Source organism: Falco punctatus (assembly GCF_963210335.1).
Source record: "Falco punctatus genome assembly, chromosome: 3".
NCBI lineage: Eukaryota > Metazoa > Chordata > Aves > Falconiformes > Falconidae > Falco > Falco punctatus.
In genome coordinates, this window is record NC_137582.1 from 38,551,998 (window position 1) to 38,687,958 (window position 135,961).

At 36.7% G+C, this 135,961-nt stretch overlaps 1 protein-coding gene and 1 long non-coding RNA gene across 15 annotated transcripts in view; one reads left to right on the forward strand and one right to left on the reverse strand.

Annotated features, from left to right (window-relative positions):
* Nucleotides 1-13,763, reverse strand: part of LOC308061424 — a 58,154-nt gene extending 44,391 nt beyond the window's left edge. For 6 of the 7 annotated variants that reach the window (XR_013927217.1, XR_013927218.1, XR_013927219.1 and 3 more), the window contains exon 1: nucleotides 1-6,318. This exon is cut by the window's left edge. This is a non-coding gene — a long non-coding RNA (uncharacterized lncRNA). Of the gene's footprint in view, nucleotides 6,319-7,736 lie in introns of those variants that run through there. The other variant, XR_013927216.1, reaches the window with a different exon arrangement.
* A 12,609-nt stretch (nucleotides 13,764-26,372) lies between these two features.
* PEX2 (peroxisomal biogenesis factor 2) lies at nucleotides 26,373-119,729 on the forward strand. 8 transcript variants are annotated; one of them, XR_013927209.1, is made up of 4 exons: nucleotides 26,373-72,935; nucleotides 99,010-99,200; nucleotides 101,267-101,359; nucleotides 103,121-119,729. XR_013927209.1 is itself a non-coding variant. In XM_080381349.1 (2 exons), exon 2 carries the CDS (start codon nucleotides 92,300-92,302, stop codon nucleotides 93,212-93,214), a length of 915 nt encoding a protein of 304 aa, XP_080237475.1. In that variant the 5' UTR covers nucleotides 26,373-72,935; nucleotides 92,278-92,299; the 3' UTR covers nucleotides 93,215-97,049. The 8 variants fall into 8 exon arrangements, 2 of the variants coding, with proteins under 2 accessions (XP_080237475.1, XP_080237476.1); XR_013927205.1 differs by having other exon boundaries at nucleotides 99,010-103,874; nucleotides 104,339-119,729; XR_013927206.1 differs by having other exon boundaries at nucleotides 99,010-101,359.
* Nucleotides 119,730-135,961: the final 16,232 nt, after the last annotated feature.

Consider the following 135,961-nt stretch of genomic DNA (forward strand, 5'->3'; position numbering starts at 1 on the left):
ATAGTCCAAATGCACATTCACACTTTAGATAACTCCAATAAAATGCTTTATCAACTACGTAGCAGAGCAGTTTTGGAGCACTTAAAGCAATCAGCAAATGTAGAACCATATTGGCCCTCAGCAACCCAAAATAATATTGCACCTAGTGACAGTACAACAGAGAGCTATGAGAAAGATTTCCCAACAATGCCAGTAATATTGTCTGATGTCTAGTGGAATATGCCCTGATTTTATTAAGGGGATCCATTTCAGCAGTTTCATAGTAAAACTCAATTCAGGCCACTACCCTTCTGGACAGCCATTGAGTAGAAACGGCTAAATTTGGAAAATTAACAGCACAGGAAATTTCCTGATGGCTGTGAATATCAAAATGTCCTTGACTTTGAACATATGAAAGGTAAATGCTTATTTCAGAGGTCTCAAGTTCAAGAAAGAAAACTGGAAGCTTGGTTTAACTGTTACAGACAAAAGGAGAGAAAATTTGGCTACGTTAGAAGAAAGATCATCCCTCTGAAAAACAGATGCAAGAAGAGTCATCCTTCATATAACTGAATTTGTCCTATGGCAAGAAGAAAGCAACTTTCATACCTAGAGGAATTTAATATTTTCAAAGGAGACATAATAATATATCTATCATTCTGATTTTAAGTCCCACCAGATCATAGGGTGTCTAAAAGCAGACAATTTTAAAACACTCCTCAAGAAATATCTGAACTGCAGGATGAGAGGAAAGCAGAAGCCTGATCAACAGAAGAGTGGTAAATTAAAATGGACCTTGTGTGGACCTTAAAAGAGGTGAGCGAGAATGGATTCTTATCAGTTTAGGCAGATAATCCAACATTGTGGGAACCTAAAGAAAAAAAAAGACAGATCTGCAAGGAACTTTTTTCTATTATTGTTAGCATTGAAGACTATGTTCTCATCTATCTTGTACAGGAGATACAGCCTTTAATTGTAGCTGTTGACCAAAAGGTCAGTTGAGCAACTGCATTTGGCTGAATGGAACCTTTCTACAAGCAAAGAGGCTGTAATGACTATTGACTCGCCAGTCACTTCAACAAACTTTATGATCTGTAGACACGTAACTTGACACTGAACATTCAACTTCACACCTAGGTACTTGAAAAGAACTTTACCTTTCTACAGAGGTGTGCATGTATAGAGTGAGTATTACTCTGTTAATCTCTTTATTGACCACTCATTTGGATAGGCATCAAGGGACACCTTTATGTCAGTGTTTGTGGGTAATTATTGTTAATATCTTCCTGAAAACTAAAGGAATAAAAGGAAGACTAAAATAAAAAACTTTGAAATTATAATGATCCCTGCTGAGAACAACTGAATATATGAAAAAGCTGTTTTGGAGACCAAGAGCTATAAAACAGCTATCAATATTTCAAAGGGATGGGTTTTTTTTTCTGTATTCATTATTCTTTCACTTTCCTCTTTACTGTTTCTATATTATTTTTTTTTTATTCTGTATTAGCTTTTAGTCTCAATATATATAAAAAAAATTGGTTAGTTTTAACATCTTGACCATTAACTGGAAGATAAAAACTTTTAGATTTCTTACACCCAAAATGGTTTGCTAACTTCCTTCACTTCTAAGCATGTGGAGGAAAAGAAGGTTATCAGGAGTAGTCAATATGGATTCACCAAGGGGAAATTATGCCTGACCAACCTAAATAGATTTCTATGATGGAATGACTGGCTGGGTAGACAAGGGGAAGGCGGTGGATGTTGTCTACCCTGACTTCAGAAAGGCTTTTGACACTGTCTCCTATAACAACCTCATAGGTAATTAGGTGAGGGGACAGTGAGGTGGATTGACAACTGGCTGAACGGCAGAACTCACAGGGTTGTGATCAGTGGCACTGACTCTAGCTGTAGGCCTGTAGCTAGCCATGCTCCCCAGGGGTCAGCACCAGCTTCAGTCTTCTTCAACTTGTCCATCAATGACCTGGAAGAAGGGACCGAGTGCACCCTCAGCACATTTGCTGATGGTACAGAGCTGGGAGGAGTGGCTGACACACCAGCAGGCTGTGCTGCCATTCAGCGAGACCTGGGCAGGCTGGAGGGCTGGGCAGAGAGGAACCTCATGAAGTTCAACAAAGGCAAGTGTAGGGTCCTCCACCTGAAGAGGAACAGCCCCATGCACCAGCACAGGCTGGGGCTGACCTGCTGGAAGGCAGCTCTGTGGAGAGGGACCTGGGAGTCCTGCTGGGCAGCAAGCTGCCCATGGGCCAGCAGTGTGTCCTGGTGGCCAAGAAGGCCAGTGGGATCCTGGGGTGCGTTAGGAACAATATGGCCTGCAGGTAAAGAGAGGTGATCCTCCCCCTCTGCTCTGCCCTGGTGGGGCTGCATCTGGAGTCCTGTGTCCAGTTCTGGGAATCCCCAGTTTAAGAGAGACAGAGAACTACTGGAGAGGGTCCAGTGCAGGGCTACAAAGATAATTAAGGGACTGGAGCATCTCCCTCATGAGGAAAGGCCGAGAGAGCTGGGCCTGTTTAGCCTGGAGAAGAGAAGGCTGGGAGTGGATCTTATCAATGTCTACAGATATCTTAAGGGTGGGTGCCAAGAGGATGGGGCCAGGCTCTTCAGTGGTGCCCAGTGACAGGACAAGGGGCAACGGGAACAAATTGTAATACAGCAAGTTCCGTCTGAATGTGAGGAAAAACTTCTTTACCTTGAGGGTGATAGAGCACTGGAACAGGCTGCACATAGAGGCTGTGGAGTCTCCTTCTCTGGAGACATTTAAAAGCAACCTAGACGTGACCCTGTGCAACTTGCTCAGGTGAACCTGCTTTAGTAGGGGTTGGACTAGATGGTCTCCAGAGGTCCCTTCTAAACCCAACCATTATTTGGGATTCTGTGATATTAACATATGGTCACTGAAGAAGATTCTTATGAGGTGTATAGATTTAGTATAGGTTTAAATATTCCAAAGGTTTAGCAATATTGGACTCATTGATAACCTCCATCACTAATAGAAGTAAGGTATATAATGCAGTCTCCTTTCTTACAGAAAACAGAAAGATGTCTACAGTGGCATGACATCCTGAACATAATATCAATGTTTAATGCAAAAATTAAAGCAGTTTTCTAATCTTTAGTGATGGGATGAAAATTTAACATCAACAGCTAAAGCTACAACAGAAAAAAACCAACTGCAAATGAAAAAATAATTTTGGCTGCTCCTGAATTTTCTAACCCTAAGAGCAGAGCAGACCCTCTGCCACCCCGCGAATGAAAAGACCATGGTCTTAGTTGAGGATGAAAACATTTTACTGGCTAGGTTTTAAAGTTATTTTCTCATTATACACATTTCTCTAGTCTAAAATGAGTGTAATATGCCTGTATTTCATGCTAGTCTCCGTAATCTGGAAAAACATCAAGGACTGAACTGATATTACATCACATACAATCAACAAGGAAATAGTATAGCCTGGGCTATGCTCACTTACTGAAGGCACATGACCTTCTTGCACATGAGAGTGAATAAAAAAGATGGCAAAAATGAGCCCTAAAGAGAAGTACATAAAATACATTGGCTGTTCATTCATCATTATATTCTGGGATTCCTCTAAAAAAACCCTCAAAATCTGAAATAATTTGGCTTAGCCTTTTTCCCCATCAGAATCTAAAAGTATAATTCACCATGGATGACACTGATTTTTTCTGGTTTTCTAACAGCTCTGAAATATGAAAAACTTAAACACTCTCAGCTATCCATGCAATTCCTGCTGCATGCATGACACAACCAAATTGAAAGACCAACTAAAAAGTCATATTTGTGAAAGTAACCTTTCTCAATACACTTTCATAAGGGAGATACTGTACAAGACCAGACAACAGTAAGTAAAATTACTAATGTCAAGAAATATTGACATTTTTTAAAATCAATGACTCATCAGCTTCCAGTTTTTCAGGGAGGGTGTTTTCTGGATCCAGTGAATGCCTTCCTTTAATCTGTCTTCACCTCTTTACTAGCTATTTTCTACTACCTCAAAAAAAAAAAAAAAAAACAAACCTGAGCATTGTAAACTACTTCAGTTAGCATAATTAAGTTCTTCCTTGAGTCTTCTCAGGAAAGAGATTGAGAACAAAATGAGGAGTTTACAGAAAACAGAACAAAATGAGGAGTTTAAAAAATCATGTAGGTCCACGTCATTTAGAAACCCAGTCAACACTAGGAGGAAACATTGGTCCTTCTTCTCAGAATCTCAGAAGTTTCACTTCTGTCACAGGTCTTGGTTTTCTTGAGCAGGTAATTAATCCTTTTATGCCTTTCTTCCTTATCAATACACTCTTGACAAGATTTCTCTAAATGAGAAGGCTCTTCTGTAACAGTATCCATGAACACTTAGAAAGCACTCAGATGAAATAAGAAATGTATAGTCAGCTTTTTTAAAAATGTAGTGCACAGTATATCACTTCTGAGTCCTCACAGTAAGATTTCTGTAATGGTAGAATTTCACAGAAGTTCACATCAATACGGAATTTTCTATTCCCTTTCTACTATAGTCTACAGAATTTTAAAGATTAACTGTGATTAAGTTTGTTAGAAAACTTCTGGAAGACAAAGAGATGAAGACAGGAATTCTTGCTCCATTTGAAATTACCAAAAGTCTCAGAGAAACCCTGAATTTAGTTTTTTATTCTTATCTCAGAAGTTGACAGAAGACTTCTGAGTTTTTTAAGTTTCTTAGATGCCTTTGCTTAAAACAGAAAAAATTGTTATGCTGTATATTTCACAATATAAGTTAATTGGCTCAGAAAACCTGCATTCTCCAAAACACATTTCCAGTTTAAGTCTGACGCTATAACTGTTAGCGAAGAAATAACTCCAGGTATTGGGAGTTGAATCTTTATATGCTGCTGTTAAATGAAGCAGTTGTGCTTGAGAAGCCTCTGCCTGAATGCAATTCATTTTACAACATCATCTGGGGACAAAGTATAGTTTAAGATGTAAACTGAAATGGCATCTTCTGGTAACGCAGAAATATCCCTCAGCTGACTTGAAGAAAGAAATGAAGCTGAAAACTGGACCAGTATAAAATAATTGATCATTTTGGTTTTGGTAGGAGTAGTCTTACAAATGTTTCTTAGGCTGAAAGTCATCCTGTATACGGAAATGCAGTAAGCATGTCACTGGGGGTAGTTATATCTGAACTGCTTAAGGACACAATGCCAGCAATGTTATTCCAATGAACTTTTTCAAAGAAAGGAACATGGATCTGAAAGATGAGCTGTAAATCCAGGTGTGCCTTCCAAAATCTATACATTCTTGAATGAACAGCTGTGCAGATTGAAACAAATAGCACAGAGAAAGAAAACAGCTCAAGTATGAGAGACATGTATCTTAGTTCAGCCTCTACTGAAATACATTTTTATTTTCTGCATTTTGCTGATAATATAGGAGTGAACCCCAAAATACAGACCAGCTTAACCCGCATGGGATTAAACTGGACTTAGTTTACATGTTGTTTTCAATATTTTTGACTGGATTCGTCCACAAAAAAATGGATCCCGATCCATTGCTGAATGACTCTAAACTTGAAAAAACCCTCTGTTTACAAATCAGGAAAAGATGTGAAATGGATCGATAACAGTACGTTACCAATATTAATACCATAACTCCTAAGAATAAATGAGCAAAAGTCAAAAGACAAAAACATGAGAACTTTTGGACTTTTGTATAAAAGTAAAAATTATATTTTTTGTAGTAGGCAAGGGCAAAGTCCACAAACATGGAAAAAAACACAAAGAAAGCGACTACATAAATAAATATGTCAATAAATAATACCTTTAAAAGTTCAATTCTACTACATCCAGGGATTTTGATCTTTGCTTTGAATGAACTTTTCACTGACTGTTTTTCCTCATTTTTATGAACAAATACAAGGGGAGTTGTGAATATAAAGGTTAGCGCTAAGGGCAACCAAAGCATTTGGTGTAGAAATAATGTGATGAAAAGCAAGGTCACCTGGGGTGGAAAATAAGTACTAATAAAACAATAGATGGAAGACAAAGCTAGAAAAAGGGACTGGCACTCAGAATCCAAGACAGATAGGTAAACACAGAGATTTGGGGGCAATTTAGAATGTAAAAGATACACCTAAGGAAAACTGACATTAAGGTGAGACAGTATGGAAAACCTGGACAAAGAAGGGATACAAAGTAGATAGTGACAGCAGAAAAAGTATTTGAGTGGGGATATAATATATTGCAGCTATTCAAGGGTTATGTAAAGGTCCATTTTCTTTAGGTTACAGTTTGCTTCCTTCCTCCTTCTGTTCTAAACTCATCTCTTCTTTATATCCAAAGTGGAATTTGGTACTTGTACGTAGGTTATTCATCACCTGATTCAGCTCCTGTAGCCAGGAACTGAAGTAGAAGTACCCTTTGCATCATATTACTGTTATTATGTCATATGACAATATTATGCAAACAGAGGAGAATTGAAAGGATACAGGCTCCTTCATCTACCTAGTAAGTCTGTGCCAGCAAAACAATACATTCACACTCGAGTTATCTTTGGAAATGCACAATCTACTTTTAAACAGACCTTGAGTTTGTATTTAGATTTAAGTACTTTTCTAGAGTTTTGTATTCTCAACTTAGGCAACTCTTCTCCCCTAAAGTATACAACTAATTTATGTATTTAAATACTTTATTGCACAAACTATTTCTGTTTTATAGACAATCTTTTTCTATTAAAAATATTTAAGGAACTTAATCCTTTAGACATTTTAAATTGCATTGTTAATACTTCACATATAGGTCATCAGTGTATATGAATACACTATTAATTCATTAACATCTAAAATAAGGTTTTGTTTATACAGTAGAAAAACCCGAATCAGTGCTTCTCAATTATTTTCCTTATAGCCTTAGGAATTACAAAACACGTTATTTATAAACTTACTTTTTTCAGAATTCAACATTCATGTCTGAGTTTTAAATACAATTCTTTTAAAAACTTGGTTAGCTGCAACACTTAAACATGAGTTTGGCAGCAGTGTTGGTGTCACAGAGATTATATGCTTCAAGGAGGTCAATGAGATGACTGCAGAGCTCACTGTAGAATAGCCTTCACTAGCTAATCCATAATGCAGTGCTGTCAAATTATGAACATGTACCTGCAGTTTTCCAAGAAAGAGAATTCAAAGCGAGAAACTTCATCTGGACCATTCTTTTTTTTTTTTTTTTTTTTTTCTTTTTTCAAAGTGTCTTCCTCATAATGAAAATAATAATGACATTCACAATTAAAGACCCTTATGGTAAGTATCAGATGCTATTATAGAATGCAACATCTATCCACTAAATATACTTTATAAGTTACATACAGATTTATCCAAAAATACTTATTCAGAAGTCCTTGCCAAATTTTTGGAAGCTGTATGAAGTATTACTGTTACATGAACTGGCAGTGCCAATTCAGCAGATCTGTAGAAAAAAAACTGCAGTCAGAGAAAAACATATAGATCATGAAAAGACAAAAGGATTATGTAAGAGAAAATGCTTTTAGAAAATTAACACTTCCCAGAAGTTTTACTTAGTAGCTTATGAAAACATTTTGAATAGTTAAGGGTATTACTATATCCAAGTTTCATCTTCCCCTAAATATAGGTGAGGCCATCTTACTTTAAATATACCACTATTAAATGGTGTAACCATCCTCTTCCCATGTTCAGTGCTGCATACATAACTCAAGAGACTCAGATTTGCCATACCTGTAGCACTTGCCATAGGTTGCACGTGACCCTTAGCGTACAAAGATTCTTTTTCTCTTCCTTTTTTCTCTCCACATGGGTATGAATTCTAGTTATATAGCTGTAAGGAGAAGTAGTAAGGATTTATCTTCAGGTTAAAATGCTATTTTTGTTCACTTATGTTTTTACATTTGTTGCTTGCTTTGATTTGTGCTTAATACTCTCTCCTGCCGAACAAAGGTTGCTGCCTGTTGCTGTGTTTTGTTTCTTTTCCATCAGCATATAGAGTTTGTATGCACTTAAGTACAAGCCTTACTGAGAAAAATCCCTCCACATTGAGTTAGTAATTTATATGCTGCATATACCCATGGTACCTAGATGCTATTTACACTTTGAAAGTTGTTGCAGTTTAACCCCAGCTGGCAACTAAGCACCACACAGCCACTTGCTCCTTCCTCCCCAGTGGGATGGGGGAGAGAACTTGTAGGTCATTTCCCACACACCTACTCACTTCTGTCTTCTGTTCTAGTAAGATCAGCAAACTAACGTCTTAAGAAAGTCTAATTATTGAAAAGAGAAAAAAATAAAGAGAAAAAAAGAAAATCCAATAAACCCTAACATTCTGGAATTAAAAGCAGGGAATAATAAGCTTCTGGTTTTATTTTTTTATTATTTTTTTTTAATGGGAAAATAGACACAAGGTCAAGTGATATATTGCATTTTCCTTTAGAGATCACTTATAATCATAGACATGCCAGGGATTTATTAAGACAACAGCTCTAAACTTTCCTCAAGTTGATATATATTTCAAGTATAAATTAAGAAGATCGAAACCATATTGAAATTTTGGTATATTACCACCCAATATGCTTGAATGTGTTGAGAAAAGCCACTCTTCTGCAACACTGTTTTATTAGATAGTTGTATTTATTATGTTAAAAGCTACAGTTAGAAGTATCTCCCTCTTTTATTCTCCATATTTTGAAAGGTACTTTTCCTGCAGATTCAACAATAGCAGCCTGTATCAAATTAATGTTGTTTATATGCTGTATGTGAGAGTTCAAGCACTGCTTTAAATGCATAGAGTTCTCCACAAAAACAAGATTAGCAGTTTCAGCCCTGCAATGTAACAGTATTATGAAATTATTATAGAAATCAATAACACTTTCATTTCCAGAACTAATCTGATGGTAGGATTTTGTTTATAAAGATATTAAACAAATGCATTATTCACATTTTGTAACGATTTGCAAGAAAAAGGACATTTTTTTAATTATCACATGGAAGTGGTGTAATAAATGAGCGTAATTTTTATTAACAGGAGTTAATTTACATAAAACAAATGCTCATTGAATTATTGAGTATGATAATATCTACATGCCTAGTCCTGTTTGTCATATTTTGTGCCTTTTGGCGACATCAGAATTATAACAACCTGATTGATGCACTAAATTTAATGCATAATATGACAACATACCGATAGGTATGGCTTATAATGTATAATTTAAACATGATTGCTATATATTTCACCCATATTTTCTTGGCTTTACAAAGATTTCTAATGCATCTAGAAATCTCGATTGTAATGCAGGTTGCCAGATATGAATGTCTGTTTGAATTAATGAACATTTTTATAAAAATACTCTGACTATGAATGTTTTAAAAACCTTGTCATAACATTCACCAAACTTACACATGACAGCTAGCATGTGTTACTGCATTTTCATCTTAAATATTTGATGACTGCTTCTTTAAATCCAAGATTCATAACCCAAAGGGTTTCATTTTCTTACAGCATATGTAATTCAAGAGACATTTATTAGTATAGCTCTCATTTTATGCATCAACAAAATATTTTTCAGAGAACCATTAGATGAACTCCCTGCTTTTCAGACTTTTTTCTAAACATTTTAATTATAATTGTATGTTTTCTTTGACAATATTTGTACACAGACTATTTGCAGTGCTCCCTGCTTCCCTATCTCCAGCCCCATTGGAACTGAATGAAGAATTCTGCAATATACAATAATGCAGAGTCAGAAAATACGAAAAGCATCAACTAGAATCTCATACACACTAGATTAAATATCTGGAAAACCTTGGTAAGCTTTTTTTAACCTCTGAACATACCTAGAGAAACATTACTGTATACAGTTACAATTCATAAAAATTTGTTAAACATAGATGTTCATCTAATGCTGTTAAACTACTGTTACTGAAGCATAAAATGATTTCTGCATTCATTATTGTCCACATGTAAAAAAATCAGCAATGAAAAAATATCCAATAATAAAATGTTTATAATTATTTAAAAAGCAGATCAACAAACCATTGTTGGTGCAATATATTACTATGTTAGCACTGAAGGTTGTCCACTGACAGGTCACTCTCACTTGACCTTGTATGCACAGAAAGGTAGTTCACCATGGTAACCTTGGTCTTGTGGCTTTCCATACAGTAAATCATTTCAGCCCTCTTCATGTAATTCTTTTATTGGCTGTGCAATTGAAATGTCATGCTTCACGAACAGAGAAGCTAGTAATTTCTTATGGGTGATTAAACTACCTCTGTAATGTACGAGCATGGACAGAACTGTATGCAACAGACTTAAGCATACATTTACTTTTTTAAAATTCTTGATATTTTTCAGGTGCTTACAAGGAAGTTTGTTGTGAGAATAAAAAACAATTCTTTTTCACAACTGTATTCTAAACAAACACCAAACAGCATCCCTTTTAGAATACCTTAAAGTGCAACAGGAAAATAGCAGCCTAAAAAAATAAATATTTATCATTGTTTTTAAAGTTAATACCTAATTTTCAATTGTACTGAAAAATTCCAAGAGTCAAGCTAGTTTATAAAGCCCAAGTCAGACTCAAAGCAGGAGCTGACATTCTTATTTTAATTATATTAATATATATAAAGGTGAGATTTTGTAGAAAATAATCAGAAAAAAAACCTAGGGGTGTGCAGACTCCTTCAGCTATTATTTTCATTATATTGTTTTACATTCATGGTAATCTTGATATAGAATTGAACAAATAAGGCTGATTCTTTTTTTGAAGAATTACTCCTTTGAATTCAAACTATAATCTAACAGCAGAAAATGAATGGGCTTTTTAAATTAGAAAGGTGCACTCAGAAGAACTTCATATCTTCTACGTTTTCTTTTACAAAATGGCACACTTTCCTATATAACTGTAATATAAAACATCTGATGTAACTGTATTTGCATGAAGTTCATACTAGGTTTTCTTTGTCTTTTCTGTTTTTGCATGTGTCAGATTGATATGAGTCTGAAAGACATACATACATGTATGCAGTACACAAACTGATAGATCTTTCAGAAATATAGCAAACACACAGGTACCACCATTTTTACATTCTTTTCTAAAAAAAAAAAAAAAAGCCTTTTTTAAACAGTGAAAATATCTTATTCTTTTCATAACTTTAATTTACAGTAAACTGCGATAATCCTGACTTTTTAGTTTTAGTTTCCCAATTGTACCCATACCTGCACACAATGAAAAAATAACATTGTTCAGTGATTTATTAAAAATTAAGGTAAATAACTGATGCCCAAAAATGCAGTGATGAATCAAGAAACCATTTGACTGCTGAGTTCTGAAATAAATCTAATAATTTAGCCACCTCAACCATTGGATCAAAAAAGAACGTGGAATAAGGTTATCAAGGAGAGGGTGGAAGGCTCTAACAGATGCTAGAAAATTCTTCCTTAGTGTTTTTATAATCACAGAAACCAGTTTCTGTTGAGCTTAAGAACCCAGATCTGCTATCAGGGGATCTATTTGTAAAGGTATAGAAGTGGTAATATAGTAGACTGACACCCCATTCAGCTGGATTAATGACCTCATGATGAGAATGGCAGCTGCTAGTCAGAAACCCGAAAACAGTCCCAGTTCAAACTGTGAATTTTCTTTTCTCTCTTGACTACTTTCTACAGGATATTTAATGCCTTTTTTGTGGCAAAGATACCAAAGCAGAGCTAGTTGTGTGCAGACTTAAGGAAAGGGTTTCACCTAAAGTGGTAGCACTATTAAGCAGTGGGACACCTCAAAAATATAAAAGAGCACATAGAAAACATACAAGATGCTTCTAATCCTTCTTTGCCTTTTAGTTACCAGCAGTACAAAATCAAGGTTGTGATTTCCTTTGCAAAGTGTAGTATTGGAGGAAATCTGATCTCCTGTCTTTTTATATAGGTCTGGTATCTCATACAGTCTAAGCATTGACCCAAGTCCCATTTCATTTTAGAAAAAAATCTCAGATAAAACTTATTTTTGAGGTGGGGAGAGAGCAAACACCTTCTCATATGAACACATGAAAAGTGCTACCTCCTGTTTGACTCAGCCAAAATAAAGAGAATGGATTTCATTTGGAGCCATTTTATCTTATTTCTCTTCTGCTCCATTGTGGAACATTGCTGAAATTCCCTTATGTCCGAGAAAAGTTCTAGCATTAACTACAAATCTTTAGCATGAAATTGCAAGCTTCACCACGATGGGCACAATGAAAAATCACAAAGAGGGAGACTGAAGTCTCATTCTTCTGCTGGACACTTCCTGTATTTTCTTTTGACTATCCTGTAAGTGAGACTGCATTTTTCATAGCTCTTAAACAGAAAAAGGATTTCTATTAGACCTCTTTCTTCTAAGTACCTTTAGAGAAAATCAATGTATTCTCATTGGTCCCACAGATTTCCTCTGAATTTAAAAATAACAGCTAAAACAGTGATAATATAGCAGTAACTCCATAAAATGGCAAACAGGAAAAAAAAAAAAAAAGGCAAAATCTAAAGAAAATACTTGTAGCGTCACAATTTTATATGGTCTTACAAGGGGAAAAAAAAAAAAAAGAGGTGTGTTTACCTTCCTGGTAGGAATTAAACAAATCAAATATTTTAGATATAAACTATAAATTCGGAAGAAAAACAAAAAGAATAAGGATTCTATAATGACTAGAAGTACAGACATCAGGGCTCTAGGTGGTTGCTAGATTAAAGAATTCTTTCATTAAAAAAAAATAAATCTAAACTTTCCACTATGGTTGAAAATCAAGGCTAGATTTGAATTTTTTCCACATTTGTACTCATGTCTCTATACTACATCTAAGCTCTACTGACCCTACAACTTAGGCCCTGCATTCACAAAGAGCTGTGCATGATCTTAACGTTAATTAGGAATATCCTCTCCATTCTACTGGTACATTAATAGAGAATTCTAGTCTGTTGTCTTTTTATTGTCTTATAAGAAACCACTTCACTACCCCATGCTGTGACAGTCTCTCAGGATATCCACATAGCCTGTTATCTAACACTTTGACCTAGAGTCAGATGCAAACTGCATTTTGATTCTTACAAGAATTATTATTTCTTTCACATCATATCAAGGAAACACAAACATCCAGGAAATTTTCAAGATTATACTTTTAGGGCCCACTTCTCTAAGGTTATAGTATCTTGATCTTTAAGAAAATGCCTTGGTTTTTCCCCTGTGAAAATGCTGTCTAATGTCAGGAAGTTTGAACTGACTTTCCAGGGCAGCATGATTTCTGTACGAATGTGAGAAGGTGGACCAATTAACTTGGAAACAGTAGGGATCTAACTACAAGTTGTTAGTTAACCTCAAAGCTCAAAGGACAGCCTGGACAATTGTATCCAACGTTGCTTGTTCACAGCAGAAGCAAGACATACCCAGGAGGACTCACACTTCTTTCCACTCTTTACCTGCCACCATCCCTTAAGTAGTTAGTATTTGTAAAGCAGTTTAAAAACAACTTATTGGTGATATAGTTAGCATAAAAGTAAAAAAACAAACAACAAAAAAAACCCCACACTTTTACATTTGTGCACTATGTTGGTTCAATTGGAGCAAATTTACAATTTTGGCTGGATTTTTCTCCTATAGTAGTGTCATAACATACCAGTTATGATAATAAACTTTAGGTTTCTCTGTAAGAAGAAAAGATTTAGAAATTGTATTTGCCAAGCTAGTGTTTTCCAGGTACCTTACTACCTCTTTACAGTAACCTTAATTTTCTAGCCTTCAAATTTAATTTTTATCATCTAATAACCTATAAATGCTTTAGCAAACTATTCTGCCTCTCTAAATCATTCCTGTTTCCAAATAATATCCCACTACAAGAATTTAAATACCACCACTAGTTTCTGTACTGTATAGCACCTTAATCTTTTCAGCTATATGAAACCTGCCTGCCTACTATTGGAAACTGTCCTTGAATTCACTCAGCATATGAATTCAACTTTATCAAATAGTTTTCCTCCATTTCTTGGTCTATGTATGTTGTTCCTTCCTTCCCAACACAAGATTTTTCGATTCCCTGTAACCCCTCTGTGTATTTGTCTGTTTCCACTTACAGGATTTAAGGGACATCTAAAGGGAATAGCCATGTTTCAGTCAGTGAACTGCACCATTTTTCTTGGACTGCTCTCCTATACTTGATCCTTTACACATTCTTTAATCTCCCTTCAAACAATTATATCAAATCATTTTCTAGTATTTTTCTGGAACTCCCTTCACCAAGTGTTATGAAACAATCTGCTGTTTATTTGTACATGAATATGTTGGCATCTGACAGACAGAATACATAGCATGTAACTGAGAAAACATTTGTGAAAATGCCAAAATGTCATATGCACTAATACTGTGCCATACATGTACAGAAGTCAGTGAACATTATTGAAGGAGGAAACAACATTATTTTACTTAACACTGCAAGACATTTAAAAGCTGTAAGAATACACAGAGAAAGTCTGAGCCTTAAATCACATTTATATAGTTCTGCTATTCCTGAGATTCCTTATCCTCATCTGTTACCTGAATTCAGTTTCTGGCATTTTTCCACTTTAGAATGCTTAACATTAGTTGAGGTATCAGGTTATGTATTTAAAAAACAAGCAAACAAAAAAAAACCAAAAACAAACCACTTCAATTTTCTTTAAAAACGTTTCCAATTCATTTTTATGTTACTCCTCTTTTTCTTCAGTCTCTCCTAGACATACTAATTTGTGAGGCACTTTTTAGATACAGGTTCCATTGTAGGGCTTTGAGTTTCCTGAAAAAGTTTGAGAGACACCTTGACTTTGAATTTTTCCTACATCAGAAAACGTAAGTAGTGTTACAGTCAGCAGAGCCTCATTAGTCCCAGAAATCACAATAGCTGAGGTTTCAGGCAACTCAGAGTCTTCAGTTTGAGAAAGATCTATTATATGCAGTAAGTAACTGCCAAAGATACAGGCTGCTTTCATTGTGAATTGAAGGGTTAAAGAATGCAACATTTGGATTGCAGCCTATTGTATCTTCAAGAGATGTCCTGCGATTACTTGTTTTATAGAACATTTGATAATTGGAGAATTAGTTGGCACTGCAAAGAGTAAAGATCTGAGGGGAAAAAAAAGTTGGCACTGCAAGATTGGATGATATCCAGCTGCACCCTGGAGTTCTCCTTTTAGAGACACTGCTGGGACCTATGGGAACCTTGCTCTGTAAAGGTTTATTGAGAATAGGTGCCCCTTCTTCATTGCCAGAGCTATGAAAGATGATTGCGGAGAACCAATCATGCCTGCGAATCCAGCCATTGTATACACCTGATGCTTCTTGGAAAAGAAGTTGGACAGGTAGCTAGTAATAGACTCAGAACTTACAGGGCCCTTCAGGTATCATATCACATGAAGACCTCCTTCTGTTTGAGACCATAAGTAACACAAAAGTATTTGCCTTCTCAATCCGTTTTCTTTGCTGTAAGAGAGATTCCTGCAGCACTCATAGGGATAGGAGAAATGTAAAGACAGCAAGCTATTCTTCTTTTCCTATCACTATAGCATAGTAAAGAAGAACATGGGTTTCTCCATGTCTTTGCTCTTGAGTGTAAGGCATGCAGCGCCGCAAATGTGGAAAATGCAAATTATTTTAGGACTATTTTGTTTGCTCACAGAACATGCTATCAATTCTAAGTAAAGAAAAGGAGATAGGCATCTTATTAACAACTTTTGGCTTTGGCAGAAGGAGATGATATATCCATACCTGTTTTCTGTGACATATAATAACTTGCCAGTTTTTAAATGTCAGGATCAAAACAAAGAAATTCAACTGCAGGCTATTTGACTTTTATTTTTTCTTCCTTCCCAATACTACTAAAAATAACTAATTCAGTTCTTTCAAAGAACAGTAAAATAACTACAAGAGAAAGCTAACACACAAGATCCCTGGATTTATTTTCTGTCTTTCTTTAATTACCCTTCTATAAACAGCACACTTTAAAGTACAAGGTGAAGTTAGCTATGTCGTATGTACAAATACTGTGAAGCTGCTATTATTAGCAATTCCTAAAATAAAATCTTCCAAAAATGTTTCATCATCATACTCTGATCGCAACACTTAGCCAACTCCAAAGTGTTAAGCACCACTAGCTACTTCTCTCTAATAAGGAAGAACTCTTCTTGATCTACCTAAAATGAAATTAAGTTCTGTCTAGCAAGTGTCATAGGTTCTCAAGTGAAGGAGAACTACTGTATAACCTCATCAAATGATCAATGTTGATTCAGATTCTGCTCCTTTGATCTAAATATGTCTTAAGATTAATTTCAATTGCAAAGGCAAAAGGCTTATCTACAATTTAAGGTTAATTTTATCATTTAATCATTTGCATATGTAATCTTGTTTATTATTAAGTGTGAGCAATATTTGTGCAATGTGCTCCTCTTTCTGCTTGGTTTACTACGGAGAAAACTAACAATGCAAAAAAATGACATAGGGAAAAACAAAACCAGCACAGGATCATAAAATTTTACAAATCACATGCTATCAAATGCCTCTTTTAAAACAACCCTAATACCCTTTAATCTTCATTATCACTATTTTTCTTTACAAGTACAGTAGCAGATGTAAGAAGCACATATGAAGTACTTTGACCACATCTACTGTATGTATCAATGGAGTATTTAAATGTAATGTGTCCCCCTGCATGACAACTTGCTTCTCCTTAGTACCCAGTTACTTTCTCTGAAATTAAACAATTAATAAGACAGAAGCTGTATAAGTAATAAATTATTCACCTAAATGAACATTAATCAATTATAGACACAAGAATAAAAAAACAAAAAGAAGAAAAAAAAATGACACAGCTATATGCTTTTAATATTAAAACTACTCTAGCCAAAATGTCTTTAAACAGATATAACTGCATGATGGCAATGCAAGCAAAGCTACATTATGGCTATTTATGTTAAAATATATATTATTTGTCAAACAAAATAATGAACCCATGACCAGTTACCAGTAATACAGATGGCAAGGAAAATATTACGATTCTGTGCGGTGTGTATGAATAGGAAAGTGTATTACAATTCCCCTAAATTATTAGTTTTACCAATATTTAAGAATCTTATATCTTTTATTCATACAGAAGTTAAAATACAGACTTAAATTTTCCCAAGCTCTCTGGAAAATATTCAGTGTTCACACAAACACGTCAAATAGTTTTCCTCACACTTACTAGAAGAAAGTAAGACAATGGGCACAGTCAAATTTTGGCTTAGTCATGACATGCAAAGAGATATGTGAGAAGCATAGAACGATTCTTGTTTCTTGATTTAAGTTAGATTTATTCCAGATGTGGACATATGTAGCCAGAAGGAGGCCAGAACTCTTATTTTGCAGAAGTTGTTCTTTGTGAATAATGTGTGCAGTTAGTTATAGGAGCTTTGGAAAAGTTGCATATCTAAATTCTTCTGGAATTGAAGTACCAGAATGCCACCACAATATAGCAGATGTAATGATAAGGTCAAATAGGCAGGCAGAGATACCCTCTATCTAGCAGTGCAAGAATACCTACACCCTTATTATGCATCCAGTATCTCACAGATGTGCCATCATTCTTTAATTTTCTATCTCATTCTCCATACTTTATCTGTTATTTATGTAAATTTGTAATTATATTAATGCAGAAATGCTGCAGTAAAGCTACAATCTATAAAAGGTAAGCAAGCCAACTCCTGACAGTTTGCTTCATTAATCATTCATATTCAGGTCTACAATTTCCCATTTTGCCTATGTTGTTTTATGGATTAATCGAACTAATTTTAACTGCTTGAATCTGAGATGGTAACAAAACCCCCAAAACTTCTCAAGTGAAGACTAAACTCCATTCTGGGAGCATTCGGATAAAACCATAAGAGTTCCAGGAACTGTTTAAGCTGATGTAGGGATTCATATACATATGGTAGGAGGGGAATGGCACCTGTCTACAGCGAGCAGGGAAAATGATGCTCCCTAGTACAAGAGAGGCATGGACATACTGGAGTGATACCAACAAAGAGCCACAAAGAGGAATAAGGGACTGAAGCATCTCTCCTACGAGGAGAGGCTGAACGCACCAACTACTCAGAGACCACCCAGTCCCTGACATTGTCAGGGAGAAGGCTCAGGGGGATCCTATCAATACGTATAAATATCTGATGGAGGGGAATAAAGAAAATGAAGAAAATGGAGCCAGCCTTTTTCTCAATCATGTCCATTGACATGGCAGCTCAAATGTATAATTGCATGATATTAAAATTTGAAAAACCCTGCAAGTCAGCAACAGGATTTGAATTCACAGTTTAGTATCATGTTCCTTGCAGTATGAACACTTACTACAAATATTAACAAAAATATATAGTTGGCATCAAGCTAATAATACATATTCTTGCAATTTATAGTAAAATCCACAGTTCTCTAGTATGGGAAATATTAATTTGAAATATACCTTCCAACTATAACATACTAGAATTATTGATATTGAATAACAAAAACCATGTTCAGATCAACTAAATATATGGAATAGAAGTAGCCAAAATCAATATAACTCTGTTTCAGTAAGCTTCAGCCAAACCAAATTTTTACTATTTCTTGAGGCTTGTTTTCACTCTTCCTTGTTTCAAAAAAAAAAAAAAAAAAAAAACCCTGAAACAATTCTAGATGGTAATTAAAGATGAATATGCCAAGCACTCACATCCATCAAAATTGCATCAACCTCACCCACAAAGTCAAGGATTTTTTCCATATTTCAGTATTGTTGATGTGGCAGCATGAAACGATTTAGCTGCTCTTCTGCATGAGGAAAAAATTGAGATAGAAAAATTACCAGTAATGGTATTTCTTGTGTTCCCCCTCCAGCATCACGCACAACAGAATCTCTTAGAGACAGTTTTACTTTTACACCCACCACTAATCAGAACAGCAAAGATTCCTCAAAACCACTGTTGTCAATCAAGACAAGTATAAAGACAATTTGTTCACTTCTTTCATAGTCCAAAAGTCTCCAAAGTCAATTAGTATCTAGAAATAAGCACAGAAATATCTAGAATTCAGCACAGCATGAAATATATATTTTTCAAGGCAGTGTGTAGGAGAAAGGAAAAGAAAAAGGAAAAAGATAGGAAAGATAAGGATAGGTAAATGAACACTATATGTAAACAATGTTTCACTGATTTGTAATTCTTCTGTCTGCTGCTTGCTCACCAGAACTGACATATAAATGGACTGCATAGGAATAGGAATGCATATGAACATACACTGCAAAGTAGGGTGGAAGAAATTTCCAATGGAAGCAGTTTAGAAACCAAGATTCAGCTGGTAATAGCTACTAAGTACTGGTTAACTAGATTTCACAGTCCTCTTGATGTATTCTTCTTTCCACCTTTCAGACAGACTTAGAACACTCTATGTAAACCCACCAAAAAAATAATCATGAGTATAATGCTTCAGATGTTTTCTATAACTGTGAAGTGCTAATAAAAAAAAAAGAAAATATATTTTCTGAAAATGGTTGTATGGTTCCTATAAAAAAAAGTGACATTACTTGCATTCGGACATGGCTCTTCTTCATGACAGGCAATAGCATATGATAGAAGCCTGAATAAATGATAAAAAGATATTAACTTCTATGCTTTGAAAAGCAAAGGAACCGACTGAAAGGAGTAAGGAAAAAAATGCTCCAAGAACCTGTTTAGAAAGGATGGAGCATATGGATTACCTAGTAATTTAACACTGTGGTAAATTATATTAAGAGATACTGAGAAAAAGAAGTAATAGTATTGGCTAGAAATATTTGCTTTGTACAGAAAGTGATGACAAAAAAATCCTATGATTTTGATATTTGGAATTTAGTACAGGAAATGTATAATGGAGAGCTCACCTACCTGCAGGAAGGAATAAGGAGGAGTCAAATACATCCAGACTACAAATCAAGAATAATCACAGTGTAGAAGAATCTTCTCTGATGAGTCCTGAAAGAGCAACATTAACCAACATGGTATTTATTGCATTTTGTTAATTTAACTTTTAAGTCTTGTAAAGTCTTGGCAGATTTTCTACTTTTGTTTTCCACCAGGAGGTCAGGAAGGCACCAGATTAGATATATATTGAGAGTATAGATTGCAAAGAACTGAAGTTCAGCTGTTACAGTTAAAAAAAAAAAAAAAAAAAAAAAAAAGACAAGGAAATGACTGGACAAGACCTCATAATGGCCTTGACTGACATGCCTTTTTGCAACATGGTAAGTGGATTTTTTACTGCTTTTCTTCCATGAGGAATTCTTTGAAGGACAGAGAAGGCAGGAATAGAGGATTTTCACTTGCAACAATAATTAAATTAAACCTAATCAAACCATTTTATTATTTTCTGCTGAAGGCCAATATATTTAGCATCTTCTTCCATGCATACTAAATTACATTAGCTCTAGGCATTTTCAGAATGTTGATTTGTTAAAGATGTTCATATATATTCAGTGACATTCTTTGTAATATCCAGGTAAATATAACCAGCTGAGTCTTTTTTGGTTTTGAAAGGAAATAAAGCATTAAGATAATTTGATTTATTTAAAAGGTAAAAACTATAAATCTATACAGTGAGATGTCTTTTTCACATGAGACTTTGTGTTGAGGTCATTCCTACTGTAGCAGTCACATTGTCCATTGCTGCAATTGTAACACCAGAGGCTCAACATCTGATTTCTTTATAAATCAGAATCTCCTCACAAAAAAAAAAAAAAAGAGAGAAAAAAAAAAAGAAAAATAGAAAGTAGTTTTATTAGTAAGGTTACACATCTAAAGTAAAAAATGAAAAATACTGACCAATAACCACAGTTTTAGAATGTAAACATATTGCATACACTTCAATTACATAGCAATCTAGTGTAAAACTGTATTCAATTGGACAGATTGAAATATTTAAATATCTTGCATAAAACATATCAGTACTAGTAATGAAAAGAAATATTACTGAAATAATTTAATTATATGTTGGAAATATTTTGCATATAAACAAAGTAGATGGAGTACAACTGTTTCTACTGACTACATACAAAACCAAGTATAAACTACCCACAGTACAATGCTCCTCCATGAAGAAAGCATTACATTTGTATAAACATATTTATACATCAGTCAAATCTGTTTTATATATATAAATATATATATATTTACGATATATATACATTTGTGCACATATATATATAAAAATAAATATACAAATAATATAATGAAGTTTTGAATCTCAAGTTTCACCCAGCATACTAAAAATGTAGTTTAATTTTACAACCATAAAGCATACCAACAACTGAAACTCCTGCTCAGTTTCTTTTGATCTGCTCTTCTGTGTCCAGGTTTTGAGAATCTCATCTATTGTTTCTGAGATTAACCAATACACTAATGAACTAAGGCCACTTCCCTCTGAGAAAAGTTTACCATCAGCACACTGTGCAATGTAGGCCTGCTACATGTTCAAGTAATTTAGATCCCAAAATCACTTAGTAGCTATTGAAAAATCTTATTTCTCTCCTTTTTTTGTGTCGTGTGCGGTATCACTATCAAGTTTTCTCAGTATTTTTAGAAACTAAGCTAGTTAATTTCAAATTTTTTCAGAGACAGTTAATATTTTAATGTATGTGATTTACAGCAATGTAGAGTATTAGTCATGCCTATGGAACAGTATGAAATAAGGGAATAAGAAATGAGATTTTATAAATTTGGAAGAGTATACTATCAATAACTTAGAGTGAAACTGAGGCACAATTTTCCTGAAGAGGTAGGTCTATTTTTGTACTGTTGCATAAATACACATGACAAAAACGCATTCTGCTTGATCTTTTGAGATATTTACATCTACGTGCTGGATTGTAACTCAGCCTAAACTGAGTGTATCACTATTTTTGGATCTAGAATCTATAGACCAGGTATGGTGTTTCTTGACAACTTCTTAAACCAACCTGCAACCCCAACACTCTAGAAATAGGGGTCTTGATGGGAATGTAAAAACATTAGCTAAATCAGTATGTAGCAACATGATCATAATAGAGATTTCTCATCAACTTCTCATTTATGTTATATTAACATCTGAAAAAGCTATTTAAACATTAAAATTAATACATCATAAAACAATAGAAATACTTCATACAAAATTTTTATTTGAATCGCAGCTACTCACAATAGCTATGAATATCCCCATTCAAATTGCTTCCATGAATACTGTATAAAATGAGAATAAACTAAAAGTAAAATTAGAATACTCCTTTATAAATTACTATATGTCAAGCTAACAAATGGTAGACTTGTCATATTGAACAACTAAATGTCTAAATGATCATTCAGCACTCATAGTGTAGGGAAAAAACACTAGCTTTGTTGGCTATAAAGCAGTTGCTCGATTTTTCATACTGTCATTCTGCTCTATTAGCAAAGCCTAACACAATTAGGTATGAATATGCAGTAATAACATGCAAATTGTTCCCTCTCAATTGCCCCAAGGCAGCAGTCTCAGCCTTTCAAAGCTTGATTTCTTCTACATCATTACAGGCTTGGCATAATTCATCAGAATAAAAAAATACCTCAGCCTTATTGCATGTGGCCAGCTAGTAAAATCATCAGTAGTTGTTAACCATTCTCCCTCAATAGGTTTGTTAGCAACGCTGTCCCCAGCTCCCTGCCACTCCTGCACTTGTACATGTTTCCCTTGGGTAATGTTAGACACTACATTTGAGCCTGCCAGAACAATTAACCCTACTGTTAATTAGAATGAAATGTCAGGCGCACAGATGGTACAAGCTGGCACCCTGCCATCCCGCCAACTGCTGCTGAAAGCAGCTACCCCACTGCTGACAGCTGTTCAGCTATGTCCCAAACCAGCAGATGTCAAAACTTTCCAGCTGAGGAAAGCTAAAAAAAGCAGTGATGGGGGTTTCTAGTCCCAGCAGTAATGATCACTGTTTTACTGTTATTGTATCTATTACCTGTTGTCATACTGTACCCATCAAGTGCAGTCATCAAGCAGCAAGATGCAAATTAAAAACGATACCAAAAGTGAATAAATGTAAAACTACTTTCCAAGATAATTCTGTACAACTGTAAAAAAAGAAGAAAAACATACCTATAGCATTTCTTTAGAATCCATATTTTATTTTCAATTCAGGGTTTATTTTACATGAAGTTATATGATGATACATTGCATTAGAAAGTGATACTCTGGATATTTGTACACTAGAGTATGAAATCCTTTCTTGAAGAAAACTGTAAAATCTTAGCATGAGTGATTTTCACACTTTATTTTTCCTATGTCAATTTGATTGAATCTTTTCTTACTATTATGAGTTACAAAGCAACAAAGATAAAGCCCCAGAAGTCAGAATGTACCCAAATTTCTGAGTGTCTAGGCACACAGTACTTTGAATTACCAATTTAACCCTAAATACGTCAATGAAAGATCCCAGACTATTTTCTGTTGTGAATCAGGATTCTAATTCCAGTAACTATGGTTTGGTTACTTAAATCTCTCTTTGATTTTAGAGAATACGCTTTGGGGTTTAATTTTTTAAGAACCTGAGAAACATAGTGGGAAGGCAGATACATTTCTGCACTGTGAAAAATTCTCTCATGTTCTTCATAGCTGCATAAAGATGGAATGAGTAGTTTCTTCAGGATTCCTTTAAAAGATTCTATCATGTAACTTTTAGCAATAAAAATACAAATCCAATGCTTTTTAAGAAATTTAAAAAATAGAATGTGTTTTATTCTTACATATTGTCTTATTCGAACTACCTGTTCATCAATATTATATTCTCACATAAAAAGATGACTATGGGGGGGCTGAATACAAAAGAAAGTATCATATGCTATTATAAACACAATTAGAATATATTTAGTTTAAAATTTATTAATAAGATTATACTAATATCTGTAAAAAATTGTCCACAAATTAGAAAGCTTACACAAATAACTTTGCTTTCCCTAGAAATTTTTGGGAAGTAAGTTCTTGCAAAGAAGATATATATGGTTAGAATTAATTAAAAATAGATGCAAAATTTATAAATAACAAAAATCAGTGAAATTGAGTTAGATGTCTCCATTTATGTCATTTTTTCATCTGAAAATACATTTCATATATTCATATATAAATTCATTCTCAAATACATTTTTCTGACACTGTCTTCTCTATCTGCAAGACAGGTATATGGTAACATTTGTGAAATTTATATTTAGCATAGGACTTTAGTGTTAAATTAATATCTTTGATTTAGATTTGTTTGTATTCATACATAGTCTCAGTTTATGTGGCATTCATAAGAAAGTAACTGATTGGATATTTTAATATTAGTTTGGTTCTGGTTTAGGTTAGAGTTTTTTTCCTACAGGTAGGTAGTTAATATACTAATTTTAGGAGGGAGTAATCTTAAGAAACAGATGTTACTAATACATCACCAGACTGCTAATGGTTCATTGCACTTCTGGAGTCAGAAGTTGCATATAAACATCATGTGCATTAAAAAGAAAAAAGATTTTATTAGAAATATTCAGTGGAAAAGCATATGTAGTATTTAGTTGAAAAAAAAACGAATTATCAGGTTTCAATTTGCTACCTGCAGCAAAAGCACAGTTTGATAGAGACTACTTAAGCCATTTTCTTGGCTCATGAAAACCTATATATGCTAAAATTTCAGAGGATCTGAGGCACTGCATGTTGCAGTAGGCAGTCTTTCATATGAATACCTACACCAGCATCTTGCCAAATATGGCAGCTCCAGCTTTATAAACAATAACTGCCAGGGATAAATTACCCCAAAGCCATGCACAAGACACAACAGACACAATTGCCTTCAGTGACCATAGTAACACTTAAATCTGAGGATTGCTATCAGCCCAAATCACTTCAGCCTTGCCAAAGGATGCAACTGGATACAGGACACCTGATTCACTTCTCCTTTTCAGGCCAGGGAGCTTTACTGAGTTACTGCCTGTGCTTAACAAGTGAGATGTTTATTGGTGGCCTCAAGTATTATTTTGAGGGGTATATTGTATCTTTTGAGAATGTAAGAAGAGAGCTTGGGATAGGTATTCTTGCTTCTGCTTTGTCTAGATGTGAGAAGAATTTAATAGGAGACCTTGTTGATACAGTACATGTGGTGCTTGCAGGTAGCTGACACTGGCTACAAAGGCCCATTTGCTACTTGTTGAGCTACAGGTAACCTGGATGTGCAGGTGGCACTGTACAATCATATATAGAGAGAGATATAGATATATCTTCGTGTATTAGTTCTGATGCAGACAACAGGTCTGCTAGACACAAGAGCAGCCAGGCATATTGCAAAAAGTCCAGAATGAAGTTTGGCAGCTTCCCAATATAGATTTTGCTAGTGAAGTAGCGGTGATGCTCACATGACCTCAGTGTTGGCACCCACTCAGTTATGGGGCTGCCTGCAGCCCTGGGTTCTCTGCAGGGCTGCCATCCCACCACCACAGCCCTGCTGGAGTGCAGGACCAAGCTGACAGTCTGAGGTCCTGGGCTGTGCTGTCTGGGCAAGTGGTGCTCTGTGCCAAACATCTTGCACAGCCTGCACCAACAGCCACACCCCCTATTGGCAAATATATAACAGCCATCTGCTACAAATGATGTAATTGTGAAGGCCACGTGACAGGTTTCATAAATAGCTATAATGTCCATGGCCCCCTGTGCATTTAAAGACAACTTTGAGGACATAACCAGTAAAGGGAGGCAGCAGCAGATCTGCAACACAGCATTGCATATCTCTATAACCAGACTTACAGTGGATCTCTCTCAGATTAACAGCTGACTGGGAGTCTGGTATTGTCACACTCCACAGAACAAGCACCTCTATCTTTTGTGAGCTTGTGAGAAAAATGCAACAGATTGCAGCAGAAGACTTTGAAGAGGGTAATGGCTGCCAACTACAACTATTCCGGATATGCAGGGCTTAATAGTCCCCTCACCAGGTAATAGCTTCCTTTACCCTAAATCCCCCCTCTACAAGGACAGCCATCTGATTCATGACTCCAAAACTCAGAGGAACCTGAGGCAAAGGACCATGAACTGAAGGTCTATAGGAGCAGTAGATCCTTAAAGGCACAATTACTCCTTCAAACTGCACTCACCTGGAACCATTCATCTGGATAAGACGTGTCTCTCTGCCACCGTTTGCTAAGGAGAAGCACCAGTATCAGCAGAAAACGCAGAAAGCCTTCACTGATAAAAAAATCTAGACAGTGTCTATAGGTGTGCAAGGTGTATGGCTCCTTTTTAATGGCACACGCAAGAGGGTGGGCACTAGGCATGCCTGCTCTGCTACAGTTTGTTCCTTATGCACTGTGGGTGGCCCATTCTGGAGCGTGCTGGCATCAACACTGTCAGCATAGGGCAACGCACACCAACGAGACCTAAGCTGTTCTCTGCGCAAAGCATGAGTTGGCCGTGGGTGTAAAAAGTGTTCATTTTTGTTCACCTGGGTCTTTATTTCTTCAGCACCAGCAAATAATATTTCATATGCTACAAGGAAGTAGCCTGTTTTTTTCAGAACTGACTGGAAGGACCACTACAGGCACCAGCTAGCTTCTAACTCCAGACTGGATCAGAACTAAAATCTGAGGAATTTCAAAAGGCCTATACAAAGGTGGCATAACAGTAGCCTAGATTAAATTTGCTCTTGTTACAAATTGTGTTATAGAACTGAAGGAATGTTTTCAAGTACATGAAGACATTCTTAGATAATAAATTAATTCTCGAGGAGTGCAATTCAGTCAACGTAACAGATAACCAGTGAAGATGTCTCAGTGCTTCATATACAGAAGAATGACACAGATACATGATGCTAATTAAAACGTCACGCTGCAGCTTTCTTTTTAATAACAATATGTTCCCAAACACAAAACTTTCTAAGACCCATGGCCAGGAAACACTAGAATTCCTTTTCAATTTACGAGGTAAGCTGGGCAAAGACCTAGTCACTGGATCAAAAGGCCCTTCCTAAAATCCAGAGTCTATCAGCATCAGGCCCACAGTCCTGGTTTGTCTGGCACAAGAGCTCTTAGGCCTGGTTGACAGTTATTTGGCAACACAGAAACTCACTTGCTAAGATGCTCCACAATCAACACTCCCTCTGAGTTGAGACAAAGCGTAAGAAACCTTTGTACCTGATAGCTTTGGTTTCCCTAACTCTGTGAGGAAAATCTGACTGGAGACTCTTCCCTCCCGAAAGGAAAAAGTAAACAAATAAAAAACCTTGCTGCCCTTTCTCCAGGCATGTGGCTTTCCTTTGTTCTTATCACTGTCTCCTGGTGTGTCCTAACTGATGGTAGGTAATTCTAGGCTTCAAGAGCCAAGTTAGTTAGTTCCCAGATGAGTCAGGACCAGCAAGCTCTCCTGCTTTTCTCCTTTGATTAATAATTTTCCATCTAGCCCCCCCCAAAATAAGGAGGGTGCAGCACTGACTTATTTTTGATACAGCTCTTACCCCTTTTTCCCATCCTTTTTATCTTTACCATGCAAATCCATCATTTCTCCAATAAGGAAGGTATTGTGCAAGGACAAAATATACCATGCATATAAAATTAAAAAGAAAGCTGAAATTATTATAACTAGATAAACACCCTCACAGAAGGTTCAAGATTTAAGTCAGTGAACTATGGTTATGAGGAGAACTACTACTAAAAGAAAGAAGGAATTAAAGTAACACTGATTTTTTTCAAAAATCCTCAGAAACTTTTCTTCTTTTTATCACAGGGAAAAAAAAAAAGTAATACCAAAGGGGAAAAAAATCAACAATAGTAACCTCTTTTCCACAGAATAACTTCTTCAAGGAAAATTCAAAGTTCAAAATCAGGCATTAAACATCACAATAGCAAGAGTAATGACACATAACACACACACATTCTGGCTAACAGCCAGTCTAGTAAAGCTAAAGTCAAGGGTTAAATTTCTGTTGCCTTCTGTTGGGCCAAGATTCAGCTAAACTGTACATATTTCTTTTTATTCTCTGTTTCTCTCATACAAGAAGAAATACATGGTGGAGCACTTACCATACTAATGGAGAGACACCCCATTTTAAACAAGTTGCTTTCTCAAGTTTAGTAAATGAAGGATGAAAAATTGATTTAAAAACCCTAGCAGAAGTGTCTCCCCCCAACCTTGCTGCTAAGAAAGGTACTTGAACTCATGCCACCTCACAAACAACTGTCAGATGTTTCAAACCCACACAGCTCCTCAGGGCATTCAGTACATTTATACGAATCAAGGACATTGGTTATGTGCTTTGGATCGGAGGGCTGATAATATGCATACTGAATGCATCTCCGACATAAAGGATCTCATTTATGTTCTCAGGGTATACTGCTTCAAGCACAAAATGAAGTATTTTCTCTGGGATTCAAGCTGCATATACTAAGTATAGTCTGTTGTTGCATGTTGCATACAGTTGTTCACTGTATCTGAGAACTATACATAGCTCTTACCATAATGAAGCTTCCGATCAACACACTCTCCCATATTTAGATTACTACACATAATTTTCAAGTTTCTGTTCTGATCTCATCCAAAGACTAAACTTTTTAATATCGTGGGCAATGACAATTGGTTAAGCATTTTCCGTTAATAATTACTGGGTTTACTGAATCTAACAATTAGTGAATTACTGGTGAAAAACACTCAATAAATTATTCCAAAGCCTTAAGTCTCAAATAAACCACTAAAAGCAACCACTAAAAAGGTAAACCATTTTAACAGATTTTATTCTTACTGTACAGTACATGAGTATATATTCTGAACATGAGTTCTTCTCTTCTGTATATAAGCTGAAGAAAAAAAATTAAATTTCAATGGCTACTATCAATTTAAGTCTACATTAATGCTGTAGATTTTCTTCAAGTACTTGTTTAAATTAGAGTTGACACCTATTTCAAATCATGCCTTTCTGAAATTCTTATTAATAAGTCACCACTATTTTAAAATATTCATCATCAAAATTAGGTCAGATGATTAAGGGATTATTCCTACAAAGCCTGAAATTTAGAGTGTCTGAACACCCACATTTTCAGTGACTTAAGTGGAAGAGGTACTTCCTTAAAAGCCACACAATCACATGGATTAAGTTTAGGCCTGGGAGCTGTAAGATTCTGAGCTCTGTTTCCTCATATTTATGTACTTACATTACCAATTTTTTGTACTTAGCATTAGTACTATTTAGTTAGAAATTAGGTGTATATCATTTATTCTGCTTTACTGATTGGGACACTGACAACTTTGTAATGTAAAATTATATCCTCAAGGTGTGAGAAATAACGTACCGGATTCTCCTCTGCCATTCTGTATTGTCTTCAACACCACACCGTACCTGTTAAGTGTATGGTAGGAGAGCTGGAAAAAAAGGATGGAGATCCCACTAATTCTGAACGTCTCTGTTCCAGCAAAATTTAACCAAAACCAAAACAAAAACCCACCACCCAAAAAGACAGCAAGCAGCTTATGTGCTTTCTTAGTGACAAAATAAACATATAATTACTACAAAATAAATAGTGGAAGACTGACAAAATAAAGCTCTGCTCTGTCCACTGCTTATCAATAAATAGACATACTACCATATATTTTGAAAATACCAGGTGCTCCACAAAGAACCTATGAGGTATCTAGGGGGACCTTTTATAAACATGGACATTAATAATATATATTTTGCACTTAAAACTTTGACTTAGAAACATTTTTTATTGAAAATAAGAACGTGGCATATTTCTCCCCATCACCTAATATTTTTTCTAATCTGTTCTTGGAGCCAAAAGGATTTCCACCCATATTTTGCTGCTTATACTAACAAGATAGCAAATTCTGCAATACTATTCCCCTTCATTTCCCAGTAGCCATTTCCTTCTTCTCCAAAAGGTCATTACAGAATTACAGGATGTGTTCCTGTCTCCCTTAGGGTTTATAAACACAATTCCTCATAAACATAAAAGTGAATGGATACCATGGTTGAACAACACATTGCAATAACAGTACATTACTAAATTTGAAAGGGTGACCTATTTGGTATATTCACAGATTACTATAAAATAAAAGTGCTGTAAAAAATTTAAAATTTACAAAATGTTCTAACATACATAAACACATATGCACACAGAGAGCAATCAATTGCATGTACATCCAGACACATACACAGAATATTGTATTTATAGATTAATGCACTTACAATATTTATACTGAATAATTTCTGAAGAATGATTTAATCAACCAGGAAGGTTTAAAGGTGCCACATAACTACACATGTAAGTATGCCCTTACTGCTGACCTTACAATGCACTTAGTATCTTGTACTTCACTAATGCTGTTTCTACCACTACAAGCAATTTATTCTACCTCACGTTCATCAAGTGCTCATAAATCAGCATTAGGCCACTTTTTTACTGAGTTGCTGATTTTTAGCCAGCAGACAGCAGCAGCATTTGGATTCAAAGTCTAATATTGGCACACATATTGATTTTAATTAGTCTAATTAGTTCATTACACTAAAAATCAAACAGACCATTTATTACATTCCCAACTAATGACATATGATCAAGGATTTAATATAATGAGCAAGATCAATTATCACTCATAAAGGTAGTCATTAACAAGTGTAAACACTGCCTAACTGAATACCATTACAAATTATGAAGTCATAGCTAGGTCATTTGCATAAGCATACTAATTTCACTTCATGATATTCCTTCCATTTAATACTCTGAATACCTTTCATAAAGCTCCTTTTTTCATGAGACTTGATTCATAGCCATAAACTGAATTCTTACTGTCAGTAATGCAATTGTTCACTACTTAAACTCTGTGCTGTTAAATCAAGGTTCAAGCAAACCAGACAATATCTGTGGACCCTCTCAGAAAGTATTATGGAATATTACAAGAAGGAAATGAGGTTTCCAGGTGTACCAACATGGATCCAAGAGTATTTCTCTACTGGAGAAAATTCAAGAACTACTTTCATTGTGGTCTGGGATATTTCACATGCAAAATTGAGCTAGTGATAGAAGTCAGCCCTGCCACGGTTGTTTAGCAGTATAAAGAGAAGGAAGCAACATCCACCAGCGTATTTTCACTTTACTGTAGAAACAGCAGATTTTAAAATAAAATTTACAGCTGTAAGTAGTAAAATATTCTACTATCCTTAAAGTCTCAATACTTAATTCTAACCCTAATTCTACCTGAATTTTTCCAAGGTCTCTGTCGCCATCATTATCTATTGTTTATCTTACAATAGCATCCAAGATGTCAATCCAAATCATAGCAATTATAGATTCTATTATAGCACAATCATATCTATGTGGTGCACAACAATCACGAATGTAAAGGATAATCCCTCCATCTGCCAAAATTATTTTCCTCCTATTCTAGCTTATAATGGTTACTTTGGAATACTCTTCATATGCACTTCTCTATACCAGAATACATTAGGGACCTACATATCCTATGTATGTATCACATGTAGCTCAGTATATATGAAATGCATAAGAATTTTTTTCATTTGCTGTATTTTTTATAAGAAACTGGAAGTAGTCTTCATTTTCATGAAGCTCTTTGAAGATTTCTAATGGTAGAAGCTGTAACTAACACATACAGCCCAGTTAGCAGATGTTTAAATTCAATGGATACAGGAAAAATGGAATTTACTATTACTACTCAGATTAGAACTTCACTCAAGAAGCAAAAGCTTTTCAGTATAAAATTACATTTTTATTTCATAAAAATATCTTGCTGATTGTAAAGTCTGCTTGTTCTAGAAGCAGTATATACTGATACATTTAACAGCATCTAATCTGTATCAGTGATAAGTGACTTCTACAGATACTGTGTTCATCAATAACTGAAATCTGTGTCCTCAGATTCTTTGATTAAGTTTGTTAAAAGGCTTCAATCTTCGATGGCATCATCAAAAAGTACTCAACACTTCACAGAAATAAACCCAGTAGCATCAAATTTCATTTTTGCCCTAAAATATACTAATAACGCAAAAAACATAGGTGCAAGCTCCTTCTATTGAATTCCAAAATAAATAAAAACTCAGTAATAATACTTACATTAAGTGCATCCCTGTTCCTAATAATTTAGAAAATGTGTAAAACAAAGTCAACCTAGCTCTATACCTTTCTGGCCGTAAAGATCGGAACAGCTTTTCAAGACACTGGGAGGCCAAAGCTGCACCTCCCACTACCCAGCTCCGTTAAGTCTGAAACTGCGATAGATAACTGATTTACACCTGAATCATTGTTTCATGACTTCAGGCTTTATGTGCTTATATGCATTAGCACTTAAAATTTTGTATACTTCAGTGCTTAGTAATTCACTGGATATATTCTGGATTCTATTATTTAAAGAATTATGTCATTGATATTGTTCAATACATGATTTGTTAATATAATTTTTGTTCCACCATGCAGTACATCCACTGTCTCTTCACTTTCACTTTTTTTCTTTTTTCTCACTTCCACTCATTTGGTCTTCCTTTCCACTTCCTTACTCTGAACTTTGCCATTGTTTCCTCTCCGTTTCTTACATATGTGTGTCCTACCCACCTCAACTCTTCCAAAGTCAGAGTCTGTTCTGGTATCAAATATAAATGGAAGATGACATTGAATTTAAGTATAAGTTCAAATCTGCACTGGAAAACAAAATGGATGTAGCCATAAAAGCTGAACTCATCACTATTATTATTCTATACAGGATTTAAAGGAATTATTTGGAGCCAAGATTATAATCTTTTTTTTAAAAAAAAAAAAATTAGCTATCACCACCCACCACAAGAAGGACAGTTTTTTACCATGGACACTATGATAGGTGTACCGTCTGGTTCTCTCTGATCTAAAGAACAAATATCACTATGGATGTCAGACTGACTACGGAGCAAAGCAAAGGAGGCAATTGAAAAAAAAAAAGAAAAAGCAATTAAAAAAAAAAGCAAAAATAGTACTTAACAAAGAAAACAGAAATAAATTCTAATAGATTAAAAGTAAAAGCACAAAAAAAAAAAAAAAAACCACAAGTGAAGGGGAAGAAAAAACAAAAACCTCAGAGATCTTACCAATCTATCTTAACTAGCTGGAGGAATCAAATCTTCTAATGATAATTTTTTCATTCCAAAACATCAGAGGAAAAAAATCTGGCAGGGAGATTGTAAGACCAGCTGACAACCTTGATACAGCAGAAGCACTCAAAGTCATAACAAATCAGCCAAAGGAGGCCTCTGCACTGGCATTTGTTGTAGAAGAAGCTAAGGAGATGACTGTATCAGAACCATTTGGGGGCAGAAGAGGCTGCAACAGAGGGTCTGTCTCAAATTGAGCTGCAAACGAGGTGACAGTACAAACAGGCAGAATGGACTTTAAACCAGTCACCAGGATCAGCACTGCATTCATCCACATACTCTAGTACAACTCAGGAATGAACAATCTGAATTATTAAAGGTAGTATGTAAAGTTTTATTTTTCTTTGGTATAGGAATACAGGAAAACAAAAACAATGACTATCCTCATAAAAGGTACCAGGGAAATTTCAGCAAACCCAGATCTCTAAGCCAGATGTCATACTAGACACATTAGTAAAGGCTATAATCAAGATCAAAATTGTGGACTTCTGGATACATATTAATTACTTGAGTGTTTTTTTCTCCTTTCCAAGGACCTCTTATGATCCCTTTTGGAGCAGAACGTTGAATTAAACAGACTCCATCCATTGATATGGTAGTTATTTATAGCACTCATTCCTGCACATCCATATATTCTGGTCCTACTGCTTTTCATCATAAAACAATATCTAACCTTACAAAATGCAAATGAAGGGTAAACAAGGTACAAAACAGCTTCCAGACAGCCAGAGAGAAATTCAAAGTCCATCTGGAAAAGAACCAACTCAGAAGAGATGTGGCAAAGACCTATAAAGTCACAAGTAGTTTGAAGAAAGAGCAAGGAATATTTTATATATTCTACTAACAAGAGAAATAAAAATATTCAAAGGAAATCATCAAAATTATTAAAAACAAGAAAATACTATTCTTTTTACCATAATGATTAAAGTGTGGTAGTAATTACCAATGCATACAGGTTTAAAGGTTTAAAAAGTAGCTCAATAAGAAAAATAGAGAATAAAAGTTTAAAGGCTACAAAACACAGTAATATTACTTGTAACTAAGATGAACATTGCTAGGAGCTTGGAGAATATTACCTAAAAAGAAATCATATTATGCTTGCTTTATTATAATATTTCCAGCCCTTCAGAACTGGCCACTCTTTGAGAGTTTGGGTGTGATCCAGTGAAAAATTCAAATAACTACACGCTAACAGCTACAAGGTCTACAGAACGAAGGTATTTGGCCTTTCAACACAGGCCTCAAAGATTTAAAAGTTGTTTTAAATATACAGGCTACCATGCTCTTAAAATATAAGGCTATCAGGATGCTACTCTCATTAAGATTTCATAATTTTTTTCCCAAACCTGTCATCTAACTTGATTCCCAAGTTGAAAATACATGCAATGGTTTTAATTTCCACTTCATATATAAATGTTAGAGATTTTATTTCTAAGAAATCTAATGATACTGGTCTAAGAGACTTAACAGAGCACAGATAAATTGGAAAAAATGTAAGTAGTTTAGATAAGTCCTCTGACCAAAAGCTATTGCCTTTTGGTAAACTGTGCAAAAGCAGGACTCTACATAAAATAGTACAACTAAGACATCACAGTGCACACCTAAATGAGAGAAACATTAAGTTCTGCTAACACAGAACGATGAGGGTACCCGGCAGAATGGGAGTTTGAAATACCCTTTCAGTGTCTTTCGTCTCATAATTTAGGTTGGGAGTGACACTTTCAGGTCATCTAGCTCAGCCCCACACTTAAAACAGGGCTAACTTCAAAGTTAGATGACACTACTGTATTTGTCAGACATTCCACTAGAAAGCAGAAATCTTACTCTCAAACTGTGACATAACAAATCCTAGTATAAACAACAGGAGAAAGAGTTCTGAACAAGTATTTTGTGGTTTGGTGTTTTTGTTGAGGTTTTTTAGAGCCATTGTCACTTGGTCTTATCACTGGACGGAGATGACTGAATTGGAGGAAAGAAAAACACAAAATCTGAACCATAAAAGAATATTGAATAGCACACAAAGCCTTTTAGTGTTTGGCAGAGAAATTGGGGCAGAGAATTGTATGTAGATGTTTTTAAGGTTTACCACTGATCTATAGCATTCCTGCGCTTTTTATTGATGCTGATGACACTCCGCTGCAAAGCTGGCATGTTCCTTGCTTTAACTGTTATATGGTCCCCGGACAGTTAAGACTGTAAACCAGAAGTGCCCCGAAGGTTGGAGTGCAAGGGTCAATGTACTTAAGTTAGTACATTCAACGCTGGTCTTAGGCACTAGGGTAATTGGCATACAAGCCACGTATTCCAAGATAAAAGCATCAAACCTTGCACTTCGGCAGAATGTTCTTTAGAGGACATACTTAGATGCAGCATCCAAATATTACTTCAGATTATATATAGTATGGATATTTACATTGATGTAGTAACTTGATGACCATTGGCAGCAAAGAGTTCTATCAAGTCCTTAATAAAGTCTTAACAAATCCTTCTTGTTGCCTTGTCTTATCATTTTTAATTCAGGAAATATCTCTATAGGAAATAACTTACTAAGAAATTGCATTTCTAATAGGAGATTGAAATTACAAATAGTGTTCAGTGACTGATGCTACAAGGAATTTCTAATACTAACATTCTTTCTTTAAAGCTACAGTTAAAGAAGTACATGATTTTTATGCATATTATCCTGACACTGCCTGTCTTAAAAACAGCTTGTCTTCAAAGAGTTGGCAAAATAGGCAGCTAAGGTCAGTCAGATCACTTGCTGTTTCAGCAAATTGCTTAGAAGCTCCAAATTCTTGGGAGATTTTACTCCACTGATTATGAGGGAAACAAAGTAAGTGTTGCAACTTTAAAAGGAATACCTCTTAGATAGTCTGATAGTTGCTTTCAACAAAGGAGGGTAGGTCTATGACTCATAATGGATGGCCAAAGGCAATGTTTTTTGATTCCACTGACCTTTCAACACTCTAAGGACAGAAAGTATAAATCTAATGATTAAGTCATAGGTTGCTAGACCAGACACTAGAAGACTGCTTTTTATAGGAAATAAAATGAAAGACAGCAAATTAATAATATAATAAGGGAATTCACACAATAGTTATAAATTTAATGAGCCCTTCTGTGAAATTTAAATATTTGTAATAGCAAATGAAGATTGTTTTAAACTCTCTTACAATACAACTTCTCTCACAGGAACTCATATAATGACAGAAATCACACGTTATAGACTAAGTGGTAAAAAAAAATGTTTCTGTTCTAATAATTTGCCACACATTTCTATAAATACATGGTTGATTACATCTATACACTTCATCACACTTACATCCTGCAGGTCAATCAGTAGTACCATGACTCAGTAACGTGTATTTTGTTCAGTGCCTAACTCAAAGCATGTATGAAATAACCCTTCTTGTGTTAACATTTTTAATATAGCACATTTTTAAATGAAACAAAAATGTGAATTAACTGGATTATGGATTTTATTTCCCCAGTCAGTTGTGATACTTCTTGTAGTACTTTACCCAACAGATCTTCAACTCTATTCTGATTTCTGGCAGACCTTCAATCAGAAGAGCAATGCTGACCTGAAAGAGCTTGTCCTACTACACTGGACAACACATAGGTCAGCTAGGGAAAGGACTATAAAGCCTGTTAAAAAGAGCAAGTAATTGAACTTAAACTTCCTTATGTTTTAAGTACCTTAATATACAAAGAATAATCTTTATTTATTTCCTAGTTGTCCTGGTTTCTGTTGGGATAGAGTTAATTTTCTTCTTAGTAGCTAATACAGTGCTGCGGTTTGCATTTATTATGAGAATAGTGTTGATAACAGACTTACGTATTAGTTGTTGCTTAGTGCTTACTACAGATGAAGGACTTTTCAGTTTCCCATGCTCTGCCAGTGAGGAGGTGCACAAGAAGCTGGGAGGGACCAGGGCCAGGACAACTGACCTGAACTAGCCAAAGGGATATTCCATATCATAGAACGTCATGCTCAATGTATAAATGGGGGAGCTGTATGGGAGCTGCCAGTCACTGCTGGGGGACTGGCTGGTCATCGGTCAGCGGGTGGTGAGCAATTGTGTTGTGCATCACTTGTGGGTTTGTTTTCCCTTGGGTCTTATTCCTCTCTCTGTCTCCTCTTCATTACAATTATTAATGGTGGTGGTGGTGGTGGTAGTTTTTTTACTTTATTTTAATTATGAAACTGTTTTTATCTCAGCCCACAGGTTTTATCTTTTCCCAATTCTCCTTCCCATCCTGCTGGGGGTGCGGGGTGGGGAAAGAGGAGTAAGCAAGAGGCTGTGTGGTATTTAGTTGCTGGCTGGGGTTAAACCACGACACTAGTTCATTTCTGTGGTTATGTTCACTGGCATGCTTTGAACAACAAAAACATAACTGGTTTTACAGCAGCAAAGCAGCCCCAAACAACTAGATACTAAACAGCCAGACAATTTAGCCAATAACAACTTTCTGAAGACCCTTTCTAAGCATTTCACTCTTATTTTAACATTTTTCCACATAATTTCAAAAAGAAAAAAAAAAAAAAAAAAAAAAAAAAACTTCTAATGTTAAAGGTCTTCTCCTCTGCCTTTATCAATACTTCCCCACCATCCTGGCTGCCAAGTGTTGTAAGGCAGTAAAAAACAAAGGTGCTAATAAGACTGAGAAAGACCACAGGCAGAAAAGAAACCCAAGAGAAAAGAAAACCATGAACTTGTATGGTTGGATTTAACATCAGAGTTCTTGAAGATTTTTTTGTCAATATATCCAGCCTTGAAAACTGCAGGGACACAGGAGAGGTAATCACCGAAGCCGCTCTCATGGGCTCAAAGCCTGTAGCAAGAATCAGTCATGTTGGAAGGTTTATGGAGACAGTACCAGTTTTTCAGCATGTCAGTGGTTTCAACAATAACAAATCAAACACTGCTGCTCTCTTCTACCATGACAACACTAAGGTGACATTTTGAAAGCCACTAAAAATATAAATTAAAAAAATAAATTTTGGGTTTAATAAATATGAGACAAATATGGATAAGGAATACTTTGAAAAGAAACTGTTCTGAATCATACCAGTGTACCATAGCATGAGCTGCTTTTATGTCAGTCACCTTCTCTGAACAGCTCCACTAGTCAGCTAACAGTTCAGCGAATCCAGGCTGAGCTACAGCTCATAACTCTCATCCAGCTTGCAGTCAAATGATCTAAATAGCTACCTGCTTTGTTTACGCCATCTGGAAAAAAATGACAGTGACAGACTTGAAACTCTAAATCTTTCTAAATACCTTCTCTAGTACTATCAATCCTTCACTGCAATATAGGATTATAATATTATAAATGTATGTTGGAAAAAGCTAATTATGGAACCATAGAAATATAGTGGTTTGGGATATTTTCCACTAGACCAGGTTGCTCAGAGCCCCATCCAGCCTGGCCTTGAACACTTCCAGGGATGGGGCATCCACAGCTTCTCCGGGCAACCTGTTCCTGTGTCTCACCACCCTAGCAGTAAAGAATTTCTTCCTAATATCTACTCTAAATCTACTCTCTTTCAGTTCAAAATCATTACCCCTCATCCTATCACTACACTCCTTGATAAAGAGTCCCTTTCCACCTTTCCTGTAGGCCCCCTTCAAGTACTGGGAGGTCACTATAGGGTGTCTCTGGAGCCTCCTTTTCCCTAGTCTGAATAACTCCAACTCTCTCAGCCTGCCGTCATATGGGAGATGCTCCAGCTCCCTGAACATCTTCATGGCTCTCCCCTGGAACTGCTCGAGCAGGTCTGTGTCTTTCTTATGCTGGGGGCCCCAGAGCTGAACACAGTAGTCCAGGTGGGGTCTCATGACCTAACCTTGGACCTTCAGGATATCTATGTGAGCGTCACAGTAATGGTGCACAAATAATTTCTGAATTTCATTGTCTTACTCAGAAGTTTCTGTAGCATATGTATATACAAGAATAGCAATCTCAACCATCATCTAGTTCCTTCTTCATCTGCAATTCAGATGGTAAAATGCTGAGCTCTGATAAAACGAAGCAGGCTGTTGAAAATACCTGTATAAAACAACTGGGGAAAAAATTAACTTATTGAAAGGTAAGTAACCGTACTGACTTGCTTGTTTGTTTATCTATATGAGACTTGAAAATAGACCTTCTACATAAACACAATATAAAGAGTTCTACAAGGGTGAGTTTTGCTGCTTGGAAAGAAATAAGGCTTTGGTGAAAACACACAGTTGTATACCAATCAGAACGAAAACATATGGCCATTTTGACATAAACAGAGGCTGCAAATTCTTTGTTAGCATATCCAAATAAAATACTGTGAATGTCAAGTCAAAACAATGCATTTATTTTAATGGAGGTTCCGTCATACTGAAAGAAAAAAAAAAAAGTTTATGTTTCAGCAAGCTGGGTTTTTCTAACAAGAAAACAAATATAAGCCAGGCCTTCCTAAAACAGATAAATAATATGCAGCAAATAAAATGCCTTGATTTGGTGAAAAGCAAGTCAAGAGTACTGCTTTTGTTTTAAAAGTAATAATGGAAGAATAAACAACAGCAAGAAGACTGCCCCAGTGCATAGATTTTTCAGGTTCTCAGAAGCAAAACACTTCCTCTCTCCTGCATGTGTTTTCATGTCAGGAAGTTTCCTATTCTGCTATGGGTTGTTCCAAACTCAGTATCTGTGAATATCAGGCAACAGCTTTTAAACAAATTTGGGATGAACTGGAGGCTTTCATACTTAAGTATATCTTAAGTCTACTATCTCTATCAAGAGATAATGCACTAACAAATTGTTCCAAGTGGTGATGCACCAGTCCTAAACAGCTTATCTGCAACTCATAAACAACTGGGCTTCAAACACGTATGTTTGTATATAAACAGTCATTATTTTCCCCATCAGGATAGGGACTATTTTCCAGGCAGAAACAATGGAAAAGTCCTGAATGGCATCAATGTTGTTCTTTGTTCCAGGACATTTAAACTGTGTCTGGGATCCACTATTGACCAGCAAGCTTTAAACACTGTCTCCCACAATATTCTTGTATCCAACACAAGATGTTAGTCTGGATGCACAGACAACTAGACAGTTAAAAAACTGGTGGGATAGTCAGGTTCAAAGGGTAGTGGTTAGTATATCAAACTCTACCTGGAGGCCAGCAACAAGTGGAGTACCACAGCGGCCTGTATTGGGACCTCTCCTTTTTAACAACCCAATCAATGACCCAGAGGAGGCAACAGAGTGTGTTCTCATCAAGTCTGCAAATGACCCCAGACTGGAGGGGGTCTGGTAGACATGCTTGTGGGTGGGGATGCTAGTCAGAGGACAGGCTAGAGGAATGGCCAAACACAAACTGTAATGTATTAAAAAAGGACAAAGGCCAAGCCCTGCAGCTGGGAAAGAAGAACCTCTTGCACAATTACAAGCTGGGGATGGAGTGGCTGGAGAGCAGCTCTGCTGGAAAAGACCTGTCCTGGCAAACACTGAGCTGAAATAAACCAACAAAGTATCCCGGCATCAAAGGCAGCCAGCACCATCCTAGGCCATATGCAGCACAGCCAGTAGGTCAGGGAAGTGATTATTCCCCTTCAGCCCTTTATCCCAAGGCATTGCTACCGGCACCTAGAGTAGCACACCCTATTTTGCCACCTCCTCCACTACAAGAAAGCCATTGATAAAAAGAGCTATGCCCAGTGGAGGGCCACCAAGATGGTCAGAGCACATACCCTATAACACAGTATAAACATTTAAATTGAAAAAAACAAAGTTGTGACTGGAAATAGGAGGACTTTTTTTTTCACCCTAAGGGCCAGTTAGGCCCTGGAACAGGTGGCTCAGGTTATGCAGACTCCATCCTTGGAGTTTTTCAAGCCCAGCCTGGATAAAATCTAACTTACAGCCTACCCTGCTTTGAGCAGGGAGATGGCCACTTGAAGAAACTTCCAACCTGAACCATTACATGATTCTATGATATTCTGCAAGTTTGAAACTGGCCTGCATGATCAATCTCAAGATCTAAAGATTTAAGGCATAAGAAGCATTAGAAGAGCATTTCTATGTAAATATGATTGTGATTCATTCATTCAAGTGGGAAGAAATCTTTTCACTAGAATTTTTATTAAAAAGCACCTTGCACTATGGTTTTGGGTTGTCTACTGACTGGAACAATGCTTGAAATGGCCTAATGTATAATCCATCGAATAACATCACAAACGTGCAAGCCATCCTAGGCCCCGAGAGACTAGTTAGACTTTTGTAAGCATTCAGCTGTGTACCTCAGACATTTTGATTAAGATGCTAAAAGATACAAGAAGAAAAGTGCTCTGAGTCTTTCAATCACAAGGATGTTAAAAAATGTCTGTCAGTGTTGGAGACTTGCCTTTGATGACAATATTTCATCATCATCTTGTGTATTAATACTTCACAGAACAGAAATACTCAGAACAGAAATGCTTATTCACAGCATCTGCCTTTTCGTAAAATACAGACATTTCTTTAAAAGATTGCTTTTTTTCATGTGATTTTTTTAATGGCCGAAAGACAACGAACACTGTGTCTTTGAAAATACCCAGGCAAATGGTCTTAACAGACTCCTTTTGTTCTTCTCTGAGTTTGGGGTTTATTTGTTTTTTATTCCTTCTTCTCCCTGCACCCCCCACCCCCCCCCCAAGACATCTTTTCAATAAACTGTGACTTCATTTTACAGGAGGAAACTAGCTTCTGGAAAAGGAGCAAAAAGTTATTTGTACTTTTCCAGCTATATGCCTGGTTTTCAGTTACATTCAGTCCACTAGTTGAAATCCATGCTAAATGGCATTCTGGGAAATGTAAATCCTGACAGAAACAGAAAGTATATATATAAATAAAATGTCTAAATTATTTTTATTAACCTTAGCCTGTACTTCAGTCTTCTACCTTCATAGCAATTACTTGAATTAATTTACCTTAATAAGTCAAAGTACCATTTAGTGCTTTGACATATTCTTTTGTCTCCAACAAGTTAGAAAGAAAAGTTTGATTAGAACATGTCAAAACATTACTTAATGAAATAGTACAGCAAGGTATGATTTATTGCGCTGGTTTTGGCTAGGGTAGAGTTAATTTTCTTCATAGTTGCTAGTGCATGGCTATGTTTTGGATTCATGCTGGAAACAATGCAGATAATGCCAGGCTGGTTTAGTTACTGCTGATCAGCACTTACACAGAGCCAACGGCTTTTCTGTCTCTCACCCCTCTCTACCAGCAGCAGGCTGGGGGTGCCCCAGAGTTGGGAGGGGACACAGCCCAAACAGCTGTCCCCAACTGACCAAAGGGGTATCCCATACCACGTGATGTCATGCTCAGCACATGAAGCTGGGGGAAGGAGGAAGCGGGAGGGGGGCGTTCAGAGTGACAGCATTTGTCTTCCCAAATAAACATTAGGTGTGATGGAGCCCGGCTTTCCTGGAGGTGGCTGAACACAGGCCTGCCCGTGCAAAGTGGTGAATGAATTCGTTGATCTGCTTTGCTTGTGCATGCAGCTTTTGCTTTACCTGTTAAACTGTCTTTACCTCAATCCACAAATTTTCTCACTTTTACTCTTCTGGTTCCCTCTGCCGTCCCACCGCAGCTGCTGTGTGGTGCTTGGTTGCCAGCTGGGGTGAAACCATGACATTTACAAAATTGCATCTATTATAAATTAGCTCTGCATCTGTACGTAGATGAATTTGTGGACCTAGGGCGACATCAAGGTAAATGAAACTAGACATCTTTATACCAGAGAGATAACTGCACAGAACATAAACTTGTGGCGAAACAAAACAAAACTCTCAAGAACAAAAAGAAGACTGGAGAAAAAAAAAAAAAAAAAGATTCTACTTATTCTTTTGCTAAACAGAAGTCCAAACACGAAAGGAATTTATCAGAAGAAAAAGTCAGGCTGTTGAAGCAGTGGAACAGAGGCCTCAAAACATATTTAATCTAACCTGATAACATCACTTAAATCCAACCTTTTGTCCTCATTAACCTACTCATGCAGTTCTCCATGGAAAAAGTAGTCAACCACTCTCAGCAGCAACCCAACAGCACTACCACATGCATGTACGTATGCACTTACACAAGGTTTCTTTATCTTTAATCGTTCTTTGTCTTTCAGATGTGAAATAAGAACATTTTCCTGAATTCTGGCTTTCTTAACCAGTTATGCTAGTTTTCCTGGGTTCTCAGAACAACTTGAACTGAAAAACAGTTAGAAATGCATTATTCATGTTTTACTATGGTAGATGGCTACTCTTAGAATGATCAGTTTTATTTTTAATGAATTCCTGGGGGGTGTTGGTTTTGGGTTTTTTTGTTTGTTTTGTGGGTTTTTTTTAAGATCTTAATGAATGTTCAGGTGCCTATTCAGTTTTAGATTTTTACACCATAGCTCCAATCAATTTAGTGAAAAACTGCTGTCTAAAATTGATTACAATATTACAGAGAAGCTACATTTAAATATATATATTTAGGGAAAAAAACAAAACACCAAGAAAACCCTGACAATTACTGTTTAGTCTTGAACTGCACTGACACCCAAAAAGCCTAACATACATTCCTCCATCTTAAATAAGCAACATACTTCTTTGTTTTGGATTCTTTTTCAGACATTTGTCCATTCATATTTTTTTTCTCTCTTGCCCAAAATGTGTGCTAGAAGAATTTTTGCAAGTGCCTGAAATACCATTCCCATTCTTCCTTTCTCTCTCTCTCAAGCACACAGCCTGCCATTACAGTGAAAACCTACTTGCTTTATCATGTGCTGTGTAATAATTTAAAGTGTTTTTGATCCCTCTCTAAATTATTTTATAGAGACTTAAGAATTAGACATTCATATTGGCACTACATAGAAAAAAAGCCCTGAACAATTATTCTGCTTCTGTCAGTGATCAGTATAACATATGTCAGTGCAAAATAGAAAAGAACATGAAGTAAATATTTGGGGAAAAACATGCCTGTAGAAAAACTTTCTGTAACCAAAGAAACTGCCACATGACACCTGGAACACACCACAAATGAATACAGGAACTTCAAAGGATAGATGAACCATCACAACATAAAATTATTATTTTCCTCTAATTCATGTTCTTTTCCTCTTGAAAATAAATACGTTAATAAAACACATTTTTAAGACATATATTTTTATATAAAATCATTCTTCAATAATAGATATATTCAAATTGGAGCTTTAGAACAGCTGTATTTGAAGGAAAACATTAAATTATGAAACTTCTGCACATGTTAATGATATATGCTATCCAAGGAACTCAAAGTACTTTAAAATATTGCTTTGAAGTTGCAATCCGAATGTAAAGTTTAAAAGTCAGAATTTACTTCTGAAATATTTACACTGATATTTTCAGTGAAATTATTTAAATAATTCCTCAATATGTGCTTATTTTAAATTCATTTATTTTTCTTAAAATCATTACAAGTAAGCACACATTAACACTTAGAGGAAAATATTACAGACAACAGTACTGTAAAGTTCATTAGTTTAAAAAACATCTACTAGATCAATCTAGATTTTGCTTACTCTTTAAACATGTATTAGTTTTATGTGCAGGTCAAATATTTCGAAACTACGCAACATATATTTTATAGAAAAATTCAAGCTATTGATAAAAACAAGTGAAATTAATGTTATACTTGGAAATGAATCTTCCCCCACCCCGAAACAGAGTTGATTCTATTAAAAGTGATAAATGAAATGGAAATTAAAATTTTAATGAGGTGCTTGTTAATCCATTTGTTCACATCTAATTTGAACTTGGTTAAATTGCTAGTTATTATGAATACTATAGATATGATTCCTTCTAAATCTCAAGGGCAAACAAAATGTTAGAGGACTGCTTGTCCCAAGATAGGTCCACAGTGTATTATCCAAGCTTCTGAAATTAAGCACTGGAGCTATTTCCTGTGATACATTTCATTTAAGAAAATTAATGACATTTTAAAGCAGTTGGTTAAGTCCTTTGACATGGTAATTGTCCATACCAGAACAATAGAAGAAATACAACCGAAAGGAGACTGCCTACCTGTCACTGATCATTTCCAAGACTGGAGGGTTTATTTGTACCTATTGCAATTCCCAAGGCCTTTATCAAGCACTATCATTTCTCTTAGTAGGATTTGGGGCTATTTTATCTAATTTATTTCTACTTGATGTGTGTACAAGAATTTGGTACAGACAAATATCAATGATTTTTTTCTTCTTGGCTTTAACAAGCAGTAAAAAGACATAACCTTCTGCAGAAGACAGCACTGGAACTACAATATAAATAATACAGCTCTGGATGTAATTTTTACACAAAAAACAAAATGCAGAGTAATTGCAGTAATGAATAACACACAATTTTATAATAATTCAATAAAAATATGTATATTAAAAGGAAAATATGTAGGACATGAACAAACAAATGCCACAATCAAGGTTGCATGGACAAGTCCCAAAATAGGTCCCTTGGACTTATGTATTAAATACCTCCTCCATTTAAATGGTCACATCTGATATTTCAAATAGTTTAATATGTTATTTTTAACCCACAACCTTAAACTCATTTAAAACAAGTAGCACTTTGTAATATTTCATTCAACATCGCAACTTTGCATTTTTGTTATTGTCAGGACGTTAACAATAACTGAACTTTTAGAACATTTCATAACTTTAGTGAAAGTCAGCTGAGTTCAAGTCACAGAGTTTGGGAGTTTTGCTTTATATATCATAAACTATCTTTTTTCATTGGACTGTATTTTAATTTTACTAAAATTATGTGCTACACTTCTGAGAATGTCATCATATAATATACTATATCCATAATATGGTTCAATAAATTGCTATCTTAAAAACTGCTATGTCTTCTTGACATTAGAGTCCATTTTTAAGCCTTTTCCAACATTTCTTTTTTTCTGAAGAGTTTATATCCAGCTAAGTTCATGGACAGTCTATGTAGTTTGTTCTGGTGACCAAATAATATTTAACCTAAAAAGGCTTTTTCCTTTCTTGGCACTTTCACCAGTATATGTTATCAGAAAATAAAATTTTAGGAACCACCTACTTCTTTATACAAAAATAATTCACCAAATTATTAAAAGCAAAATTCACCAAAGAACAACCCTTAGTGAATTCTACTGATGTACTGACAGTCTGATAATTGATCTTTCAGCATAACTTGTTGTCTTCCTTTACTAAATCTTTAGCCACCTTATATTCCTTTCTGTTCACTTCATATTTTCCCATCTGTATCCTCTAAAGCTTATCCAGAATTATCTTGCATGTATCTGTTGTATCACAATCTAGGAAAAGACATAGAGGAAGGATCCTTCCAGGTGAAATCTAGAAGCAAGGTTTGGCACATATTGCCCTCATTTTACTACCTCTTCTGAGCAAGAGGATTTGATTTTTCCTCTTTCTGGTATGGTTTGTATCTAATGCCCAATCTAAAATAATCTAAATAAAATACATTAAGAATAGGTTTTGAAATGGCAAGAAAAGATACAGGTTTGATAGTCAGCAAAACTCAGTTAAATAAATGCAGTTTAATTTGGGGGTATTCAGGTAAGAAAGCAAAACACATGGAAAACCCAGTAGCTATTGAATATTACTGATAATACTTTATGTGAACCTGTTTCACTCTGTACTGAAACAAACTTGGAGCACTTACAAATTCATTTATCCTATCTCAGTGGAGGAGGGTATAATGAACAGCTGCAGGGTAATGAATCTCTAAAAGCACAACACACATTTTGTAAGTAAGCCTCTGTTTACACATTTAGTTACATTACTTTGTCCATTCCTCAGGTACTCTCTTCTCTTATAAAAGTTGTTTCTTGTGGCATCCAAAAAATGTGAATCTGTATCTACTCTTACAGTAAATCTGGATACTTCTCATAAGGAGACTTCCCTCAACCTGACTTAGGATCATATTATTTTTTTCTGTGTTCCAGTTTTCTTGTAACCAAATACTAATTTAGAGATTGAAAGAAGAAGAAGGGATACAAAAGCAAGGAAGAACAGAGCACTGGAGTGCACTGTCCTGTTCCACAATCCCCTGCCTCTGTCATATGAAAAAACGTTTCTGGAAATATTTATATGTTGAATACGTGACTTAGTCTAACTTTTTTACCTGTTTTGTACAATTCAATTTCCTGTATTAGAGAAAAAATATTAAAAAGATTAACAGATTTCTCATGGAACCTATTGACACAAAGCCACTTCTCTATCATACTGCCCTGAATACAAGAGAATGTATTATTTTCTTTTCCAGAAAACATTTTTAAAAATCCAACTGAAATCCAACACACAGCAAGGTCAAACATGGTCAGGGAGAGTCAAGGGTTAAGCAGGCAGCTGCAGAGTCCCATACTCAGGGGACTCCCACCTAGCAGCTGCACACCTGCACATGCAAAATGGCCCGTCTGAAAAGAAGATCATCACCTGAGAAAAAAAGGCAGACGGAACAAGGGGCATGCATGTGTTGGAAGTTTTACCTATGAAGAGTAATTTTTAATAATTGCTGAGGTTTTTGTTTGTGGTGTTTTCTTCAACTCTTCTTTGAGAACTCCACTATACTGGAGGCAGCTCCAGTCAATAAAATATGTATGTTCTAACATTGTGCTAACAACCACAGCACACCAAGTGTAAGTAAAAGTTTCAAAGCCAAGCTGTGCTGTTAAGTACTGGGGCTGGGAAGCTGGATGTTCTTTGCAAATTTTAGACCCAAAGAGGACAAGTTCAGGATTCCCATTAAATTACAGACTGATTGCTAGAGACAGCCAAACACCTGCAGTGGAGCAAATCAGTGGGATTAAGGAGAAGAAGCATCTAAGAGCAGTCAGTCATGGGCAGAAAAAAATTCTATCTAATGTTGTAGTTCAGTATATTGAAGAGTAATTTTCTCCTAGAACAAGATTTAAGTGGCAAGTTTGAATTCAGTTGATATCCTACCTTCCCCCAGGTTTGAGTCCCGCTGCCTGCATTTCTACACAAATATGCACACAGCAGTCAATCTGCAAATGCACAATAAATCCACTAAGTCTGGACAACATTTGATTTACAAACTTCAACTGTACTCTGTGTGCACAGTAAATATCCAATCCCTTCCCATAACTGAGGGGTAAGCAACAAAGAAATAGGTAAGCGCAGACTGCCTTCCTTAAAGTAACTCATTCATCCCACAGCTAGCTTTTGGCTGACATCTTTCTTGACAACATATCAAACTTCAGCAACTGATGGAAGGTAGATGAATAACAGTGGTGGCAGCAGCTAACCCTTTCCATCACTCTTGCAAGTAGCCATTCCCATTCTGCTTCACAGCAGATAATAACCAAAGCAAATTACAGAGCAATCCAACTGCATGGGCAGGCTAGATGCAAATGAATTCTGAAGGTAAAGCACCATGATACGGGTGGAGCAGCTGCCTTTCTTTGCTCTTGACATTTTTGAGCACTTCTAACCAAGGACCGTCTTTTGGGTTGGTATCATACATTAGCTTTAGAGCAGAAACCTGATCCATGACCACAAATTATTTGATAATAACTCACACCAATAATTTACTGTTTGTTATTGCTAAGAAGAGATCTCCCTTGCTGCTGATCTGGGGGGAGGGATGGGGAAAGAACTTCAGTACTACTGGAGAGATAAGCTCATTAGCACTATCATTTCTCAGTCCTACGCTATGTAATGCTTCCTATCGCTCAAATCAAGCTCTCTTGAAAGGATACCGTCTTTCCTCTATGGCAGGGAAGTGCCGGTGCACTTTAATCTGGCTGCATTTATATTGGAAATCCCTAGAATGTGGAAGTGTTTTAATTAAGAACAATTATAGTTCACCATAGGTCAAAAGGCCACATACTATAGGTGTTCAGTATTAATATTCATATTAATCCTTTTCAAATCCAGTAAACACCATCCAAGAAAATTATAAATATTTATGCCTTCAACAGTGAAAGGTCGAATTATTTTTTATGCTTTTCATCTCTCAATATTAATGCATACTCACAAGGAATATATTTTATTAAAAAAAAAAAAAACACAAAACTCAGCAGAAATTTAAACTCACAACTCACAGAGAAATTACTCCACAGATTCCTTCACTAAACCATATTAAAATATCTATTTTAACCTTTACAGCAACCACCAGCCATCAACAACTTCAGTAACAGTAAGCAAAATCTGTCAAAACATTGTATATTAATCACTTTCTAAGCCACACATGCTTATGTATCCTAAGTCATCATTACCAAAAACCCTAGCAGTCTCTGTAAACATAAGAAATTCTAGTTTCATTTTCATGTACATCCACTGAAATTTAGACCTTTCAAATTCCATCCTCAGAAGAAGATACCAAGATTCACAAAAATCAACCATGAATGATGTGCACAGCATAGCTATGAAAAAGATGTGTTGGGAAAATTCTCTCAGGTCAAAAAAGAATTCAACTGTTAAATGCAAAAGATGATCATTGAATGGGAATATAAAAAAACTAATCTCTTTTCAGCCCATTTTCTGTTCTCAATAGAAATATTTAACAGCAGATCAAACCTAAATTATGTAAATGATACCACCACATACCTGAGAATTTTGCCAGATACAGGTTATGAGGATGGAGCAGAGGGTCCAGGCTCAAGTACATGCCACCCTCCAGGGTGGGGACTGCAAGGTACAACTAAACGAATCATGGATGCCAAGCTATTTCACATACATTCATGAGGAACTTTAACACTTTCCCACTAAGCTGAAAAGGTATAAAAAGAAAAAAAAAAGTGAGGATGAGTATAGGCATACTTCCATGATTTTCTCTCTCTTTGGCCCTCAATACAGAAAAGGTACAAAGATAAACAATATCAAAAGGGCTCTGGTTTTATTAGTCAAAGGTGGGGAAGCAACTTTTTGCTATGTGTAACAATGAGTAAGTCTTCTACCTACTGATGTTAAGCACCAGATATCAATAATTGGGACTATTTTTCATAGAAAAGGGTTATTTGATTTAGTCAAGTACAGGAATCTTTCTAAGACCCCCAACAACCACAGCACCTAAAACCATAGTATTTGCCGATATGCACAGTTAGGGACATTAACTCCACTGCTCCAAGATTTCAGATTATATTACAGAAAGTAAATGCATGAAAGTTCCTCAAATCTCAATATATTTGAGAGGCAACAGAAATACACATAATGGTCCATTTTATTTGCTATGCAACTACACATAAGTTATAATCACTGCTTTTGTCCCATTTCTAAACAGAGCATAGAGGATTTGCAAGGACATGGTTGAATGTAACCCACAACAAAATATTTAGCGAAGTGAATAATAACATGAATTCAGCAGCATCTACTGCAAGTAGTAACTAGTTGTGTATTTTTCTCAAAATCAAAAAGGATAAACTCTGTAGGAAGGGACACACAGAGAATATACACATGGTAGATTAAACTGATCAAAGATGTGCTGCCTTGGACAAAAAACACAATCCCAATGTTCTAGAAGGTGTTCCAGAAACTCCTTGTGCTGCGGCAGCCATCACATGCCCACATGAATTATTTTCATTTTCCTGGACTTTCAGCCAGATAAGCAAGCTTCTCTGTGTTACTGTGTAGAAGGGAAAGACAGACAGCAAGCAATGCTTTAAGCTAACTATGACATTACACCCTTAAATTGTTTTCCTTACTGTTACAGAAAATGGTTCCGCTGTTTACAGCAGGCCTGTGTCCTGCAGATGAAGAAAAAGAGACCACACATGTGACGCAAATATTTTGCACTGGACATCAGTATTCTATAATTACATGACTGTGTTGAACTGCAAAGAGATGGAACTAGCCCAGTCCTTAAACAAAGCACAAGGCAACCATCATGAAGAAATGTAGTTAATGCAGGACACAAATCAGGTCCACTGTGACACGGAACTTCAAGACAGAATTGCACCTGAGTGTAATTAAGGACTGTAAGTATAATTAAAGTTAATAATTGTGCCCCCATTAAACAAGAACTGACAGACAGACAGGCTTTTGCAGCAAGAAAATTGCTTCATACTCAAAGCAGGCAGCTTGCAGCTCACTTAGAAGCAACACAGTGGATGCAAGAAGTCAGTGAGTCAGAACAGGAAAAGGTAAAATTGCAAAGAAAAAAATGCAACACTTCAAAGCTCGATTAACAGCCATGACTGTTGCATCTTAGAAGTCTTTTTCAAAGCTTGTGATGTAATAAAGTAATGCATCATACTTGCTCACAGAAACTGTTGGTGGCAAGTGCTTTACTTGCTATGCCTCTGCAATTTCTACTTCCTAATTTTAAGGGTGGCTGTTGGGGGGGTTTTCATCTTTCAAAGACAACTCGCATGACACGGACACTTCATTTATTTCTCCATATTCAGATGTATATTGCTGGCATACATGATGGATCAGGAAGCGGATCTGCTTCAGATAAGACATTACTCTATGACTTCCAGCTTGTGGGTGCCTTTGTGACCAGACAGCTAGGTAAAATCAAGTCAGTTGTGGCTGTACAAAAAATCTAAAGGAACAACATGAAGGTCTAGTCCAGAACTGTTTATATATTCAGGAATAACTGGATATATGTGTTCAACAAGACAAATCAGCATCACCATTTTTGGTAGACAGATAAGAAAGAACCACTGAAGCAGCTGTAGTTTGTAATCAAACGTGCGTGCACGGTGCATGTACACATTTGGAATAGAATGGTAATGGCCAATTACTACTAACTGCCATTTAATCAAAAATTATAGAGTAATGGGAGGAGGGCACGGGCATACAAAATTCTTTCCTGGGTCACTGCACCATTTTTGGTGTCAGGATGCAAGAGGAATTCCAATTACAGTCAAATATACCCAAAGTACTGAACTTCAGTGTGTACTGGGAAGAGAAATTACATACTTAATATTGACCAAATCACTGAAAATTAGGATCAGTATTCAGTTTAATAATAATCTCCCTCTCCAGTGGCACATAACTGAAGTACTGTGCTTCTCAATATCAAACCAAGTCCTTTAAACTTAGTGAAGACCTTCAAACTTCTTTTTTGTGCTATAACATCCCTTTTCCAAGTAACATAGGTGTTATAATGGAATTATGGCCTGGAAGATGCAAGGTAACATTCAAGAAAATTTCTACTTGGCTTAGGGAAGGGGTAGAAAAAGACCCTTTGTCCAGGAAGTTGCAGTGAATGCGCTCGCATTTCTGCAGCTTCAGGGGATAGAAAGAAACAGCATACACGGATAGACAGGTGGCTGCAAAGATGACATACTGGTCCTGAAAAGGTTACAGAAGTATGATAACAGCTACTGTTTTCAAGGATGTGCAGTAGGAACATGCCAGGATACTCACAGTTCAAGAGAAATCCTACTTGTTTCTACATCATTTTGTTATGGGCTTTTTCATACAGGTTGTGTGAGGTGGTGGCCTTATCTTCATCAGAGATGTGGCACAGAGCCACTGTGATTAGCAAATGCATGAGCTATCCTGGAAAGCAGTCCACAATAGCAAATAAAATGTTTTCTCAACTGGTTGATGGAGCAGACAGAAAGTGCTGCCTACTGTCAGGAATTTGGAGCTCTGCTAGGCATCTCCTCTTTGCATGTATGAGCAAAACTCATTACAGCCTCCAGCAGCAAAAAAAACTACTCATGTTGTGCTGATCAACATCCCAGTGATTTTAGTCTTAGTTTGGATGGGACAGGGTGCTTCAAGGGCATGAATGGAGCAAAGTCTGACCCAAGTAACTGTGATATGGAGGCCTAACTGCTATTACAATTAATATTTGCCTCATAATTATTAAGTCCTCCTCCTTTTCTACATAAACATAGCTGAATTTATTTTCTGGTTTGCAGGAAGGCGACAGCAGTAAATAATGTGTTCCCAAATGAGTGGCTATAAAGAGAGTTGAGCAGGCTAAGCAGACTGCATGTGAGATATATACTCTCTGCAGTATCAGAAGCAGGGTGATTGTTAGCACATGTCATACTTACATCTCCATTCAGGTAGCCACAGCTATCAAATGACCCATGCCACCACTTAGACTTACGGACTCCAGAACATGGAGTTCAAGGAACACTGATGAATTCTTGGTTAACTCCTACCTTTGTGTTCAATAAAAGCACCATCCTGCCTCTCCAGTGATGAGCTGGGCTGGCTGTGGAAGTATGCGACCTAACATGAAGGCTGAATTAATTTCTTGCCCCTTTTTTTTTTTTTTTTTTTTTTTTTTTTTTATAAGGAACATTGCACAAAAGAAAGCTGATGTAGAACCATGGTTATTTCTCAGAGGTTAATACAATGTACACTGGTAGGGCAGCTTGCAAATTATGGTATTCCTTTATTGGATTTGGGGTATCATCTTTGACTGAGACACCTTATGTATCTCATGCCATGTGAGCCCTGAATAACATATATTGGAAAGTGCAGCCATGCTTCATGCTACATCCTCAGGCATGGTCAGATGCATCCAGTTCTGAGTTTCGAGAAAAGCTTGTTCCTTTTCAGCTGCACTGAAAAGTCTTCCTCTTGGTTGAAAATTAGACTAAAGGCTCTAGTGTTCCAAATTAAGGTAGATTAAGCTCCGTACATATGAATTGGAGATAAAGTTAATGTCTGCCATTCAAATCATGTATTTCCCTATCTGTGTCATCATTTGTGCCTGAGTCAGAGACAGAATTTCAGATAGCTCACTCACTAACACAGAATTCACAAAGATCAATGACAACACATCAGTGACATCATATGCTTAATTTAGACCCTCTCTTGGGATATGGGTTTGGTTGTTGGAATCCTTGCATATCAAGCTGTTGATTTCTGCATAACATGTCCATTCTGTACACAAAGAATATGAAAACAAGTTTGGTATTAGAATCATTAATCACATGAAACTTAAACCTGACCAAGGCAAAATGCAAACATCATCTCTGGAAACAGAAAAAAACATGAGAAACTTATGCCAAGCTGCATCAAAAAACTCATTAAGTGGCTTCCATGGGGACATTTTCCTTTCAGAACAGACTAATGCACAGCTCTGGAAAACAGTTTTGCAACAAACAGTCCAAAACCTGGTGAAGGTGAAAGACCCTCATTCCTCCTGCCTTTTTTGATTTTTGTAAGTTAAATGTCAGGATTTTCTAATTTTAACACATAAACAGAATGTCAATGATAGAAAACACATTCTTTATTTGACTTCCAAGAAAAGGTTTAGTAAATTTCAGATTGGCCTGACCACTGCTCCCTAATGATAACTCACACCAAACCATCTATACAGTTCTTAATGTCACATAACAGTCAACAGTATTTCAAAAGCCACATGGCAACTGGTCAAACTGCTGATTGAGCCTAATGAATTAATCACCTGTCAAAATAATAAATGCATGTGTGAACTGCTGTCTGTACTGTTTAAAGACAAAACACAGCTACTCTCTGAGTTACTATGCCCGACACCAGCATCACACAAAAACTTCCAGGAAAAAGGCCAATTATCAGGAAACACTCTGGCTCCCAAATTAATGCCACATCAGTTTATAAGTGTCTGTAACAGACACTTATATCTATACATAACTGCAACCTATATCTGTATGTTGTAACTATAAAGTTTATACCTGGAGTGGTTCAGCAAAATGTCATTTATGCATTTAAGAGTTACTTCCACGTAGCTTACATACTGGTACATGCATGAACACTCAGAATAATTAAACTATGAATACTCTTTCTTCCTTTTGTTGCACTGTCACTATGTATCTTTGAAGTAACATGGAAAACCGATTCACAGGTCCATACCAAGACACCCAAAGTATTTTCTAACACTTCATCTGTCCACCACCTGGAAATGGTAAAAGTTCACTATGATAAGGTGTTCACATGCACTGATAAACTAAGTGTAAATAAGTAAGTGTACTAAGAGAAGTTGTTCAGTGAAAGTGATCAGAAGCCAGTAATGTTGACATGTAAAGAAAAAACATTTGAAAACTAAAAATACACAGTTTCACTACAGAGGATTAAGAGGCATCACAGACAGCCCCTGTGATACTAAGAATTACATATAATATTTATATGACCAATTTTTAAAATTAGATTAAATAATTACTTTGAAAAGAAAAATAAGTTACAAGAAGTAATAATAATAAAAAAAAAAAACAAGTAAAGAAAAAACCTGCAGCTTAGTATAATGAAAAACTCTTTGGCAATGAGATCTGCAACGCAGTACAAAAGTATCCCAAGGGAAGTAGTGGAATCTCCATCATTTGGGATATTTAAAACCAAACTGGACAAAATGTGGAAAATGTTCTGTAGGGAGTAGTCCTGAATTTGTAAGGAGACAGACTGGATGATCTAACAGGCCTTTTCCATCTGTAACGTCTGTTACTCTGTAATTGTCTCTTGTCCTCAATCCACACATTAAGCAATCCTCACATAGCTACAGTGCCAAATGGTTTGGTTCCAAAGCTCCCACTCTTTCTTTACTCATCATTTGAGACTAGCAGAGCAAATCCTACTTAGGAATGAAAACATTCATAGCAAGATCAACAACAAGGAAAAGAAATAATTCTGAGGCCCAACCATGTAATTTCTCTCACATCAGTGACTCTTAAACTGTGCTAGTGTATACCATTCATAAAAGGTATTCTACCATTAGTAGAATACAAACAGCTTCAAAATGCAACTCACCTCAGTGATTCTGCTTTTTAGTATGACTTGTATTTGTGAAATCAGCATTTGTTAAATCCCATTGCAAACTACAGAATTTTTTCATCAGTTTCTAAAATATGCAAAATCTGAACCCAGTTTTCTCAAGCTGTACGCTGATGACAGTTTCCTTCAGCTACAATAATAATCTAAGCAGTATCTACCTCTGTTTTATCCTCATCAATCAATCTGATTCTAGGCTGTTTACAAATCGTATTTACATATTGTAGGAAGCAGCAGAGAAGAGGGAGTGCATTCATTATTCCAGACATTTCCCCTTAAATTCTCTTCTATAGTTCCATAATCCACAGTATTACTTAAATTTGGAAAAAAAAAAAAAACAACAGAAAAAGCATTCTTTGATCAGGGACAGCTGCTGTGTATTCATAATGGAGAAAGAGCATCAGGTTTTACATTTACAAAATAATGTGTTTTGAGTATGAGTTTGATAAAGTTGGAGACAGACCTTCAGACATTTCTGTCCCACACATGAAGCTCTACAGCTTTGAGAAAATGAGCAGAGTTGTCAGATCACAGTCAGATCCTGCTGAACACCTGCGAGATTCTTGGGTCTACCTTTTTTAACTGGAGGTAGTACTTCAAATGTTTCTTTTTAAGGACCCTGTTATTCCCACAATTGCTCTATTTTGTTGTTAAAAAGGAACATGCCATATTAAGAACATTTAAAAGTAATAAATTTACTTGTTTTGAACTACATTTTATTTAATAGCAGTTCAAATCTATAGATTTTAATTGATTGCTTTCAATTTCCCAAATATAAAGGCTTTACTTTGAAAAGTTTGTAAAATACTGAATTAAGTACTATAAAATCAAGTAATGATTTTATTGTTTTTTTGTAGAGCAGGCAAAATTAAAATAAAATAATTGATGCTTTTTACTTTTTATAGCAGTGTTAACATGCTTTTTTACATTGTTTACCATTTTGCCTTCTTTTATATTCACAGAGGGAGAATTAACCTGTTAGCATAAGCCAACTTAGATCTTTTCCTGGCATAGTGCACAGAAATTTGCACATGGCACACATACTACCAAGTTGTTTGCATAACGTAATTTACCAATGGATTTGTATTACTAGAAGTTTGTCCGTGGCCGTGCTTGTTTCAGAATAAAATATCGATACATAGACTTATAAAGATATACAATAGTTATAAATTTAGGATATAATATTTCCCTGTATAGCCACAGTCCTTATTGTATCTGGTCTAAATTCCACATTTTTATAACAGGGATATTTTCATACATCTCAAGACACTTTGTTTTCACTGTAAGTATAAAGTAATGTTACGTCCTCCTCTCATACAGTGCAAAGCACCAAAAAACCCCCACATTTATAAACACCATTGCACATTTAACTAAATACCTAAAATATTCACCTTAGTTACATACATATATAATTTATATCCAAGAGTACTAGATAAAAAAAATATTTCCTGCTTCCATTTGAAAGCTTAAAAAAAAACCCCTACTTTAAAAAAATGTATCAAAATTATATGAGATGTGTGGTAAGTGAAAAAATCCAGAACAAAATCTCTAGTTAATATTAAAAAATTGATGGAAGAGGTATATAACGAGGTTATCTCTACTGTCATGTTTGAAATAAAGAGAAACACTAGAAGTCCTAAAATAAACCTTGTGATTTTCCTAAACAAAAAGCAATACAGGTAGAAAAGTTTTTACCAGCTGCACAAAACCAAGAAATTTACTAAACCAAGCCACTATAGAAATACCAAATAAATTGAAATTGAAAAGAAAATTAAAATCCAAAATGACTGACTTAATTTATCTTTTCTATATTACCACCTGCAAAGGGTAAAAGAAAGCCAAGTAACTGGGATGTTATAGTGCTTTTTAACAGTACTTATTCCTGATTACTGCATACTGCTAATTCAATGCTCCACGAATAATTCTGAGAGAAGCACCATATAATATAGCAATCTTACAAATATAGCAAGGCTTACAAAAGATGAGTAAAACAAACAAAAAAAACCCAAACAAATATTTAATTACTTACAATATATGGCAACATGCAACTGAAAGTCTGTGGCTTTGCATGCATAGGATGAAGTACTCATTGAAAATTATTTATCCTATTTTTAGCATATTAGGAAGAACAACAAATTTCATCATTTTAAACACAGAAATTACAATAAATACATTAGCCATGTCTGGTTTTGCCACTAAAGAATAAAACTATCATGCTGTATAGCAACTTATTTTGCACTCTTGATTTTGCTTCATAGAAAGAAACACAGTTTCTGAAGGTATCACATTGATATTCTATTGAATTCTAAGTATAAATCACAGAAATAATTTATCCATATAAGAAGATGAATACATCTATGTTACTCATGTAACATTTGTAAGTTAACTGGCCAATTCAACATATATTTAAAGTTTAAATTAAAATTTTAACCTCGAGTATTCAAGCTATTTGTCCTTTAAAAGGAGGGACCTACAATAAATTATTTTTTTAATTCTTTTTGACATTTTTTACATTTTAAATTTTTCCAGAATTGAGGGTTACAATGGCCCAAATGTTTATGTGGTGCATTATCTTCCTAAATCCATCACCAATACTCACCCCCAACATTACAATACACTAGTGGCAAAAAGCATAAACAGCTAATAGTAGAAATACATCTTGTCACTGTGTGGAGAAGCATTCAGCAGCACCAAAGGCGAGCACTGGATATCACTAAGTAAACAGTATATTAAGAACAAGCAAAAAAGAAATACTTTTTGAGATCAAAATATGAGTCATCTCGCAGGTCTAACTTTAAACTTATCCAGATCAATGCATGTGTGCAAGGGCATTAGCTTTAGAGAAATTTCAGCTGGCCCATCAGCTGGCAAAGCTATCTACTACAGGTCTAAAAAATGGTCCCGGCACAGAAACATCACACATGTCCAAGAGTGATACACTACTTGTCAGCTCAGCTAGCATTTACACAACACAGCTAGAGGTAAAGAAAACTCTAACGAAAGATACAGCACTTTGATAGCACACTATCTAGTAATTCATAAGCACAATAAAGTTTGTTTCAGATGAAGAACAGTTTGCCCATTCAGGGTATTTCAATTACTTTTTAGATTCCCGGGGTTTTAGCTCTTCATTTTGAAAGTATCATTTGAGGAAATCACATTACAATTAAATGTAGGGGTATGCATTACTACCTTTATGCAAATGCAAGTCAAGACTTTTTTTTTTTTTTTTTTTTTTTTTTTTTTTTTTAAGACTGTTTTAAAAACACCCATTATCCCGTACTCACATTTTGGTTTATGCATACACATACATGGTTGAGAAGCTGCAAGACCTGACTGACTATCAACTCTTGCTGCTTCCAAGAGGAAGTAGTTGTTTGAAAAGATGTTGCTTCTTGCAGCCGACAGCTGCTTCCTCTTCAAGGGCTTAGATGGGTGCCTCTAATCTCTACTTGCCACTGACTTCCACCTCAGGGGAATTAAGCCCCTCCCAAGGAGGAGAGCAGTTCTCTCCCACCATAGAAGAATGACATAGGATGAAGCACTGTTCAATGATGCCAGTACTTAGCACCAACCTCTTTTCCCTCACTTCATGCTCCTGTCCTTCATACCTGTTGTTGCATTGTGAATTGACAGACAAGGTTTCTCATCTTTCAGTAAAGTGGTGATTTTTGTATACCTATCCACAGGAAACAAGGCAAACATTTCACTACACCCTGCGAATGCCCTAATAAAAGCAGATGTGCTCAGGGCTGTAAATGAAGGATAAAACAAGTGCCTTCTTTCCATCTGAAGCCCATGTACTTTGCTTTCTTGTTAAGAGACAGACATACTGCAGAGGCTGAAGAGATGCAGGAGTGGTCACCTTACACTGATGAACAAACCTTTTCCCTTTAAAAAGATAAAACATGTATGGTTAACTATACTGGTAGTCTATATACTTATTGACTGCATACAAGTCAAAATATGATAGGCTGAGTCATATGAACTAATGTTAGCATAATTTTTAGACGGTTACTCTTTTTTGTTGACTTGACCAGCAGTAATTAAAGTGAATTTGCCTGTCAGAGCCAACATAGGCACAAAGGCTACTATATGAGGTAGATGAACAAAATCCATTAAGAAACTAAACTAATCAGCTCAAGTTAAAGCAAAATTTCTCTAACAAAATTTTAATGCAGTTGCTCCAAAAGAAATCAAAATGCATTATACATTCAATTGTCACTTCTTCCTTGCACAGATTTTCCTCAAAAATACAACCCCTCCACGAAAGCCAGCTGCAACTCCAAGGGCAGACAGGCCATGTAATGCAGTGTTAAAGTTAGAGACGACTGAAACACCACTAAATCAGCTAGTGTATTTGCATAGCATATTAAAATACCATACAGAAACACTAGCTTCAGTCCCAAGTTAGTAGTACACTGCACATAGGCTATTTACTTTTGCATTGCAAGGTGTAGATATGCTTTTAAGATCCCCTCTCACCTCCTGTTTTCAATGTGAACATCTTCCTCCCATTAGCTAACTGCATGACACACCTACGGCACTCATTTTGAGTAGATATCTAGTAAGTGAATGACAGGTCTTCTGTCACAGTTCACGTTCAGGTCTACTGTGTTCTTCTTCTACCTTCCTTGCTAACCCAGTATTTTGCTCTTTCTCACACGTGTAAAAGCTCAAGTTGTAGATTTATAGAACCTAAGGCTATAAAAAACATTATGATCATCTGTGCTGACCTCCTGAATAATACAGACAACAGAATTATATGATTCCAAATTAAATCCATAAGTTCCTGCTAAAGTAACAGTTTATTGTATTAAATGACCTCCAATTCCAATTTAAAAGACTTCAGGCTCTGAAGAGCCCACCATATTCCTATACCATTTGTTCCACTGGTTAAGTACCCTGACTATAAAATTAAGTCTTATCTAAATCTGCCTAACTTCACCTACCATACATCAATCTGCTTAGCCTTCTACCAGATACAAAAGCCTTCCATCAGAAATCTCCTCAAGGTTTCTGTAAGTTTTGATTAATACTTTTCTTGAACTTTAGTCAGTTTTCTAGTTTCTCTCAGTCATGGTGGGCTGAGGAAAATAATATTAAACCAGTTTAGCAAAAATTTTGGAGAATCAGTAAACACAAAGCTTTTGCAGAAACATGGGCAAAAAATAAACATTTGAAACAAAACTCTATTTTGATCACTCAGATCATTTTATACTGAACTGAAATAGTTTTATTTGCACATGAATTTAAAATAAAAGAAAAATTAAGCTCATAACATTAAAAAGGGATAACCTCATTCAAAATTTTGGCATTTACCATGAGTTAAAATTCATTTGTTCCTCATCATTCAACATTATTTCATCACTTTTTTCTTCCTAATGGTCATAATAAGCATGCCCATGTAAGTTAATTATGTATTGAAATAAAAACAATTAAACAGAATCAAAATGTTTAAAATGTAGCCCCAAGGAACTGCTAAGGAAAAGGGCAAGCTTTCTTACTTTTATTAGAAGTTTAGATTGAACTACAGGTTAAAGGTACTGTAACATACTAACATGGTTTCCTTTAGGGTGTAGCTTTTGGAAGCTTACCAAAACAAATTTTAACTCCTTGTACAATTCTAATCCTGTTTGCTATTCAAACTTCTTTGCCTCATTCAACTCCTTCCATAAACTGCCACAAAGACTGGAATAAGTGAAATTCTTTTTCTAACTCACAGTGAAAGTATTTATAATTTTCTACATATCCATCCTTTTCCCCACGTGAACAGGATTTTGTCTCCTTTGCAAAACACAAACATAGTTTAAAGTAAATAATGAATAATTATTACCTGAATGTTTTAAAAATTTAGGTTCTATACAACATTGGATTATATTAATTTTCTACAAGTGAGCTAAAACAGAATCATGTTTGACCAAACCAGATTTCACATGAATCTGATAATTATACAGAGTTAGACTTGAAGATTAAGTCACTGAAAAAATGCTGAAACCTTATGATGATCAACAAAAAGAAATACTTTCAACCAAGTATGGAACCAGGACATTGCTTTCCAGAACAAGAAGAAAAATGCTATTAGGATAAAAATATAATAGCAAAGTGACCTAAGCAATCTAAAAATGAGACACTCTTCCGAGAAAGCGAGGACATTTTCTGAAGTGTTACATTAGTCAGAATAAAGTAGGCCATTTGAGAGAAGTCTGAATGAACAGAAAGCTGGAATTTTAACAAGAAAATTCACAAGTTGACAAGACCTTCATATTCCTAGGGACTATGAACCAAATGTAAGTCTCTAAATTATTTTTTTTACCCAATGAGTATAGTTAATTGCTTAATTAGGAATTATAACAGTAATACAGTAAGAGCGAAGAATCACTAATTAAAAATATAAGAGACAGGTCCTCAAATGCAATTCCTCTGCTGATCTTTCCTATCTAATACTACTCTAAAAGGAACACTTCTATTCAATGCCTATGTAAGACTAAAATTCACTGAAAAAATTCTTCCTTCATAGTAAGAATCTCATTCATCCCATGAATGATAATGCAAACACCTTGCCTTCTAAAAAAAAACCCTAGCAAAGTTAGTGTCCTCCTTTTTTCTCCATAGCTTTGTATGGAAACAAGAGGTATGCATTATGTTATCTGTCTATTCATTCATCTTCTTCTCTTTGCCTGTAAATGTGCATATTTTGTAGGCTTTAAGTAGCAGGAGCTGTAGCGGTAACCCGTATGGGCGGAGGTGATGAACTGCCACATGTGAGTCAAAACGAGCTCTAGCCTGTCCCAAATGAGATAAAAATGGTGGAAAAAACCTTTGGTTTACCAGAGGTGCACACAGCATCCCTGCTCAGACATAGTTAACACCCACTAAGGCACATGTGAAGGGCTGGAAACACTCTTGGTGGGGATGGGGCACTCCATGCCAAAACGCAGTAGGGACACACCCAAGGGACTGTGACTGTACACAAACCACAGCAGGGCAGGGACACCCCTAAGAGACTGTGCCTTACAGGTGATCCACACAGGAATCACTGACATGGATTTGCTGACAGAAACCATCACACAGACCACCTCAGTTCCTGGCTGCCAATCACCATACCAGAGGTGTTTCAATGGACTGAACACAACTCAGGGCAAAGTAAGTGCAGTTGGACCAGAGCAGCAGGGGAACCAAATGTTTATGTATGTGTGGGTATAACTGCTTGTCATTTTCTACTTCTCAACACTCAAAACAGTGATCACAGAATCATGTTAGTTCACAGTAAATTATCTCAAGTAAAATTCCCCAACTCCAAATTATCTCGTTGGCTGCATTATCTTAAATTTTAATCCAGTGACCTACCAAATTTGAGCATGACTTAGTTCCCAAAAATATAACACCTGTTGTAGTACTCCATAAATGGGGAAGGCCTAGGGACAGAAAGGTATGGGAATAACGTCTATTAGTTCACAGACTGATAGTAGAACAGGGAGATTTTAGATGTTACTCACTTTAACAAAAGCCAGCAGGCCATTCACACATGCATTCTTTGGATAAGCACAAGTTTGTTTGGAATAAGCCAGAGCACATGATGCCTTTTGCCCAACCAAAACGAAGCTAAAGGTACTACATGTTTATGTTTTCAAAAGGACATGAGAAAGAAATGTGAAAAATTGCACTGGGATTCAAAGGATATCAGAGGACTTAATGTATAAGGATGTAAGGGACAGTGCTTTAGAAATTCCTAGTGAAATCTAAGGGTACTACTAAAAGATGCCAAATAAAGAGGGAGATAGCAAAAAGCTAGATTTTACAATGGCAGGATGTAGGGGAAACACAATATTAAAAAAAAAAAAATCAAAGAAAACATACTTCATTACTTCCCACTGCATAAAGCACTGCACTACTTTAAGAATACAGCATTAACATGCCAAATGAGAGATACGTGTTATCTTATCAACATGAAGATGTACACTTCAATTCCATGGCACTCTAGCCACCAAGGATGGGGTGGGAATGGGGTACCACTCACCCTCCCTGCAGCTGCCACTGTAGGTAGTCAGGAATGCAAGACACCTGGGACCAAGTATATCACCATGAAAAGTTTGCTCCCAGGAATGCTTACTTCCTCCACAAGATCCACTCCTACACTCTGATTTCGCTGTAAAATGACAGAAAGTTATCTTTGATGCCAATTATAGCAGCTTCCTTCATCACGCACTTTTTTTTTAATTGTATTTTATTCTTCTTTTTTTCTGTTTTATTATTTTATTCTAACAATTTTGATATTACTTCTCATGCTGCCCTTACTGTTGGCAAGATGGTCCCTGTAAGACTGTGCCACACTTTTAACTTTTATTGGGGGGAAGAAAAAAAGTAGTATTTTACCAATAGAATATTTTAACAAACTAATTAGTATGAACTTGAAAGCTATTAACTTATTGAAAAAGCTATTAACATATTTTCATTACGCTATCTTGCAAATTAAATATCTATGAGACTCTAGAATCAGGTCTTTATTCTGAGAGAAAACATCTCTGCTAAGAAGATTAGTTGTGGTTTGTTTTTTTAATTTGAAAAATAAGATAACGTGTATACGTTTCCCTCACACATATTTATAAGTGTTGTTCATTCTACAGCGGATGTTTAAAGACATCAGACTTTGCCCAGGTTCTAAAACTAAAGCTGAGTATTTCAGCTCCCCAAGTAACAAATCCTTACTTTTTGGCTGGCATGGTTTTATGATTGTCCCAGACTGCACTCTTCATTTTTGTTTAACCAGGAGAAAAATTATGTATATGAATTTCAAGAAAAATACTGCATCCACTTCAAAAATGAGGTACACAGGAAATGCTTTGTCCTTATTAAAAGTGAAGGAAACGTTTTGCTTTAAAGAGTAAACCTCATAATAATTTAACACAAAGGTTTGAAATAAAAGCTATCTCAACACTGTGCTTTGCTTTCATGAACCCTGCAGAAATCCTCCCACCTCTGGCCAAGTTGTGAATCTCTGCAAATTATATTTTGCATATGCTCAGCAGAAAGTTCATTCCAAAATCAAAAAATCAAAAGTCTCTTATAAAAAAAAAAAAAAAATCCCTACAGAGTATTCTCCAAACTGGAGATGAAGGAACTAATCCAGCCCTTTGTAGTTGCCTCTGTTCCAGGCTGTTACAATGCCAAAGACAAGAATAGACAGCAAGGGAACATTTCCTTCTTTGTCTTTTGTTCCTTCACTAATTGAGCACTGAGAGTTCACAGATAAGAGAAGCATAAAAAAGGGAAGAAAGACCAAAGACAATTAGGTAGATTAGACAGACAACTGCTACTGGAACAATGATACAAAAGGTCAGAGGGGGAAAAAAAAAAACCAAAAACCACCAACAACAAAAACCAACACAGCAGAAAGGGGAGAAACTGAGATGAGACAGTTTTACAAGGACAATGAGCAAAGTCAGGACAGAAAGTAAGGTGAGGACATGCATTAGCAAGATCAGGAAAGATGCCAGGGAAAGAAAAGCTGTGTTAAACAAGAGGGACACGGACAGATGTGGCCAGGGGAGAGGAGGTACAGTACAATTCGGTGCCATCTTGTTTAGAAACTAAAACTCAGCCTGAGTTTACAATCTCAACAGTCTTCAGTGGTCAGCAAAGCATGTGCTTTAACCACCTCTAGAAAAGTTGGCCCCTATACAGATGATCATGGTTAGTACTCTCTCAAATTAAGTAGCAGATGTTTGCATTATCACAATGAAATATGTGAAGATCAATGTAATACCACATCATGGAATATTTTTTTTTTAGTTGGCTTCACTTAAAAACTTAGCAGTTTATATTGACAAAACTACAATTTCTCTGAGTAATCGTTTTCTAACCGGATAATATTATTTCCCAAATTACTTTTACCCCTTCCTTCATGTCATAAATCACTGCTGGAGAAGCGCTGGTATTATATCTAAAACTGACAGAGTTGAGTTGGCTCCACCAGTAACGGGGTAAATATTTTTTTAAAGATTTTTTTAGTGCTTTGCAGGAAATATCACTATCACTGCCCCAAGTCAATAAATAATCCTGTTGTTGGATAAAACACATAATGAATTTGTCCTTCCACAGAAAAATAAAACCTTACAGAATCAACCAGAGATAGCAAGATCCCTTTGATAGTACATAATGAGGTGAAAAAAATTAATCTATTTAATTCCCTCACCAAATACAGTCATTTAAGAAAAATATCCTTCACAGTAAGCCAATTAAAAAAAAATGTAAAAGCAATCTTTGTATTTATCATGTTTTCTCAGTCTAGATAATCAGAAAGATGACCTGTTTTGATGAACATGGTCCCATTTTCTCAAACTTTTATATTATTTTTCATTACAGGGTCATAAAAGAGCATGCCTTCTTCCTTAGTTGCATGCAACAATAAACTGAAGTTTACAGAGCAGTTTAGATTTTAATGTTCATCTTTGTGATATCATCAAATACGATGTACACACACTATAGTGTCTCTGCTTGTGAAAACCTGCAAAAAGTAGGAGACACCTGTGCTTTGAGAATCAAGTTAGTGTACATAGTGCTGCAGATCTAAAGGGACAAAGGATGCCAAGAATTTAAAGTGGAAACCTTAAAATTATAAGGATACTTACTAAAATATGGTCTCCCCAAAAGAAAATGAGAGCCCCGAATAAGTAAAAAAAACACCTGTGTACCTTCCTTATGTCTAGCTTCTGTTATGAAGAAGAATCATAGGTCTTGTATCAGAGAAATGTTGACTGCAAAGCACGGAAAGCAAATTTGTTGCATTAAAAGTTACCATTTTAAACAGTTATTTTTCAGATTAAAACTGTATCTTGCAGTGATGCAAAGAACTGCAAAGCTGAAAAGAGGGATTATAAAACAGAAAGGGCGCTCTTCAGTTTAAGAAATATTTCTATTGCTCTCCAAGGAGATTTATTTCATCTACCATATAGCATGTGTCAAGTTATACTGATCCTTCACTGGGAGCTAAGTACCCCAACAGTTTTTACATTACCATGTACCACAATAGCAATCCTTGACATTGGTTTTAAGTGTCAGACAGAGCCTTCATTAATTGTCATCATCTTTAAGACATAAAAGAAACCCTCGTTTCTTGAATGTTATTACACAAAAAGTGTACGTTATCTATATACAGCAAGTGCAAAAATGTTTTGTACTGTAATAATAATAATTTAGAATATACGGGATAGAAAGTGTACTATTGTTAAAACCGTCAGTCAAACCCCTTGTTATACAAGGATAGAACATCACATCCATCTATAACAGCTTTCCTGTCAGTCAAATGTGTTGTTCTATACAAACCTAGCTCCAATTTGATTTTTAAATTGGCAGAGGCTGTAAAACATTATTCTGATGTGATACCAATGAGATCTAAGTTGCTGTTGATATCAGAACACAGGCTTCCTCTCAAATCCAGTTCTCCTGCTTTCAGGTATCTGCATAACATAGATCATTTTGCATACATAAGTACACGAACAGTCAAATGAAATTTTTCTTTCATTACAGGCCAAAAAAATGTATGGTAATAATGCCCTTTGATTTGAAATAAACCATAATTTGAAAAGTCTGTATCATGGTAATGAAATCATTATTAATATGTACCCTACAAAACTCAACAAATACTCCTGTTTATCCATCACATACTTTCATTCAGAATCAGATTAGTCCCTTTATCCCAGCTATGAGTAACTGTGGCTTATGAAAATTGAGTTGAAGAGCACTGAATTTCTACTGCATTTTTCTGTGACATTAGCTGCAGAATGAACTGAATGGGGCAAACTATTCACTCATAAAAGAATGCAGACTTGGACTCTGTTTCTTGTCCCACTTCAAAACCAAACACAAATAAAAAGGACAGATTAAGTTTGATTACTAAAAAAATAGAAAAGAAGTCAAGACAAGCTCTGGCCCTTTTTAGCCTATTCCCATGCACACCTTGACGTCAGCAATTTTTGTACTAACGTACTCATTTTTCTAGCTGGGTTCAATGCAAGCTAGAGAAAGCATATCAAATCAATCCCTCCATAGACCACTAAAACATTTAACCATCCACTTTCTTCCATCCTTGAAATGTGCAAGTAAAGGTAATAAGAAGTACAGGTTACTAAAAGCAACATTAGGTTTTCATGTCATATTTTTATTTTTTCTTCATTAATTTCATATAGGAATCATTGATCTAGAGTGATTTACCAGCATCCTTACAATTATTTGGGTGTATGCACTGTAGCAGACCTTTTTCACAGTAATAATCAGTGGCCTTTAAGATACTCTGCATACTCAAAATCTTTACGGAATACTACCTAATGATTTATAAGATTCTAAAATCCTCAAGAACTCTGCGGGTAAGTTCAAACAAATTGCTATTGAGATGGTATCACCAATCTCTTTTCCACCTGGGGCAAGTTCAAACAAATTGCTACTAAGATGGTATCACCAATATGTTTTCTACTTGCACTGTTTCAGTTAACACCTACAGTCAAAAATCAAGAGTGCCAATGCCTAAATCATCCCAGTTTCCAGAACACTAAAGCTTACAATTGTTATTGAAGGCAGAGGGCTATGAAACAGAGAGGCTAAAATGCAAGCTCATGCTTTAGTTTACCAACCCAGTTCCCTTTTACAGAGCTGAGGTAAAGAGCTGGCTCCATTAAACCTCAGCATATCAGAGTCACAACTAAAGTATGTATAGACCTACTCAACTGAATCACAAAATTGAGTTTATATAATAACTTAGTCTGACAAAATAATAATAAAAAAGACCAATCAACTTTAAATGTGGAAGTTACCATGTAAACCCTTCTTTTCCCCAGAATGTAAAAATGAATAATCTTTCTTTCCCCAAATTCTTATCCTCAAAGACTACCTCATGGTCGATTTTCAAACTTAAAGAAATAGTCATGGAATACAGCACACAAATTTTCAGAGTGACACTCAAATTCTAATAATTATTTTGACTGACAAAACCCACCTGACATCTATACAATGTAAATTTTACCCTACTGTACAATCTCTTCCAATAAACCATACTAAAGATTTTGCAGCAGTGCACTGTCTTATGCATCATAAACTATGGAACAACATCAGTTCTTTCAACAGATCTACATCTCCACCAGGGCTTCTGCTGGCTGTATCAGGTAGGTACTATGATTTTTTTCCTCCTCCTGTGCTGTCATGATTATGCTAGCAGAATACAGCTGGATGTACCCATCTTAACATTTCAAAGCATAGAACAGATATTAATTTATGTCTACAACACTAAGAAGCAAGCAGATATTTTACATACCAGAAAATCAAAGAAAGGTGAAGTGCTTTGTCTAAAGGCACTTGGAAGAAATGAGTAACAAAGCCATAATTAAAATTCAACATCAAGCCTCATGTTAATCCTCTAGACCTAACTGCCTTTTTCAAAGTGTATGATTTGGAACATCAAAAATAAGAATCATTTCAGTCCCCTTTCTCAATAAAAGCTTTAATGATAAAACACCACATTCAGCTTCTTCCTCTGCATTGGCACAAACAATAATCTTTCTTAGGAATCCAATTCATTAAGTTATGTTGGATTTAAAAAATATTCAAAAGGAAGCCAAGTCACAGTTAAAATTTAAATTCCACGTTTGATTTGGCCTCTACCTCTGTGTACTGAGGGACTCACAGGAAAACACACATACGTGTCAGGTATGCTAGTATACCAACTTAATGCTAGACTGATTTAATTAGTCTGCTTTCAATGCAAAGGTGCTGCACCTCAGCAATTATTAGATCGTTAATACAACAGAGCATAACAGCACCTTTAGAGATCTTGTCTAACCTCTAGGCACACTGTTACTCCCATTAAGGCTAATGGGAGTCACATGTGTGCATCCAAGGGAGAAGAGACCCATTAAAACTGATACAACATATCCATTAATCTTCAGGTCACTCTTAAGGTCAAACATTATAAAAATGTTTATGAACAGTACTAACTGGGTATGCTCAGCAGCTACTTTGGTTTTAGGACAGACCTGTGAGCAGTTAAGGCCACGCAAAATGTCTGTTTTAAAAGCATCACCACGTTTCAAGTAGTGGCACAGAAATTTGAGAGTGCTTTTCTGTAGTCTGAGAGGATATTTTTCTATCATCTCCTGAAAGAATTGGAAGGATAGAAATGACAGGGAAGGTTAGACACAAATGAAAACCTTGGACAAAGGTATGCTCTAGCTTTTCATTTTTCTTCCACCCCTCACTCTTTCTTTATATTTCAGTCTCTTAGTTGCAGTTTTCCGCTTCAGGAAGAACATTAACTGCAGAGACTAAATTCCTCATCTGTGCAGTCTGCTACAAAGACACTACAAATAAGATTTTGATTACTGAATTGCCAGTAAACCACAATTCAAGCACTGCTTGCAGGAGAGGGTGTCTGAAGCTTTTCAAAGAGAAAGGTAACGTTCATTTGCTAACCATTTCATTCTGAACACCTGAAAACTGCCTTTTTCACTACTGTAGTATAGTTTAAGCAAGTATGCTCTTTTTCCAGCTTAGAAAATACTAAGGCTATCCAGTCTGTAAAACCTATCTGATCAGCCATGAATTTGCTGTCTTCATCCACATTGATTCCTGGAGGAGAAAGAGATTTCTCAGCAGCATGGGGGCCATATAATCTTCATATGAGAAGAGCAAAAGAAACAGCAGGAGGAAATGCGAGTGTCAGAAATGAGGACAAACTTCAGATATGAACTACACCTAATGGTTTACTGTTTCTTTCAGTAATTGGAGTGAATAAGGAAAGGTGGCTTCAGCAAGAATTACTTGTGAAGTGCTCTGAAACTCATCTTCCAGAACTCATGCCAAAACTTTGCTCTGCATATGGGATTTGTTCAGCACTCCTCAATTATACTTCCTGTTATAGGGTCTGTATGTATTCCAAGCACTGACAACTAGGCATTGCAAGCTTTTGTTGAGAGACCTCATGTAACTAACAGACATACACAGTCAACTGCACCTGGAGTATCAGTACAAAACTCCGGCAAGAGGCTGGACAACACCTCACACCTATGAAGTATGGCTCCCAGAGGCAGTCACAACATCAGTCCCGCACATTGCTTCAGTTTTCACTTGCAGGTGCTCTGTTGCCTTTCTCTGGTATGCCCATGTCACACAGGGTCTCCCTTCACAAGATTTTTAAATGCTGATATATCTCTCTACAGTACCCTGCACTAGGAATTCTTTTTGTTTCTAATTCAAATATGCAATAATAAATAGATTAATTTCATAATTCAATTAAATGAATTATTCCTCAGCAGAAATAAATGATTGCTTGGTTTTGTTTCAAAAACAAAGGAAAAATTGCCCCAAATACCTTGGTGTATGTATTAGACTATCTAAACATTTCAGTGTGATTGTTTTTCCTTTCTTAGTGGTCATAAGCTTTCCACTACCATGCCCTTCTCTGAAACAAAAAACTGTCCTGGCTCAACAGAGAGTTACCTCATTTTGCTTAAAATGCAGTTTTCATATAAAAAGATCTAACCCCCATTTTGCAAAATCACCCATGTGAATTGGCTTTATTCACTTCAAACAGTTCTTTTAAAGGAGGAATTACTCACTGTTAACAGTCAGGCATCCGTTTTAAAGATGCTTTACCACTGTGAAAAACGACAAGTAAATATTCAATGAAACTATTATTTCAAGATCATAATATTCATAAAGGGCCGCATCCTGTTTTCTGACACAAGTAGTCCAGAGCGCTGCCTCATTTCTTGCCTGCAAGCTAGGAAACAAGGGTATAGGATACATCAATATGTGTCCATGGAATCCCCCCACAGACTCCTTAGCACAGACAACCTCAGCAAGGTATCTGAAGAACTGAGACCCTTAATATTATCTGTGAATCTGTATTCACAAATGTGCCAAAACTAAATAATTACTGTCTGGAAATAAATAAATAAATCATTATTTGAGTGTCTTTTATGTTTAATAACTGTAAATTCCTCTCAACCAGTTCATATAGTCCTATTTTAAAAGAGTTTTCTTTCATTTGCTTTCTAGAACCGTAACAACCAACTTCCCAATGCAGATTTCCTCAAGTGTGTAATACATTCAAGCAATACCTTCCGAGTAATCCAGAATACTTTTGGACCCATGAGGGAGACCTTGGCTGTCACTAACGCCAGTGACCAACCCATCAACCCCGCAGCAAACAGCGCTGGAGCAAAGCTGCTGGAGAAACACCTGCCTGCAGTATTTATAGGCTGTTGTCACAGTCCCTCCCTAGTCAGTTCAGTTTCTCCTCTCACAGCCCTGTGAATCCTGTCAGTGAACGCTACAACAGCCTCTCGGCCCCCAGGGGCCGCGGCTGCACTCCAAGTTGCCCGTGAATCCAAGTCACCCAGCCTCGCCCCACCCCCCCACCCCGAGCAAGGAGCTCGTCCACCGCCACATGGGCGGCCAGGGCAAGCAGAGGCGGCTGCTGCTGGCTCTTGCTAAGCTGAAGGTGGCGAAACCGCCGCTCAGCTCCGCTTCGCACTAAAATGCCGGACCGCTCCCAGGGCCTGGGAAGCACCACCGCCAACGACCCGCACCCCGCCTCAGGCCACTCTCCCCTACCCGGCCCAACAGCTGCCCCGCCTCCTGCCTTTCCTATTGGCTCCTCGTCCGCAAACTGAGACACTGATTTGCTCTGCGGTCTGTCAGTCAAGTAGCCCCACAGTTCTCCCCGGCAGAGACGCCGTCCCAGGAGCTCTTCTACGCGTCATCTCGATCTCCCAGAGTGCTTCCTGCAAAGCCACTCTAGGCGCTTACCTGCGGTAACGCGTCTGTGCCACAGCCGCTCTAGGAAGCAGGAGCTGGCTCTATGACCCGGTGGGGCCTGCTGGTGGGACGGTGCCCGAGGGCCAGGGGCGGTAGCCGGGTGAGAGTTCCCAGGGCAGCCCGAGGAGGCTCGGTCTGTGCAGGCCTCCACCGGGAGCCTGGAGGCAGAGTCCGTCGCGCCCGTGCCCCTGCAGAGTCCCGGCGGCCTGGGCCCACCGGCGGCGCAGGTCAGTCGGGGCGCGGGGCGGGTTGAGGCGGGGATGCTGCAGGCCTTCTCGGCCAGCGGAGCAGCGGCGGGCGGCGCTGCCGCCGTGCGGGGGCTGCTGCCGGGGCCGCGGCCCTCCATGGAGCCCGGCCAGGCGGCGGCGGCGGGCCGGCGGGGCAGCCTCCCTGCCTTAGCCCCGGCCGCGTCTCCGGGCCGCGTCTGTAGACTCTTGTGCTTCGCCTCACGCTCGCTGCGGGCGCCTCCGCCTCCCGAGCGCCGCGCCCGGCCTGTCGCCTGTTGCGTTCCTCGGTGCGCAGAGAGACGGCGAGGCTTCCAGTTAGGCCCAGAGTGTACGGGAGGAAAGGACGGAGCCTGGTAACATGCTCTGTAGAGAGGAAAGGGCATAATATTCTGGCAGAGGGGTATTTTAATCTGGATTGTTACTCTCGTATCAGATGAGAGAGCCAGCCATTTATAGACCTCCAAGGGTCTTTCCTATGACTGCCTGCTATAGGTGACAGCTTTCCTGTAGGTGCTGCCTGCTAAGGTGGCAGTGGCACCTTTTTGCTTTCTGAAAGTCCAGTTTTGTGCAGCCTGTAAGTGTAAGTAACAAATTGTTAAATTTGCCACAAAATTAATGTAGATACAGCCTGAATGGCCAGCATGTTCTTGGCAGAGGAGAGGCCCACCTGTGATATAGTCCATACCGAAAACCACAGCACTATATATTACTTTCAATGCCAAGGTATATTTTTTTGTATTGTCCTCCACCCGTCAGTAGGAGGGAGGTGTTCACCATGGTCAAAGATGGGTATGGCCAGTTTGTAGTAAAATCTGATTCCAGAATATTTATCCATTTGCCTGATGTTACTGGAAGCTGGTGAATTCTTGTCTAACTTTCTTGGAGCTGTTATTAATACGCCTCTCTGCAACAGCTGCTGATGAAGTTTTCACTTGAAGACTAGTAATATTCTTTATGGAGATCTTTTATCAGTGCTTTCTTCTACAAACATTTTTTCTTTATACTTCATTTTCTACTCATCAGCAGTTTTTCACTTCGTGGATGTCTGTCATCACTGGTTTATTTAATGAAGTAAATAGTAGGAGGACAGGTGAAAGTGGTGTTGCTGGGACATGAGTTAGAGCAGGAAATAAACTATCAAGGGGCATAACAGTTGTCTCCTTTGGTATGTTTTGTTGTTGGTTTTTTGTTTGTTCATACTGCAGGTAGCTGTCAATTTCAGTTACTTGCTGTGCAGTTAGAGGGATAACTTCCCACCTGTAAGATGTACAAATGAACTTGTTGAAAAGGTGATTATTTTTTTTTAAATGGAATAGACCAGTAGGGTACATAATCAAGAGTATTAGAGGAATTTGACACTTTAATTTTTCTGATCTTTACTAAGGAAGCAGATGGTCATGTCAGTATTGGAGTAATTATTGTGGTCACTAGTGTTCTAGCACTAGTTGCTAGTAAGAATAATTTAATGAAGTTAAAAAGTTGTATTCTCCACGAACCCTTTCTTTGGAGAGAGTAGCTCACCACTTGTATCTGTAGTGATGAATGTGGAGAAAAAACAGTTCTGTGCATGAGGTACTACCCCATGAGTAGTCCAGTCCAAACTAATTTCAGTTTTCTGTAAAAAAATTTTTTAAAAAATACTCCCAATATTCTGCTATCCTATACACTGCAGCAATGTTTTGAAAATTATTTGTCATCTTCTGGGTAAATCGGATATTATTTTATTGCTAGAACTTGTTGGAAGTTTGTGTCTGTCTGTGCAAACATACTCTTCAGAAAGTAGCATTATTATTATTTTTATTTTCAAAAATCTTAGTATTTTAATAGCTTATGCATTTACGCTTTACTTACCATGATGCCTAGTATTCTCCATATTGTTACCGATAGTCGGTGAATTCAAGTGGAATACTTTAAAGCTATTGTCCATGAATATTTTGCAAGGATCTTCTGAATGGAAAGGCTGAAAGAGACAGGGTATTCAAGTATTTTTGTAAGTGACTATACGTGTGTGTTTATATATATATATATATAAAATTTATATTTTTTTAAACACCAGTGTTATGGTTGGTTATGAATTGAGTACATTTACTGAGTACAGAGCATAATAAAATTGCATTAATCTGGGACTGAAGCAGCTGAAATAACTCTTTACTTAGAGTTTTGCCTTTACTGTAAGGCCTTTAACTTTTAGGCCTGCTTTGGTTCAAACTTGTCGATTTTTTTATTTGTTGAGATTATCCTTTTCACCAAATGAAGAAAATCAGTTTCCATTAAAGCTTTAGTGAAACTTCCAGTGTTGATATAATAGAGTACATAATTAAAACTACACATCTCTGCATGAGTGGTGGAGTATCTTTTTACTTATATTAGAAATGTTGAAAACTGTAAAGTAATGGTGGTGAACTTACATGTGTATCTCTATGCTAAAGTCTTTCATAGCTACCCTTAGAACTTAGTACAGCAGTTGTTCAAGCATATGAAATATTATCCTCTGTATTTATTTTTTAAAATTTTAATTTCTCAGGTAATGGGCCTTCAGATGCATTATGAATCCACCCACTGATTAAAAAGCTGTTGGGTAGTTGGAATGGTATGCCTCAGTTCATGTTGGTGGATTATTAGGGATTAAGCTAGATATATGGAATGTCTGTATTGTGCAAGGAGAGTGTTTAGATTTGGGAGGGAGTTTTTTTCTTTGTTTGAGAGCTCTGTGTATTTGTCCTCTATTAGATTCTTTTATTAATCCCCCACCCCATGACTCTAGGCATAATGTTTTTTTTATTAGAAAAGGTAGTGACTCACAGAAAGGTTTTGATACTTAACTTTGATTCAGGACATGTAGGAAGCAAATGTTATTGTAGTGGACTAAATAAAATTCAATTAAAACTTGCAGACAGGTATTGATAGTACATAAAGACTTTGTTAGACCCTTCATAGAATAGAACGGGAAAGGTAATTTCTATACTTTAATAGTTTTTGACACTGTTACTAATCTGAGGACCTCCATTTGTTCTTGTAACATCAAATGCTGTGGTACAAGTCAAGAAAGACATTTGATCTTCTCTTGTGTTTAATCTTTTACAGTCTTCTAAAGCAATAATTCTGAAAGTTGCTGAAGGCTGCTACCCAGAGAATCTTTGGGAAGGAAGGAGGGTAACAAGTTTACAGTTATATATTAGCAGTATCAAAAAATATATTTTAAAATAAATTACTCATCAAGATGTACATAATCAAGGGCTAGAGAGTGATGTCTGAATTCAGTATTGATGTGTATCCACATATAGTAATGAAGCACATGTTTTTTCACAAGAAAACCCATAATTTAATTACATATTCAAAATGGGAGAGAGTGGGAATGTCATTCCTTTTCCTATTTTTTTTTTTTTTAATATGTGAAAGTGATTTCAAAGCCATGAGGTTCAGAGAGAGCAGGAGGAGAGAAAGGAGGGAGGAGGTGAGCAGATGTCTGAAAGAAAAGCAGTAGTAAATTAAACTCTAAACAAATCAGTTGACAGTTTGAGGTTATAATGTAAGAACCTGTTTACCCATGAACAAGCTTTTGAATTGAAAGATAGTGCTGGATCTAATAAGAAATGTTCTTCATATATGATCAATAAGCTCATTCTGGGTTAATGTCAGTCTAAGGAAGAATAAGATATATTGCATTATTTTTAATATCTGGCTTCTAAAACTTTTTAGATATTTAATGATTTTTGTGCAGAGAGGTGTTTTGGGTTTTTTTTAAGACTCTCCAGATAATATTTTTTAATAAAGACATTCAGCATGTTTGTTTGTTCAAATTTAGCTCAGGTCTCTTTTAAGCAGTATGGTCCCTGGCAGAAACTAATGTAATCTATTTCTTATTCAGTTGGTTAGTTATATTAGTGCCTGCTTTCTTTGAGGGCCTGGCCTAAGTATTAGAAAGCACAATCATTGCCCTGGACTTCAGGAGAGCAGACACTGGCCTCCTCAGGGATCTGCATGGGAAAGTCTCATGGGATAAAGCTCTGGAGGGTTGCGGGAAAGCTGGTTAGTATTCAGAGATCATGTCCTCAGAGCTCAGAAGCAATCCATCCCAGCAAGGAGGAAGTCAGGCAAAAATGCCAGTGGTCCTGCATGGATGAACAAGGAGCTCGTCACAAAACTCAGACATAAAAAGGAAGTCCGCAGAAGCAGATAACCTTGGAAGAACATAGAGGCAGTGTGAGCATGCAGACAAGTGATTAGAAAGTCATTTCCAGGCAGGCTTTGAAAAGTCTGGCAAGGGATGTCAAAGGCAACAAGGAGTGTTTCTGGAAATACATCGGTAGTGGAAGAATGACTAGGGAAAATCACTGCTGATTGGGACAGGGGTTCTGGTGAGACAGGATGTGGAAAAGGCTGAGGTACTGACGACCTTTGTCTCCATCTCTGTTAGTAAAGACCTTCAGGAACTGTGGAACCCAAGGGGAAGTCTGGAGCAGAGCAGGTGTATGCTTTGTAGAAGTTTAAGTCATGAGAATACTTAAGTAAATTGGATGTATATAAGACTCTGGGCACTGATGGAATGCACATATGAGTGCTGAGGGAGCTGGCTTATATCACTGTCAGGATGCTCTTGGTAATATCTGATTGATAATGGAAACTGGGAGAAGGGCCTGAAGACTGGAGGAAAGCCAATCTCACTCCTATTTTCAAAAGGGCAAGAAGGAGTATCCAGGGAACTATAGGCTGATCAACCTCACCATCGCCCTTGAGAGTGATGGAAGGTGATGGAGCAGTTAATCCTGAAAACCATTTCCAGGCACATTAAAGACAAAGTGACCAGGAGTAGTCAGCATGGATTAGCCAAGGGGAAGTCATTCGTGACCAGCCTGGTAACTCTGTGATGAAATTGGTAGATGAGGGGAGGGCAGTACATACTGTTTCAGTCAGGCTTTCAACACTGTCTGCAATGACTGGGTGAGCAGGCAGCGAGATCAACATAGGACTTGCTGAACGGTTGGGCCCAGGGTGTGGTGATCAGTGGGAAGTCTAGTTGGAGGCTAGTAACCAGTGGAGTACTCTGGGGTCAGTGCCAAGTCCAATACCATTTAACATCATCATTAATGACCTTTATGATGAGGCAGAGTGCAACTTCAGAAAGTTTGCTGATGACACAAAACTGTGAAGAATGGCTGATACGTCAGAGGGTGGCGCTACCATCCAGAGCGACCTCCACAGGCTGTAGAAATGGACTGACAGGAACCTTATGAAGTTCAAGAAGGGAAAGTGCAAAGTCCTGCACCTAGGGAGGATCAGCACCATTCCCTGGTATCAGCTGGGGTACAACCATCTGGAAAGCAACTTTGGAGAAAACACCCTAGGGGTCTGGGGGACACCAAAATGAGCCAGCAATGTGCTCTTGTGGCAAAGGTGGCTAACAGTATCCTTATCCTGGGCTGCATTAGGAGTGTTGCCAACAGATCAAGGGAGGTGGTTCTCACTACTCAGCTGTGGTGAGGCTACATCTGGAGTACTATGTCCGTTTTGGGATCCCTACTATAGGTGAAGACTGGACATATTGGAGAGCCCAACAAAGAGCTACAAAGGTGATTAAGAAGCTGGAGCATGATTCCTGTGAGGAAAGACTGACAGAGCTTTGACTGTTCAGCCTGGAAAAGAGAAGGCTCAAGGAGGATCTTAATGTATATGAATACCTCAGAGGGAGGGTGCAGAGGGAATGGAGCCAGGCTCTTTTCGGTGGTGCACAGTGACAGGAACACAGGTGATGGGCACCTGCTGAAACACAGAAAGCTCTGCCTGAACATCAGAAAACAGTTTTTCACTGTGAGGGTGACCGAACACTGGCACAGGTTGCCCAGGGAGGTTGTGGAGTCTCCGTTCTTGGAGATACTCAAAAGCTATCGGGACATGGTCCTGGGCAACTGGCTCCAGATGGCCCTGCTTGAATGGTCAGGGATTGGACTTCATAAGCTTACAATAAACACACTTGTCCCTTTCTACTTGCACCTGTTAGCACATGTATAAAAAATTAAAAGTGGGGGGTACTAGTCAACTCTGATGTTTTCTCTTTTTTTTTTTTTCTTTTTCTTAGCTTGTGATAGATACACAAGCAGTATTTGGCAACCCACCAGTAGGCTTTCACACACATACTTCAGGAAATTCAGGAAGGGAAACTGCTCTGTACTACTTTAGAATGATGACAAAAACAGACCCCTTTGCCAGTCAGTTTCAAAAGAGGCATATTTTTCTTTAAATCACAAGCAACTCCATTCTATAAATATTATAAAGTGTCTGTTGGTCCTTTGCATCATAAGTATGCTTAACTCTTTATAAATAGATTAGTCTTATACGTATGTTTCGTGAATACTGAGCTGAACAACTCATAATATCAAATGTGAAAAGGATGTATTTGTACTTGTATGTAATGTGTGCAGTTAGAAGATAATTCCATTAATGAAAATCAGTCTTTCACTAGAATACCCTAATGTAAATTTCTCCCTAGTAAAGTCTGGTTTGCAAATGTTAGCTTTCCAGGAACAACATCTGAATTCACACAATTTTTTTAGAGCATGCAGAGACCTAACTTGAATTTCCAACCTAAATGATGCTGTTGCATATGACTGAACATGGGAATAGACTCAATCTCTACTGTACAGCTGCTGCAGTTAATGATGACAACCCCTACAACTTGTTAAGTCTTCTGGACTGTAGCAGGAGGTTCCTTCAGTATGGTGTTTTCAGGCAGCTGCTTCTGCTGTTTTGAGGGGGTTTTTTTGGCTTGTGTTTTTGTGATGGTGGTTGTGGTTTTTTTCGTGGGGGGTAGGAGTGGGTGGATATGGTTGTTTTTTCCTTTTGAGACCCAATACAATATATACTTTTCCCACATAGACCAGTGAAGGGGGAAGGAGAAAGGGTGTAATGCTGCAACTCTCATTTTAACTAGTATGCTCTCAACACCAGCTATTCAAGTAGTAAAGTTAAAAGCAGCAAATAATAATAATAATAAAAACCCCTGCGTGCCTCTAAAAAGCTGCAGGCTCATGAGTCAGATTGTGTTGTACATGGACAGAGAAAGTAGCAGGTGCTTTGTCCTGCAGCTTCTCAGTTGAGCTAAGTGGTTCCTGCAGCCATGCATATGACCTATATCTACAAGCATTGTCAGTTCATATCTAAGCTTTGTAAAAATTTTCATGAGGAGGAGAACAGAAGGGATGCTATTTGTAATGTGCCTCTCTGAGATGGTGGTAGATTGATGGGGTTTGTGTGGGGTTTTTTGTTTTGTTCTGTTTTGTTTGGAGGTAGAATGCAATAAATTTGGAAGTTTCAGATTATTTTCAAAGGGAAACTAAATGTAGATTTTTTCAGAGGAAGAAGGGGCACAAATTAAGAGACATAAAAAAAAACCTTTGAGATGGAGGAAAGAAAGGACAAATACATGATATGGGAAGAGAGAGGAATTATGGCAGTGAGGCAACTCTGGATCCAAGGTTGGCTTTGACTGGACCTGGGCACTTCCTCCTTTCCCTGCAAGAGAGGACCTGTGGAGTTTGTTTGGCCTTTAGAAGTAAGTTGAATCACTCCTAATATTCATTGTGCTTGTATCAGTAGCTGTCCGGGAACAACCTCTCTAAAAATCCTGTCTCTACCACTGCTTATCTCCACCATCTCTATTTTTGCTAATATTGGCAATGGGGTTAGAAAAGAAAGGAAATTATCCAAATTTTAATGCTAAGGAAACTTTAAAAATAAATTACAAAATAATAAGTAGAGGAGCTGACAGAAGACACCACAGGAGGGGCCTGGCAAGGAGAAAGAAACTTCTCCTGGGAAGGGAATTAATATAGGGCCATGACACTGTGGGGCACAACTAAATCATGAAGGGGAATTCAACTTGGAATTGAAGGGGGATTGTAGAAGCTGTCACAGTGTACAGCTCAGGCTGCCTAGTAAGGAAATTATTATCCCTCTTCTAAACTGTTACTTGTAATATGTATGTGCAACCGTGCCAGTGGATTCTAAAATGCTAATGAAGTTCTAGGATTGAAGAAAATGTGGTGAAAGCATATCAGTCTTCCCTCATGTGCTTAAAGTTACCATAATTACCAAGTAATAAAACTGTCAAGATTTGGGGACACTGAGCATATCTAATTTTCCCAGCATCCTTATTAGTCACTGTGTATGCCAAACATTTTAAAGTACAATCACAGCAAAGGTAAGACTGGGGAGAGATCACATAGTGTTACTGAGACAGAGTAGCCTCTCATCTGCAAATCTGCATAAGTCCTACAGCAGACTTGTACAAATAATTCTTTTTTTTCTTTTCATTTTTGAAAGACAGAAAAATTGCATTATTTTATTTATGGTGTTGTGGTGTTATCCTTGCACATTCATCATGTTGGGTTTGAAGACCATGAAAGCAGTTCTAGTTACATGAAAGGCTTGGGTTTCTGTCTTGCTATGGACCGGTGATGGGTATAAGAGTATGATATTGAGATTCAAAGGCAGCCACTTTCATTACTACCTGTTTTTCCTGGCCCTGATGCTCTTCATACTGGTACTGCACGTGCCTTACCTGGTGCTGTGCTGACCTGTTTTGAACCTAAGCTGCAGAAAAATAAATTTAAACAGGTTTATTTTCTTCCAGTTTAACATGCAAGAGCAGTTCAGTAGAGGATCAATTGAGTGTTGGTGCTAGTCTGTAAGAAAATGTGGCAACACAGGTCAAGGAAGACAGGAGTGACTGTAGCTGTCAGAAATTACATCAGCTTATGTTTCTATAGAACACAAGCATAAAGAATGAGACATGCGTCAGGTACTCTTCTTTATCCTTCCACCAGTTAAGGGTTGTTGATTATAATTAGATCCCATTATTTGTGAGTTATGCCATGTGATACAAAGCCAAAACTTAAAACCGACAGTGAACTGGCTTGTCTTTTTATTGATGCAGGGCCTTCTTGGCTTTAACATATCGCAAATATATCTAGTTTGTAACAGCATTGTTTTTACATACCGTTCTCCTTTCCACAGTAGAGATGTGGACAGAGGTTAATTATGAGTTAGCTGTGCATTTAGGACAGATTTTACCTTTCTCATCTAGTAAGTACTTCTAATAAAAGGTTAAAGGACATTATGTTCCTGCAGTGTAGTACATGGATCAGCATTGTTATACTTGCATATTGCTGCATATTCATGACTGTGCAGTTGGTGTGCATATGTATGTAAAAATGAAGGAAGCTGGAATAAAATCTGGGCACTGACTGTTTCACAACTGATGAGCTTAGGGTGTATCATGTAAAATTTCAGGGTTCTGTCATCTGTGGTAAATTGTGTCAGAGTATACAGAACAGGCATTGCTTCTGAATCCCTTCTGCATATCTTCTCAATCTTCATCTTGGCATCTCCATACCTATCTGGCGATCCATTCATATGGATCAGACAGGTAGGAGCAGAACAGAAACACAGAGCTGTGAAATGGGAATTTGTTAGATACCTTTCTTCCATTTGAAACTGCCTTAAAGAAAAAGTAAAGGCGGGCATGAAAAGGATGCATGAAATTGGCATTGATGCTGTGCTTGACAAATAAGGCTGTGTGACCCTATGGCACCCTTACAACAGTGAAAAAACACATAGCATGTCTGTCATGAGGCATAAAGCCAACTTTTCAGGTAAGTAAAAGTAACCAGCAAAATTAAGAGTTAAAGCTATAACTGCCCACGGTGTGCTCACAACCATGCATTAGTGTTCTGTCTTTGAACCATTCTGAAACGGAGCTGTATACTTCCACCACCATGTGATGTTTCATGTGCATACACAAGGAATGGAACACCTACTAAGCTTTACATCCTTTCCACTTTTACACATGCAATGCAATAGAACTTTCAGTTATCGATCCTTAGACCAGAACCTTATATCCTCATCATTACCAAAATCTCTTCAAATGCAAAGGTTTCCCTGTCATCTGCTGATATGGTCATCAGCAGCTGAGATCTTCATTTTTAACACAAGGGATCCTTATCTTTCCCATGTTCTTATACCTCCTGATACTGGTTTAATCAGAGGTGTTGCCCCTTCGTTGAAAGGGGCAATTCCTTCCTAGTTAACCATCACAGCTGCAACTCTGTTAAGCTTCTCCAACCAAGTGCTCCACCATGTTAATTCAGCAACAGTAAATGTAAGATAATTCCCATTACCTGGTTCCTAAGAAAGAGTCGATACTCTGTATTTAGCATATATTTGGGCTCTTCATCTTAGTGTTCAATGGGGGTTTTAAACCATGTTTTTTGGAAAGCCTCAAGTTACAGTGAAGCTTGATTTTTGTTAAGCTTTTGGGTTCTCCTGTCAGTGATTTAATTAAAAGGAACTACAGTGAGATTTCATGTAGTACAGCAGACTGGGAATTTACAAGCAGAATTGACACATCCCTTTAGAGGTGAATTTGCAATTTGATGTACTAAGGAGAGGGATGACCCCAAAAAAAAAAAAAAAAAAGAGGAAATAAGTATGGGGGAAGAATAGGATGGGATAAAGAATAATGGTGATAGAACATACTACTTGTTACATGCTTATCTTTCTATTTAGTCCAATAAATGAAAATTAGGACCATATCCAAAAGGTTGGTAGGGTGATGCTATCTATGGCTTTTATGTTACAGGGAATACAAATGTGCTTTGAGCTTTTGTAGCCTTAAAATTAACATAAGAGATTTTAGACTAATTACTATGTAACTAATATTTAAAATATTACCTATACTATCAGATCTACTTGTTTGCATCTAATAATCTGTCTTCTGAGAGTGCTTACTGATTACAATTTTATTTTTTTTGAAGTCAGTGGAAGCTCTTAGCATTCAGAGTATCCTTAATGGTAGCCAATCATGTCTTGGTTGCTAGCATGTATCAAGGCAATGCATTACACTGATGCGGGGTTTTCAGTTTCCATCAAATACTAACAGAAATGACTGATGTACAGTGCAGCACTTTCCAACTGCTCTTCATTACTGTTTTATCAATTCTGTCTCTTCAGAGCTGGTTTTGGTTCTATAACTTGAAGTCCTAATATTTTGACTCTGGCAGGTAGTTCATGGAAGAAAAGTCAATGAGCTATTGGTATCCCATTTTATGATATCCAAGTTTACTGACTTAAAGTTGGAAAAGCAACATGTGATTTGGATGTGTCTTGGACTTGGTCTTTGGACATTAAATGTAACTAGCATTTAAAATTCTGAATTTGTCACTAGTTGCTCACGCAGCCTCCTTAGAGAAAAATCCTAATTTCATCTATAGGATTGATTTGTTTTTCCTTTATTTTGTCTATTTTGAGAAGTAGTCCTGCCTTCCAGAATTAAAAGAAATAAATAATGTTTTCTGTGATTGCAGTGTATTACTGGTTTTTCAATTCATGTTAGTAGTTAGTCCAAATGATTAAAGAATCAGTTTATATTCTTTACAGAATGGTAGGTATTTAGCTGAAGTATACAGAAATCCAGACAGTAATACAAAATCAATCCTTTGTAAGGTTATTTGGGGTAATGATATAGTAGTGATAAGTTAATTTTACAGTGATTAAGAGACAGCACAGTTGGGGCTCCCAATTAGACTTTGATCTGAGGATATTTCTCTTTACACTTGATGAGCAAGAAAGATGAGAATTAATGGTAAGACATGAGGCTTTGAGCAGAAGGGGTCCAGATTCTGTGTTTTATTAGGAGAGTTGGTGTATCCAGTTAATTTTAAAAATTTTCCTTTACATACAATTTGATTTCTTATCACTTAAAGTTTATTGATTGCAAATTGGCATCTAAAATGTACTCTGCTATTGAGAGTAACTGAAAAGAACAGTTAAATGAAATACTTTTTCACAAAAGAACCCCCACAACAACAGGAAAAAAAAGACAAAACAAAAACTACGAAAAAACCTACCTGATTTTAAACAAACAAAAAAAAATCTCAACAGTCTTGTGGTTGGCAGAAAAATTGTTTTCATTGCTATCTGTTGATACCCTAACTTTGTGAACATAAAAGGAGGGATAGCAGAGCCACGGGTATGGCTTGCACATGCTATTGCTCCACATCCGGTACGGCAACACTGTATGCGCAATACCAAATGTACTGTAGGCGCCTGAAGAAACAAGAAACTGTGCGTTAGTGACATTTTCTACAGAGAGGGTACAATTCTTAGCATGCCCACCACATACTACTTTCCCCTGCCAGTGTTATAGATCTGCATGCTGCGACTTGGCAGAATCTAGTCTGAAAAGGCTAAAAAATGGTTATGTTTCATGTATGTCCTGTTGTTTCTTTATGTTGAGATAGTTTATAATAATTATAATGAATGTTAAAGAGACTTGATATGTCAGGAATTCTTCAGTGGCCTGGAAATCAAAAGAATTGTCCAGGCAAAAATAATGCAGCGTGATTAGCGATGAATGTAAAGGAATAGTATAGGAATGTTAGAATAACATCGGTGAATCTAAAGAGTAAAACAAGTTTCAATTTACAAAGCACAAGAAAAGATCCAAAAATCTAAGAGGAGGCACAGAGGGATAGGTCCATTACCTAGATCTGTTATTAAATAAGAAAGGAGAACAAGTAACAGATTTTCAGAGACTGGTTCTTTTATAAAGAGATATATTGTGACCAGCTACTTTCATAAAATTAATCTTAGGAAATAAGAGTGGAACCAATTCACAGAAATAATAGCCTAAGGAATCTTAATATAGATGTGCTCAAGTGGCAAATCCTAATAAAATTCATCCTAGAATGATTGAGGAATTAAGTACTACTGATTTTTTAATTTATTTATTTATTTAATGTCCTAGAGGATGAAAATGGCCAGCAAAATGGGTTTGTGTGTGTGTTTTGTGTCTCTGTACTCTCCTGTTAAGAGAATTAATGAAGCTGTCGGTTTCAATTCCGAATAAAGATTTGGGAGTAAATATTTTAGCAATTAACTTGTATCTAAAAATGTGTAGAAGAGAGATTGTAGAACAGCCAGTATGGTTTGACATGACGTGTTCATATGAAACCTCAGTCTGTTTCTCCTCAGAAAGGATGACAAGCTTAGTAAGTAAGAAGAAAACTTCAAGCCCAATACAGCTTAATTTTAATAAAGTCTTTTTCCCTACATAAGCAAGCTAGAGAAACATGGTATCAATACTATCTCCATTAGACGCTAATATTATCAGCATCAAGTTGAAAAATTGCCTTTACAGAATAATTATCTATAGTACCCTGTCAAGATGAAAAGGCATTAATGAATTGGATGATCGAAGAGAACACACACTTACTGGAGAGGGGTTGAAAGTTTTGGGGTTTTTATAATTTGTTTTGAACATAAGATCTGAATCCAGAGTAACTCCTGATGAATTTGAAGAGAATCTCTGAAATCAACAAGATTAAAAGCAATATAGGCTAGCATAAAGCACTGCATTTAAGAGGAAGAGATCAAATGCCTTAGTACAAACCAGGAAATAATAATTCAGACAGAAAAATGGCAGAAAAAGATTTGAAGATGTAGTGGACCTTGAGGTAAATACTTATGCTGCTGAAAAAAGTAAAGGTGTATGTTTCTGGAGGATCATACCAGGTATGTTGTAGGAAAGAGGATGTTATCTAATTCGGCAAATCATGTAGTTGGTCCCCTCACATGCCTGACTGCTTTTTCCTCTCAAGAAGATGCAGACAAACTGAAAATTCTTCTCCATTGAAGTTACTGTATTCTGTGGAAGGAAAACCATCTTACTTTGTAGTAGGGTTGCTTTAGACTGAATATGAGAAAAAGGTCCTTTATAATTATTAGGGTGATAAAACACTGGAGCAGACTACCTAGACAAAGTGTGGAATCAGCTTTCTTGGTAGTTAAACATCTGCCAACGTATTCTTGAGTCTGAATTCATACTGAGTTAGGATTGCATAGTCTCCTGTCCATTCCATCTCTGCGTAAGTACAGTCTCAGACTACGTGTTTTGACAGCACAGAAGAGATTATCTAAAAGAGTTAAATCATGAACTTCATGAAGTGCATGGGTGTGCTAATTCCTGCATCCTAAATACAATTTTAACTTAGAGCAGTAAGGAGCCAAGTTCATTTTCTACTTAAAATATATTTTTATTTGGCTTCCCAAAAGTGTTTTGACTTATCATACTTCAAAATATTTTCAAGCTTCCGCATATGATATATGTCTGTCTTCTAATGATTAGGCTAGAAAAGCAGGAAATGCAATTGCAGTAGCACAGAGACAGTAGAAACCCCTTGATTACTCATCCACAGTGGAATTGCCCTGTGGAAAAAATGGTACCCTAGAGGTTATTTGGATTTATGTATTTCTTCAGGCAAAGTTTACAGACCTGTAAATTTAAATGTAGAATTTTTGTGGGTAGAATGCATTGACAAATATGCCTGATGGTAATACATCTCATACTGATAGTCCCAGTACAGGTCAATAATAATGCTTATATTGATAGCAGCTCTGCAGGAGATGTTACTTGGTATTATAGCTAAAATCCATGTTATCCCCTTAATCATAATTACATTAATATTGACAGTCTGTTGACAATACTCATATTACTATTGATATATTTCTGTCAATAACATGTTTCCAAATAAAATATATTCATTCATAATTTGTATGATGCTCAATAACAGCACTAACATGTACCAGAAGAAATTCCTCTTTCCCTGGTGATATACAATAATTATTTTATTGTTGGTTTTGTTGCACAGTGTACTATACAAGTGGGGTTGTTCAATTGTTTAAGAAAAAAAAAAAACAAAACCAAAAAAAACCCAAAACTATAGGTTATTTTAAAAAGAAGCTATGTGAGGGTTTTTTTCTGGGAGACAAATTTTTATTTTTTTTCTATGTGATATCTGTGATGGTGTAAAATCAAGGTAGAACCTTTCAAGTGGTAGTCTCTGGTGTTTTGTTTTAAAGTGTATTTATGTAACAAGTTAATCACACATAGACCTTATTATGTATCTTCACCTGATTTTTGACTGTTCTGTTCTGATCATATAAGCTAAGCCTGATGGCATCCTAAACTGAGCATTGATATTTGTCTCTTTCATTACTGAGTGTACATTTCCTTTAACTTTTTTTTTAAAAATAGAGTAGACAACATAAGGAAGTAAAACATTAAGGACATGACAAACAGATTTTAATACAGAAATATGATGGAAAACCAGCATTCTCTTTATAGTCTGTATAGCTCAGCAGAATATGGAGTACAAAAATAACACTAAAAAGTACAAGTTAAATGTCTGACACTTAGAGGCATTATCTGGTTTTAAACCAGGATAGTTTTCATTTATTACTGCTCTAGGACCGCTATTTTTGAAAACAGTATGAACTGAAAAATCTAACAGATTTCTGAAAGGATTCTGTATAGAGGAAGTATTTTTTAAAGGTAAAAATTTATTATCATTTGTTTATTATCACTTGAAAAAATGAACAGCATAGATAAAGAATATAATGAAAAATTCCTACTATAGCGAAGTAGAGAGAGACTAGAATTTAGGCATCTTCACTCAGTTTGTTACCCACATCATTAGGACGTTTGCAGACATCCTTCATACGAAAATACAGATCTCTGCTTTCCCTTTTAATGTGGGAAGTATCTACCCTGTATGTGCAGTAAAACCTTAAACCAGTTTGGAAGTAAGCAGAGTGTGTGGCAGAATGCTTCGGCCTGTATGTAGCAGTAAGCACACTGAAATGTGCTTACACATTGAAGTCAAAGTTATATGGATATAAGCTTTTAAGTAAATAACTTGTAGGGACCCGTTAACAGCCATAGCCTATGGCAAACTTTCAGTGGTTTTGGCAACAAAGAACTTCAGAACAATGCCCAGTTTTATTGCTTAAATTGAGAATGCTTACCTAATTGTTCTTCAAAAAGGAAGCTTTCCTTACATAGGAATGTTATAAGCATAACATCTTTGTTAGTTTTTGCCTGATACTCTTCCATATAGTTTGTATAAAAGTGACTTCAAAGTAGAATCAATCTGCTAGTTGATAATTCAGAAAGAGACATTAAATGTCACAGTTAAAGAGTATATATGGTGTTGATTCTAATTCTTTTAAAAAGGGGACTTGTTTGATTTTACAGAATTTCAGTAGTTTAACAAACAGTGCTTGGACTTGGTTCAAAAGCAGTTCCCATTTTCTGTATACAAAGTTCTAACACATTCTCACAGGTTCACGGAAGTTATTTCCTTTAAATAAAATTCTATAAAGGATCATGGACACGAAAAAAAAATAATGTATTGTCACAAATCAATTAGTTTCTACAAGAGATGCACCAATTCTTGAGAAGATCAAGCTCCAAATTTCAGGGAAGAGCTTTATGACATCTAGGCCATCCTGCTGTGAAAACTGAGGGTAAATTCAATGTTAGAACAGGTAACTTAGGACATTGGTCAAGTTTTAAGAATTTCCAGAGCTGGAGATTTTGCAGTCCCGGTAGACAAACTGTTCCAGTCTCCTTATCTCCAATTAGAATTTCTCATGTAGCAACTTAAAACCAGTTGTCCCTCTTTCTTTCACTGCATTTCACAAAAATGTTTGACTTAATCTTCTCTGCAACCTTTAGGTAGTAGAAGATTACTATTAGATCACTGCTTTGCTGCCATATCTTTGAGTTGAACAATATGAGTTCCTTCAAGCTCTCCTTATATATCAGGTGTTGGGGCTCCCCGATGATGTTAGTGGATGGACTCTTTTTCAGTTTGTAGACCTTTTTTGTAATATTGATAAAGAAGCAAAACTGGACTTAGTATCACAGGTATAGACTTACCAATGCCAAATAGAGGGGAATAAGCACATCCTTCTAGTCTGCTAGCTATACACATGCTAATGCACTCCAGTATTATTGATACAAGGATGCACTTGTGACTTGTGTTCGGCTTGCTGATTACCAGAATTCCCAAGTCCTTTTTTGCAAAGCAGCTATGCAGTCAGCTCCCAGCCTACAGTGATCCATGGGTTTTCTTGCGTATTTCATGATCCATCATAATCCTGTGTGTTTTACCTTTTCCTTGAACTTAAGAAGGTTCCTGATGACCTATTTGTGACTTGCTGAGGTTTTTTTTAGATTGTTTGGCTGTACTGGGGGGTGGAAATCTGCACAGATTTAGCATACCTTATTTATGAGACATCTACAACAGCAGTTTCTCATAGCTCCTGGGACAGTGGAAGACAGCTGGAAAAGATGGTTGAACAGATGTTGGAAAATAGTCTTGGTAGATGGATCAAGAAAGCTGTTTGATGTCTCTTTCAAACAAGTTTAACATTTTAAAAGGGAGTTTTGTGTCTTGGGAGTTGTATAGAACACTAGCAGGAGGCTAACTGAAATGAGTAGAACAGAGTGAAATGAGTAGAAGGGACTGAGGTGTTACCAGAAGTGAAGGCCCTAGACTTTTAGGGGTTACGAGTGAGTAGCACTAAACCAGAGTGGCAGGTTCCAGAGCAGACACTTATCAGAGGCTGTGGTTCCTAAAATGGGAGTGGGATGAGAAGATGAGGGTTAGGAGGGCAGATATTCATTGGAGCCGGAGTTTTTGAAGTCAAGATCCAGTATGGCTTGAACTAACCCTTTGATCACAAAGTGGAGGAGGTAGGTTATTGGGAAGATACTGGATAACCTCACTTCCTCTGCTTTGGTACATGCTACAAAAAAGGCAGAAGTGTGAGAGGGACAGACCTGGATATACTGGCTTGTATACCCTTGTATACTGGTTTGTCAGGCCAGTGCAGGTTAATGAAATGAACTCCATAGCTGTTTGCCCACAGGAGATGGCCATATACTACCTTCATCGATGTTTTGCTTGCTAACAAGAAGTTTAAAGAAACTGAGTGGAGCTACTGTATGACTTCCCCATGTAGCCAGTCTTAGTTAATTGGAAACTACTATTGTACAGGTTACATTAAGGACAAAATTCTATTTCCTGTTGGCTTTGCATGATTATTTTCCTTACAGACGTGACCAATTATAGGTGTAGAAAGCAATAGGAATGATGCAAATAATGTTTTATACTGGGTTTTAAAACTTGTGGTGCACTCTGTGTCAGCAAACAGTTACTGGTTTGAAGGATTTCTCTTTTTTCTTTTTTTTTTTTTTTTTTCCTTTGGTATTCTTAGCATCGTTAGCAACCATTCCTATACAGGATCCTGTACAGCATCTTTTATTCAAAGCAGTCTTGTGTTATAGCAGGTCTTCCTTAAGGATTTGAAGCACTTTCTTCTGTACTTTCTCTAGAAGGCTGTTGACCCTTGCTTGTCAGTTATGCAAAGAATCTGGTTTAGAAAGTTAAATATGTTGCATATTACCTGAAATATACCACTTCTCCTATATCACTTTGGGGTTTTTTTATGTGAATGAAAGGAACCAAAAATCAGTTACCCCACAATTTTGCATTACTGAGGCATCATCTGTATTTTGCTCTTGTGATTTATTGCATATTTTTTTTAGTCACAGAATTCCATATACAATAACATTTAAACTAAGCAATTTAAACAAAAAAATATCTTTCTCTGTAATGCTTGAACAACAAGAGTATACATTTGTTGAAGTGGCTAGAATACATTAATCATCTTGCCAGGAAATTTGTTACACGACAAGTAACACAATCCCACACCTGTCAAAAAACTCTAGAAATATGTGCAGGCTTCAGTGATGTACTGTATGATAATTTATGTCTGAATACTGAATATTTCTTGAATCTCATGTAGTGATTCTTCTCTAAACAAATCACTGCCTTTATTTAGCAAGTTTATCATTCCCACCTTAATTTTCATCCATATATTTTTGTGCGTAATCTTAACTTTGTTAGTATTTCAGAGATTTTACTTTCAGCTGCAGCTACTGAGGTATTCATATGGCAATATTTTCTATCCACCCCACTGTTCTCTCCTAGATCTTAGTCAGTATGTTAATTTTCCCTGTTTCTCCATAAAACACTATATAGTTTTACAAGATAGTTTGATCTTCTATGTTAAGGTGCAATTGAACATTACAGTTATACCCAGCATGCATTTATTTATTTATTTATTCAGCAAAATATTAAATCTGTTGAGTTTTCTAAATATCTGGAAGGTGTCAAACATTTCTCTAGAATAAAATACAAATATTACCATTTGTGAGAAATAGTCCAATATAACTTCTTTTGAGATGCAATTTTACACTGTTAATGTAAAGCTTCCTGAAAGGACTTGAGCATATTAATACAGCATTCTGAAGAAGCTTTTTTGTTATTTCTTGTTTACTACTGGTATATTAGAACTTTGTTATCTTTAGTAAGAATAAAAATAGGAAATGTTTCATTATGCTAAAATCTGTTTGTGTTTATTTGTTTATTCCTAGAAAGTGGGGGTTTTGTGAAGAAATGGCCTCCAGCACCGGAAGTGAAAAGAGTGTGAATCCTGTGCTAAGAATAAGTCAACTTGATGCTCTTGAACTAAACAAAGCTCTGGAACAACTAGTGTGGTCCCAGTTTAGCAGCTGTTTTCATGGATTTAAACCAGGAGTGTTGGCTCATTTTGAACCAGAACTTAAAGCATTTTTATGGCTTATATTATGGAGATTCACTATCTACTCTAAGAATGCCACTGTGGGACAGGCTATTCTGAATATTCAGTACAAGAATAACTTATCTCAGACAGAGAAATACCAGCCTCTGAGCAAACACCAGAAGTTATGGTATCTTATTTTCACTGTTGGCGGAAGATGGTTGGAAGAAAGATGTTATGATTTATTTAGCAATCGACAACTGCAATCATTCTGCAAAATAAAGAGTTACATTAACTTTGGAGCTGGACTTCTTAAACTTTGTGGACTTCTAAATTTTCTGATTTTTCTTCAGAAAGGAACATTTGCAACGCTTACAGAACGCATTCTAGGAATTAGGTCAGTTTTTTGCAAGCCACAAAGTATTCGTCAGGTAGGATTTGAATACATGAACAGGGAACTTTTATGGCATGGCTTTGCTGAATTTTTGATCTATGTGCTACCACTTATTAACGTACAGAAACTAAAACTTAAAATTTCTTCATGCTGTTTGCCTATTGCAGGTGTTTCCAATAGTGAAAACACATTAGCAGCTCACTGCAAGGAATGTTCACTATGTGGGGAATGGCCTACTATGCCTCATACCATAGGCTGTTCACATGTTTTTTGTTACTACTGTATTAAAAGTAACTATTTATTTGATATGTATTTTACATGTCCTAAATGTGGCTCAGAGGTACACAGTCTTCAGCCACTGAAATATAAAATTGAAATGACAGAATTGCATGCCTGATACAAGGTTGATTTGGCTTTATACTGTACGTGAAATATTATGTTGAAAAGATTGATGGAGAAATTCAGAAATTATTGTAAAACAGACAGCTTAAAGATAGTTTTGGAGACTCTGTAATTTGTTGTAACATATGTCTTTACTAGTCTTATTTTTTTACTGAGTAACTGTGCCGACTTGCGCCTCTGAAGAAAAGAAAGGAGTTCACCAGCTCTTTTACTCTGTCAGACTACTTGATCGCAGTTTGCTACCCCTGTGTTGTGAAGTCATTCCTCCTTAGATCTAGAGTCTGTCAGCCTGCCACTTCTTAACTGCATGTTATATACTCCCTCAAAGATAGAGAAGATGCCCAGTAAGCTTTTACTCATTTTGTGGATTTTCTCAAGCTTGTAAAAGCTTCTGCCATTACCAACTTAGCTAGTAGATAGGTTTAGTGGAAGGGGCATCCTTGTCAAGCCTAAGGAATAATTTTAAGTTTAAATACTTTAAATTTGAATCCCAGTGTGGCGTTCTACTGTGAAAAGGAAAGGTATAAGATTAATTATCTCAGCAGATTAATAATAGTTTTCATCATATTCAGCTATCATAACAGACCATACTCTTTCTCTTAAGTCAGAATTGCTTTCTTATCAATAGACCATAAGCTTTAAGTGATCCATTTGGTAGGCAGGTAGGTACTCCACTTCCTGTGCAAATACAGAGCACCTTCTAGAACTTCATGAGATGACTGAACTCATTTTCTCAGTTAGCTATGTTTGTGATCTTCAGTGGTGTATATATGACCACCTCCCACTTCTTACCTATAAAGCTGAGGGATGCAATCCATCATCCATTGGAATGTGGCAGCTGCCCAAGGTAACCCACGTTATTCTGAGTCAGAGACACTGGAGAAAATTGTTTACTCACAAGATGCTTACTTTGGGACTTGCCACTCTTCTATTTTTGGTGTGGTCAAGGTGGCTACCAAACCTTTCTAAGAAGTCACTACCACACAGAAAAAAGATCACACACAGTTATGGGCATGTAAACTTACTAAAATAGGTAACTCTTCCTGTTCTTGACTATTACTATTTGGTTTCTCTGTTGGCTTTGTAATGTTTTTATTATTCCCTGGTTTAACACTTCATCCATTTATTCTCTGACCTGATTTTATAAGATTTATATAAGATATATATAAAAGATATAAATTTATAAGTTTTAAAAAATTACAGTCCTTTTTTTAACAGGAAGTCTTACCCAGAAAGGTCTCATTAACACAAAAAACATTGCGTCCTTTTTTGGCTCTTGAATTCTCAAAAATGTGTACAGTTAAATTGAGTAAATCACTTTATGGTGGCTGTGTTCTTGATTGGCTGTCATCAGTAGTCAGTCCCAAAAATAGTATGTAACAACTGACCCAATATCTTTGATCTACTTTTATGAAATGGTTTATTACATTCTTGAGTATCTGATTAAAACAACCCACGAGCCTATTTGTTTGAAGATCTTAAATTCTAGGGTTTGATCTTTAGAGTGACACACAGCACTTTCATCTGATGCAATTAAATATAGTTAGTGGGTTTGTAAGTATCTTTGGGCAGCCCAGAACTTCATTAATTCTGCTACTGTTCTGTGAGTCAACAGAGACTTCAGAGCAACTGCTTCCAGATACCGTGCCACAATATATCATTTGCCATCAAGTGTGTGTATCAGCAGCCTGCCAAATTTCTGTAACCATTGCAATTTGAACCAGCAGGTACAAATCTGTCTTCATTAGAAGCATCAATACTGGCGAGTTTGTTGGAGATGATCCTGGAGTTACTTGCTGGTCCTGAAGTGATTCTGTATGAATTGTCCCTCCACATCACTTAAAAGCTCTTCCCAAAGAAATGTATTGGCAACCCTGACTTTGGGGTGGGCTAATGTCCCAGAAAGGATCATCAGCATTTCTGTTACCTGTCCCTTTAACTATCTTTATTAAGATTTGTACACACTCGGAATCCATTGTTCATAGTTTATAATCATAGCAGATTTCCTGTGGTGTCTTCATTCCTTCTGAAGTCACAGTGCAGTATTGTGTCACAGGAGCATGGATTTTCTATATTGGACTCTGTTAGCTGTGATGGTTTTCTTATGTGGGAGTTATTTCCTATTTATAAATGTTTTTTTCCTGAATATTTAAAGAATGTTACCACCTTCTTGTTCATTCCACTCTCTGTCCTGCTGTATGCATTTCCCAAAGTTGGTTTGTCTCTTCCAGCTTCATGCAGCTGAAATCCTAGTAAAATGTATACTCTGGTTTTCATCCCTGTTACAGTATCAGTACAAAACCTGTTTCTAGAAGTTTTGTACCTCTATTGTATAGCTGTCTTCTGCTGGCAGTGCTATATTGCATTTGGCTTCCCTGGTTTTCTTCTGGAACTTAACTTCTGATACTTATGATGGCTTATTATACCAAAGCATTGGCCTACTATTGTAGTACCTCTTCGTCAGTGTGTTAGGTTTGTAGCTCATATCACTGACCAAGTTTGTAAAGTCTACGTCTTATGATGTGTATAAACAGTTTGCATTACCCTAAGATCCTAGATCCTAATGTGTGGGTTTGCTTCTTTTATTTTTCCATGCGAGTTAGCAGGTACCATGCCTTTCACAGAAATAGAAGGTTTGGGAAGAAAGTGGTTCCTTCTGTCAGGTATAGATTGGGGTTTTTTGTTTGTTTCTTTGTTTTAATCTACCATATGGTGAAACCTTCACTCTGTTGTAGTCACAACTCAGATTGATGAGACCAAGGTTTCAACTTGCGTATTGAAAAGCTCCTTGCTATGAGGTTAGCTTTTTAAGACTTCAAAATCAGTACTCAGCAGCTTCCTTACAGCAATGTAAAATCAAAAATGCACTTCTTTTTTGTATTGTAATTCTGTTTTGTGATGTCTTGTGCTATATAAACTGCAGAAAAGTCTTTTTTGAAGATATTAAAGAAAAAACATATTTTGCAGACTAATCAAAGGATAATTAATTTTACATACTAATTGCGTTAATAATTTGCCCTCATAAGCATTATATCTTCAGGTTAAAACTGCTGTAACAAAGGACATCTAGTTATGCTTCCTGCAGTAATTTTGGAATGTTAATCTCTTCAGTCATTTTTTCTAAACAAAAGGGTTTTAGTGTTCAGCTACCATGAGAATGTACTTCTGAGCAGTCATATATGCATCAGTGAAAATGGTAAATGCCTAGAATTTAAGAAAGCTAAAGGACCAGAACTTCCAGTCTTGGAGTTACAGCCCTGTATTAACAGTTTTATTTGTGCTCTGTTTTGTCTTTGTGTGCTATGTGAATGTTTTCATTGTATCAGAAATGTAAAAAATGAAGCCATAACTGGAACAGGCTATATTAATAAATATACTAGAAAACTTTTCATATCTTTGTTTGAATGAGAATTACCAGTTTTAACAAGGTGTGATTTTGGAAGCATTTAGATGAAAACAGTAAGCAAATGCTGACTTCTTGCTTCCACAAACCACCACCACTCCATCTATTCTATATACTTTGAGAGGTCTTAATGTTATGGAAGACTGAAAATCAGGAGTTTGAGCATCCTGTAAAAGAAATTACAGGGGTGTTACCTGATTTCTGCATTACCTGGGAATATTTCTTTATTTTTGCATAAGCCTGGAATGTGATAGGCAAGGATCATCTGGACAAAGTAATGAAGAGAAGATGTTAAAGGTGAAAGAAGTGTATTTCCTAAATACAATCCAATGAATGTCCTTATTTGAGAATATTATTACAATTGTTATCTGGGATGTATCATTCTTATGAAAATCAAGTTTACAAATAAAAGATGCTTCTTAAGGAGGTTATGAAGTTTCTCTTTTTCCTAAGAGACTTTTTGGAAGGGTAGTTATTGCTTATTCAATGGTTTGTTTGTCAAGTGATTTCATGCTTTAGCATTTGTGAGACTAAAATGCAAAAATGCAGCTAGTTTATAGTTGCAGTTCACTTTAAAATTTTCAATTTTAGGTTCCAAGGCAAATTATCTTTTTAATAATTCTAGTTTTGGGCAGACTAGTCATAGCAATGATTTGTTACACTTTGCTGACTGGTTGCTAGGAAGCTGTCTTAGCCTGTAAGTAAAAGAGAGTATTGTGGCATGACTGGACACACAGAATAGGGTCATGTGGTTATTGCTATGATAGATATTAAAGCAGATGGTCATTTACTTCTAATAACAAAAATATGATAGCCTGGGCTATTGCAAGTCACAGTGCATACACCCAAAACACTAGGGAGCAGTTTCAAAACGATGCTTCATTCCTTTTGAATTTCAATGCCGTGTGCATTCCCAAGAAAAATTTAGTAGAATTGGTCAAATAGATTACAACGCCCTGTCTTTATCTTCCCAAAAGTGTTTTCCTTGTCGTCACCATCAAAACATCCACTTTAATTGTTACTGCAGTCCTGATAGTTTCTGCTATTCCGGGGGGGGGGCACCTCCAAGGTGGGATCTGATGCAAGCCTGGCAAGGTGACCCAAAGCATAAGAGGTTTGTTGAAGGGATTTCTCTCAGGCTGGGACACTGGGACCAGATGGCTACACAAACATACTGAGATACTTGCAGGGCATCTACTAAGGCCAAGCAGTGAGCTTTTCCATTGCTGGAGCACACCTGGGGTTTTGCACCTCTGCTCATAACTGCCTGTTCACTGCACGCAGAATGCAGGCCCATTCAGACAGGAGATGTGGGCAAGCTTGTGCAACAGCAAGAACAGGTAGTTCTAGTTCTTGCAGGCAGTTTTTCATAAGTACAAAATCCATAGCAGTATACCTCTCTGATCCTGAGTCTGCTTGGAGAACAGACTGGTGCAAAGAATAGTAAAGTTGGCCAGTGTGCTACCATTCATCTCAAAGGAATATCTACTTTGAGGGAGATATTGAAGGGTATTTCAGGAAAGAAAAAGTTGTCAGCAGCCAGGTAACCGCTTTGCATTATGGTGTATTGGAAGAGCTGCAACAGAGAACTAACTAATCATAGCAAGTGGGAATAGTCCAGGAGAGGGGGAGAGACCATTGTCCTCTCTTCTGTCATTTTCCTTACAACCTTCTGTCTAACTTCAGACTGAAGAACTGCCAAGTTTAATCAAACTGACCAAAGTGGTCCTGTCGTGTCCCCTAGCTTCTAAAAGCATCTAAATGCTTTGCCAATAGCTGGTGTGACATCTTGTTTTGGGTTCTTAACTAACTAGTCTTTCAGGACTCAGTTTACCGAGAAAGTAGCATGACCTAGTCTTTCCAAATTGTTTATACATTTGGGAAGGGTACCTCTGGTATATAATTGTGCCAAGGATCTTACTCATGTATTGTCTTAATGGAAAAGTCAGTCTTACAGGTTCAATAGAAGTCTTCAGGTAAATATACCCGATTCCCTAGCAAGATTGCTAGCCTGCCCTGTGTAGTTAGTTGTCACATTTTTGGGGGCTTAAAAAAAAAAGGGGGGGGTGCATAAAGGATCAGGTTTCTCTGCCAAAAGGCAGGGCAGTCCTTGGGACTAGGCAACTAGGAGAGTGCCTATTGCAACAGTCAAAGACAGTAAGTAGTGTTCGTGGCAGTATTGACTCTTACATTGGAATCTGTATTAGCACTAAAGACTTGCAAAGAGTTTTGAAACTTGCTCTGCTTTAAATCAGGTCTGCTGCCTGTTACATGATTACTCTGAAGGAATCGTCATATTACACACAGTCTTGATGTAAGGTCTTTAGTCATGGTTATGCACGGTGTTGCAGTAAGGTTGTCACTGGTGATCTCTATCTTACTTTCAGATGCATTAAACCACAACAGGAACTGAACATCTGACTGAACCTACTATGTGAGACCCAATTATCTGGGTAGAGATGCATGGCCGATGACAAGGAATAAGAAGCAGTGTTTATGATGCAGACCCAAAGGCTGATTAAGCTCTTCTGAATATGCTTTTGAATGGATGAAAAGGTTTCAGTCTGTCTGTGCTTAAGTAGGTTTCTCAAGTGAGTGACTACCATAGAGTTATAATATCCACAAAACAGTCTCTGTAATTAGCAAAAGCATGTGTGATGTGAGCATGGTATTTATTGATAACTCCTAACTCCAGCTTCCTTTGATGTAGGCTCCTACCAAAGGTAAATCCCGTTGATTGTCCCATGTGTAATAGTCACATGGTTCAAAGATTCAGAGAGCAAATAATTGCCATTGCTTCAGGATAGTTTTCAGAATAGGGTCTAACATCTATGACTGTTGCACAATTGGTAATAACAACCCATCCCTGATTTGTTCCATGTTAACCCAAAGGATCAGAATAGGGCCAAACTAGATGCAGTGAGTGGTGTTGGATACAGGGATCAGAGCTCTAGAGGACTCTGGCTTCAGGGTAAGCAACATGAGGATTTTGAAGAAGGCATTTTCCATGCAAAAGCTTTGCACTGACTGCTGTTCATTCCATATACAGAGGATAAAATGGTCCCACGTGGTGAGTAGTATTTCTTCTCCAAAAGCAATGCTTGAATGGCCAGAGCATGCTGCAAATGCAAGCATGAGATGAGCAACTAGCCACGCAGCACAGCTTCTATTACATGCGTTGTGGAAAACAGTAAGTTAAGTCATACTTGGCCCCCTGTTTCCAGGTTTAAGCAAACCTGGCCATTGCAGAAGGTATAGATGGATCTGCAGCATGCCTTCTCAGTTACATCCTTTTCATAATCCCTGTGACTGATAGCAGCAACAGCCTACACCATAAAATAATTTCAAAGGTGGTAGATGCAACCATGCAAGGCACAAAGGAATGCAGTTTGCTCTCTGTGCCGTTGCTTAGTGCCACAAAAACTCATCTTCATAAAAATAAACTTATAAGTTGATTCAAGAAAGACTGGTACATTAGCAGTACTTGCAGAACTGATACAGATGTCAGGACAAGGAGATAAGTATGAAGAAAATAACACTTGAAGTTTTTCACATACACAGCAAAACAGCTTTTGCTAAAGAATTGCAGAATGTATTAGTCATTAAAAATACATACCTGCACATTTCCAATCACCTACAGCTATTCCTGGAAATATTTGCCAGGGTGACATCTTTTACTTAAATATCTGAAAATACTGAGAGAAACTAAAAGATTGTAGCAATCAAAGTCAACTCTTGTACCCATCTCCCAATTTAAGACTAGAACAATTATTTTAATTAAATTCTCAAAGCTCCACTAATTAATTTGCAGCCATAGAACTGTCTTAAGGCAGATTTGATTGTGAAAAGTTATTTTTCACATTCAAATGGTCAGTTCTTACCCCTGAGCTGTCAGTTTAACTCTTGCTTAAAAGAGGTTATTAGTGAAGGGGTATGCAAGGAAGAGCAGGTACTTAGTTGTCCTTGATTACAGAGAGACATGACTTGCTTTTTGAGGAGTTGAACATGATTTTCTTCTATAGTATTTTTCAGACCTACTTTTTGAAGCAGAATGCATGTTTTTTATAGATATTTTTTTTTTTTTACTTTAAGATATGTTAACAAAGGTAACAGTGATGTCCCTGTTATTTTTTTCTCTTGTAAGACCTTAGCGAATGGATGGAAATTTTAATTCCATTATAGAAGTAAAAGCCCTTTTTTGGCATTTGGTAAACAGATGATATTCTACTAGTGACTGTCTTTTCAGTAATGCATTGGGTCTAAATTCTGAATTCTATTATTGTACATCTACAGCAACTGAAAGTATATTTTTTATAAACAGCAAACTTCACCTCATAAAAATTCATTACATAAGGGCATAAACAAGTACTTTTCCTTCCAGTCATTGGCAGTAAGTGATTCATCAGTTTTCCACAGAAAACCAATTTTGTTGCAGATGTTCTGCAGACTCCCTGAATTGTAGAATCATATCATCCAATCCCAGCACAAGGAATGTAGAATATTTTTTTTAAAAGGGGGGTGGGGGGGTGGGGGGAAAGGCTGTGCTTAGTCTTTTTAATAGGATTGAATATCATTTGCTGTCTCATCAGTTTTGTGAAATAACCATAAAGTAATCAGCTTGCCATTCTTTCCTTTCCTGTACAGGCTATCAACTTCCTCACAATGCTGATTCTATAGCAAGTGCATAAGTGAATAACTTGCAGGAGAGAAAAATCTTCCTTTGAGGTTAAACAAAGCGTAACTGCTTTACATAGTTGTCTCCTTTCCTTCATTCTTTCTTTTCTCCTTCCTTTCCTCTCTTCTTTCCTCCCTCCCTTCTTCATTCTCTCCTTCCCCTCATCCCTTCTTTCTTAATACTTCAAAATATAGACATTTCCCCTAGTTATCAGCCACTAATTTTCATTGTCTAACAGGCTTGCCTTTTTTTCCCCTCTTTCTTTTTAATTTTTAAATTAGGGTTTACTTTTATAAGAACCAGTAATTAACTATTTATTCAATTCTGTTTTATCCCAATAGCCAGAAATAAAGGATGGGCCTCAAAGCTACTTTTTGCACGTGTATGCAGTTTTTTTAATCCTGTTCTGTATAGCATATACAATCCACCCTACTATATTTCCATTGCATTAAGTTATGTAGATACCAAAGTCAATTCTGATAACTGAAGGAGGGAAAGGAGACAAAGGAAGGAATACATCCAGGAGAAAATGAAAAGGGGTGGAAAAAGTTTGAAGCTGAGAAACCAGAACACTAGCTGGCAAGCAGCAGGAACCAGAAAGGAGAATTATTTTCGAAGGAGAATTAATTTCATCAGTACCTCCAAGACAGGGTTGAATTTAACTCTTAGAGAAGAAGCTGATAGTAGCAAAATGCACAGATTAAGTCAGCAAGTAAATTTTGGCTTATACTGCTTTAAGTCTTGCTGTAAGTCATAGCATGATGAGAGAACATGTCTCCAAAAATGTGTGAATAACTGAATTAAAAAAGAGCAAGATAACAATCTTGTATCTGTATCCACAAGCATAGTATATAATTTGATGCAGAAAAAAATGGTGAAAGTCCTAAAAGAAGAAACCTTTGTTCAAAGACTGAGAAAACAGTAGAATCTGGATCCAACTGAGTTTTGTTGACATGATAAGATTCAGGGTTTCACCAGATTTAACAGCTACACTATGTCTATACTAGAAAACCAGTCCTGTCAGGACCTGGGGTTTTTTGTTACTGAGGCCAGTCTACATGGCACAGTCCCCGTCTGTGTTAGTAAACTCACTATCCATTAGAACAAGATGATTTCAAATGCTTGGGGTCAGCTGAGTATATTTATATTTATATGCATATGTGGAAACAACCACAGAGACTTTATTTCTAAGTAATTTTGAATATATCTCACATGGTAGAGCACTTCCCACATACTGCAACTAAGTTCACAGATTGTGCGGTGTAACTGATCTCAGTAATAGATAAAAACAGACAGAGGATGCATGCTGCCTTCTTATACTAACTTCCACAGAGAATGGACATCAGTAGAAGTTAGGGAGCCATAAAAGGAACATCAGCTCCAACGCTGGCATCAACAGTTCTGCAGAAGGATTTGTGAATGCCCGCAGGCTGCTTTCTGCTTCTTTCTTGCTCCTCCAGTTCACTTTTTTCCAGGGCAGAATTCCTGCATGGTCTTCCTCCTGTGACTGCTAGCATAAGGAAAAGGGCTCAGACTGCTAGTGTCCATGTTTCCAAGATAAAATCCATACGATTTGCTAAGAACAGTGTTACAGAAATCATGTCCCCAAGCCCATTGAAGTGCTTGCTGTGCAATGACAACTGGGGCAAAGCCTAGTGTAGGTTTAAGCACAGCCATCTCCAAAGCTCACTCTTTCCAGCTTTATTTCTGGCTCCAAACCATACAAGACCAGGACATCAACTGTGTGTCAACAAAGAATAGTTGAATTTGGCATATCTTCTAGAGGACGGTGCACTCAAACTACCTGTATTTGTCCTTTGCAGGTTATAAAACCAGAAACTTGAGCCCATAATAAAGCCCTGAGCACATCCAGTCTCTTACCCCTTCAGAGAACTACGGAATTTATCCTGTAAGCCTGTATGCAACTGTGTTGTAAACAATATAGATGACTAACAAATGCAAGAGCAGGCTCAGATACTTAAACTGATAGCTTCAGTAGACACAGAAGGGATGAACACTGATGTTGTCAGTAGTCCTGCTGTCCGTGTGCATCCATGAAGATGGAGCTGTGAAGTAAGTGCCAACCAATGCAAAGAGATCTGATCTGTTCAGTGGTGAAGAATGAGAAATTGCACCCTGACAGCAAGGAAGAATGGATTTCTTCATGTACGAGTATATACATGCATATATATATATATATATATATATATGGTGGTTTATTAACTATTATTTTGGAGATCTACTGTTGTAGCATTATAAACTTTTCTGTTCTTCTGAAAGCAGTGCAGCTGTCCCCTAGGGTGCCAGAGATTGTAACATCAGACACCTAAAGAGAGGAATTTACACGGTTTTGTAAGAATGAGCTGTGACAAGACAAAAATACGGTCTGGGAGAAAAAAGGTACAGATATATGGACAGACATAAAAAGAAGAGGAAGTAATTTCAGAGAAAAGCTTAAGGAGGACTTGAAAAAGGAGAAGGCACTTGGCAACTTGGGACAAGAAAATTTACCTCATGCAGCCTTGTGGAGTTGAGTAGAGCAGCACATAAAATGAAGAAAAGTTGATTCTTACTGAGGTATTGAAAAATCCTATTGAATTAAGTTTTTCTTTTAAGATGCCTTGCTGGACCTTTCTGTCTGAAAAACAATCAGCCTGCTAACTGCAGGCTCCAAGTGAATATGTGGGAAAAGACTTTTCTTTCTGTGATATAGGTTACCCTGACATGTAGAATGTAAGTTTAATACTGTACTTTATCATTAGTCCAATGAAATTACAGGTATCAACTCCTTTAATAAATTAAACTTATACAACATGGAGAAAAGGATTAAGCCACATGCAGAATTAAGGCTATCTTCATTCTTTTCTGGTCTTAGACCTATTGAAGTGAAAAGGGCCAGTCTGAGAAAGTTGCTAGGAGACCATAATCACAACTGTCAGAATAATACATTTTTATTTAAAATAGGAAATGTTGATTAATGAACATACTTAGCAGATAATGAGTAAAGGTATTGAAAGCATCTATGTTCTATCAAATTTCAGGTGAAACATTTAATTTATAGGTTGAAAAGCCAATGAGAATTGAAAGTCTTCAAGGTAAAGGCAACCAACACACGCAGTCAAAACTGAAGGACACAACGGTTTCATAACTACTTGATTAGAAGCAAGAGAAAATGTTTCCAGTGTGCAAGTCCAATAAGATTGAAAACAAAGAAATAAAAGGAAATCATTTACCTATTAGAGTCTCATGTAGGCATGTTGTTGAAACTAAGGTAAAATGAGCCAATTGCTTTGGAAACAATGAACTGATTTAAAGGTGAGATACTGGAGAAGATGCTATGTATATAACACATTAAAATTAGAAAAAACAAGCAGTAAATTAAAATTATGATAAAGAAACCAGCCTAAATGAAAAGTTAACTTATTAAACCCTGAACCAAATGGTACTAAGATTTATCAAACCAAATCCTCCAACAGAGTCTACTGTGATAGCCACATTGATTTAATTTGTGTCATGACAATTTAAACAGGTATTGTGCCCTGAAACCACTAGCATGATATTTTGCATCCAAGATTTATGAACCTTATGTTCTGGGAACCAAGAATCCAATCATGTTACATAGCTCGGAACCTGAAACCACAAGACACTGACTCTCGCATTTGGATGTAAGTGGTGATGTGTGATGACCACCCTGGCTTCACGTGCATAGCATGGATTGTGTTCTTATTGATTCATATCCGTCTCTTAACAAGGCAGCAAGTCAACAAGACTGTTCATCCAAGCCTGGTAAAATAATTCTAATACTCTGAGCAAATTGTTTCCTGTATGCAAATAGGCACTTGCAGAAGACAGGAAATGAGATGCTGGTCCAGTGCTGGCTGCTGAGCACTCCTCCTACTAGTGATGATAAAAGCTTATCATAGATAGAAATCTTGCTAAGTCTTCTAGGGGGAAAACATCTGTACTAACAGAACAGGAATCATAAAATGCTCTTGAAATACTGGTAGTCAGAAATAAACTGATAATTCCATATTTAGCATGGAATCATCATAAAAGCATATTTCTATAGCAGTTTTACTTGATAAATAAAACATCCAGACATTTCTTTTTACCAAGCTGTCACTTAGCTAATTCTAACTTAAATATTTCTAATCAAGTGTTATATGCATAGGTTTATTTATACATACAGCACGTATTATTTGTAATAAGAAAGTGTCGTTGCATGCAATGAGAAGACAGTCATGCCTAAAGCAATTACAATGCAAGAAAAATACATTGTTGGTGATGTTAGCTGAGATGACAGCTACTTACACAAAGAAAGCCTATCCTGAAGTAGAGCTTCATCTAAAAGCAAAATAGAGTAATGTTACTTTAATAGGTGGCTCAAATTTGAAAAACCTTATGAGAAGCACAGTGTAAAACACCATTCAGTAAAGCAATGAAATTAGGGAAGAAATGTTTTGGTAACTTGTAATTAAAAATAGCAAGTGTGCCTTGTGTGTAAGAAAAAAAATGAGATAGCACTAATTTGGAAATGGTTGGTACTTCCAAAGTTTATATTTGCTTCCTTTAACAGTGCCAACAATCTTCTTACTTTTGATCTGAAGAAAGCTTTCTTCACAAATTTGAAATTACTGGCACTACAGATTTCTCTCTTGAATGGTGCTTTTATCGCCTACCAAAAAGAAAAGTGCATTAAAGAAAAAAATGCTTTTTTTATATCTTGATACAAATTACAAACTCTGATGAAATATATTGGTTTGAACTTTGATAGCATCATTTTTTAGTCATCTTTATATGGTATGATATTATTCTGGGGTTGCTTATTTCATTTATATTCTAATTTAATTTAACACCAGGTCTTGAATCCTTGTATTAGTTAATGATTCCAGACTTACCAGAAATACAACATGAGTAATCAGCCAATAACTAGAAAAATTAATTCTTTTTTAATGTGTAATGGAAAAAAACAGATAATGCTCTCTATAAATTAGTGCAGTCTTCTTCTTCCTGCACCTCAGGTGAGTTATTTGCTGAAATATATAGCAGAGTTGTCTTTTCTTAGGAATCTTGGGAACTCAGTAACCAGCTGAATTTTGTAGCTATTTTATGGTGAAAAAAAAGCAGACGTGGAAACTAGTAGTTTCCTAGGAACATATAAGGGAGAACTTTTTCAAACTTCTTACACAAAAGACTAAATAGTAAATAAGATAAATGTAATTAGTCGTTAAACAGAAGCAATCAGGCTCTAAGAACATATTGAAGAAAGTATTACAGCACCTAAGTCCAAAAGAGTGATCCAGACAACCCCCACCCACTCCCTCCCAAATATTTAGGCACCTTGCTTTCTACCAGTAGCTTAATTGCTACAGCAAGTTTCTTAGACATATATTACTCTGGTACTATGCATGACCCAAAGTACAGTTCTTTCGGGACAGAAGAGCATGCCAATACCTACTTTGTGCCTAAGACAACTTTGGTTTTATAAAGCAGGTATCCTTCTACCTATGTCTCTGAAAGGCCTATTTCAGCAGTCATGCACCAGGATCTCCAAACATGCATTGACAGCCATGAGTCATACATGAAACAGAAAGAGGTAGTGAGAGGTGCACCTGCCTATATCCATATTTCTTAATAGAACAATAGGTAGAAGTGAAACGTTTGATTTCTGTGATTTCCATCTCCTGGAAATTCAACTCATACCTGCCTATGAGGAGCTAACACCAGCTCTAGAGTAGGCTGCAGGGCAGGCAGCAGTCAAATATGTAAGAATTTATAGACTCTAGATGTGTCTTTTAAATTATTTCTTTATTTTCTGTGTTAGGTTCATAACTGTGCTTTCCACTGGGAGCAAGTTGTCCCTTATTTTCAACTGAAAAGTTAGTAAAGTACTATGTTGGCAGAAATATTTTGTCAATTAATATGTCTTTCTAACTCTGTTGATTGCTAATTCTGTATCTCAGAGTTCAACACTTGGGAGATACTGAAGATCAACTTCCATGGATGTCAATGACAACTGTCATTCAACAACAAGAGCTGATGGCATTCAGCATATCATTGAATGTAATGGGGTGTGCATATGTCTTTTTTTTCTTCTTCATCTGTGTCTACTGGACCTAAATTATATTTAGTTGCATTATTTCCAAACTTTTTTTTTTCTGTGAGAAGTTCACCACAGACAGTAAAATTTTATGTTACAGTGTGTTAATAAAAGTTAGTAATTCTTGTGCCCTTATGTTCAATTCTGAGAAGTGGCAGAAGACAAAATGCATTCTACTATCATTTTTAGTAACAGCAAAAATACTTCCATTGTAGCTTATAATACAAAACTTTACTCAGTTTCCAGGCCTGAGTCCAGAAAACCCTTTGAGAATGCAGACCTTAATATACTGTCTAAAAAAAGTTTACTATTCTTGAGAAACAGAATTTCCATTTTGCAAAATACCTGTTTTAGCAACTTAAAGACATCGTTTGCCTTATTTGCCTCATAGATTGGAACTGCAGCAAAAATACAGGTTTTACATGAAGAGTTTAGAATACTTTTCATATTGAAATCTTCTGTGTATATATCTAATATACAGTATATATACTGTTAGATGAGTTATGGTGTATATATACACACAGGAACTTTGGCTTTAAGATTCAGCTGAGGACAAAGCTTTACTGTTGTGTCATTCCTCCTCCACACAGTGAATTTGCTCTGAGTCTTTATTTCCCTTTGCATCAAAATACCACCAAACACATCCAGATTCTCTCTGAATAGCACTGGGAGCTGCATTTCCTCCATTTCAGCTGAGTAGTGGGATGGTATAATCACAAAAAACGTGTCCTTGTCTGCTATTTCCCTCCCACCTTCCAAGTGGTTGATAGTGTTCAACTGTTATCTTAATCAGCATTTAATTTTATCCTCCAAACACTACATGAATTTAGTGCTTAAAACTAAGATGTATAAGCTGATCTCTGTGAGACACAGAAGGACTGGCAGAAAGAATAACTGTGTGAGCTTACCCAGTGGACAGTGCCATCAGTGCAGTTTTACATAGACCATCTCAAGAAGAGTGGAGTTACACAGTACACAGACCCATTCCAAGTCCTGTCTGGGCATTTAATTTTGGTACTGCCATTTATAAATGTGTATATATATACATATTTATATCTGTTAGGGACAGTACAGCAAAAAAAGAGGAAGGAATCTAACAAGGGTTGCCAATTCAGACTACAATTTATTCTTAGTGACAAAGTTGCTTTGCAGTTTTCCTAGGACTGATTTCACCTGGTAGGCTAGAAGTGAAAGGGCGATTTAAAAGCAGATGTAGCGTCCGCTCTATGACTAATTTTGTTTTGGACAAAACATACAGATTTGCAGATTTATGCACAAATTTTTTTTGTTCCTGCCATCTGTACCACCAGAACAGCAAAACCCATACTGACCTAATCGCTCATCTAAACTCCTTCCAGTGACAACTACAATAGTTATCCATTTGGTTTTTTTGCTTTGGTGTCCCAAATCCTCTTACACAGGCTGTTAATTGAAGGAAGATGAGCAGCACTAGAGAAAAGAGATCAGCATATGCAAGCTTCATTTTTATGCAGTTGACAATATTCTTGGTAAGAAGAATTTTGAAGTTCCTCTTTCATTAAATGTTTGTCCATGTTGCTGTTTTCTCTGTGCAGTGGTCAAATGCAGGTATTAGATAAGCTTTTAGATGTTGCACAAAAGTTCTGTATCTACTTCTGAAGTAGTGGAGGTAGTAGAAAAGGTTCAAACAGCAGCAACAGAAAAATTGAGCCTTACATTCAACTGTTTTTCTTGTTCTTACTATTGCCTGCTACTATGTTACGAGCATTTAATTTATGGTAACATATGTAACATGTACTGGGATATTTTCTGTCTTCAAGACTATTTTTTACTCTTTTCTTTCATAAACAACTAAACAAGAAACAGTAGTGAGTGCAAAGAGACCTCAGAATTTAAGAAAAGGTGAATAAAGTTTCATTCTCTTGGTTCTATATTTCATTCTGCTCTAAAAAGGCAACAGAGATGCATTCCCAGGATCTTTCCAACTCTCTCACTCTGCAAAAAAAATAAAATAATGTATAGAGCATTTTCCTGGATTTCCTAAAAAATGGATCTATCACAGTAAACACGGTCTACGTGTCAAGGTAAAGTGTATTTTGACAATTTCCCTGTTGCCCCTATCATCCACACCAGCATCCTTCTCACCCTTCCACTTCAGTTTTCTTCTGTTGGAAACCAAACAGTGGTAGGATAGAGTGGACTGCTTAGGTTCTATTCAAGAACTAAACCAAAACATTGTTTGAGCTTTCAAAGGGATTTGGGAAGTACCCCTGAATCTCACAATACAGTCATCAAAAACTGTAGTTAGAAGCCAGCCTTAGTGTATCAGCCATATTGAGTGGATTGCCTGATGCTTTCAGGTGCCAGACATCTTTTTCAGCACTGGAGGAGGAAAAATGTCTCCATTCCTCCCTCCTCTACCTGAAACTCAGCATCTAAGCCCCATAAAACAGGACTGGTTTATTTACAAATCCCGGATAAATTCTTCAAGACTGTAAGTGGCATTGTCTTGTGTTCTACTGATGTTTAGGAAAGAAAAGCAATGAAACTTAAACATTCATTAACTTTCTAAATGAAACCGCAAAGCAACAGTGAAGAGGGAACAACTGTAAGACTCAGTTTGTACCTATCAATATTACAAATAAATGCTTTACGCTAAATAAAAATACAGAAGGATTTGAGTGACTATAATCCACGTTTTTAAAGACAATTTATATCCCATGTTGTATTATATGTAACGTACCTAACAATGTAATTGACAGAGTAGTCTTGCTTGTTCTGTTTGGGTTGGTTGGTGGCTTTTTTCATGTCTAGCTAAATTCTTCTCAAAACCATATTATAGATTTTTAGGTTGGACAAATAAAAGACTTTCTAAAACTGTAATATTTTTAAAAGGTGTCAAACATCAGGATTCTGAAAAGTACTTCGTAGCAGAGGTCCCAAAGCCAGAGACATGGATCCTATGGTCACTTTTGAAAATCTTGGCAATCTAATTTTAAAATTGTAATCTAATTTACTGTGCTTATTTATAGAACAGCGCAAGCTAAGCCCTTTGTTGAACTGCAGCCATCCTGTGAGTTTATATTATCAATTATAAAAACATATGCTGCCCCAGTTTCACAAGTCCTTAATTACTCATCTCCTCCCACAGAAATCATTAGCAAGTGACACTTGATATGTATTTCTTAAAATATAACATGAAATGCAAAGCAAAATGTCAGGCTATGCAGAAGCTATGCATATTTTGGTGATTCAGAACAATGCACAACAGTATAAGGGGATTAATAAAATTAAGAGTTCACATTCAGTCCCAGTTCCAATTGGTCTTATTTAAATGCTGGGTTGTCCTTAAGGTTAAAAATAAACCCTCCTAGTTTAAAGCTTTCAAATTGTAGCTTTAATCCTTTGTCTCATTTAAATTTGATGGACTATATTCAAAGCAGATGGGCTATAAATATTCATTATTTATTTATTTATATGTATAGATTGTTAAATGCTACCCATTGCAAACCAAAGAGGTCAGCAAAATGCAATTTCATAACTTTCCACTGAGATTTTTAAATATATTTTCCACATGAGCACAAAAAAACTTTTAAGTTTTGTTTGAATATTTCAACTCAGTATTTCCTCACAGAAAAGTAATCTGGTAGCAAGTGTGTTGAAGGAGTCCATCAGACTGCAAGTCATTGCATTTGGTGCAGCAAAACAAACATGTGTTGCATGTATTTAAGGAAGGGAGATGTGTGCTCTGACTAATTACAGGCATAGTAGTCTTACCTCATGAAGATTTTAGAACAAACCTGGATTGAATTATAGTTAATTGTGTGAATCAGAAGTGAAATAAAGTTATAGGCAGGTTCAGAAAAGGCAGATCATGCCAGGGTAATGCTGTACCTTTCTTGGATAAATTAATAGGTTTTCTAGGCAAAGAAAAATGTAGCAGCTAAAGTATATCTGGATATTGATTTATTATAAAGTAATTCCCATAGGAAATTATTTATTAAGTTTATGAAGATGGACTAGCCCAAGAATTGTAATATGGGTAGGAAAGAGTGCAAGTGGCACTGTTGGGGGAAACTTAGTATGAAAATTAAAATAGTTTACAATGGTACTAAATTGGTATTAGCACAGGAGAGGTCCAGACCATGACAGAGCAAAACGGAGAACTGAACATTGGAGTAAAAGAGATGAGATGACACACAACAGCTGAAAGTGTGAGATTTAAGATAAACAGCAAGACTTTGGTGCTTAGAGTGGAAATAATAGAGGAAGAAGATAAAGCTTGGTACTATTAATCAGTCACATAAAATACGTGAGCCACCAGTGTGAAGACACTATCAATATGATAAATATGATCTGAGGTTGTGGCAGGTAAGTATTTGCAGTAGAGAAAGGAAAGCAATATTACTGTTGTAGAAGACATTGGTGAGATCTCACCTGAAGTACTATTTAAAGTTTCTGCCATCTGTTTACCAGAAAGTCATATAGAAATGAAAAGAAGCATAAAGTTGTGGACTTGAAATATCCGCCTACAGGAGACAGAGTGTGTTTAGCTGCACCTATTTTATGAAGAGTAGCTTACTTTCCTTAGCCCATATGCTGAGCTTATAGTCTTGTAACTGTGTCAGAGAAGTACTTTGAGCTGATATAGTCTACTGCTGACGTTTGTTCTTTTAGGAAAACCTTACCTAAGAAAAAGAATGTAGAACATGTAGGCAGAAAAAGTGGTGCTCACAAAGGTGGTCTTTAGTCTGGAAGGCTAATATTTCTTTTCCCTGCAGTCTTGCAATAGTCTGTGAGAAAAATTTCCTCCAAGGAATGAATCAGAACACATAAAATTAAGCTACTACTCCAAACTGACTGAAGTTGATGAAGCTGATATGTCTGTGTAGTGGGTTTTTTTCCTTTTTCAGTATTCAGCCAATTGTATGTTTAATGTAAATGACTAGGAGAACTGAAAATTATTATTCTCAGCGGAAGTTTCCTACATATTTTACTGCCTAACTACTTGGGGAATGCAGGGACCAGAGACATAGACATAGCCAGATTTTTCAGAAGATGAAGTGTGTCAAGTTGTTTTTTTTCAGCCCATTCATTTATAGTAAAACTTTGATCTGATCCACGGATGGACAGTATGAAATGGGAGCTGTTGGAATCAGGGGAATGGAATTTGTCCCAGAAAAAGAGGGAAGATGGGCTGGTCTACCACTGTAAGCTACATCAAAGTGGAAAATGTGCAGCTGCATGTAGAAGTTAAGAACTATTTACGTTCAGATGAACCACACCAACCTATATCCCCACCTTCCAAGGAAGAGCAGGTACATCTGAACAAGTTCAACTAACATTTTTGAATTGGTGAACAACATAAAAGTTTATTATAAAAATTTTCTGTGTTATTAATTAGATAAAATCTACTATTGCCTTAAAAATTCATATTTCTTCAGCCAAACTATCATTCTTTCTTCCACAAATATTTAGGAAGTAATTTATGTTACAGGCTTCATCAGTGGAATTTCAGGTTAACACAATCTACTGAGTGTTAACAGTCCCAGCAAATAACTGAGATCACTAGCTTGAAGTGGTTTATTTTAGAGCATGTTTTTATCAGGATATATATCAAAAACAAATAATCCTCAGGCCGAAACTTTTTATACTTTGGAGCTTTTTCTCCCATGAATCCATGAGAGATTTGCCTTGATAGCTCCTACTAACACAAGTGGGAGTTGCCAGCCCTATGCATTATTTGAAGAACTTATCTCAAAGCATTGCCCAAAGCAAATTTTTGTGATAGCTTGGCACCCCTGGGAACAGGGATTTATAATGGCAACAACTGAAAAAGACCCTAATCTATAGTTTAGTGATGAGAGTAAGAGTACTGTTACACATTTTCAGTTATTATGCTGCTGAACTTGAACTCCAAATTGTTTCCTTCTTGAAGAAATATTTGAAGTAGTTTTATTGAAATAACTATTATAATGCTTTAAAGTTTCTAAAGTATTTTAATATTGTCTCAGATTTCGACCTTTCTTTCCATTCCTTGGTCAAATGGCACAATATGTAACAACATGCATTATTAACAGAACTTACATAAACCTTGAAAACGACCATGTAAAGCAATAAACAATCTTGTATGTATACCTTTAAAATAATGTTTCCTAATATCTATACATTTAATCTATTACTGGCAGTTTTCACTGTGATAAAGGAACTGACTTGTTCTTTCGGTAATCATCTCTGTTTTAAAAAACTTCCAAAAGGAAATAAGAAACAGTAACGACTCTTAAGCCAAATGGTATGAGTAATGCTTTGCAAATTATCTTGTCAATAATGCAGCCCAGCATTTAAAAAAATCAAGGCTGATAAAAACATCTATATTAGAACGCTGTTTAATTTTGGGATTTTTTTAAAATCTTTTGACATGGTAAATGTTGCCATTTTGTAATTTTAGAATTTTTGCTAGGTTTGAAAAAATACTAACAAAAATTCATTAACAAAAAGTTAATGAAAAGAAGTTTCAAAAGTTAACAAAAAGAGTGGGAGGTTGATACCAGGTTCTTCTTGGTTATGCTTTTGGATCTTATGTAAAGAAAAAAAAAGCTTTCTTAGAATACATAATGGTGAAGTATTTTGTTTTCCATGTCAAGTGAGAATTTTATATATAAAGACCGGTTTTGAAGAACCTTGAAAAAATAGATAAATTTTGATCTAGTCTAATTCTCTTTGATCCCATGTACAATAGTTTGTAGCTTGAGAAATGCACTTACACTCAAATGAGTTCCTTTCACTCAAAGTCAGAGGATCATAAAGTGGCTGATGTTGGAAGGGACCTCTGGAGGTCCTTGGTCCAACCCCCTGGCTCAAGCAGAAGCCCCTAAAACTGGTTGCCCAGGACCATGCCCAGACAGCTTTTGAATATCTCCAAGAATGAAGACTTCGCAACCTCCCTGGGCAACCTGTGTCACCCTCACAGTGGAAGACTGCTTCCTGATGTCCAGGCAGAACCTCCTGTTTCTGTTTGTGCCCGTTGCCTCTGGTCCTGTCACTGGGTGCCACTGAAAAGAGCCTCCTCCATCCTTTTACACCCTCCCTTCAGGTGTTTATAGGGATTGATAAGACCACCCTGAGCCTTCTCTTCTGCAGGCTGAACAGTCCCAGCTCTCTCAGCCTTTCCTCATAGGAGAGAGATGCTCTAGTCCCTTCATCATCTTTGTGGCCCTCTACTGGACTCTCTCCAATACGTCCATGTCTCTCCTGTACTGGGGAGCCCAGAACTGACCGCAGTGTTCCAGATGGGGCCTCACCAGTGCTGAGGAGAGGGGAAAGATCTCTGCCCTCAATCTGCTGGCAACACTCCTCCTAATACAGCCCCCAATACCATTAACCTTCTTTGCTGCCAGGGCACTTTACTGACTCGCATAGCAATCTCAGGTCCTTTTCTGAAAAGCTGCTTTCCAGCTGGGTGGCTCCCCAGCACATGCTGGTGTCTGGGGCTGTTTCTCCCCAGGACTTTGCGCTTCCCCTTCTTGAACTTCATGATGTTCCTGCCAGCCCACTTCTCCAGCCTATCAAGGTCCCCCTGGATGGCAGCACAACCTCGGCCGTATCAACCACTCCTCACTGCTTTGCGTCATCAGAAACCTTTACACTCTTCTGCATTATCCAGATCATTAATGAAGATGTTAATGAAAATGTTCTGAGTTCTCTTCATTCATTGTCTCCAAGCATCTTTCCCTTATTCTTTCTGTATTTTACTAGCTCTTTTGTGCTTCCAACAACAGGGAATTATTTAGGCATGCTGGTTGGTATGAATACTCAGAAATCAAAGTGAACTCTAAACTGCGTAAGGAGCAACAGAAAATCTGAAGTGAATAGGAAATTCAATCTAGGTCATACTGCAATGGCAGAGAAAGACATAATGGAAAGACTCAGTTAGTAGCCAGCTCATTAGCTGCTGTCATCTCATATGTATTCACACATAATACTCCAAACTGCACTATCTTTGTTCATATCTCTAAGTAAGGTTTAGAGAATTGTAAAGACATTTCATCATTAGGTATTGGGAGCTCAAGAAATAAAAGTTGGGGTAGAACAGTGATTCCTTGTATTAATGAAATTCTTGCACCCCTCAAATGGATGCTGTGTTATAAATAACTTCCTCTCTGAACCACTCCTAGTAGAGCATAAGTTTAAAATGAAAATAATGTTATGAAATGATGTACTCTTCTCATAAGAATATATTGGCATGAATCCAAGATTGATCAAGTCTGTTGCAATTACTGTACAGTTTCAGTAATGACAAATTTGTACTGTTTGTATGGAATCAAGTTTTAACTGGAAATTAGGAAAGATAAGATCATACAGGTATAAACTATTTTGGTGCATTATTTTGCAATGTAAATTTTTTGGGAATTGGATGCCTAAAAATATCTGGAATAATCAGACTACATTAATGCATTGTTCACTTAACTTTTACTTGTGGGGGAATATTGACACAGCTGACCTGCTATTTCTTGCCAGGCATTATTGTTCTTAAATTATTTTAACCTGGCTTACTTATCTGTGCAAGAAGGTTGTATTTTGAACAATGGTAAAAGCCAAGTAATTTATTTGGTTTTTCTTCAATAAATTACTCCCTGACTTCTTTATCAAAATATTAGCTCTCAATATGTGAGCTCTATGTCTTCTAATATATAAATTGAATATATATATATGTCTTCTAATGCATAAAATGCCACATATGTTCAGCCTAAATATGTATATCTGTATATTGCAGTCCCCTTCCTTACTTCATGTTGTATTAACTTACAAAACTTAATCTTTCTAGCAAGAAGCTAACAGATTCCAGGGCTTTTCTTTAATGATAACCATATTTTTTTTCTCCTTCCAACATAGCTGGCAGTCAGATGAATGATTCAAAATGTTTTGTCTGAATGAAGATGACCAGTGTCTTTCACATGAAGTGTTTGCACCTATACAAAACATGCAACACTCATCCTTTTCTGCTGTTTGAATTATTGTATTTGCCTGAAATAGGTTATAACAGTTTCATTTTTCTTGGTATCTACACTGAAATAGTCTACTATATAAATAGAAAAATCCCATTGACCCTGAATATACTTGCAATACTATATCATATTATGGACATATTCTGATTTCATTTACACTGACCTCTACCTAGTAAAGTTGCTCACCAAGGGAATAAATTGAGAAAGAAATCTAGATCACTGCAATGAAAATCGATGTTAATATATATCCCATACTTTGTGGCAATAGAAAGCAAACAGGTTGCTATCTATTTTGAATATCTGTATAAAAATATTATATACAAAATATTTCACGAGTTTTCTGTATTCAAAATAAATACTTCTGAATTGTTTTAAACTTAGTTCCATTATTTCTTATACCAGTAGAATTCCAGCTTATTTGTTAAAACCTGGAGGGCCCATCACATGATAGGTTGTAATCAATAAAATTCGTGCCAACTGATGTTATTCTGCATGTCAAGTCATATTGTTACAATTCTGTCTCTAGGATGTTACAAAGCACTAGCTTGTTTGCAGAGTTCTTTTCTACCTTCTTAGCTTAACTCAGGAATTGTTTCTCATAGCTATAGCAACAGGAAAAAAACAAATAATATCCCATCCATTTCTAACAAAAGACAAAAACAGACCAACAAAAGCAATAGAAAATTCTGCTCCAATGCACCGTTACTGCATTGCCTGAGATACATTATGCAAACTAAATAAATTACCTTCTGGTAAGAAACTTGCATGATCACTCAGTCATGTTAGTGTGTTGCCAAACCTGACTAATTTAAGCAAATAAACCAAAAAAACAATCAATCCACAAACTGTATTTGACGTTGTCAGATCATCTCAAACACTACAGCATTCATCCAGATTAGCTTGGTATGTATATTTTAAAGAATAACCTAGCTTTTATTTAGAAGAATTCTTTCCCTACATTGAGGAAGTTAGGGGAGAGAGGGACTTTTTGAAGGAAGAAGATATAAGAACAGAATCATCGAGGATAATGTAAGTTTTATGGTAGAGATTCACAAGGGACTGATGAAGCCAAGATAAGTACTGTCCTTAATATGCACTACAGAAGCCAATTCTATGACTCTTCAGGGATCAGCTGTTTAAAGCTGGTTTTGTTAATCTAATATGTATTTACATATATCCAGAGACAGGAAAGGATTTCTGTTGCCATTTGGTTTTTGACAACTGGTCTGCTATTTAGTTCTCATACATTCCTTCATTAATGTCTTGGACATTGCAGGAAAAGAAGACAAGACACCAGGAATGTGGTTTAAGTAGGCCGTGACTTCATAAATAACACATCTGGGAACCATCTGGCAATGACTCGTCCAGTGCAGGTCATACTTCCTTTGTAATCCATACCACGTGGTGGCAAACTGCCATCAGCCCTCCACCCTGCTAACATGGCCTTAGCATCACTCCTGGGATATATGGCCCCCCTTCCCCCTGAAGAGGGCTGAAAATGGAGAAAGGAGGCCGTACCTCAGCTCGAGCATAGCCCCAACCTTCTTTTCAGTCTTCTGTTCCCTTTTCACTTCTGATTACAGTTTATCATAAAGTCGACTCCGTCAATAATTACCTTCACTAGACATTTCCTAGAGTGGGGCAACAACTTTTCTACCCCAGACAGATTCTCACATTGTCAATAATTGTTTCCGTTAGAGAAGCCAGCGTCATATTCCCTTTCAAGTCAGAAATTTGAACAGAACATAGGATTCAACTGAACACGTACTCCAAATGTTGCCCGATTTTTCTTTTCAGCTAATTTATAAATCAGCCAAACTGCTCCTGTGATCACCTAAACTTTCTGGTGTGGTGTCCTGAAATCATAGTCACTTTGCTGTAATATGATGTGGCTGTACTTATGACCTCGTGTCCTAATACCATTATTTTTTCCATCCATTGGTTTTATCATGATTTATCTCGATCCATTCATATGGCTTCTCCCTCATCCTGAATGAATCAGAGCTAGCTTCTGACCCCCTGCTATGCCTAACAGATCAAGCTTCCAGAAAAAAACTAGCTTCCTGATGCAAGCCAAATGCACAGTATTAGGCAGACAATATATTTACAATCTGACACATAATTCTGAAAAATTGGATGAACATTGATACTACTGAAACTGTCCCCTCTGTATTCACATGTCATCTCAGATATTATCAGTCACAACCACAGCCTTTTAGGTTCCTATCACTTTGTCTGCTTTAGATACCATCATTTTTGTTTGCAATGAAGAACCCAGGTTATGATGATAACATCTGTAATACATATTCTTTGACATTGTCATAAAGTTAAATATTCTTTATGAATTAACTGCCTTCTATGGAAAGCAACAGTGGCGTGGCATCAGCTGACCTCTATCCTTGTCACATCTGAATAGTCTGATTGAGAAAAATCTTACTTTATTGTAATGCAGAAAATTACTTTGTCATCCCTACTTTTTAAAACAGCATTTTCAGAAGCAGAGGAACAGTAAGATGCAAAGGCAGTTTTTCTTCATTTTTCAAATGCCCGATTGCTGGATACCTAAGCTAAGGCCCTACCGGCATTGTATTTTGCCAAATCTTGAGAAACTCTGCAATGATCCCTCCCTCAGATCTACTTAAATCTAGTATAAAGTTTTTCTTAAGCTGATATACTCCTAAAATAATGATGATCAATATTAATACAGAAGAAAAAATAACAGATTGCCTTGTATCCCTAACAAATAAGGAAGGGATATGGAAATTTAGAATATTTTAGGACAGGTTGTCTTTCTTCACTTAGGGAAGATGAAAAAAGTTATTTGTGCTTACACATTTCTAGATGTTTTTGCATGTTGGTGAAATTTCTGCCAGAAATCAAGATTCCCAAGGCCAACAGTACATGAATAAGCTCCTTGCTGGCCTCCCAGCAAATTTTTCCAATCTCTAACTCTTCCCCTCTTTGATTGATTTGAAAAACATTGATATATTTTTTCACTATTCCCTAAAAATCAAGTTAGTACCATTTACATAAATAGGAAACACTATTTGCCCCATAATATATCAGTCTATGTTAAGTGGTTTTTCAGGCTGACTGTAGTCCTACTCTGTCACAGCACTCTCCAAACTATCAAGCTGCAACAAGTTCTTTTACCATTTCATACCAACACACTTTTCATACAGTCCCTCTACTGCCTTCTCCTAGTCTCACCTCATCCACAATGTGTGTTCTCTCTCCTCTTGTTTCTTCCTCTCTCTACTTCTTCCTCAGCTGCTCCCTCTTCATTGGCTCTCAATCACTTAACAGAACCAGCCACACCTGCCCCTTATCTACATCAACCAACCCCCACCCGCCGCTGAAGCCAGCCCACAGTTGTATATTATCAATGCTAATTAACCCAGCTTCATTCCTTTACACTACTCTTCCATTTAAAGTTAAGAAAAAAAAATAGTTACAATCAGGACCTCTCCAAAAATAAGTACGCTGTTTCTTGTTTTGCCTTTAAGAAGAAACTGGGTCTGGTCATTACTTAAAACACAGCTGATAAGAAAATACCAGTTTCAAAGTGACTTCCCAGAATACTAAAGGTACCATATCTGTAATTAATCTTTTTTAATATCACAGTTGTCTTAATGATTTTCACAATACAAACAGCTTTAGTGAGCATTTAATCTAGTCTCCATCTGAACTAGCTAAATGTAGCACTGAATAGAGAGGATAATTCACTATTTTTCATTTGTTGGCAGTATCTCAAACTAACTGAACAAAAGAATATGAAGGCAGCAAATTTTTGTCCTTTTATGAACTCTTGCACTAAGAAGTTCACTGTGGTGTCTACTTTCATATGACCTTAGTCAGTCCACATATATCAATTCATATGCATGCTATACTGCACTTTTACAGCCTGTGTACCTTTCGGTTTGATCTGCCAAAACAACCTGGACTTTTCACCAAAAAGTGGAATTAGACAGAAATCAACTTAATAAGGTTCTAGCTGATAAGTATATGAACAGTGCATCGAGAACAGAGTGGGTTAGACTCATGGTCCGTGGGAAACGAGGGGAGACATAATTTCACAGGCTTTCAAAGTCCTGCTGGTATGACTGACACGTTAGCACACCTCTAACCCTTTGGACACACAAAAGCAGATAAACATGACAAGTGTTTCTGATCCCTGCCTTCTTACAGCAGCTTTTTCTTCTAGCACCAGTCAGGTACTGAGATAAGTATCTTCTATAGAGATATAGATGCATATGTATATATATGTGTAGAATGACCTCAAGGGGAACCACTCACTGGATGAACAGGAGCCAAGAAGCTGAACCCTTTGCTTCACCAGTCAGCTACAGCATCCTCCTCCTGTCTTCTCCGCACTTGAGAAGAGGCTGAGTGGCCTAAGAGAAGGTGGATTGAAAAGATATGATGTAAAAAGTCAAAGTTTCTGTTGGCCCAGACTGTTTCCATTGCCTCTGAAGATGTGGAAGGGGTTCTTCAGATGGACAGTGTACAAAGTGGTTGTTAAAATACAAACTTTAAAAAAAAAAAACTCTTGAGCATTTTGGTTCGCAAGCTTTCTCTTGTTCCTAGAGCTTCATATAATCATATCATTCCTTAATTGCTACTGAGAGAATGTGCTTTGAGTTGCAAACTGATGAGAAGAGCAATAATTAAGAGGATATAGCAAGTACATCTGCCTTAAGCAAAAGTAATTTGCAATACTGCATTAATGTATTCTTTGTCTATCAGTGATATTTGGTGCCACATTTGCTTCAGTTATTGTTTTGGGCATATTTATTTATTCTGACTGATTCTGTCTCCCCTGAGTGTATTATTTCCCCAATCTCACTTTCTTTTTTTTCCTGAATAAACACAAAAATAAATATGCCAGGAGAATGCCTCTTTGTGATACCCATAAAATCAAAAGGTATTTTGTTATTTGTTATTTATCAGAAATTCATAAAATACATACATATCTTTCGACAGAGCCAACTGTTCTCTGAGATGGAAATTATTTTTCAATTAATTCTATTTTTAAAGTATCTTTTTCTCCTAGTTGTATCTACTTCTGTTCCACTATTGTTTCAATAAGCTTCCTCATGATTCCAACAGATGCAACTATTACAATGTCAATTTCATTTACCTGAGGGTATTGGTTTAGGTATTGCTTTACCTAAACATGTTTCCTGAAGATCTTTCTACCTCAAAGACTGGCAAATGCCAAACCTGCAACAGGATTTAGGTGTTGACATACAGACTATTGCAAAGTTTTTGGTATCCTACCACTACCCCCAGTTTCCCAATGCGAGGCATGAGATGATTTGGGCTCTTAGCAGTTGACACAAAGCAGCTAAAAGTGACTGGAGAGCCCTCCACTTTAAGCGAAGGATATATGCATATTGCCTATACCATGTTCCTCACAGGGACTTAACTGACCTTGAATTTAGACAGCAGTAAAGTGCTTCCCTCTATTCTGGAGTTACATCTGGAAACCCTTTCCTGAACAAGGCACCTATACCAAGGCAATAATTTCCTGAAAATAAAATCTGTAGGGAGTTTTTGGTTCCATTAAACCCAGCTGCCTAGTGGTTAAAGCATCTGAGCACTTTAACTACATGAAAAGATGTAGGTGATATACATTTAACTGTGTCTCTCCATGCCCCACTCAGAGCATATTCCTGCCTGTTGGGATAGTACACTAGCCATGAGGGTGTAGTATATTTTGGGGTAAAATTCCTAGTTGCTTTTAAAGCCTTTTTGTGTAAACTACTTACATATTCACTTGGAGCAAGGAATAGGAGCTGGATTTCCCTGGTGAGTGATTTAACCACCAGGCATTCTAACTCTCTCTCTGGCCTAATGAATATTTCATATTTTATTCTGTGGAACAACATATTATGCAATCATTCAATTAAGCACTGTGTCATAATGCATATGCACAAGGTGTTATTCATGAATAACACCACTGAAGCTGAGAGGCTTGTTTTGTAAAATAAAAAATGCTGTTCTTCATTATTAAGCACTACATCTTTATCGTTCTGCTGTTGAAAGCAGGGCTCACATTTGGAAAGAGAATATCAACCAGCCATTGTTGAAAATATCACTAAACCCCAGTCAACTTCCAAACCAGAATGGAGAGTTTGGAGAAAGAGGATCATGGTCTTCCGCCATCACTTGAGGCATCTTCATCTGCCTCTGAAGATACAGTCAGCTTCCAGAGGAGGGAAGATGAGGAATAGTCCAGAGAGCAGAAATACCAAATATTTGGATACAAGAACAGGCATCTTGTAAATGGAATAGGCAGGAATTACAAAAGACAAAAATGAGTGAGGAAAAGGAGAGCAAAGAAGAACTGAAATTTCAGGGCTGAGATCGATGCCTTACAAATACCTTTTTATCATTTTCCTGCATTGAATAAAGAGATTTAAGAAGTTGATGCTTTTGTCTTACCCTCAGGAACAAAAAAAAAAAAAAAAAAAAAAAAAAAAAAAGGAAGGGAAGAAGGAGAGGAAGATCTCAAGAAGACAGCTTATCTGAGAAAACTGCTCGCTGTTTTTCGGGAACTTAGCCAGCTCCACCTGTTTCTGAAGACCACAGGTGAAGGCTAGAGAGGCCTGAGAAGAGGAGGCTAGTTGTAAATTTGCTAGTAGAAACAGAAATTAAGAATTAAATCACTATATTGGAGAAGTTTTTACTTTTACATAAAGCTTGTGTAATTTTTCTTAAGACACATTTAGTGTCACCTGCAAGGTCTTGGCCAGCATTGTAACAATATTCTGAAATTAATGGAAATGTAACATCTGTCACAGATGGGTGTGCTGGAATGGCTAGAGGTAGCTGGGGATACCTGATGAACTTCCTAAATACCTCCAGTGCTCATGGAGCTTCCTTGAGGTCACAGACTTTTCTGGACACAAATGGCACATGGGTAGGTAGCAGCTCTTGGGAGCCTGCCATAGAGCAGTGGGGGAAAATGTCAGGTATGAGTCGTGCTAAGAAACTATATCTGAGCTTGGGAGAGACAAGGGGAGAGAAGACAGTGATGGGGATAGTAAGTGGGATCAATCTGTCCTTTAGCTCCTTAGGTAAGGTAATATAAGGACACGCATAAATATCTGTTGCTAGTGACACGTCTATTAAAGGGCCTGATTCCCTGTTCCAGGATCTCTTATACTTCAAGAGTATAATTTGTGTGTACAGCAACTTAAAGAAGAGCTATGTTTATGTGTTTTCCATAACTCTTTTGTTTAGGAGGTGATTAAGGCTTTAAACTTTCAGATAAAGAGGGATGTTAATATGCAATTTTGACCTTGTAGAAAATACAAAAATTGTGACAGTAGCATCAGTCAATTTCAATCATGGTGTTTTTAATTCAGTATCACCACGAAAAGATGAAGAGACAGGGCAGTCAAATGTTTATAAGCTCAGCTATGGTTGCAAAGAGATATAAAAACTTAAAGTCAGTTTTCCCTATATTTTTAGTTGTATTGTATTAGTAAATGCTGGCATGAAATCAAGGTCCCTGCTTTTTACATTTTCATTCCTGTACTACCCACTCTAAATCATACTAATTTTTTTTCAAGTTTTAAAGTATTCTAACCTTTTGTTGTCCTCTTTCAAAAATAGTCTGCTATAAAAAAATCATATTGATCCTATGCATTAATCCTTGATGAGAACTCCTTTAGTGAGCTAGTTTGACCAAATTTCCTTTCCAAATTAAGTTACTCAAGGTCAAAACTGCTACTGTTCAAGCTATTCTTTCCAAACATCATATATAAAGATATATTTTCAAGATTTGTGAACTTGGACTAGAAGTGCTGTCATTCCACAGGCTCCCAAATCTTTGTGCTTTTTAATTTTCACGAAAGTTAATTGCTTAGTAAGAACTAAAGTAAGAACTAAAAACCCCACAACTTTGTAACATCAGTCAACATTTCCTGAAAGTTTCAGAGAATGCATTATCTTTTGAGACAGTACTACAGTCTACAAATGTCAAATCTGAAAAACTGCTGATATTGTCAGTGTCTATATATAATCCATAAATACGACATTTCACAGATTGTATTCAAGAGCATCACAAGTTTTGCTGGACGCTCCACAGGGTATGCTTCAATTAGAGTACTTCAGAAAGTGACCAAAAAAGAGAAGATCACCCAAAGCATTGAATAATTGGGTGAATTTTTATAGCTATAGCTGTGAACAATTTATGTAGGTGAGATTTAACGCTGTTTATCAAGTCAAAGGAAGCCTTTTTCTCACTGCATTGATCAGGATCTTTTTCTCCAATCAGTCAGTAGTCAAGCCTCACAACATTGTGCAGTGTATTTCTGATCGACATCACTATTTACTGAACTTTGCTTTCTCAAGGAGGCACTATTCACTTTTATTGTGTAAGGACTGTGGGCATCTGAATGAGGCTGAAAAGTCCAGAAGGTGACTAAGCAACAAGTAGTTTGGCACTGAAACTATATTTAGAAGTCTAATTTGAGAATGTGGTTTTACATTCGTCTTTTCAGTTCAGTTAAGCCCCTTAATATTCACACAGACTGTGGGGCCTCTGTTTCATAATTATCTTCATAAAAGTATTCTGCTTATAAGAAGAAACAAAACCAAACCCAGACATTCACAAAGAATAATGATTATTGTCTCCTTTCAGCACATGTATTTAAAAGCATCAATGATCACTTTTTTCCTCCTAAAAATGAATTAATTTGCAATTACTAATTTAATACTAGCCTTACTGTGTGTTTAACGGTAAATATTTTATACCATCCTTTTAATGGAAATATTTTTCTTGAGCTTCTTTTAAAGTGTTTTTGTGCTATACAGTGAGATGGACAAATCAGTAGTTTTGGCTGTTCCTTTGTTCGCTTTTGCAATAACACTGTTTTTCATTGCAGTGGTGAATCACACTAGAACCGTAACTTTTTCTGCTGCTTTTGGGTGAAAAAAAAACACCCTAGTCAGTACTTTAAATAAATTTAATTTCCAAATACCTTAGAAATAGTCTGAGTGTTTGATCTTTCTTTCTTTGCTAGAATAGAAGAAACCTCTTCTCTTTGTATCTCATCCTGTCACCACCACTACTTGAGGTTAACATATTGTCTGTCTACTTTTAATAGAAACATTCCTCATGTATTCTAACAAATTACATATATCTGAATTCTACATATAAAGCTGTAATTCCATTGAGAGTTTGTAGTGACATTGATAAATGATGTCACCAGAACCCTTTCCTTGAATTACAATCTTAATTATGTACACCTGGGTTCTTATTATTCCTTATATTATTTCTGTCATAGCACTATCTTGTCCTATTCTTACTCTGATGCTAATTTGTTTTATCAGTAGCCTAGGCACTGCAGCTTAGCAAAGCCTGTCCACAGTGTTTAAATGACCGTAAATTTCTTCCTTGTTATTGCTGTTTTAAAGACAGAGTGTAGCAGTAAACAACAAATACAATTCTTGCACATAAAGCTGGTGCAGATTTTACATAAATTTTGGGGGTTTGGGTGGGGTTTTTTTCTGAGTTCTCTTGCTTAGGACTATGTAGCATTTCTGACTGCTTCTAGTTGTTTCATATCTCTCGAGAAAAGAAGAGCAAAAAGGTTTGTTTACTTATTTATTTTTGTGGGAGAGGAATTCCCATATGGCTGAAGGTGGGAAACATTGAGCATGGTAAGCCTGAGAATGGGAAATACAAGTTTCTTCTAGTTCTCATTCTCTTGTTTTTTTTCTATATTCACCTTGTGAACCTAACCAGGATTACTTTTGTCACAGGAAATATAAAAGACTCTGCTTTGAGTGCATGTGTGGCCAATGGAATCCCTTTAAAAATGATCAATCAGGCTGTGGCTTGCTTTGCTCTGGAAGCCCCTTGAAAAGGCAAGCTTGCAACAAAGGTGATTAAAAGCTCCCAAATCCGCTTTATCCTCCTAACATTAAAAAAGCATGAGGAAAGCTTAGGCTTTTAGGATATAACTTGCATCTGTTCATTATGTTTATTTAACTTGAAGAATGTAGGTCCTATCTTATACAATGCTCACAGTTACACACTTGCAAAAAGTTCAGAGCTAAATACTAGCACATTAGTTTTGAACTTGGTCTTTAGTCAAGCAAATGTGCTGATGAGCTGTGCTAGACTTGAAAAAGGAGATGGAAGATTCGATCCTTGTAACCATTTATTCCTCCTCCTTTTTTTCCTAAGGTTTCTCTTATTTCTGTCCATTGATAAAATCTGAATTGCATCCTCTAGAAAAAATGGTACATTTCTGCTTCCTTTGTGGTTAGACTGACCATGACTTAACATTAACACTTGCCTTCTTCCCCATCACTGGTGGTCACACACTCTTTGCTCTTTCAGAAAGAGCAATCCACAGAAGCCCGAAACAATACAATCAAAATGCTCCGAATTTTGGAGCATTCATTTCTGGAATACCAGAGGAAAATCTCAGAATCAAAAGGAGTGTGGATAGAAATCTGGACAACCCTATAATAAGTATAATTCTTGTACCAAAGGTGTTTTAAACAAATATTTACCTGTCTTTTAGTTTAGTAGAGACAGCTAGTATATTTATGGCAGTTGTTTGCTTGTATATGAACAGTCACATCTGCTCAAGCCTATGCTACGAAAGTGATTAATTCCTGTCTCAACTCTCTGCCACTGAAAAGTTGTACTTATGTTATTTTTCTTGCCAGTTGCTATGTTCATGTTTACAGTCTCAGTTCTTTCTCATAAGATGCATAGGTCCAAATGAGGCTTTGAACTTTTCCCACACTGTTTCTTGAGCATAAGGTCTGTCCTAATGGCCTTTCCTGTCCCAGGTGCATATGTCAAGTTCCTTCAGAAAACATCCAGTCCTTCTTCCATTCACTGGAAAGACTGTAATTTATTTTTTTTCTATAGCCTCTAAAATGTTAATGAGACTCTTATCAACCCATGGGTTATAATTCTGAACTTCGGATATTCCTCAATAATTCAGCCTATGTCACTAATCATGACCTTCTGGAAACTGCACAACATCACAACAGTCAAGAGCAGGGAAAGCCGTAGGAAAGTGGACTAAAAAAGCCATCACCATCAGGTGAGAGAAAATCTAAGCCTGCCTTTACTTTGCTAATCCTTTAAATTCTTGGATCAATTTTCAATAATCTTTTTCACACTTCTGATATGTTCACAGGGATCTGCTTTTCAGAAGGCCTTGGCATCCAAAGCTTGCTTCAAATTCAGCCAGTGTTAAAATTGCATGTTCATTATTTTAAATTTACCCGAATGCACCGCTTTCCTATTCTGGTACCACCTACAATTTTGAAACTGTGTGACAGCTCTTTTTTTTTTTTTTTTTTTTTTTTTCTTTTCTCTGCAGCAGAAGATCCAAAGAGGGCCTTTTCACTCCTTAGTTGATACATATATATGGGTGTGCTTATGCATGAAGATGTGTGTAGATGCTCTTTGTGAATAGCTTTTATTTTCTGTCATTCCAAGGTCTGAGGCATGCAAATCATTGCTTAAAACTTGCAACCCACTGCAAAGAATGTGAACCACATAAAAAGCAAGATGAAGCGAAGATACTGTTATAAACTGTTGGAGAGATTTGAAAAAGGTAAGTTCTTTCTGGTTTACTAGATTTCCTTTGGTCTTTTTGTGATCCTCAGTAAAAAAAGTGAGAAACTAGGGGAAAAACTATTGCTGGAAACTTAACTTACATGGCCTACTAGGCAGAGCTTAATCCACCCAAGACTCCTTAAAAATCAGTGAGCCAATAAAGCTAAGTTAAATACTGGGAGTCCAGACACTTAAAGCTCCACTGAATCAGGAGTTTTACAGAATCTCAGTGGTAACATACATTTCCACACCTGGTGAAAATTTGTGTACAAAACTGACTCATGTTAGAGAGATAAGGCAGGGGAACAGATTCCTGCTGCTGGGATCCAGTTCTGTAATTTTCCTATTAATTTGTGTTTGTGGAGATGGGAGAAGTTCATATGTAACTAGAGAACCTGATGGGAGAATTTCCATATTATTTTGAAATTAACTCTGTCATTGTTGATTAATGCTTAGGTGTATTTTGTATAGAATAGATATGACCTGGAACAGAAGTAAATGAAAATATTCAGAACTGTTTATTTTAGTTTTTTAAATGAGAAAAAAATCTCAAATTGTTTTTTCCTCAAAGACTACACAAGTCCTCCATGAGTTAGGACCGACAAACTATTCAGCTTGTTATTTTTAGAAGGAACATGAAGGGCTGTATGGCTTGCTTTCCTTCTCTGTTTATTCTCTGAGATGGCCACTGATCTTTCTTTTTAGCTCAGTTGTAAACCCATTTATAACAGGGATCCTAATGAAGGTGGAGAACTGACTAATACTTTGCTGTGCATTCCTGAGATCACTTTGCTTGAAAAGAGCTTTGTTTGTTCATTCCCTGACCTTTGTTTGGTCCTCCAAAATATACTTCACCTGTCTCCTCAGGTTAGAGTGAACTCTTTCTTACACAATAGATTTATGTTTCTTCCAAAGTAAAATGGGATCCTAATTAGATTGGGGTCCCTTTGGTGTTATAGTACTACACAACATAAATAATAACAGTAACAGCTGAAAAGCAACAGTGATCCTGCATGTTCCTGCAAGATCCAGGCACTTATGATCTGATCTTGGACATGGGATGTACATAAATGCACTTTGGGTTTGATTCTAAGGTCAGTTACTCAACTGTAAATTAGATTTAACTCCACTGGATTTAAGAGAGCTGATATGGACATATACTTGAACAACTGAATCAGATTTTTTACGTTTTGTCTCAAATAGTTTGATTCAAAACTTTCCTGTGTTCACCACTAGGTCTTGTGGGGGTGAGGGAACTAATATTTTTAATTAATTTCTAAACAAGCCCTATACAGCTGCTAAAAAAAAAAAATACCAAGAACAAAAGCTCTATGTCAGTTAGTGTCTTGGAGGACAGATTTTCCAATCTCTCTGACATCCTAAAATAAAACAATAAATAGAGAGAATACGTTGGTCAGTGGCCCTTGCCCTGAACATACCTGGGGCACAGGCTCACTCAGCTCATCCGTCAAAGCTGAGCCACGCTCAGTCAGACCAGGTGGCTGCTGCCTCTACACTCTATTTGCACTTCACAGTGGGAAGAAAATGATCACAGTCCTTCCCAGTCCTTCCCTTCCCATGAAGGCATGGAAAATGTACTGCAAGCAAATTTCACCCCAAAAGGGGGAAGACGATGATTTGGAAAGGCATTAAATTCATTTCTTCACTCCCCAGAAGTCTTGTGTTTGCCATTTTCTCCAGTTACTGTGCAGAACATAACGCTTCTTTCCTCTACATTCCTCCTCTTCATTATGATTTCCCCACCCTTGTGAGACACAAAAACAGAGAGCCTATCATTAATCTTCTTTCCCAAAGTGTTTAGGTCTATGAGATCTGGCTTTAATTACCAGCCATGAGAAGAACTAATTACCCTGGCCTAAGAAAGACAGTATGGTGGAAGGGGGTGATGTTGTGAGGATCTGACAGCGCACATCTTAGCATATTAGATATTCCCATTGCTACTGCTGTGTCACTTGAGAAAAGAGATAAAAGGACAAGGAAGCAGGAGTTACTCCAAGTTTACAAATGCCTCAAAGATACCTCTGTGGGAATTGCAGTTTTCCTTGTGGGAGCAGTTCTTAGAGAGTGCAGAGCAAACAGATAGCACTTCAACAATAAATACGTAATGATAATGAGTCGATCAGTGACTCAAAGCTGAGCTATGCAAGCCTAGAATAAGCATTACAAATGTGTGAGTCTATAATTCTGAATCAAGGGACAAAATATTTCACTGCTTTAAATGTAAATAAGCTACTTATCTTTCCATCAGCTGAACCTGGATGTGGCCACATCACTTCTGAAAAGTTCTCATCCTCTGTGGAACTGGGTTAGTTCATAATACATTTAATATCTCAAAAATATACTCTTTTGCTTGAATAGTCTTCTTATTTAGCATGGAAGTCAGACTGGAACAGTGACTTACAAATAAGCACTCTACACTGCATGGAGCTACAGCTTGTTGAAGTTAAAGCACTTCAATATTTCAACCAATAAAATATGTTGCTTCTCTGATCCTTCTATGTACCTAAATTAATTGACTGGGTGCTTTAATATATCGAGCATAACACAGAAATAGCATTTAAAGGGAAGGATGTGTATGGCAACTTTATGTTACTCAGTAACTGGGACAATAACATTAAAAATGATAAGTGAAATGGGAGCCATTCCAGGAAAAATACATACTGTCTGAGCTTGCAACATAAAACATCTTGCACAAGGCCTCAAAAGGCTGAATAGGTCAAGACCAGAAAAAAGCTCAGAACTTCTCAGGAGAATCTGTCATTTAGTTGTTGGGTTTTTTTCTGGCTGAGAACTGTGGCATAATGCATCTGGCACAGATGTGGCAGGATATGAAGCTCCTGTCCAACAAGCCACCAGCTGTGCCTCATCTTTCCCTGTTCTCATAGCCTGGGCTGCATCATCCTTTGCTATACTCCCAGTGTACTCAGCAGTTCTCCCTTAACTGGGCAATCTGTAGCAGGTCGTTACCGGTGCTTGGCCGACACTACGCTGGCAGTTATCATCAGTCATCCCACTCTACTTTGTGGTTTTAAAGCATCCAAAGCGGTCTGAAACACAGAGTTAGCTAGCTAGGGTTCCAAAAGCAATGCCTCTCTGCTATTGTGCTGCTCTGGCTGGTTTAATAAATGCTTCTTCCTACCCAGTTTTAATGTTGACTCTTGAAAAACAGTAGCTTTTTATTGCCCAGAACAGTCTGCAGCAAGCCCTTTGCTCCTGAGTACAATCACTGCAGAAGCTATATTGCTGTGCCATCACATCCAAAGCACTGGATCACCTTAACTTCTACATATTTTGTGATACATTGCTAAGTACTGCAAGGATTTTAATGTTTATTTACTTCAGTAGGATTTTGTTCCTCTTACTATGATTCCTGACTCAATCTATGATGTAAGATCAATCATCTTTAATTGTCCCAGCTATGACAATTACATTATGACAATTAGGAACATAGTGCCTATCTGGTGAATACCATTATCCTTGCCTTTCTTTGGGGCCTGACTTTAATTGATTCCATTAGAAGGCCTAGCCTTTGGAAGCTGCAGTTCAGGGTCAGTAGCATTTCCACATCATTTTATTGGTTTGGAAAGGGTAGTAGAGGGAGAGCTTGTATGACAAAGTATCCTATGTTTTTTATACATCATGGGGAAAAAAGTTGTGTCATCAAGGTTCTTAGTCTGAAATTGTTCTGGGTTTTGTTTTTTAAATACACCTTAGCGGCTCAGGTTGCAGAGAGAAACTATTTTCAGTTTTCTTGAATGCCTCCAGACATTATACCTTCTGGGTGACAGACAAATTGTGTTGAAGAGCTGCTGTGTCAACAGTTTGTGTTGCAGCTGACTCATCGTGACTTTCATGCACGCATGAAAGTAAACAGAGAAATTTGTTTTGATTTGCTGAGTGCTATGCAATCCTTCATCCATCTGGAATCGTCATCCATCTGAAGTCACCTACAATAAATACATTAAGTAACACATTATCTAATGCTTCTCCAAGTCTTATCAATAATGAATGCTGCAAGTATTTGTATATTCAGGTTGCTGCTCAACGTTGTGTGACAAAGCAGAATCAAATTACTCTGCCATGACTAGCCTGTGAGGGACCCAAGGCAGTAAGGGATGCAGGCTGTGCACTGGCAGAAAGGAATGCCTGTGGCACTGAGCTCCACAGCCTCCACATTGGCTATAGGCAAGCATTTCTTTTCTGCATGGGATGAAAGACTAAAAGAAGTTTTATGGCCTGTGTAATGTAGCAAGTAAACCTCTCTCATCATAATTGTGTTGAATTCCAGACTAGGGATTCCCAGTCTATGAATCCCAGCTAGTCTGTTTTCTCCCCTCCCTTTCATGGGACCAATGGTCACAGGGGGTGGTGAGTTTCACACACACAATCATTTCTTCAGTTCCTGTGCTTGAATTACAGAGAGGTGCAAAAATCCAACCCTTCCTGTCAGTCCAACTAGAACAACACAAGGAATATGTGTATACTAGGGAATGTGGTGCCTTGCAGCAGAAGGAACCACATTTGTATGGATCCATTAAAAATAAAGGGGCAAAGTAGGTTTGCAGGTGTTTGTCCAAAGCAGAGAAGGATGAAAGAGAGAAAGAAAGGGAAGGGAAGGATTCAAAACCCCCTTAAAGGATTAATGGAAAGTGAAGTGTTGTTTAGAACATTACATAAGATTTAAAAATCGGTGAACAGACAAATCAGCTAAAAGATTTATGAAAGGTTTCTTATAGAAACAGTTTGCAAATTATATTTAAAAAGGAAAGCAGCAGTACATGACAGAACCAGGAATGATTTAAGACAGTTTTCAGGTGGACTTTCTTCAACACTTAATTTAACTATTGCCCAACTTTTTAGCGTGTCTTCAAACAAAGCACAATAAGGAGTTTTGTTATTTTGAACTGGAAACAATGCTTTAAAACAGTGAGTTCTAATGCCTCAAAATTGAATTAGCTCCTCCATATTATATGATTAAATGTCAACAAAATCATTTTTGAACAAATAATAGGGCATATTACCACACCCTGTTCACACAATCTGTTCTAGAACAATTGTCTAATTGAAATGAGGAGTTACTCCAATAAAGATCCTCAGCAATTTGGTCAGGTGATTTTCATGCAATATTAACAGGGTTGTCACAGCAGACAGAGTGGGTAACTGCTTAATAAATATGTGTAAGAAATAAAATAGCAATTATAGCAATTAATAGCTATGAAAAAATTAAAAGGTCTATTTTCTGGGGGAAAAAAAACCACAAACAACTAGAAGATGATGTAGATAATTAATTTTAAATGTATGTAGTATTTTTCACCCTAGCAGGTTCTTAGCTGGTATAAACAGGCTCACTGAAATGCATATTATGTATGTAGTAGGGGAAAGACAGAGCAGCTGTTTAATGCTCTGCAGCAATGCTGGACAACATGGTTTTGGACAGGAAATTAAGAACACCCTTTCTCTGTGGAAACAAGTGGGGAGTTTAAGAAGGCAGAATGTTTTTACCCACGCTGATTTTGGGCCAGATCATCAGTTTGAAGACCCCTGCTCTCACAAATTTGACATGAGAATCTAAAAATACTATAGGCAGCAATGCTATATCTCTCTTTGTAAGAAAACTATGCAAAGTTCCTGCAAATACCAGTCACCCAAGGATCTGTAGGGATTGGAAAAAAGGGTCCCAGAAGGCCCAAATCCCACCACTCCGAGTTCTCTGATTTTCTTTGGGAAGATGCTGTTCAATCAAAATACCAACCTGAACTGCTAGTGCTCAAGTCCTGAAAATAGTGAGTTGTGAAAGAAGGGTTCACAGCACAAAGCAGTCGCATCACGTGGTACAGGAGCACTAAACAACAAAACCTCTTACTTTGGTCAGAGTAAATAGCTTGTAAATAGCTTGTAGATGTGTCTATGAATATTAAACTCATTCAAACAGCAGGGAGCAGGCAACCTACTGTTTGAAATAAGAATGTGTGCTTACAAATCATCCACTATTGAGGGACTTTCCCCATCAGACTGCAAGCCAGCAGGCAATCTAATTTTTATTTTAATGGTTCCTACAGTGTTGAACTGGCTTTCTTGCAAAATCCCATTCATTTCATCTCTGCCTGTTTTTGAAACACCACCCTAAGACCTTTCCTGCCCATAAGGTATCTGCAGAGTTACAACTGTGGTCGTATATTATTCAGATCCTAGGTTGCCTTTGTGGTGTTTTTTTTTTTTATTCTTAATTTTTATTTGTGGGGAGGTCTTATTATTTATGTAAATATTTTCTTTGCTTTAATATATTTTGTTTTATATTTGCCTTAGTACCATGCCACTAAGAACTAAAAAAAAAAAAAAAAAAAAAAAAAAGACTACTATGGTTTCTATGGTTTACTTACCACTGTTTGATATCCCACTATTTATTGAACTTCCCAGAGAACCTTGATAAACAATAGCATTCTGGGCCGCTAAAACATGGTATCTATTCCTACCATGGTAACCTTGCTGAAACATATTTTAATAGTATTGACCTAGGAAAAAAAAGCGTTTTACTTCTCAACTGACCAGACAAATTTCTCAAGAAGTCCTTTCCATTGGGTACAACAGGAATGGGACTACTACAAAGGAAAACACATTAGCTTTACTTGAGAATGTCTGTCTTTGTATGATTTATGGAAGTCCTACAGTATTTTATCACAGTTATTCTAAGTTAGCTGACTTGTTTTAAGGTTCTTTAAACAGCTTAAATATGAAAAGGGAAATGGGATTCATCATCTTCTTCCCAGAGTTCTCAGTCTATAGTTATATTAAAAGTAACATTTGTAATGCAAGTAGCCTACCACTTAGTTATGTTAACTGCTTTCTTGGCAAGGTCTGTTGTCATTTTCAGTGGTATCTTTTTATATCACCCCACAATCTGCTACCTTTCTATATACTTTATTCATTAAACATTATCTGTTACACGAGCCAGTCACCACTGAGTGTTCATTTGTGTATGAGAACTATTCTTTATGAGTATTTTAGTTAGGATGGATTTTTGGCTTAATCTTGTTACACTAATTTAATAAATAAATAAATAGATAGATAAATTTACATGTACAGTCGTGCAAAGCCTGTGTTTTGAATGTGCTTGACTGTGTGTCAAGATAAATGGCAAAATACAAACACTTCTAGTTAATATCAAGCTTTTAAGATGACATAGGTATTTTAGAGGCATTTTAATCTCCAGTTATTCTGCTGTGTTCTAGGTGGCAAAGGAATAATTGATTATAATACAAGATATAAAATTATGACAATGAAAATAATGCCTCTACTTGAAGTTACAAAACTTTGGAGATCTGCATTTTAGACCCACAATTGAATACTGTAGATAAAATTCCGAGTCTGTTCAAATCATTGAACGTTTTGTCACTGACCATTTGCTATGCAGCAAATATTTCACTCGTATAATTTATATGGTATCAAGGGGAGGAGGTAGAAAGAAGTGTTAGTAGCGTGTGGTGATGTTTTTCTTTGTTGCTGAGATTATTATATGGTATCAGATATATTTAAAGTCTACCTTCCAGAAGAAATTACAATAATTTGTGAAGTTTGGGAATACAAGGCATCCAGAATACAGTATAATATATAGGCTTTAATTTTCAAGGACATCTGGGCTTTCGTAGAGGAGATTCTGTAAAAGAAAGTTGACTCATCTTGACAAATATCAACTTCTGCTCTCCACTCTTTATCTTTACTTGCAGAACTCTTACCTTAAATGAGAAGGAACGTGTAGGCTGAAGATCACAGAACAATCTTCTAACAGTAAGATTTAATACCCTGTAAAACATCCTCTCAAGGAAGGTTGCAGGAGACCCATTGCTAGAGTAATTTAAAACTAAGCTGGAAAAAAACTTCATCTAATGCACTGTAGGGAACAATTCTGGATGAGTGAGGACTGTACTAGTTGAATCTTTCCCATTTCTAGCTTCTAGCT

What these genes read in the sequence shown, in the direction of transcription:
- PEX2 (XM_080381349.1), top strand. Translation starts at nt 92,300, where the DNA reads ATGGCCTCCAGCACCGGAAGTGAAAAGAGTGTGAATCCTGTGCTAAGA.